The sequence below is a fragment of the Camelina sativa genome, chromosome 14, assembly GCF_030686135.1.
Source record: "Camelina sativa cultivar CO46 ecotype springtype chromosome 14, ASM3068613v1".
NCBI lineage: Eukaryota > Viridiplantae > Streptophyta > Magnoliopsida > Brassicales > Brassicaceae > Camelina > Camelina sativa.
This window is the reverse complement of record NC_141893.1, coordinates 17,102,443-17,224,613: the sequence shown is the minus strand read 5'-3', so window position 1 is coordinate 17,224,613 and position 122,171 is coordinate 17,102,443. Positions and strand designations below refer to the sequence as shown.

General features: G+C 37.4%; 14 protein-coding genes, 1 non-coding gene and 4 pseudogenes across 24 annotated transcripts; 7 read left to right on the top strand and 12 right to left on the bottom strand.

Moving 5' to 3' along the window:
- Window positions 1–2,523: 2,523 nt before the first annotated feature.
- LOC104743755 (polygalacturonase inhibitor-like) lies at window positions 2,524–3,963 on the bottom strand. Its single transcript, XM_087485809.1, has one exon. It carries the CDS (start codon window positions 3,140–3,142, stop codon window positions 2,600–2,602), a length of 543 nt encoding a protein of 180 aa, XP_087341935.1. The 5' UTR covers window positions 3,143–3,963; the 3' UTR covers window positions 2,524–2,599.
- A 1,662-nt stretch (window positions 3,964–5,625) lies between these two features.
- Window positions 5,626–7,650, bottom strand: LOC104741949 (uncharacterized). Its single transcript, XM_010462890.3, has one exon. The coding sequence runs from the start codon at window positions 7,253–7,255 to the stop codon at window positions 5,819–5,821; it is 1,437 nt and encodes a 478-aa protein (XP_010461192.2). The 5' UTR covers window positions 7,256–7,650; the 3' UTR covers window positions 5,626–5,818.
- Window positions 7,651–8,748: 1,098 nt separating this feature from the next.
- Window positions 8,749–10,590, bottom strand: LOC104741948 (uncharacterized). Its single transcript, XM_010462889.3, has one exon. It carries the CDS (start codon window positions 10,318–10,320, stop codon window positions 8,881–8,883), a length of 1,440 nt encoding a protein of 479 aa, XP_010461191.1. The 5' UTR covers window positions 10,321–10,590; the 3' UTR covers window positions 8,749–8,880.
- A 16,423-nt stretch (window positions 10,591–27,013) lies between these two features.
- On the top strand, window positions 27,014–27,122 carry LOC147928336 (small nucleolar RNA R71). The gene has a single exon (XR_015581152.1). It is a non-coding gene; the product is annotated as a small nucleolar RNA R71 (small nucleolar RNA).
- A 4,539-nt stretch (window positions 27,123–31,661) lies between these two features.
- On the bottom strand, window positions 31,662–32,564 carry LOC104743754 (uncharacterized). Its single transcript, XM_010464803.2, has one exon. It carries the CDS (start codon window positions 32,562–32,564, stop codon window positions 31,662–31,664), a length of 903 nt encoding a protein of 300 aa, XP_010463105.2.
- An 11,235-nt stretch (window positions 32,565–43,799) lies between these two features.
- Window positions 43,800–45,570, bottom strand: LOC104741947 (uncharacterized). The gene has a single exon (XM_010462888.3). It carries the CDS (start codon window positions 45,496–45,498, stop codon window positions 44,065–44,067), a length of 1,434 nt encoding a protein of 477 aa, XP_010461190.1. The 5' UTR covers window positions 45,499–45,570; the 3' UTR covers window positions 43,800–44,064.
- Window positions 45,571–48,112: 2,542 nt separating this feature from the next.
- On the bottom strand, window positions 48,113–51,261 carry ADR1 (Disease resistance protein (CC-NBS-LRR class) family). Its single transcript, XM_010462887.2, has 5 exons — window positions 50,349–51,261; window positions 49,948–50,282; window positions 49,430–49,785; window positions 49,138–49,343; window positions 48,113–49,055 (listed from the first exon to the last, which is right to left on the bottom strand). Exons 1-5 carry the CDS (start codon window positions 50,980–50,982, stop codon window positions 48,235–48,237), a joined length of 2,352 nt encoding a protein of 783 aa, XP_010461189.2. The 5' UTR covers window positions 50,983–51,261; the 3' UTR covers window positions 48,113–48,234.
- A 16,764-nt stretch (window positions 51,262–68,025) lies between these two features.
- SCPL18 (serine carboxypeptidase-like 18) lies at window positions 68,026–71,095 on the top strand. 2 transcript variants are annotated; one of them, XM_010462886.3, is made up of 12 exons: window positions 68,026–68,563; window positions 68,682–68,827; window positions 68,929–69,005; window positions 69,098–69,220; window positions 69,326–69,428; window positions 69,540–69,577; window positions 69,675–69,776; window positions 69,876–69,962; window positions 70,069–70,215; window positions 70,310–70,381; window positions 70,471–70,752; window positions 70,846–71,095. In XM_010462886.3, exons 1-12 carry the CDS (start codon window positions 68,427–68,429, stop codon window positions 70,924–70,926), a joined length of 1,395 nt encoding a protein of 464 aa, XP_010461188.2. In that variant the 5' UTR covers window positions 68,026–68,426; the 3' UTR covers window positions 70,927–71,095. The 2 variants fall into 2 exon arrangements, with proteins under 2 accessions (XP_010461188.2, XP_087341215.1); XM_087485089.1 differs by having other exon boundaries at window positions 70,471–70,756; window positions 70,850–71,095.
- An 82-nt stretch (window positions 71,096–71,177) lies between these two features.
- Window positions 71,178–73,328, bottom strand: LOC104743753 (flotillin-like protein 3 pseudogene; annotated as a pseudogene). Its single transcript, XR_015580800.1, has 3 exons — window positions 73,282–73,328; window positions 72,517–72,714; window positions 71,178–72,331 (listed from the first exon to the last, which is right to left on the bottom strand). The product of XR_015580800.1 is annotated as a flotillin-like protein 3 pseudogene (transcript).
- Window positions 73,329–74,612: 1,284 nt separating this feature from the next.
- On the top strand, window positions 74,613–75,726 carry LOC109128856 (F-box protein At3g17710-like; annotated as a pseudogene).
- A 689-nt stretch (window positions 75,727–76,415) lies between these two features.
- On the top strand, window positions 76,416–78,039 carry LOC104741944 (protein MOS2). Its single transcript, XM_010462885.3, is given in 2 exon segments — window positions 76,416–77,545; window positions 77,547–78,039. Coding segments are annotated over 2 exon segments (1,386 nt in total). The 5' UTR covers window positions 76,416–76,505; the 3' UTR covers window positions 77,893–78,039.
- Window positions 78,040–78,236: 197 nt separating this feature from the next.
- On the bottom strand, window positions 78,237–79,710 carry LOC147928335 (F-box family protein). Its single transcript, XM_087486094.1, is given in 3 exon segments — window positions 78,237–78,530; window positions 78,533–78,780; window positions 79,551–79,710. Coding segments are annotated over 3 exon segments (702 nt in total).
- A 1,372-nt stretch (window positions 79,711–81,082) lies between these two features.
- LOC104741942 (uncharacterized) lies at window positions 81,083–83,802 on the bottom strand. Its single transcript, XM_087485568.1, has 11 exons — window positions 83,555–83,802; window positions 83,338–83,449; window positions 83,162–83,248; window positions 82,609–82,742; window positions 82,382–82,440; window positions 82,243–82,297; window positions 82,113–82,160; window positions 81,897–82,001; window positions 81,670–81,717; window positions 81,439–81,558; window positions 81,083–81,359 (listed from the first exon to the last, which is right to left on the bottom strand). Exons 2-11 carry the CDS (start codon window positions 83,384–83,386, stop codon window positions 81,300–81,302), a joined length of 765 nt encoding a protein of 254 aa, XP_087341694.1. The 5' UTR covers window positions 83,387–83,449; window positions 83,555–83,802; the 3' UTR covers window positions 81,083–81,299.
- LOC104741943 (uncharacterized) lies at window positions 83,797–85,456 on the top strand. The gene is made up of 5 exons (XM_010462884.3): window positions 83,797–83,993; window positions 84,333–84,403; window positions 84,512–84,617; window positions 84,769–84,901; window positions 85,030–85,456. The coding sequence occupies exons 1-5, from the start codon at window positions 83,917–83,919 to the stop codon at window positions 85,168–85,170; spliced, it is 528 nt and encodes a 175-aa protein (XP_010461186.2). The 5' UTR covers window positions 83,797–83,916; the 3' UTR covers window positions 85,171–85,456.
- Window positions 85,457–85,872: 416 nt separating this feature from the next.
- LOC104741941 (RING/U-box superfamily protein) lies at window positions 85,873–87,684 on the top strand. 4 transcript variants are annotated; one of them, XM_087484741.1, is made up of 5 exons: window positions 85,878–85,994; window positions 86,090–86,205; window positions 86,318–86,378; window positions 86,506–86,588; window positions 87,115–87,684. In XM_087484741.1, exons 1-5 carry the CDS (start codon window positions 85,902–85,904, stop codon window positions 87,575–87,577), a joined length of 816 nt encoding a protein of 271 aa, XP_087340867.1. In that variant the 5' UTR covers window positions 85,878–85,901; the 3' UTR covers window positions 87,578–87,684. The 4 variants fall into 4 exon arrangements, with proteins under 4 accessions (XP_010461183.2, XP_087340867.1, XP_010461184.2 ...); XM_087484742.1 differs by having other exon boundaries at window positions 85,894–85,994; window positions 86,094–86,205; XM_010462881.3 differs by having other exon boundaries at window positions 85,873–85,994; window positions 86,094–86,378.
- A 63-nt stretch (window positions 87,685–87,747) lies between these two features.
- LOC104777361 (phytolongin Phyl1.2 pseudogene) lies at window positions 87,748–89,177 on the top strand (annotated as a pseudogene). The gene has a single exon (XR_015580163.1). The product of XR_015580163.1 is annotated as a phytolongin Phyl1.2 pseudogene (transcript).
- Window positions 89,178–89,319: 142 nt separating this feature from the next.
- On the bottom strand, window positions 89,320–92,229 carry LOC104741939 (uncharacterized). Of its 4 annotated transcripts, none has more exons than XM_010462876.3 (6): window positions 91,784–92,229; window positions 91,549–91,681; window positions 91,079–91,211; window positions 90,955–90,991; window positions 90,592–90,856; window positions 89,320–90,519 (listed from the first exon to the last, which is right to left on the bottom strand). In XM_010462876.3, exons 1-6 carry the CDS (start codon window positions 91,943–91,945, stop codon window positions 90,494–90,496), a joined length of 756 nt encoding a protein of 251 aa, XP_010461178.2. In that variant the 5' UTR covers window positions 91,946–92,229; the 3' UTR covers window positions 89,320–90,493. The 4 variants fall into 4 exon arrangements, with proteins under 4 accessions (XP_010461178.2, XP_010461180.2, XP_010461179.2 ...); XM_010462878.3 differs by having other exon boundaries at window positions 89,320–90,507; window positions 91,784–92,134; XM_010462877.3 differs by having other exon boundaries at window positions 91,079–91,208; window positions 91,784–92,134.
- A 10,239-nt stretch (window positions 92,230–102,468) lies between these two features.
- Window positions 102,469–105,301, bottom strand: LOC147928334 (uncharacterized). Its single transcript, XM_087486093.1, has 8 exons — window positions 104,762–105,301; window positions 104,467–104,673; window positions 104,302–104,391; window positions 104,114–104,221; window positions 103,935–104,012; window positions 103,360–103,680; window positions 102,843–103,262; window positions 102,469–102,756 (listed from the first exon to the last, which is right to left on the bottom strand). The coding sequence occupies exons 1-8, from the start codon at window positions 105,299–105,301 to the stop codon at window positions 102,469–102,471; spliced, it is 2,052 nt and encodes a 683-aa protein (XP_087342219.1).
- Window positions 105,302–105,430: 129 nt separating this feature from the next.
- Window positions 105,431–106,989, bottom strand: LOC147928333 (uncharacterized; annotated as a pseudogene).
- Window positions 106,990–122,171: the final 15,182 nt, after the last annotated feature.

The following is a 122,171-nucleotide window of genomic DNA, read 5'->3' as shown; positions in this document are numbered from 1 at the left end:
GCAAGCACCTCGGGCATGGTACAGCAGAATCGAAGCTTAATTCAACAAGGAAGGATTTCAGAGATGTGAGTCTGAACATACTTTGTTCATTAAGAAGGAAGGTAACAAAAATCTGCTTGTTAGTCTTTATGTGGATGACTTGATTTTTACTAGGAATGATAATGTTATGCTGGAAAACTTCAAGTCATCTATGAAAGATGAATTCGACATGACGGACTTAGGGCGAATGAAGTATTTTCTTGGAGTTGAGGTTGTACAAGATGAGGAGGGTATATTCATTCATCAAGGAAAATATGCGGGAGAAATATTGGAGAGGTTTAATTTACAGTGTGGAAATGCAGTGCAGAATCCAATTGTCCCTGGTTCAAGATTGTCAAAGGAAGGTGAAGGAGATAAAGTCGATGCAACGCTTTACAAGCAACTAGTTGGAAGCATGTTTGTTGAGCAGATACATGGGTGCTCCCACTGAACAACACTTGCAGGCTGCAAAGCGAGTGCTTCGGTATCTGAAAGGTGCGTAGTATCATGGCTTGTTCTACAAGAGAGGATGTAGTGAAGGTCTAATCGTTTATACAGACAGCGACTATGCTGGAGACACGGACGACAGGAGGAGCACAAGCGGATATGCGTTCATGATGAGTGGAGCTGCTGTGGCTTGGGCATCGAAGAAACAACCAGTGGTAACTTTGTCAACAACTGAAGCAGAGTTTGTGGCTGCAGCTTTTTGTGCATGTCAATGTGTGTGGATGAGAAGAATTCTAGAGGAGTTTGGTGTGAAGCAAGAAATGAGTACTACGATCTTGTGTGACAACAGTTCAACTATTAAGTTATCTAAGAATCCAGTACTTCATGGGCATAGCAAACACATTGATGTCAGATTTCATTTCTTGAGGGATCTCACGAAGGGAGTGTTCAGTTGGAGCATTGTGGGACGAGTGATCAGGTAGCTGACATTTTAACCAAAGCATTGAGACTGGAGGTTTTTGTCAAGCTAAGGGAGAAGCTTGGAGTGTGTGCTCGCATGTTAGTGAAGGAGTAAACTGAACACCTGCAGTTTTCAGTTTAGGGGAGGCATTGTTGGGTTTTGAATAAGTCTTTGCTTACTTGTTTTGAATAAGCTCCTGGTTTGTAGGAGTCAAGTACTGGTAGTCCTAGTCTTTGGTTCAGTTCCTTAAGTTTCGTTTTGTTTCGTTGTAGAAGACTTAGTCTTCATTTCTTTGGCTATTTAAAAGCCTACAGTCATATCAATAAAGTATCGAACTATTCAGCATTTGAGTGTTTAATATCTGAGACCAACAAATCTGCAAATTCATCAACAAAACAAATCTGCGATGAACAACAATAAATCTGCGAAAAACAGTAAATAAATCTGCCATTACACGATAAACAAATCTGCCACAAACAGAGATTAGGGTTTAAAAAGTTTTACATCATTGTCACTGCCGCCACCTTTTTCTCCATCCTCTGAACATCAAAGCCAGAACAACAATGGTTAAATACAATAGCCACTCTCTTTCACAAAAGCAATGATGGTTAAATTGAATGGTAAAGAATGACAAAAGTTGGCCAGAGAAGTTTGTGGTCAGAGGGAGACAAAACAAAACTTTACTTTTAGTATACTCACTGATTCGTTGGAGAAGTAGTGTCGACGGAGAAGAACCATCGGCAGAGAAGTAGCGTTGCCGGAGAAGAATCATCGTCGAAGCCAGGTAACCTTTTGCTGTCGGTTTTTTTTTGGGTCGAAAAGGAGATGAGAGAACAAAGATAATGAGAATTTTTTTAAGATTATGTAATATATTTTTTTTTGTTTATTATTCATAATTAAATTGAAATGGCAATTTTGTTAATATAAAAGAAATTTAGGTTAGAATGTTTTTTCACAAAAAAATATAGGTCATTCTAGTTATAGCTTCCTGAATGAAGTCATTCTAGTTATTTCATACAAGATATAGGTCATTCTAGGTAATTTTCACGTATGAAAAACACAAGCTTTTGCCTCCAAAAATATTTAGATAAATTCAAAGGAACAGATACAAGTACCTTTTATAAAATGATGTATATTGCTTCCTCTTTGGTTTTTTTTTTTTCTTCTTCTTGCTTGTTTGATGGATATTTCCGAACAAATTATTTTTGGGTTTTCTAAAAAAGAATACGAAATCGTGATTTTGAAAAGAAACAATAGTTGTTCACTTGGTTGTTGTTTGATGGTTAGTGTGAGAAGTTAATTAGTGATCATCATATGTAACTCATAGTTTTGCTCGCTACACGAAATTTATGATTCATTTCCAAATAGATTATGTAGACAAACAGGATACTGATCACATATATACCTATCTCACGCCGATGTTATCGTAGTCTGAGAGAAACTTTATCACATGATCCAACGGCTATATCTCAATCCTCCACGGTGCTTTATGAGTAAGAAAATAAAACGAGCGTTTTTTTTTTTGAATATAATGAACAAGGGTTAAAATACTAATTTTACTAACGCATTTTCTTTATTATTGTGATGGACCCTCTTCGTTTCTTAAAGTATAATTTATTTTGCTCAGTACAGATCTTATTTGGGGCTACAAATATGTAGTTTTCATGCTGCTAATTAAGCTTTACATGGAGAAAGTGGTGAACCGCAAAGACAGTCGTTACCTTCAAACGCGCTGGCGGGAAACTTTGTCACTGGAAGATTTCCACAAAGATGATTTTGACTCACGTTCAATGTCTGTAATCCAGCCACGGTCGTTGGCACCTTCCCAAATACCAAATTCCTTGATATATCCAACATTCTCAATGAGTCCCCAAATTTTAGCTTCCCCAGGTCGAATCGGAGTTTGTTGCCTGACGCCTGAAAGTCGGCCAGATCTATTGCTTGGTTTAGGAACCATGTTGGACTCCCAGTGATCTCGTTTTCTGACAGATCGATGTAAAAGTAAAATTGTGGTCTCGATGGCTTCCAGTCGTTCCCGCATTTTACAAGTTTCAACCCGTAGATAGACTGCGATGAGGTCACCCATTCCGGTATTGTTGTTAAGTGGAATTGGTTGTATGACAGATCAAGATAGAAGATACCTTTAACGATCTTCATTGTAGGGAATGGACCGCTTAGAAGATTTAGTGAGAGATCAATATGATTGAGTTTTTTCATATTGGCAAAACTCTTTGGGACAACACCCGAGAACTGATTCTTCGAGAGAACCAATGTGGAAATCACCTTAAGTCGCGATAAAAAAGCTGGGGATCGTCCCCGAGAGAATGTTCTGGCTTACGTCAAGGAGCTCAAGAGTTGATGAAAGCAATGCCAACGAAGGAGGAAGATTTCCTAAGAATCGGTTCCGAGAGAGATCAAGAGATACAAGCTTCGTCATAGATTTGAAAACATCTGGTATGGTGCCGGAGATGCGGTTTCCGCTGAGTCTCAGCAATTTTAACCTAGTCAAGTTAGATATGGAAGTCGGGATCGGACCAGTGAACTGGCTTTTCTCCAGAGTTAACTCTATCAACTGGCTTAGCGCACCGATGTTAGCCGGAAGGGGACCAGAGAGACGAGTATTTGTGAAGTCAACGTACTTTAGATTTGGTAATTTGAAAAGAAATTGAGGAAATGATCCAGTGACATTTAAAAGATAGTTGAAGTAAACTCCCTCGAGGTGTTGAAGTTTGGCCAGGGACGGGGAGATTGTGCCAGAGATGACGCTTTGGCCAAGAATGCCAAATCCATTGATTTCCAGTTTGGTGACGCGGTCACCGGTGTTGCAAATGACACCCATCCAGGAGCAACATTTAGTACCTTTTTTCCACTGTCTTAGAATGCCCAGACGATCTCGAGATATACCCGATTTGAAAGCTAAAAGACCCGCCTCATCATCAGGATGACACGTGGCAGCTCTGGTGGGGCTTAGACACTGAAGAAAGAGAACTGCGGCAAAGATGGAAAGAGTGAAGGATCGAGTGTTCATGGTGGTGTTGTGTGGTGCAATCGAGAGAAGCAATAGGTAGCTATTAATAGTAATAGAGTGTGTTGACTCTCGAGATCTCATTTCATTTTTTTTCTTTACATTTTTTTAGTTCTTGTAACACGTTTCTTTTTGTCAAGTCAAATAATCTTTAACCAAAAAAAGTTGACGATTTTTGACCGATCCATGTGCATGTATCCATAATAAGTGGCGATAAGCATGGTCGAGTTTTCCATTCCCCCGACAGACTTCAAAAACACGGCAGAGCATACTATTTATGTATTATACTGAAATGTCTTGATGACCACATGTTAGTATGTTACAGACTTGGTAAGTAATCCATGAACATGAAGTGACATTGGTAAGCGCTCCTGTATATTTTTTAAGCTATTAACCTGCTATTTTTGTTCACTATGTATTGGTTTAATAATGCAATGGTTGTTGCGTACGTAGAACACAAGTAATTAAAGATTCGAGATGTGGTTGTGACCATAGAGCCGGCGCTTATTTCAAGGAGGCTACAAGCTGCGGAGAAGAGTCAGTCCATAATTCATTTTTAGATTATGATTGTTGTTAAAAATGTTGTGATATATCAGGAAACAATTTTTTAATTTTACATATAATAATATTAAATTTTACAGATTATTAATTATTATTAAAGATATAAATACTATAAATTTAAGTGTTTTATAGAGTTAACCTGTAATGTAATAACTCCATCTTAGGTTTCAAATAACAAAATTGTTGTACAAATTCTAATTTTTGAGGTTTAAATTGGAATTGGTAATCATCTTAAAAGTTTTTTACTGGATTTTCTCTTTTCTTATTTATCATAATACTCATTTTTCAAGTTGAAGTAATATTTTTATTTACCAATGAATAATTAGAAAATATCAAAAATCACAGTTTTCTACTATGTATCATCACGTAATTCTGTTAATTATTACTCTATCTTTTTCATAAAGAATGTTATTCTAGGGTTTTATTTTTGTTACCCAAAGAATGTCATTGTACATTTCTTATGTATCTTTTATTTTAAATTTCCTAATTTTACTTTTAATCTAGAACTAAATATATATATATAAAGTTACCTTTCCTCACTTTTGGTGCTGCCACATCAGCAACTCATTCTTTAATTTTTTGGGCATATTCTAAAACACTTATCCACTAAGCAGTTTCTAATTTATTTGTTCATAACACTTGAAAGACCCATATTAAACCCAAATGTTTTACTTCTTATTTCTAATTTCTAATTTTGACAAAAAAAACCCCAAATAATCCTTTAACTCTCATACCAATATATTAAAAAGGCCCACAATATTAACAAAAAAAATTGTTAACTAAAACATTTAGATTATTGTAATCTGTTATACAAATTAAAGGTGGTTTCATTAGAACACTAAAAAAAAAGTTACCTAAAAAAACATTTTTATCTAAAAACTACTTCAATTTAATATATTATAATCAGTGTTCAAGAAAGTGCTAAGCGGTATATGGGTAGTGACCCAGCGCCTAGAACACCTAGTTAACCTATAAACCATTTTTTAAATAAATAAATACGTATTTTAATATTTTCTAAATTTGTGTGAAATGAATTACATACTTTTTGTAAAACAATGAGAGTATGTGATAACATTAAACTAAGGAATGACGAATCAGTTACTCTACAAACATATTTTTTTTAACAGCCCCAACAATTTTTAATTTGAAATCAAATTATTAATGATGTTTTTACAGCACTCTATATATATTATATGTATCGTTGTAATTACGCTTTATCATATCAAGCAACTTTAGTTATTATCATTACAACTCTTAGTTGGAACTACGTCAAAGTATCCAAATTGAAAATTGTAGTTTTCTTGCAGCTAAACTTTACAAGGAGAAAGTGGAGAGCCACAGAGACAATCGTTACCAGCAAACGCGCTAGCCGGAAACTTTGTCGTGGGAAGTTCTCCGCAAAGATGGTTTTGACTTATGTTTAGTCTTTGCAGACCAGCCACCGTAGCAGGCACCTTCCCATATACCAAGTTCCTTGATAGATCAAGGTTTTTTAGCGTCCTCGGAAACGTCAAATTCCCCATATCGAATCTGAGTTTGTTTCCAGCAACCCGCAACTCCAGGAGATACTCCGTCTGGTTCAAGAACCTTTCTAGACTCCCAGAGATCTCATTTCTCGACAGATCAATGTAATGGAAGTACAAGGGTTCTGCTGGCTTCCAGTCGTCTAAACTCATCTTGATCCCGCATTTTGCTAGCTTCAACAAGAAGATGCTTGGCAACGAAGTCACCCATTTTGGAATCGTTTCTAGTTGAAATTGGTTGTACGAGAGATCAAGATATTCGATGGTATTAATGATCAATTCAGGGAACTGATCAGTTAGAAGATTGTGGGAGAGATCAAGATTGTTAAGATTGGTCAGATTTACAAAACCTTTCGGCACAACCCCTGAGAAACGGTTCTTGGAGAGATTCAATTTTTCGAGCCTGTTGAATCTCGATATATAGCTCGGGATCGTCCCCGAGAGATTGTTCTGGCTCAGTTCGAGGGCGAGGAGTGTTGGTGCGACTGACACAATGGACGGAGGAAGCTCCCCGGAGAATCCGTTTCGGGAAAGATCGAGAAATTTAAGCAATGTCATGGATTCAAAAATATCTGGAATGGTTCCAGAGAGGCGGTTGCCACCAAGATTCAGATTCTGCAAGAACTTGAGTTTAGCAATCTCAAAGGGTATAGTCCCGGTTAGGAGATTACCGCCCAAAAAGAGATAAGATAAACGAGTCAGATTTGATATCGAATTCGGGATCGAACCGGTGAATTTATTTCCACTAAAAAAGATTTCTTCCAACATGCTCAACACGCCGATGTTGGCCGGAAGAGGACCGGAGAGACGGTTGTTTTGGATGTCAACGTACCTTAGCTTTGGTAATTGGAGAAGAAATTTTGGAAAAGATCCAGTTATGTTCCCATGATCTCCTAAGCTAATCACGTTGAGGTGTTTGAGTTTGGCCAACGAGGGAGAGAGAGTGCCAGAGAGGGAACGTTCGGGTTTTTTGAGAAACCCGACTAGTTCAAGTATGGTGACGCGGTCGCTGTTGAGGCAAATGACACCCTTCCATGAGCAGCAAGAAGTACCTTTCTTCCAAGAGCTGAGCATGCCGGAAGGATCTTGAGTTATACCGGATTTGAAAGCTAAAAGACTTGCCTCGTCATCAGGATGACACGTGGCAGCTTTGGTGGAACTTAAACACTGTAGGAAGATAATGATGGAAAAAATAAAGAGAGTGGCTGAGAAAGAGTTCATGGTGATGTTGTGCGGTGGGATTGAGATATGCTAATTGGTTGGTTGGTAGCGATTTATCTATAGAGGGAGAGAGACGACTTGAGAGCTACAAAGTCAAAGTCAATAATTTGGACCAATCCATTTGCATGTGGCAGCAATAAGTGATATACAGATAGATCCTTTATCTAATGCCGCGTTATCTTGCTCTTAGAGACAAGGTTCATTTCGTGATCCTACAGTTACAGCAACTCATTTAAACGAGTGATTTTGTTGCGTAAGATGTAGGTAAGTGAAAGAGAAAATGCAGGTAAAGTCGTGGAAACCATATAATACCGAAAAATTCGCTTACGAAAATAACAATTTATCTTTTTTTTTTAAAATAAAATGTTAAATTATATGCAAAGAAAAATTATTGGTTTGCATCTGCTCTTTTTAAAAATTATTTAGAAAAAGAATTAAAAAATAAAGTTCAGCCAAATCAAACATTTTCTCATTTTTATATCATATTGAAGTAGTATTTATTCAAAACCAAAACTTACTAATAACAGTTTTGCTTTTTGTAACAAAATTACGTATGTTATTTTATGTCTTTGTAACTTTCTGCAGTTCATACGGAACAAAAACATAAGTAAAAAAATTATGTATGTTTAGATTTATAGGTAATGATCCAGACAGTGGACTGAGTACGTGGGCTACAATATAGGCGGTATATTTCTGTACTCAATCCACGTCCAGAGTTAGCATTGAACGCGATCAGGAAATTCGGGTGATTATTAAATTCAATTCTTATATTCTAATTTGGATAATGTTTACTTCGGAACATGTAATGGTCTCTTTAACAAAAAAAAAGCATGCAATGGTCTACATGTATTTCAGAAAATTCGGATATTTATAATAAACAAGATTGGAGTTTATGAAAATTAGTTATGGAAATGACATTTCGAAATTTTTTATTCTAACATCATGTACGTACATTATATTTGTCTATCTTACACCTTACTTTTGTCTAACAATATGTACGTTATTTGACTACAAATTAAAAGTCAATGAAGCCTAAGTACGATGAGATAGACTGGGTGGACTAAGTTGGCATCAATATGGGCTGATAAGATTTATGCCTTTATTCTCTTAGCGTAATCTAACATTAGTAGCTTTATGACTTTTATTTATCGTAAGCAAGTGGAAGTTTAGATTGGTTTTGAAGAATCAGTTGGTCAGTTTTGGTTTTACTAGTGTTGAAGTTTAAGATGCTGCCTCTCTTTGTCGCATAGCTTTGATTAATATTACTAGGTTGGTTTACTAAGTCTTTGACAGAATTTGAAACAAGTTTCTCAAACGTTCTCTCCGATGTGGGTCGGTGGAAACACGATTTTGAAACGCCTAGATAGAAGCCTTTCGAACATCGTATTAGTAGATATCTTTCAAATCTGTTTTATAGAGACAAGGAGCAAAATCTATCCACAAGTTTAGACACAAACCACCAAAACCAAACCCATAAGGCCATAACATACAACTGCTAAAATAAAAATTTTATTCCCATAATAGTTACATGCCCACGCATGTGGCTAACTTTCATTATTACAAATATTATTTTGGAGCTACGTGTCAAAGCAAATCCAAATACAAAAATATGGTTTTCTTGCACCTTAAGCTTTACAAGGAGGAAGTGGAGAGCCGCAAAGACAGTCGTTACTTACGAACGCGCTTGCCGGAAATTTAGTCACTGGAAGCTTTCCACAAAGATGGTTATAACTCAAGTTCAGTTTCTGCAATGTAGCCACTGTCGTTGGTACCTTCCCAAATACCATATTCTTTGACAGATCCAGGAGTTCTAGTCGCTCACTTAAATTCGTCAGCTCCCCCAAGTCGAACCGAAGTTTGTTCCTTGACGCTTGAAACTCATACAGGTTACGTGCTTGGTTCAAGAACCTTGCTGGACTTCCTGAGATCTCGTTTTCTGAGAGATCGACGTAATAGTATATGTTTGGGTTCACAGGGTTCCAATGGTCAAAGCTCATACTGATCCCGCATTTTACCAGCTTCAACGAGTAGATGGACGGAGACGAAGTCACCCATTTCGGTATCGTTCTGAGGTTAAATCGATTGTATGAGAGATCTAAAGTGGCGATGCCGTCAACGTTCTTCAAGGCTGGGACTGGGCCGTTTAAAAAATTATGGGAAAGGTTGAGATGGAAAAGCTTTGGCATATTGGCCAAAGTCGTTGGCACGACTCCTGAGAACCTATTCCTCGAAAGATCCAACGAGTCGAGTACCTTGAAGTTGGATAAAAAGATCGGGATCGTCCCGGAGAGATTATTCTGGCTTAGGTCGAGGAACAAGAGAACCGGTTTGAGTGATGCAATAGACCGAGGAAGGCTCCCAGAGAATCCGTTGCGGGAGAGGGTTAGAGATTGGAGCTTCGTCATGGATTTGAAAATATCGGGTATGGTTCCAGATAGACGGTTGCCGCCTAAGTTGAGTGATAATAGGAGGTTGAGTTTAGCAATCCCTACGGGTATAGTTCCGGTTAACATATTATTTCCGAGGTTGAGCTGAAATAACCGGGTTAAATTGGAAATCGAACTCGGGATTGGACCGGTGAACCGGTTTCCGTCGAGACCTAATTCCACTAACTGGCTTAGCGCACCAATGTTAGCCGGAAGAGGACCGGAGAGACCGTTATTTGTGATGTAGACTTGCTGTAGCTGTGGTAGTTTGAAAAGGAATTGAGGGAAAGGACCAGTGATGTTTCGAAGATCGGTGAAGTAAAACCCTACAAGGTGTTGGAGTTTGGCCAATGACGGCGAGATAGTGCCGGAAAGATAGGTTTCGTTAACATCAGATTGTCCACTGAGAGAGAGTCCCGTGACGCGGTTGGTGACACAACCGACACCGGACCATGAACAGCAAGCAGTACCTTCCTTCCAGGAGCTGAGAATGCCGGAAGGGTCTTGAGTTATACCCAATTTGAAAGCTAAAAGACCCGCCTCATCATCAGGATGACACGTGGCAGCTTCATTGGAACTTAAGCACAGGAGAAAGATAACGGCAGGAAAGATGAAGAGACGGACGGAACAAGAGTTCATCGTGGTCTTTGTTTTGTTTTATGTTGTGTTGTGCTGATTGAGAGAAGCCATTGGTAAGCTATTAATAAAAGGAAAATGACGACTACAGAGCTGACGATTTTGACAAAGTCATATACTCATATATCATATGCATGTGGTCGCAATAAGTTGTGGTATATGTATCCCGTAAGCGTTGTCGAATTTACCATCTATCGATCCCTTGAGAGAGACAGATCTTTGATTGTAACAGATTTTATTTGAAGGTTTTTTATGTAAAAGAAGTAAATTAAATGAGAAGTATATTAAGTTTTATTTACGTAAAAACTTTAAATATCACTTAAAATGAAACAAAAAATTATAATGAGGTTTAACGTATTTTTCTTCCTTTTCTTCTTTTTCTTGAACTTTGTTGTTTATGGTATCGGAAGGGTTTAATTCAAAATTTTCCATCATGTATTTTTGTTTATTTTCTATCATGTTTAAAAAATATTTTAGTTTATTATGAAACTTATTTAGGAAAAATAACAATTTTCATTTTTGTTTCAAAAAATGTACGTTATTTTTGTAAACCTTTTTTCAACACGTTATTTTTGTCCAACTGTATGTGCGTTATTGACCAGAAATTAAAAGTCAAAGATATATAAGTACAATGGTCGAGATTGTGGACTAAGTTGGCCTCAAGTTGGGGTGAAGATCATGCCTTTATTCTCTTAACATTAGAAGCTTTATCTATTCGTTTATCGTAAGAAAGTGGAAGTTTAGGTTGTTTTGGAAGAACCAATTAGTCAGTTTTCGTTTTATGGTGGTGAAGTTTAAGATACTGCCTCTCTTATAAATCCCTTTGTTATGATTTTGAATATTTAGTTTCATATGTTAGTGTTTGATTGAATGTGGATGGATTAGTCTAGTAAAACTTCTGTTCTAGACACACAAAAATACTAAAGAGAAAGCTAGTTCAGAGATGGTTTCAGGCGTCCATGCGTTGTATGTCCTGGGAATGACCTTGTGTGATGTGTATGTAGAGAAAAATTGATGCTGTAAATCGATTACTTGGTTTGTGGTTTGGTAAGATTTATGTGTGCTTATATACGGAAACACGTCCTATTTCCCCTCCCCTATAACTATGGCATTGTACTATCATTCAAGGTCTATATGAGGATGTCCGTACCATACGGATGACCGTACTAGCCATATCACAATAAGGCCGGGTTCACTACGACAATAGGAGAAGAGAAGAGGTTCGGCCCATACATTGATCTAGAAGCTTCTTATCTAGCCGTTGGAGATGTAGAGAAGGAAAGATCACATGTGGAGTTGATTAAGGTGGTGTCGCTATCAGCTTTGGGAAGACATCCTTCTCTCTTTATGTCCCTATCATATATTTCCTTATTTGTAAAAGGAAGGTGCCCTAGTGATCTCTCCTATTTAAGGTTGTAGTCTCATATTGTAAAAGATATTCTATGGAAACCTATTCTATTCGATATTCTTAGTGTTCACACGAAATATCTTCTCTCTAATCTCACCAAACTCTCAATCTCTTTCGCTAATTCTAATATGGTATCAGAGCAAGTTTTTCGATCCTAGTCTCACAATCTTCTACCTCATCTTACTCTAGATCTTATTTTCCAATCTTTTAAAGTAATCTCTTGGTCTATACGATGGATCCGACCATGGAAAACGCTAAGTCGATTGTCACTCCGGTTGTTCTCAAGGAAACGAATTATCTGTTGTGGACGAGAACCACAAGGACTGCCCTTGGAGGTAGAGGACTCTGGAGCCATGTTGAAGTGGACTATGTCCCGAAACAACCCTCTAAAAGAGAAAACAAAGGTGCTTCCAAGGAGGAAGAACAAGAAAAGGAAGCGGAAAAGGAGGTAAAATGGTTCCAAGAAGACCAAGTCGTCCTGTCCGTTCTTCAAAACTCTCTTGATGCTCCAATTCTCGAAGCCTACTCTTACTGCGAGAGGGCTATAAGGAACTGTGGGAGACACTCAAGAACATCTATGGGAATGTTTCGAATCTGACTCGAGTATTTGAAGTCAAACGAGCTATCAATAGCCTCAATCAAGAAGACTTGGAATTTACCAAGCATCTTGGCAAGTTTAGAGTACTATGGTCTGAACTTGAAGCCCTACGACCGAGTACTCAAGATCTGGTGATACTTAATGAGAGGAAAGAGCAAGATAAAGTCTTTGGTATTCTTCTCACTCTGAATCCAGCCTTCAACGATCTCTTGAAGCATATCCTAAGAGCCGACAAACTTCCCAACTTTGACGAAGTATGTTCTCAAATTCAAAAAGAGCAGGGATCTCTAGATCTCTTTACTGGAAAGGGAGAGCTTGCTACGGCGAACAAAGGAGTGTATAGAAAAGAAGACAGAAAGGTGTGGATATGCGATCACTGCAAGAAGAAGGGCCATATGAAGGATAAGTGTTGGATCCTTCATTCCCATCTCAAGCCGGCAAAAGTTCAAAGCCAAACCTCTCCAAGGAGGCGACATGCGAGAAAGGGACGGGCTCATCTAAGCAAGGTGACGAAGCAGCTATGACAGCGTCATATGGCGAGGTGGTGAGGAAATCCGACCTAGAGGCACTCATCCGATCCATTGCTTCACTCAAGGATTCTGGATATTAAGACGGGAAAGGTTCTTGGAGGAGGAAATGCTAGTGGAGACCTCTATGTCCTAGAGAATACCTTATCAAATTTACCTACTTCTTTTAAGTCTTGTTTTGTTGCTAGTTTGGATATTATGTGGCATGCTAGGCTAGGCCATCCTCACTCTCGTGCTCTTGAATTAATGTTGCCTAATGTTTCTTTTGATAACTCAAGTTGTGAGTCTTGTATTCTTGGAAAACATTGCAAGTCTATTTTCCCTAAATCTAATACTATTTATGAGCATTGTTTTGATTTAGTGCATTCAGATGTGTGGACTTCACCATGCCTATCTAGGGATAATAACAAGTATTTTGTGATATTCATTGATGAAAAATCTAAATATACCTGGAATACCTTATTACCATCTAAAGATAGGGTGTTTGATGCCTTTGTTAACTTTCCAAATTATGTTACTAATCACTTCAATGCTAAAATAAAGGTACTTAGATCAGACAATGGGGGCGAGTACACAAGTCACAAGTTTAAAGAGCATCTTACTAAGCATGACATCTTACGACAAACCAGCTGCCCATACACACCCCAACAAAATGGTGTGGTCGAGAGGAAGAATCGACATATTATGGAGGTTGCAAGATCAATGATGTTCCACACAAATGTCACTAAGAGATTTTGGGGTGATGCAGTCATGACGGCATGTTATCTCATCAATAGGACACCGACGAAAGTTCTCAATGATTTGTCTCCATTTGAGGTACTAAACAAACTTAAACCATCTTTGGAACACTTACGCGTGTTTGGCTGTGTTTGCTTTGTTTTAGTGTCGGGGGAACAGCGGAGTAAACTCGATGCTAAGAGCAACAAGTGCATGTTCATCGGGTATTCCACAACACAAAAAGGGTATAAATGCTATGATCCAACCACAAGTCGTCTGTACGTCTCTAGAGATGTGAAATTCATGGAAAATGTGGGCTATTTCGACAAGAAGGATTGGAACAGTCTTAAAGATCTCTCGGATTCGCCCAATGACCAAGCTGCTAGCTTAAGGTTTCTACTTGATCATCTCAGCAACTCTCATTCAAAACCGAGAAGTAATCCAACCGAACCACATCATGCAGAGACAGAACATATTCTTCCCACCACACGCGATGTCGAACCTCATATCGATACAAGCGAATTCATGGAAAATGATATAGGCGAACCTGAACAACATTCTTCACACTCAAATGAAGGGACTGCTACTGGCGATCCTGTCACCACACAAGCAGACCAAGGTCCTACACACCAACCTCTACGCAGGAGTGAACGCATTCGGTCTCACCCCTCCACTTGGAATGACAAACGGGTCTACTACAACAATCAAGAAGTGGCTCATCCTATCCAAGCGGTTTGTTCGCTTGAGCTTCTATCTCCTGACCACCAAGCATTCTTTGGTAAAATTGAAGATCATTGGATTCCCCAAACCTACAAAGAGGCCCAGGCTGACGACGAATGGTTAGGAGCTGTTAAAGATGAAACGGGTGCAATGATCCGTAACCATACTTGGGACGAAGCTGACCTTCCTAAAGGCAAAAAGGCAGTTAGCTCCAAATGGGTCTTCACTATCAAGTACTTAAGTAATGGTGACATTGAACGCTATAAAGCTCGCTTGGTTCCTCGGGGTTTTACTCAAACCAATGGTGCTGACTACACGGAAACTTTCGCTCCAGTGGCTAAGTTACACACGGTTTGAGTCGTACTCTCTTTGGCAGTTAACCTATCATGGAAGCTGTGGCAGATGGATGTCAAAAACGCTTTTCTTCAAAGTGAACTCGATGATGAAGTCTATATGACACCACCACTAGGATTAGAAGTCATCGTTGCTCCGGGAAAGGTTCTCCGACTCCGCAAAGCTATCTACGGTCTCAAACAATCTCCCCGCGCTTGGTACCAAAAACTTAGCTCAACCCTTAAAGACTGTGGCTTCCGGCGATTAGAGGCTGATCATACACTTTTTACTCTTCAGACCGATCTCGACATTATCGTGGTGCTAATCTATGTTGATGATATCATTATCACCGGCGACAAGAAGGACGGTATATCTGACACTAAGTAATTCCTTAAATCTATTTTTGATATCAAGGATCTTGGTGAGCTAAAATACTTCCTAGGAATTGAAATTTGTCGCTCTCTGGAGGGCTTGTTTCTTTCACAAAGGAAGTATACCCTTGATTTGTTGGCTGAAATAGAGAAGCTTGGTATTAAACCCGTCCTCACTCCTCTCGATGAAGACTACCAGCTCAAGCAAAAGGGGGAGAGCATCCGGGCAAAGGAAGGAAAGCCGCGGGAACCGATGGATGAGCCATATGAGGATGTCACCCGATATAGACAACTTGTAGGTAAGTTGATTTATTTAACCATTACACGACCTGATATATACTATGCTGTGAATCAGGTAAGTCAACATATGAAGGCCCCGACCAAGTATCAGTGGAACATGGTGGAAAGAATTCTGAGCTATCTAAAAGGAACTCTGGGTCAAGGCATTTAGATGGGCAAGAACTCCAATACGGAGATAGTGGGTTACTGTGACACAGATATACCGGGGATACTATAGACCGACGATCTACAACTGGGTACTGTACTTTCATTGGAGGTAACTTAGTAACATGGAAGTCAAAGAAGCAGACTTGGTACCGCATTTTCACCAAGGCTGCATGTCCTAAGGTTTGTGAATATATTCATAGCAAACTTGGACTTGTAGACCTCACACATCCTTGATGCACTTCCCTAATTCGTGGACATCACACTCTTTTTCCCTTAACATAGTTTTGTCCCATGAGGTTTTCTATGTTAAGGTTTTTTTTAATGAGGTGATGCTTTATGGGTTCCAAGCTTAGCCAATGCACCCGGCTAAGCTTGAGGGGGTGTATTAATCAAGGTCTATCCGAGGATGTCCGTACCATACGGATGACCGTACTGGCCATATCACAATAAGGTCGGGTTCACTACGACAAGAGGAGAAGAGAAGAGGTTCGGCCCATACATTGATCTAGAAGCTTCTTATCTAGCCGTTGGAGATGTAGAGAAGGAAAGATCACATGTGGAGTTGATTAAGGTGGTGTCGCTATCAGCTTTGGGAAGACATCCTTCTCTCTTTATGTCCCTATCATATATTTCCTTATTTGTAAAAGGAAGGTGCCTTAGTGATCTCTCCTATTTAAGGTTGTAGTCTCATATTGTAAAAGATATTCTATGGAAACCTATTCTATTCGATATTCTTAGTGTTCACACGAAATATCTTCTCTCTAATCTCACCAAACTCTCAATCTCTTATGCTAATTCTAACACGTACCACATATACGCGGAACTTAAATCTCGTCCTGTGGATCCCCCCATAAACTATTGTAAATCTATTTCCCCGCGAGACGATAGTTCTCATGCCATTTCCCCCTAATCTGGATTTCGACGGTTTACGAACTTAACCAGGTAGAAACCCACGTTAACCCGGTTTGAAACAAATTTAAAACCCGAGTAAAAAAAACAATCTGACCCGATTGATGTTCTTCGTCTTAAAACGAAAATCCCCAAATATTGAATGTATAAACCCTAAAAAATCAAATTCTCTTAAATTAAGTTTTGGGAATCATGAGCAATGTCTCTGGAGCTTCGAGTTGTGCATCAAATGTCCGAGAGAGAGGACGAGGTAAAGTTGTTGGCGTGCCTAAGAGATGTTGGTGTGGAGAAGTGATCGTCGCCAAAAACTCGAAATCAGAGACAAATCCTTGTTGACGATACTTCCGCTGTGGGTATGCAGCTACGAAGAAGGTACATATGTGACTATACACCTTTTTGATACGTTGAATTTTTTTCTCATTGTTGTGATTTCTGCTTGATAGCTTATGAATGATGACCACTGCTTCAAGTGGGTCGATGAGGCACTGTTGGATGAGGTAAAGTCTTTGACTCTTCACACTGTAAAACTACAAATGGAAATGGAGATTGAGAAGAAGATGAAAATGGAGCTTGAGAAAGAGCTATTTCAGAGGGTTGAAGATGCAAAATCAGAACTGAGATCAAGGATGAAGATGATTATAGTTGTAATAGTTTTTGGCTGTATGATCATGTTTGGTCTATTTAAGATAGCAGGATGAGCTAGTGTAACATCATTAAGGTTGTAATGATCTTGTTTGGTTGGGTGTATGATCTTATGTTTGGTTGTATGACCAAATTATGTTCTTTTAATGGATGTTGTTCAATGGTTATGGTTACAAAATACTGATATTATGTTCTAAGACACTTACATAGGTTCATCAATAACAAAAGACATCAATAAGGATCCAAAAGACCAAAAGACATCAATAAGGTTCCAAAAAGAAATCATTAAGAGTTAATCACAATAAGGTCATACATACAAAAACAGTCCAGTCCTCCTTGTGATTCTCTTTCATACCATTGCCAATTATCCTTCTATTCCCACTCTTACTTCTCCTTGACGACACCATTAGTTCTCTTGAGTCAAAGTCCTTTGAGAAGGTTCACCTTGAGTAGCCTACATTTAAAACCAACAATCAGACTCATCCGAGCCAACACAAATCAAACCATATGATTATGCATAACCAAAACAGAATACTAACATGTGCTGCATTTTTCTTCTGATGGAACCTATGGGTTGTGGTCAGCTGCACCAAAAATCCCACAGTGCATGATCCTTTTCTTCTCTTTTGGTTTCTTCTTGGTAGGCGACTCATTAACCCCCTTCTTCTTCTTCTTGGCTGCCTTAGTAGAGTCTCCCTCTTTGGGAGGTGGTGCATGCACATCATCACCACCAGTAGAAGGCCAAAAGCGTGGACCGCTTAGTGGAATCAAGCCGTTGTTATAATTCTGCTGCCATTTAAAGGTTCTGAACCATTGGCACACGTAAGTCTGGATTGGCAAAGCGGAGAGGGGAGCAACAACGTCAGAGAGGTACGTAATGCTGTTTCCAATATGCTCTGCAATGCTGTTTCGAATACCCGCCATATATGCATCACCTATAGGTACGTAAATCCTTCTTTGAGTTTCAACATCAACGTCATCAGAATCTAAGAAATCCAATTCTTCATTTTCCATTTGCTCGTACTTTTGAAGATCTTTATCAATTCTTGATGATCTTCGTATGAAGTTATGCAATGTCATAGTCGCTACAACAATCTTACAATGCGTTTGAAGATCATAGCATGCTGGATTCCGGATGATAGAAAACTTTCCTTTCCATACACCGAATGTTCGCTCAACAACAGAACGCAGAGAGGAATGACATTTATTAAACATTTCATTCTCACTTGTAGGTGGTCCTCCTCGCCATTGATGCGGATGATATCGGGTTCGACGATAGGGAGAAAGATATCCTTTTCTATTAGGATATCTTGAATCAACGAGATAATATCTTCCTTCAGGTGGAGTTGGAAAATATTCATCGTTTTGTGCACAATATGTCAATATCTTCGAATCGTGTGCCCTTCCTAGTGTTCCCACATATGTATATATAAACTCCATTTTGAAGTTACAAATCGTAAGCACGTTTATGGTAGGATGTTGCTTCCGTAAGTTCCAATACTTCTCTATCTTATCACCTCCAACTCTTACTGCCACATGTGTACCATCAAGAACTCCTATGCAACCACTAAAAAAAGGATAATACCTTCTATCAGCTGACAGAATGGGATTTACCTATCGGAGTTCGTTTTCTTCAGGCTTTATAATATCTTGAGACATGCGAACCAGTGCTTCCAAAACTTCATGAAACTTTCAATTTACTGTCTTTTGATTGCGTTGATAATGTGTTGCAATTGTTCGTTGGACTTCATCATGTGCAACAGTTTCAAGAAACATCGCAACAGCTTCTTCTAATCCACATTCTCGACATTCTCGTAGTCCATAATCTTTCTTCAATGTACCACATAATAGTTGGAAAGTTTCTTGATGCATTCATAGAGTTTCGAAACATTCTCGATCATGGCCATTTATCATTTGCATCGTATGGCGCCATCCATGATCTCGATCAATTCTCATTAGTTGTCGATCCTTGTTTGGATCCAAGCATTCACTCTCGATCAACAAAGCAATTACTTTGAGCAAATTCTGGTTGTAAGAGATAGTTAGTTCCTGCAAAAAAAAAAAAAAATTGTTAATACGATCCAATGTTATATCATGCATGTTAGCTGATAGAAGTAGTGACACAATTAGGTAATATTTTAAAAACAATCATGCATGTCGATCACGTAACATCAAAGTAAATATAATTTAAAACAATCATGCATGTTGGCCTCGCATGCAACATCAAAGTAGTATGACTAGTAAAGATGGATGTATACAATAATGCACAAGAAGAAATGAGCTTAACTTTATAATACAAATTTAGTAAAACATTCATAATTATTATTAGAAAACAAAGAGAACATGAAAGACATGATTATTATTAGAAAACAAAGAAAACCCAAAGCATTCATGAAAGATATTCACGATTATTAGCAAGAAAACAAAATAAATTTTAAACGCCATAAAATTTTCCTAATTCATGCTGCCCAATCAGATTTTCCAGTCTTTCGCTCCAGAAATTTAATCTTCTCTTCTTCTTTTGGCAACGACATGAAGATTTGGCGACCATTCTCATCTGAAGCAAGATAAACAATTGCAGCCCAGTACAACTCACTTTCATGGTTAAGAAGAGTCATATTTGTGAGCTCTTGCATACACACGGCACAACTAAATGGATTTAGAGATTCAAAGGTCTCACGGCCACCTTTCCAAAATCGTCCTTGGTCTTCGAGAGCGGTTGTGAGACGATCCCACTTATCTGGTTGAGTTCGCGTTACGAGAAGATGAAGCTACATCTTTACCTTTCCCACGTGATCGATCGCGATTTTCCAATCGGTCCTAGTGGTGTCACTTCTTCATCCGAGTCGTTCACTTGTATCAATGGACTCGGTGGATCAGGATGTAGTTGACTTGGTCCGGCACGAGGTTGCCATCCCTCATTTACCGAAACATTGACTCGAGCATACAAACGATCAAGTAGAGGAATGTCTTTCAAAGGATGGGACCTTAGCCTAGATGCTTCTGGACAACTCTGAAAATAAATATAAAGATAGAAAGTATTAATATAGTTAATATCATATTTATGTATGTTGATACTAAGATTTTTGTGTGTCTCCTAGTAGGTTCAATTAACCTTATGCAATTGTAGTACTTAAGGTGTCAATCCAAATGGGATGTTGCTACCACTCAAGATACAATCAAGAAATCACAAGTTAAGCCAATTCAAAAAGAGTGTTTTTATGTCTAACAATCCTAGAGTGATCATAATGCAAAACGGAAATGAGTCACAGAACAAGAAACGAAAATGTATGACAAGAAGCGAACAAGAATAAGTGAAACCGAAAACGATTCTAAGCATGAACAAACGAAACAGTCTCAGGAATGTAATATCAATCAAAAAGATAAAAGTCCTAAGGATGTGAGTAATTGATGTTGGTGGAGTCTCCTAGTCTACAGAGTGTTTAACATACGACAAGCAAACTATCCCTAACAATGAACATCACAACTTAGCTAATCCAATCTCTTGGCAAAAGCTACTCAGACTCAACCACTTCCATGCCTAGCTCTCGCTAGAGAAACATGATCAAGCATGGCATGAAAAACAAGTTCATTCAAGTCAACAAACATCCTAGACAACTAATCTCTTAGGCTAGGAACGTAAGTCTCTGACACTAGTTGGTCAGACATTTCATCAAATACCTTTAGGGTGTGGAAATGTCTCGAACCTAGTTCCAATTAATCAGAGAGAAACTAGTAATTCTAACACTAGTCCAGAAGGGAATCAAACAAATCTAACTTAAACACCCTACATCCTAAGATCCTCCACCTAGTCTATCCCATCCCTAAGAACCTTAACACTACTCAGATCCGGAAATCATCACCAAAGATACAAATCCAGAAAACATTGAACAAAGCATAGTAGGTAGATATAAATGAGAAGAACAACATTTTAGAAGAAATCAAGTGCAAAAACTCAATGAATTAAAAAATATCTGGATCCAAAGTCTGAAAATGTTTTTGGAGGCTATGTAAAACCTTAAGAACAAAATGAGATAAAAGATAGGATGTCTCTGCCAAGACTTAACAAAACGTACTTATAGTAAAAACATGTAAATTCCTAAAACTTAAAACGACAAGATCAAGAGTCGGTTTGGGAATCTCCTGAAGCGTGTAAGACGGAACATTTTCCTGACATGTGCGAACGAGTGATGGCTCGACTGGGTGATGGTGTTGGCTCGAGTGGTGGAGGGTCGAGTCGACAGGCAGCAGCTCGAGCTGGAGGGTCGAGTCGAAGGGCAGCGGCTCGAGCTGGAGGGTCGAGTCGACGGGCAGCGACTCGAGCTGGGTGTATACGCATCCACTAAAACGATGATAACTTTTGAACCATACTTCCGATTGGCTTCACATAAACGGCATATGAAAGATGACTCAATTCCCTACAACTTTGGTGAAGCCGTCGAAAGCTAAATCTCATTCGAATGGAACGGCTCGAACGGAGTGGAGTGGTTGCATGACGAGTGGCTCGAGCTGGGTGTATACGTGTCCACTAAAACGATGATAACTTTTGAAGAATATTTCTGATTGGCTTGAACAAAACAGCATTGGAAAGATGATTCAATTCTCTATAACTTTGGTGAAATCGTCGAAAGCTGAATCCCTCGACCGGTGGCTCGAGTGATGACTCGAGTGGTGACTCGAGAGTGGTGGACTCGAATGGTGTTGGGTCGACTCGAAGGACGTGGACTCGAATGGTGTTGGGTCGACTCGAAGGATGAGGACTCGAATGGTGACTCGAACAGCATCTCGGACAATGTGTTCCTGATGTCTCCTAGATACATGAAATACTCCGGAATGCACAATGTATGCAAGGATGATGTAAGAACTACCTAAATATGCAAATTGTACAAAAGATGCTAGAAATTGATACAAAACGACTAGTTATCCTAGCTAAATGCATGACAAATACATGCTAAGTAGAGACAAAATATATAAATATCAACTCCCCCAAACTTATTCTTTGCTTGCCCTCAAGCAAACGATCAAGAACAACATATGTAAAAGAGGTGTGAAGATGGGGTCTCAGAACCTAAAACATGCTGAATAGAGTAGTTAGAATCAAGGTCCTTCTTTTTAGTTATATGAGCATGGTGAAGGAATTTTATTTATTTAATCTACACATGTAATCCTATCAATCACTCCCTTTAACATTTATTAACAGAGAACCGTGAATCAAGCTATGCAATGTCGTTGAACTCATTTGGCTAGGTTTAAAGGTCAGAAACATAGATGGTCTCCTTCTCAAGTGGTTTTATCAATAGAGAACAAGGTTCTCTCACGAAAAGGAGTTGAGCTTAAGAGAAGGCTAAAGGTTGAAACCAACTGATGCATACAAGAGCAGCGTCCTGTCTACCCAAAGAACATTCCAAATCGAAGTTGGTCCTATCTCTACCCTTCATCAGAAACTTCATCTCAAACCCATTCTTTCATTCTTTAGACTCGGTCTTAGGAGGAGTTCAATTCTTATCATTCCAGCGGATTGGGAAATCTTTATTATCAGTAAGGTTCTTTTTTTTTTTTTTTTTCTAAGGACTCTAGACATCTTAAGCATTTTTACTTTCTTTTCTTTGTCTAATCTTTTATTTCATGCCCAGAACCAATTACACTTTTTACTTTGCTCAACCTATATCATTTACTAGACTTGTAAACTTTGAAAACACATCTCCCTCCTTAAGACTTTCTACCCTTTGCTTTTCTACACAAATCCATACCCAATACCCAAAATCGAGTTCTCACCTAGTCCTACTAGTCCAGATAACGCGAACTAGAACTACACAGGATCCTACTCTTGTTGGTTAGAACCTAACACTTTCTAACAAGCTCAACTCGGAAAAGGCCTGACACTCAAGAATACAATTGGCTTGAAAGAAGGGTTGGTTAAGGGTGCGGGGAACTGTTCCAAGGATGGGAATCAGCTACTTGGATTAACAAGGGTGGTAAAAAGGAGAAAGATAATCCAAGTATGTATGTGATATCTGTGAGTTCAATTTCAATGCATAATAGGATAATTACAAGTTAGGATTAGGTTCAGGTAGATAGGGAATGATATCAATTCAAAACATGCTTCAATCTTACAATTTCATGTTCAATCAACATGCATCAAAGAACTAATAACAAGGGTTTTGATCCTATCATATTGAATCCAGCATGCTACCAAGGTTACAATCATCATCAACCCCTATGCTAAATGCAAAAACCCTATATGAATGACACTAGACTCAATCCTAATGTGCAAGTGCAAACTACATGAACACTCTGTTTTTGTTGAAATTTTTGAAAATTTTCAATTTTTTTTGGTTTTTCTATGCAAATAGATGAATGCAGACTCAATCATGATATGATGCAAAAAAATTGAAATAAAAATCACAAAAAACAACATCAAATACTTCATCTCAAACCCTCCCCCAAACTTAAATTACACAATCTCCTGTGTAAGAAAAATTTGCAGAAGGATTTGAGAATCACAACAAAAACAATGCATGAATGAAATGGTATATACAAATGGCAGGTAGGAGTACCTCAGTAGTAGAAGAAGGAGTCAGAGCTCGCCCAATGAGTTGGTGCATGATATTGACTCTGTCCTTCACCTTGTTCCGGATCCGCTGAAATGACCTCAGCTGGTTGGTCGACATGCTGCTCAACCGCTTGTGTGTTCTGATACATGTTTGGCTGCTCGTCACACTGCATGTCATTGACTATGGACTCACCATGGTCTGATACCAACACAACCACCTCCATAGGCTGATAATCACCTTGTTGTTCGTCCTGCTTCTCAACCCCGCGCATGTCTTGATAATCACCCTGAGCATCATCTTGCTGCTCAACTTCGACCTCAACCTCATGCTCATCTCGAGCTGCAGAATGACGCGCTGACCGACGACTTGAGGAGGCTTTGGAACCACGCGAACTTTGTCTCCTTCTCTCCCTGGACTCATGAGACGAGTGTCACAAAGGAGCTGGTGAAGGATGACGCTCCCGTGACACATATGAAGATTGACGTGCTGGGGAGGAAACCAGAGAGAGTGTTCTTTGACGAGTTGACTCGAGAGTCGCGGAGGCGCATCCCGACATTGGTCTGGTGTTCTTGGGGATAGGCATTGGGACGACGGTAGTGGATATCGAACAGCTGAACTTACGCATGAAGTTCGTGTACGTCTTCGTGAAACTGTTGAACGCCCTGTCTCTTGCCTTCCTTCTTACAGATTTCATGGGTGCTTGTCCTGAACGCAACTCAGGTTCCTCCTGTTCGTAATCACTGTCCTCTCTTGAGTTAGAAGCTGGTACCGGTCTCTTCCCGCGACTCTTGCTCTTGGTGAGCGGTTTGACAGGTCTGCTTGACCCCGCTGCCTGTTCTGAACCTCCAACAACTTTGTCAACTATGTTCTTCATTTTTAGGAAACGCTTTGCCATGGAATCCGGTGATGAGTGTTTTCCACCCACACACCCATACGCCTCTCTCATCCCATGTATGACCTCAGTTCTTTTTCTGTTTCGCTGAGACATGATGAACTCAAAGCTAAACGTTAATATGTTAGTAAACAAGTAACAAGAGCAATTACGAAATTTTAAACTTGAAAGTGCGAAGAGAGGATAAATCAATCGAGTGGAATGGGATGGCGGTGAGTGAACTCTCCAGATCAGGTGTCGGTTTGACGGGAAGAATGGTGGTTCCGGGAGCTGTTTTGGCACGCTGGTACGAGTGGGGGTGTCGGCTCGAACAACGTGTTCCTTGGGCGGACAATGTCAGCTTGAGTATTGAAGCAGCGAGGATCGAGTCGTAGTGTGTTGGCTCGAGGTAGGTAGAGACTCCATTGGTCGTAATGTCGGACTCAAAGACTGAGACAACGCGGCGGATAAAGTGGATGTGATTCACTGCTTGAGTTGCGGTGAGGAGATGGTGACGAGGGAGACCAATGAAGCTTTGGTCGAGGATGTGTAACTCTGCGTTGGTCGAGTCAGAAAGGTTCGGATGGTTTCAGTCGAGTCGCGGAGCGTGATCGGGGCGACGGACATATCAACTTGTGGGGACCCTCACGGTGTAGGTCGAGTGGACGGAGGTTGGTGAGGTGACAATACTGGAGTAGCTTTGACAGTGGCGGTGGACAGTGGAATAGATGCGGCTCGAGCGGTGGCTCGATCGAGTGGGACGTCGGTGTCTCGAGTCGGGTCTTGACGTCGATCGAGTTGGAGATCTCACGTTCTTAAATCTTTGCCTCAACTGCACATATTTCATCTGCGTCAGATAGTTGCTCAAACTCCTCTTGTCCATTCGTTTCTCTATGGGAATCTAGCAGGTTCTTGTAACAAGTGGTCTCCTCATGCAAGAACCCTTCTTCCTCATCCTTGGTTAATGTGGTCTTGAGATGGTCCTCCTCAGCTAATTCCTCCAACAACTCATCAGCCAACTGATCCATCTCTTCAATATAGAAGATTTGTCCTCCTATTGTTGGTTTCATTAAGGTATCCTTGATGTCAAACTTCATAGTGAAGTCGTCCCCCAAATTAAGATCAATCTTGTCATTTCTAACATCAATGATAGCTCCAACAGTCACAAGGAATGGTCTTCCTAATATCATAGGATCTTTTGGCGCTTCATCCATTTCCAGAACCACAAAGTCGGTTGGTACTTCCACGTCTCCAATCCTGACAAGTAAATCTTCTAATATACCATGTGGAAGTCTCATTGTTCTATCTGCAAGGATGAGGGAGATGTCGCAACCTTTAAACCTTGTAAAACCCAACCTCTTAGCCATAGAGAATGGCATAAGATTAACTGAAGCGCCAAGATCACATAGACACCTATCAAAAGACATAGGTCCAAGGGAGCAAGGTAGAGTGAATGATCCAGGATCTTTGAGGTTCTTGGGTACAATCTTCTTCTGAATGATTGCACTACACTCAAGACTTAGTACCGACATTGGAAATGGTAAAGGTGGCTTGTATGGCGGAGGAATGAACCGCACAGGTTTATCCTTGGGAGCAGCGGGTTCTTTAGTAGCTTCAAGATCAGATTGCTTGGCTGACTTAATTGGATCCTTGAGCACCTCGACAAGATCCTTTATCTGAACTTCATCTTGAAGAAAATCCTCCATATCTAAACTCTCAGTGTCCTCAGTGAGCCGTACATCTACAACTTGGGTGGTGATGGCATGGATAGTAGCATAGTCCTTGGGGTTTTGAACTGCTTTTCCGGGTAGTTGTCCAGTTGTTGGGGTAGAAATAAAACAGTCTTGCCTTCCATATATTTCATCTTGGAGTTAAGAGCTTCAAACTTAACATTCAGATCATTGTATAAACATTCCATCCGCTGACTAAGTTCAGCAAACTTCTTAGCAGTATCCAGAGAACCACTAGCTTGACCTTGAAGAAGTTGTTGCAACATGTGCTTCATTTCTTGATCTGGAGCTTGAGTAGGTGGAACTTGTTGAGTTGAAAATCCTGGTGGTGGTCCGGAAGGAGTGTGATAACCTTGATGGAACTGTTGCTTAGGCACGAATCCTTGATTGTAAGGAACAAAAGGTTTTTGTGGACCTTGTTGTTGCTGTTGAGGAGGGTAAACCTGATCTTATGGATTTGCAACATTGGTGCTCCGGTAAGACAAATTGGGGTTTGCCTTGTATTGGTTGTAACCTTTGTTGTATTCACCCTGATTATGGACATAGCTGATCTCCTCAGTCTGCTCACCCTCCCCATCTGAAACTTGGAAAGGATAATCCTCAGATACAAAGTGGATGCTCCTCTGTTGGCTTAGCAAGATACGATCAAGTTTCTCATTGACATTCTTGAGGTCCTTCTTGTACTTCTCCTCAGACCTAGCGTCGCCTCTAACTATGCGGTCATAGTCTTCATTGTAGTTGTCGTCAGACTGGACTAGATTATCAACCAGTTGTCAACCTTCATCTACGTCCTTGTTCAGGAAGTTACCGTTAGAAGCAGTGTCAAGCAGCATGCGTATCTTTGGTAGTACACCACGGTAGAGAGTGCTCAGCAGTGACTCGTTGCTACTGGTTGTGGTAACCCTTGAAACGCTCACAGGCTTCACAGAATGATTCTGAGCTCTTCTGAGTGAAGCTAGATATCCCATTCCTGAGACGTGCTGTTCTGAAATTGGAGAAGAACTTGGCCAAGAATGCTTTCTTGCAACCATCCCAGGTGGTGATTGATCCCTTGGGAAGGTTTTTCTCCCATTGATGAGCTTTGTCTCCCAGGGAGAATGGGAAGAGGTGCAACTTGTAACCATCCTCACTCACGCCGTTGATCTTGGTGAGACTGCATAGACGGTGGAACTCGTCCAAGTGGTCGAGTGGATCCTCCATAGGCAACCCGTGAAACTTGTTTCCTTGGATCATGGAGATCAGACCACTCTTGATTTCGAAGTTGTTGTTCTGCACGGTGGGAGGGACGATTCCAGCATGCTGAGTATGAGTGTTCGGTGCATCCCCAGCACCAATGTTTCGCGGTCCCGGATGTGGTCCATTTGGTTGTTCCATTGTGACGGGTGCGGGATGATCAGTGAGTTGACGAGCTTGTCGTGGTCTTTGTAACCGGTTGATATCGTCGATAGCAGGAAGGAGGTTCTGATGTCCTCTTGATCTGGTGTGCATGCAACGTTGCAATCAACAGGTTCCTGAGATGCAAAACAAACAAGCAGACAACCAAAACAAGTCAGTACTCAGAATGATATGTGTAATAGAACTTAATCTTGCAAAACTTGAAATCTTAAATGTAGCAAAACGAATCCCAAATGGCAACGGCGCCAAATTGATACTAAGATTTTTGTGTGTCTCCTAGTAGGTTCAATTAACCTTATGCAATTGTAGTACTTAAGGTGTCAATCCAAATGGAATGTTGCTACCACTCAAGATGCAATCAAGAAATCACAAGTTAAGCCAATTCAAAAAGAGTGTTTTTATGTCTAACAATCCTAGAGCGATCAGAAAGCAAAACGGAAATGAGTCATAGACCTAGAAACAAAAATGTATGACAAGAAGCGAACAAGAATAATTGAAACCGAAAACGATTCTAAGCATGAACAAACGAAACAGTCTCAGGAATGTAATATCAATCAAAAAGATAAAAGTCCTATGGATGTGAGTAATTGATGTTGGTGGAGTCTCCTAGTCTACAGAGTGTTTAACATACGACAAGCAAACTATCCCTAAACAATGAACATCACAATTTAGCTAATCCGATCTCTTGGCAAAAGCTACTCAGACTCAACCACTTCCATACCTAGCTCTCGCTAGAGAAACATGATCAAGCATGGCATGAAAAACAAGTTCATTCACGTCAACAAACATCCTAGACAACTAATCTCTTAGGCTAGGAACGTAAGTCTCTGGCACTAGTTGGTCAGACATTTCATCAAACTCCTTTTGGGTGTGGAAATGTCTCGAAGCTAGTTCCAATTGATTAGAGAGAAACTAGTAATTCTAACACTAGTCCAGAAGGGAATCATACAAATCAAGCTTAAACACCCTACATCCTAAGATCCTCCACCTAGTCTATCCCATCCCTAAGAACCTTAACACTACTCAGATCCGGAAATCATCAGCAAAGATACAAATCCATAAAAACATTGAACAAAGCATAGTAGATAGATAGAAATGAGAAGAACAACTTTTTAGAAGAAAGCGAGTGCAAAAACTCAATGAATTAGAAGATATTTAGATCCTGAAAATGTTTTTGGAGGCTAAGTAAAACCTTAAGAACAAAATGAGATAAAAGATAGGATGTTTCCGCCAAAACTTAACAAAACGTACTTATAGTAAAAACATGTAAATCCCTAAAACTTAAAACGACAAGATCAAGAGCCGGTTTGGGAATCTCGTGAAGCGTGTAAGACGGAACGTCTTCCTGACATTTGCGAACGAGTGGTGGCTTGAGTGGGTGATGGTGTTGGCTCGAGTGGTGGAGGGTCGAGTCGAAGGGCAGCAGCTCGAGCTGGAGGGTCGAGTCGAAGGACAGCAGCTCCAGCTGGAGGGTCGAGTCGACGGGCAGCGGCTCGAGCTGGGTGTAGACGCATCCACTAAAACGATGATAACTTTTGAACCATACTTCCGATTGGCTTGACATAAACGGCATTAGAAAGATGACTCAATTCTCAACAACGTTGATGAAGACGTTGAAAGCTAAATCTCACTCGAATGGAACGTCTCGAACGGGGTGGAGTGGTTGCATGACGAGTGGCTCGAGCTGGGTGTATACGCGTCCACTAAAATGATGATAACGTTTGAACCATACTTCCGATTGGCTTAAAATAAATAGCATTGGAAAGATGATTCTATTCTCTACAACTTTGGTGAAGACTTCGAAAACTGAATCCCTCGACCGGTGGCTCGAGTGATGACTCGAGTGGTGACTCGAGAGTGGTGGACTCGAATGGTGTTGGGTCGACTCGAAGGACGTGGACTCGAATGGTGTTGGGTCGACTTGAAGGATGAGGACTTGAATGGTGACTCGAACAGAGTCTCGGACAATGTGTTCCTGACGTCTCCTACATACCAGAAATACTCCGAAATGCACAATGTATGGAAGGATGATGCAAGAACTATCTAAATATGCAAAGTGTACAAAAGAGGCTAGAAATTGATGCAAACCGACTAGTTACCTAGCTAAATGCATGACAAATACATACTAAGCAGAGACAAAATATAGACATATCATATGTATATATAATATGAAATAAGTTTAACATTAATTAAAATTACTTACACTTATTAGATCATTCCACCAATCAGCTGACATGTCGAGCTCTCCAAATTCATTGAATCCAAATCCAGTAGTTGTTCGTTTGATCTGCTTGTAAACATCGTACTGCTTTTTTATGTGATCCATCCGGTTTTTGAAAGTTTTCCACGGAAGAGCCAAACCAAAACGTTTGAGAAATTCAGCTCGAACACTTTGTCGACCAATTTCATCAAGACATTTACCCGTCCAGTGACCTTTGTCATTTTGATCATTGCACAATTGCAATAATCCATGACTCAGTTCACGATTCCACATAAATTTAAAATAAATATTTAAATACAATCAATCACATTGATAAACACTTAAAAATATAGGAGACGAAAACTAGAACACTAATTAAAAAAAAAAAGAAGAAGAAGAAATAAGAGAGAGGGTCACCTCGGAAGATGGTGTTGAAGAACCTTCGTTTTGATTTGCTATATTGTCCTACACGGAAAAAAGTTCAATAATGTTTGCATGTTTGGATTTATGTAAGCTTAAAATATATAGATTGAAACCTTACCCAAACTCTCTCTTAACCTTTTGTGAAGTGATAATTGTTGGGTTGAGCTGTTGGTATTTATAGACTTAAATTTTTAAACTATCAAGAATTCTATTACAGATATTGTAAGTAAAATTAGCAATTTTGTAAATAAAATTTAAATATATATTTTTGAAAATGTTAATTTTAAATTTGAATAAAGGAATATTGAAAGCATATTCGAATATATTGTTGATTATTCGGACTCAAGTCAAAGATTTTTTTACCAGAATGTTTTTGTTTCAAAATTAATATATTTTAAGTGATCATTATTTAAAAGTAATAGCCCAAACTCTCCCAAATCCAGTATGATAACGCTTCATAGTTTAGAGCAGTTACCCTTTTTTTCTACACGTGTGAAAGGGATAAAAAAATTCTTGATTGGCGTTGAGCATTGGCGTTTCCCACATAACGCCCCCACAAACGCTTTACCAATCTATACTATAATCTTCAGGTTCCAGTGTCTTCTTAAGTATAACTCCGTATGCATGTTCACATCAGATTCCGTAGATTTGATACTTCATGCAGGTACACTTCATTGTTCTCAACAGACTTTGTGCCTGTCATAACCCAACTAGACTTCATACATCCCATTTGTGGTAGCACTCACAAAGCACTCAAAAGCTTTCTCATGTTCTTTAGCAAAGAACCGTTTGACATAAGGAGTACAAATGCCTAACACACAAATCAAAACGATGTTAACGATAATAACCTTTGTTAACAAATCAAAACAATAACTAACCTTTGTTAACAAATCAAAACAATAACTAACCTTTGTTAACAAATCAAAACAATGTTAACAAGTCAAAACAATAACTAACCTTTGTGATCATGAGAAAGGGCAGATCGTTTAGCAATCTGAACCATGGCAAGCTTTCTAACCATCTCTAACATAGCCACAAATGGCTTTTCTCTTGCCTTGTTGATGGTATTGTTGAAGGACTCTATGGAGTTGTTCTCAACATCTTCACAGTAATTGCCAAGCTTGTGAAAGGCCCTGCACCAAGTCTTTGGTTTTGTCTTCATGACATCTTCATGCACCTTTGAGTCATATGCGTGGATCCTCTCCAAGTTCTGATCATATTCGGTGGTATTGTAGCTCCAAGCCAGATCCCAAAGATGTTTCTTCAGAAGATTTTTGTTAGGATGACTCTTCTTCAGGTTCCCATAAATGTGCCTAACACATTTTCGATGCTCCACCTTTGGTAACTCTAACTCAACAGCTTTTATCAAATCCTGAAACAGAAACCGCATGATTATGCTACAACTTCATAAAACATAATTATGCTAGAGCTTAATAAATACAAAACGAAACACATACCTTTTGCCGATCTGACAGAATAATGTAACCATCTCCATCACCTTAGTCTAGATCAATCTTCAACCTATTCACAAACCATTGCCAATTATCTGTGTTCTCGACTTGAACAACGCTCCATGCTATTGGATAAATAGCATTGTCTGCATCTCTGCCTAATGTCGCTAATAACTGCCCTTTAATCTTTTCTTTTAAGAAATACCCATCAACTCCTATTAGTGGCCTACAACTAGCTTTCCATGTTTTTCTAAGAACATCAAAACAGACATAAAACAGGTTAAAGACATCCTCACCAGCATCATTCTTCATGGTAGCAATATCCACAACAGATCCTGGATTTGATTCCATAATCTCGGCACCATAATCTCGGAGACGTGCAAACTGAGTATCATAGTCCGACGAGATCCATCCCAATGCCTTTCTCCTAGCAGCTTGACATTGAGGCCTTGTAACTGATATCTTCCACTTCTCCATTATAATCTTTTCCATCTTGGCAAGCATGTAATACTCTGGTTCTTCCCTAATCTTATCAAGAAAAATCCTAGCTATCACTGGGACCGAAAACATTGCACACTCTTCATTAGGGATACATATATGTTTATCCTTGTACACCGTAATCCTCCAGAAAGGATCATCACCGAGAGATGCAGCATACACTTGCCACCCACATTTTCCCTTAGCACCAATACATTTAAACTCGATTGCATCTCTATCATACATGTATTGCTTCAGATTGGAACTTGTTAGTAGTGCATAGTCGGTGACACACTCCTTGAACGAGATTCCATTGTGGAATTTTTGGTCTTTATACATTATCCCATCACCATGAAGAATGGGTGTTCGCATTCTCACTTGACCATCTTCACGACCATCAGCCTCGTCGTCGGTTTCTAGGTACACATCGTGATGGATTGATTGTTCATCTTCGGTGAACTCTTTGGCAAGCATGTGGACAAAAGATTCATCTCAATCTTCTGCCCCTGAATCGTGATCTCGATCTCTTCCTACCGGAGGATTATCATCTGCGAGGATTATATCCATTGTCGAGAGAGTGAATAAAAGCAACGAAATGAGAAATCGATTTGGGGGTTTTGATTTTAGGGTTTTTCGAGAGAGAAATCGATTTGGGGGTTTTGAAAGTAGGGTTCGTAAATAAAGAAGATAGATGTGAGAAATCGATTTGAGGGTTCGGGTATTGGTTAATCATGGTTTAATATTCTAATCGGGTTGTAATCGGGTTGAAATTGGGTTTAATTGGTTCAATGGGTTTATTACTTGGTCAAGCAAATAGTAAACCAACAGTAACCCGTATAACCCAGATTCATGGGCGATTAGATGATATATAATACTTCAGGGGAAAATGGCATGAGAACTATCGTCTCGCGGAAAAATAGATTTACAATAGTTTATGGGGGATCCACAGGATGAGATTTAAGTTCCGCGTAGATGTGGTACGATGTCATAGTTATGGGGGGGGGAATAGGACGTGTTTCCGCTTATATACATATGTAGGGGTGTCAAATTGGTTAAACCAACCCAAAACCATTAGGTTTTAGTGTTTAATGGGTGATGATTCAACCCAACTCATTTAGCAAGGTTTGGATCAAACCACAATCCATTTAGCTTAATGGATTAATGAGTTAAATGAATTGACCCACTTTGTATAATCATGAGACTATGTATAATTTTACAAAATTATCAAAGCTTGTGTAATTTTATAGATAAACTGTTTATGATAAACATGATTTATGTCTCTATTTAGATTTTGAAAACAATAAATTTTAAACAATAATAATCCAGAAAATAACATCATTGTTTTAAGTTGTATTCTAAAATCTTCTTCTAAGATGTCTTCTTTAATCTTCTTCTAAGTTCTCGTTGACACCATTGTTTCCCTCACATTCATTAAGCTTCTTCTAACCTGTCTTTGACACCATCTCCATCTGAAATCAAACTCTACACATGAAACAAAACTCAAACATTCTAGACATCAAACACTCAAACACTACGCATCAACACTCAAACTCAAACATTCTAGACATCAAACACTCGAACACTGAAACACTACTCATCAAACAAAACTGAAACAAAAGAAAGACAAGAGAACCTCTAAATGGCGGTGGTTTTAAGTCTCTGGTCTTGTGGGGAAGGAAATATCAACAGAATTGTCTCCCACAGAATTTGGATATGATCGAATACTAATTATATTGCCATTGTCATCTACAAATTGTAAGAGAATAATATAAACTAATTCAAGTAAAGCAAATTGGTAAACTATATAGTATTATTTACCTTCTCAATCCACCTTGTAACCATGTATCCAAGAATGAGTGCATAACAAAGCTTGCACATTACTGGGAAGGAGTCGACTCCTATACTTGTTAATCAAATGAGCTCACCAGATGCCAAGATGGTTTACAGAATATAGTCTGAAATCAAAATGCAAGAACTTTTTACGTAGTTCTGATGGTTCACCAGATTTCATAAGGGATCTACCACAAAGCATAATTGAAAATATTCTGACTCGTCTTTAGATTAGAGATGCGATAAGAATAAGTGTGTTATCTAGCAAATGGAGATATGAGTCAAATGGAGATATACGGTTTAATTTGGTATTTAAAATCAATTTAACTATATTTGGTTTGGTTTTAGTTAACTTATCAACCATTTTATATCAATCCATTAAACTCATAAACCATTATAATCCATTAACCCATTAAAACTCAAACTATTAATCCAATAAATTTTTGGATTGGTTTGGTTTGGATTGATCTATAAATTTGGAACCATTTAGACACCCCTATACATATGTAATCAAATAAATTTTGTAGGGATGAAGTTATATATACATCTATTTACAAAGATGGACCCACGTTCATTAGAGGGGGTGAATTTAGGAAAACTAAAAATAAATTCTCCCTAAATTCAAAAATTAAAAAGTTTTGTCCCATGCTACAGCGAGATAATTCCTAGTAAACATACATTATCTACGCATCATTTGTTATTATTATTCTTATTAGGGAACACATCGGCTAAAAATCTACATATAAGCAAAAGGTACATATATACTACTCTGTTTTTTCCTTTTCATCATTTTTCTAATCATGTTGAAGATGACGAGTAAGAATTTTTGTTGTAAATCGATAAAACAACTTTAGATTCAATCAAGTACTTATTGATGGATCTGACACGAGCTTTAAACACGGAAATAGAGAAAACACATAAACAGAGAACACAGAGATTTGGTGACCCAATTCACTGCATCAGCAGCTACGTCTGGGGAGGAAACAGAGTCCTCAACATCCATTATAGATCAAGAGTTACATATGTGTTACAACATATCTCTCACACTCATCTAACATTCTAGATCGAGTCTCACAAGAACAACATATGAAAGAAGAATAACAAGAGATTGAGCCTAGATACACCGAGAATCTACATCTCTCTCTAGCTCTGTTCACCTCTTCAGAACCGCCTGAACTAGGGTTCGGCGCAACTCTTGTTGCTCTCTCTTCTCTTCATCTGTTTGACCTTATGTATTTATACCTAATACATAGTCAGTTCTTGTATGAGTTTCACACTAATATATGGCCCAGTTTCTGACAGACCAAACAGGCCCATGTTAAACAAACATAGACAAACTTCTGATCCACTACAACTTCCTGTTTCAAGTTGGATCACATCTCAAAAAACTCCACCTTGATTCAAGCTTGAAACTTTGAAGAAACACGCCCCATAGAACCTTTGGAATCCAGCTCTGAACTTGGCTAAAAAATCTTCAATAACTTGCATAAGCTACCCATACGACAAACATATCAGCAAATTCAACTCCTGAAATTTGCATCAACCATCAACACATCCTTCTGTGAATAACCACACAGACCCCTGAACCTTGACAATTCTTATGTCCATTCCTTCAAAGATAAACCAGTACTCAAGACACTCTTGTGTCATCCTTGTCATGCGTTTGACATCTTCATAGCTTTGATCATGAGATTCCCACTCATAAGCTATACAATAATATGTTAACTCAACAAATCACTTCATAAGCTAGACCACTTATGAGTTAAACAATCACACAGTTTTCATTATGGTTTATGTCAAACACCATATACCTGTTTTAGTGATTGAATTTCATCCTGCAAAACCTGATTCTAACTTGCTAGCCCTTGAATTCCAACTCTTGTGCGCACTGAGACAGAAATCAAACCTTTACTTGAATCACCTACATAAACACTGAAAAACCCTTGTTTCAACCTGAACCAATTCTCTGATTTTAACTTATCAAAATAACAAACCCTCTTTATCACTCATATAGATAGAGTGAGCCGGTTACAACTTGAGCCAACCAAATAACCAATGATCTTCAATCGACTCTTTGTACCTGTTTGAGTTACAACCAAACCGGGTTAACTCAAACCACAAGTGTTGTCTCTCACATGTATGATCATACACCTTGACAACAACACCTTCTTGAGTTTGTTAGACATGTAAAGAATCTCAACATCCAGAAACACCACTGTATAACCCGAGATTATCCATTACAACCATATGTCTTAACATATCAACCTGAACCACTTCACAGGTTCAAACATCCTGGTAAAATAGAATTACCACCAACAACTTGTGACACGCTGTCAGTCACTTCAACCATGTATCATATCATCATAACATGTGATATGTCTGAGAAAATACCTTAAAGCTTCTTCACATCAAACCTTAAGCTCATGATGTGTTACTCCAACTCTGCAACACATTCACCAGTACGCAGAATCCACCAAACAACTTGGTACATCATCATAAATCTTCTTAGAACTTTAACAGCCTTTTACCAAGGAGATTATTCAAACTCCACCTTATGATGCAAATATACAACTTAAAACTTCTCAGGTAGTTGTCTTCAACTAATCCACAAATGCAATTTGACTCTCTTGCATAATCAGTTTTTCTATGACTTCATATCAGTTGCAAATACTTCAAGCCTTGAGATAAGACATGTTTCCATGCGAGATGCACAACAGACTTTCCTGATATAAATTATAGAGACCATACTTACAAACACCTGCAATTGTCTCTAAGATTCTCGTTCAGAAGAAAAAACACCTTCGTGTTCATTTTGATGTCACAGAAAAAAACCTTGTAACTTACTTCAATACCGGAGATCACTTCATGACTGAATACCTCAAACACAACACAATCACTTATGTGTCTTCAAAATCAAACAGTCTTTTCCTCTATGGTTTTGACTGACTCCAAAGAGACTGTCCTAGTGACTGAATCAAAAAACCTTTTAATCTCTGCTTACTAACTCAGAAAATCCTTCTGAACCACATAGCAGAACTCTAGAATCAAATATGTTCCAAACACCTGAAACAGTCTTCGATTCAAATTCAATTTGTATGACAACAATAGATTGAATCCCAAAATGCACCGCTGTTGTTTCTAACAGGTCACGCCGCCTGACATCCTAAGGCTATGAAGACTTTCGACACAAAATTTTGTTCAATCTACTACACATAACAAATATTCAGCCAACAGTTTTAACAATCACCATCTTAGCATACCTTTGTTCAATTCACACTGACCTCTGATACACTCCATCATGTAGATAAACACCTCCTGAATACGAATTCCCACACTCTCTTATAGCTTCAGACAATCTTGACTCATTCACATACTCCCTTGACTGCTATTATCAAGACTTTGTATACTTCTGCACTAGTCGCAATATATACCAGAGCGAGATGCCTGATACATTCTAAGAAAAACCACATGATTCTTGATTAAACTAGCTTCTAACTGACATTACCAATCCAATTTAAGCCAAACAATCATATTGATTTCTATCACCAAATGTAAACTCCACCTTGATGACAACCAGTCTGATCAGCTACCAATTATCAATGCAACCTCATGTTTTCTCTTGATCATGATGTCAAACCGACAGTGATGGCCTATTGTGCAAACTTTAAGACCTTGAGTCTCCATGTCTGAATTTCACTATAATCATGTTATCTCATCTCTTTTGAAATTGAAGCCTTTAGTCATCACATCACTGATTTTTCCTTATCATCTTTCACCATGAGTCTGTACTCGTCTTCACAAAACTCATCTGTCACATCAGCTATATCCTGAGCTTGATCAGTCTCTGCAACATCCACAGAAACCTAAACAGTGACTACACACTTACACGTTATTCCAACAAAGCACCCATTTGTTCCTTCTGCTTCAGCACTCATGTGCCACAAAATATCAAACAACAGACCTTGTAGTCTTGAGCCAATTTTCCCAGACTCCTTTCAGCTCCCTGATGATCTCTTTTAACGCTTGATCATCAACACTCTGAACTTTTCCTAGATTCACAAGAATCTAACCATTGACACTGATACTCACATCCTGCAATCAACTACACACTTTCTCAAATCTTAGCCAGACTTAAATTTCCTCAAAGATCCTAACCTGTCTTATTTCCAACAAATTAACCTAAAACTGTTTCATGCTCATCTGCAACTTCTTCTTTTATCTGAACCAGAAACCCTTATTGATACTTAAACAACCATTAACACACATAGGAATTCAAGCTTTTATGGCGTCCCATTGTAGCAGAATCCTATTCATATGGATTGTTCAACTTCTGAAACTCGCACACAAGCTGCATCAGACCTTCAGCAAACTGAATATACCAAAACACAACCTGGAACCCAGCATTGAATCTTGGATAATCCCTTGCAAAATCAACAGCCAACCTTTTGTGCTATACCAATATTCTGATTCTCTTAACTCATGTAGACCATCAACAAATAGAAACAACTCTTTAGAACATCACACTTTGACCTTGTGACTGTAGAGGATACAGACTTGACGTCTTCAATATTTGAACCTAAAGCAAGTAGAGGTTAGCTCCACCTCAAACTAATCTCCTATTGGTTGCGCAACCTTAAATCAAGAACAAACTCTATGGATGAGAGTTCTTGTACCAGCCTCAAGATGTATCATATAACTGATATCAACATCATCACCAGTGAACATCTTGGTCCAGAACTCACATTGATGTTCAACTCTCGAGCCATTGGAGGAGACAAGTTGTAGATCCTTCAGAGTTCATAAACCTGAAAACATCTGATCTTATCGGATCCGTTGTAGTGAATCTTTCATAAACCTGAAACCCAGAACAGCCACCATCTTCTTCTTTCATGTTATTATTAGCACCATCTATCTGCGAACTACAGATCTGATATAAAGCTATCACTTTCCTTCACAGATCTGAAAGCTTTCTCACAAAGCTTGCTCCTCAAGAACCTGAGGCTCTGATACCACTTGTTGTAAATCGATAAAACAACTTTAGATTCAATCAAGTACTTATTGATGGATCTGACACGAGCTTTAAACACGGAAATAGAGAAAACACATAAACAGAGAACACAGAGATTTGGTGACCCAATTCACTGCATCAGCAGCTACGTCTGGGGAGGAAACAAAGTCCTCAACATCCATTATAGATCAAGAGTTACATATGTGTTACAACATATCTCTCACACTCATCTAACATTCTAGATCGAGTCTCACAAGAACAACATATGAAAGAAGAATAACAAGAGATTGAGCCTAGATACACCGAGAATCTACATCTCTCTCTAGCTCTGTTCACCTCTTCAGAACCGCCTGAACTAGGGTTCGGCGCAACTCTTGTTGCTCTCTCTTCTCTTCATCTGTTTGACCTTATGTATTTATACCTAATACATAGTCAGTTCTTGTATGAGTTTCACACTAATATATGGCCCAGTTTCTGACAGACCAAACAGGCCCATGTTAAACAAACATAGACAAACTTCTGATCCACTACAACTTCCTGTTTCAAGTTGGATCACATCTCAAAAAACTCCACCTTGATTCAAGCTTGAAACTTTGAAGAAACACGCCCCATAGAACCTTTGGAATCCAGCTCTGAACTTGGCTAAAAAATCTTCAATAACTTGCATAAGCTACCCATACGACAAACATATCAGCAAATTCAACTCCTGAAATTTGCATCAACCATCAACGCATCCTTCTGTGAATAACCACACAGACCCCTGAACCTTGACAATTCTTATGTCCATTCCTTCAAAGATAAACCAGTACTCAAGACACTCTTGTGTCATCCTTGTCATGCGTTTGACATCTTCATAGCTTTGATCATGAGATTCCCACTCATAAGCTATACAATAATATGTTAACTCAACAAATCACTTCATAAGCTAGACCACTTATGAGTTAAACAATCACACAGTTTTCATTATGGTTTATGTCAAACACCATATACCTGTTTTAGTGATTGAATTTCATCCTGCAAAACCTGATTCTAACTTGCTAGCCCTTGAATTCCAACTCTTGTGCGCACTGAGACAGAAATCAAACCTTTACTTGAATCACCTACATAAACACTGAAAAACCCTTGTTTCAACCTGAACCAATTCTCTGATTTTAACTTATCAAAATAACAAACCCTCTTTATCACTCATATAGATAGAGTGAGCCGGTTACAACTTGATCCAACCAAATAACCAATGATCTTCAATCGACTCTTTGTACCTGTTTGAGTTACAACCAAACCGGGTTAACTCAAACCACAAGTGTTGTCTCTCACATGTATGATCATACACCTTGACAACAACACCTTCTTGAGTTTGTTAGACATGTAAAGAATCTCAACATCCAGAAACACCACTGTATAACCCGAGATTATCCATTACAACCATATGTCTTAACATATCAACCTGAACCACTTCACAGGTTCAAACATCCTGGTAAAATAGAATTACCACCAACAACTTGTGACACGCTGTCAGTCACTTCAACCATGTATCATATCATCATAACATGTGATATGTCTGAGAAAATACCTTAAAGCTTCTTCACATCAAACCTTAAGCTCATGATGTGTTACTCCAACTCTGCAACACATTCACCAGTACGCAGAATCCACCAAACAACTTGGTACATCATCATAAATCTTCTTAGAACTTTAACAGCCTTTTACCAAGGAGATTATTCAAACTCCACCTTATGATGCAAATATACAACTTAAAACTTCTCAGGTAGTTGTCTTCAACTGATCAACAAATGCAATTTGACTCTCTTGCATAATCAGTTTTTCTATGACTTCATATCAGTTGCAAATACTTCAAGCCTTGAGATAAGACATGTTTCCATGCGAGATGCACAACAGACTTTCCTGATATAAATTATAGAGACCATACTTACAAACACCTGCAATTGTCTCTAAGATTCTCGTTCAGAAGAAAAAACACCTTCGTGTTCATTTTGATGTCACAGAAAAAAACCTTGTAACTTACTTCAATACCGGAGATCACTTCATGACTGAATACCTCAAACACAACACAATCACTTATGTGTCTTCAAAATCAAACAGTCTTTTCCTCTATGGTTTTGACTGACTCCAAAGAGACTGTCCTAGTGACTGAATCAAAAAACCTTTTAATCTCTGCTTACTAACTCAGAAAATCCTTCTGAACCACATAGCAGAACTCTAGAATCAAATATGTTCCAAACACCTGAAACAGTCTTCGATTCAAATTCAATTTGTATGACAACAATAGATTGAATCCCAAAATGCACCGCTGTTGTTTCTAACAGGTCACGCCGCCTGACATCCTAAGGCTATGAAGACTTTCGACACAAAATTTTGTTCAATCTACTACACATAACAAATATTCAGCCAACAGTTTTAACAATCACCATCTTAGCATACCTTTGTTCAATTCACACTGACCTCTGATACACTCCATCATGTAGATAAACACCTCCTGAATACGAATTCCCACACTCTCTTATAGCTTCAGACAATCTTGACTCATTCACATACTCCCTTGACTGCTATTATCAAGACTTTGTATACTTCTGCACTAGTCGCAATATATACCAGAGCGAGATGCCTGATACATTCTAAGAAAAACCACATGATTCTTGATTAAACTAGCTTCTAACTGACATTACCAATCCAATTTAAGCCAAACAATCATATTGATTTCTATCACCAAATGTAAACTCCACCTTGATGACAACCAGTCTGATCAGCTACCAATTATCAATGCAACCTCATGTTTTCTCTTGATCATGATGTCAAACCGACAGTGATGGCCTATTGTGCAAACTTTAAGACATTGAGTCTTCCATGTCTGAATTTCACTATAATCATGTTATCTCATCTCTTTTGAAATTGAAGCCTTTAGTCATCACATCACTGATTTTTCCTTATCATCTTTCACCATGAGTCTGTACTCGTCTTCACAAAACTCATCTGTCACATCAACTATATCCTGAGCTTGATCAGTCTCTGCAACATCCACAGAAACCTGAACAGTGACTACACACTTACACGTTATTCCAACAAAGCACCCATTTGTTCCTTCTGCTTCAGCACTCATGTGCCACAAAATATCAAACAACAGACCTTGTAGTCTTGAGCCAATTTTCCCAGACTCCTTTCAGCTCCCTGATGATCTCTTTTAACGCTTGATCATCAACACTCTGAACTTTTCCTAGATTCACAAGAATCTAACCATTGACACTGATACTCACATCCTGCAATCAACTACACACTTTCTCAAATCTTAGCCAGACTTAAATTTCCTCAAAGATCCTAACCTGTCTTATTTCCAACAAATTAACCTAAAACTGTTTCATGCTCATCTGCAACTTCTTCTTTTATCTGAACCAGAAACCCTTATTGATACTTAAACAACCATTAACACACATAGGAATTCAAGCTTTTATGGCGTCCCATTGTAGCAGAATCCTATTCATATGGATTGTTCAACTTCTGAAACTCGCACACAAGCTGCATCAGACCTTCAGCAAACTGAATATACCAAAACACAACCTGGAACCCAGCATTGAATCTTGGATAATCCCTTGCAAAATCAACAGCCAACCTTTTGTGCTATACCAATATTCTGATTCTCTTAACTCATGTAGACCATCAACAAATAGAAACAACTCTTTAGAACATCACACTTTGACCTTGTGACTGTAGAGGATACAGACTTGACGTCTTCAATATTTGAGCCTAAAGCAAGTAGAGGTTAGCTCCACCTCAAACTAATCTCCTATTGGTTGCGCAACCTTAAATCAAGAACAAACTCTATGGATGAGAGTTCTTGTACCAGCCTCAAGATATATCATATAACTGATATCAACATCATCACCAGTGAACATCTTGGTCCAGAACTCACATTGATGTTCAACTCTCGAGCCATTGGAGGAGACAAGTTGTAGATCCTTCAGAGTTCATAAACCTGAAAACATCTGATCTTATCGGATCCGTTGTAGTGAATCTTTCATAAACCTGAAACCCAGAACAGCCACCATCTTCTTCTTTCATGTTATTATTAGCACCATCTATCTGCGAACTACAGATCTGATATAAAGCTATCACTTTCCTTCACAGATCTGAAAGCTTTCTCACAAAGCTTGCTCCTCAAGAACCTGAGGCTCTGATACCACTTGTTGTAAATCGATAAAACAACTTTAGATTCAATCAAGTACTTATTGATGGATCTGACACGAGCTTTAAACACGGAAATAGAGAAAACACATAAACAGAGAACACAGAGATTTGGTGACCCAATTCACTGCATCAGCAGCTACGTCTGGGGAGAAAACAGAGTCCTCAACATCCATTATAGATCAAGAGTTACATATGTGTTACAACATATCTCTCACACTCATCTAACATTCTAGATCGAGTCTCACAAGAACAACATATGAAAGAAGAATAACAAGAGATTGAGCCTAGATACACCGAGAATCTACATCTCTCTCTAGCTCTGTTCACCTCTTCAGAACCGCTTGAACTAGGATTCGGCGCAACTCTTGTTGCTCTCTCTTCTCTTCATCTGTTTGACCTTATGTATTTATACCTAATACATAGTCAGTTCTTATATGGATTTTATACTAATATATGGCCCAGTTTCTGACAGACCAAACATGTCCATGTTAAACAAACATAGACAAACTTCTGATCCACTGCAACTTCCTGTTTCAAGTTGGATCACATCTCAACAATTTTGTTCCTTCCAAAATCAAAGTTAGTGGTTATAATGATTTTATGATCAAATTTATTTAGTAGCAAAATAAATCAGGTATCTCTATTTATTTATTTAGTATCAAATTCTTTCTTAATTTGTTGACAAAGAAAAATCTTGAGTTCATTCATATCTCATTTTTCTACTACTTTTGAGTACGTTCACGAAATAAAATAATACAAAAGTGTTGAAAACTTAAATACTACTTTGAGTACTTTCACTAATACATACATATCGTTGAAATGAAGCTTATTCATATCTTAAAACAACTTTATTTGTTATTTAATTAATACAAAACTTATTTAGAGCTAAACTTTAATTGTCAACGTAAATCCAAATACCGGTTGTAGTTTTCTTGCCGCTTAAGCTTTACAAGGAGATAGTGGAGAGCCGCAAAGACAGTCGTTGCCTGCAAACGCGCTGGCTGGGAACTTTGTCATTGGAAGCTTTCCGCAAAGATGGTTTTGACTCACGTTCAATGTCTTTAATCCAGCCACCGCCGCTGGCACCTTCCCAAATACCAAGTTCCTTGATATATCCAAGGTTTTCAACGTCTTCGCGAATGTCAACTTCCCCATATCGAATCGGAGTTTGTTTCCGGACGCCTTGAACTCCACCAGATACTCTGTTTGGTTCAAAAACCTTGCTGGACTTCCGGAGATTTCGTTTTCCGACAGATCGATGAAATCGTAGTAGTATGTTTGTGCTGGCTTCCAGTCATCTAAGCTCATCTTGATCCCGCATTTTGCTAGCTTCAAAGAGAAAATGATCGGCGACGAAGTCACCCATTTTGGAATGGTGTTGAGATGAAATTGGTTGTAAGAAAGATCCAAAGATTCAATGCCTTTGACGTTCAAAACAGGGAATGGATCGGTTAGAAGATTATGGGAGAGATCAAGATTGAAGATTTTGGTTAGATTGGCGAAACTCTTTGGTAAGACACCCGTAAACCGATTCTTGGAGAGATCCAATGTGTCGAGAGCCTTGAAGTTTGATAAAAAGTTTGGGATCTTCCCGGAGAGTTTGTTATGGCCTAACTCAAGGAACCTAAGAATCGGTGAGAGCGATGCAATCGACGGTGGAAGATTCCCGGTGAATCCGTTGCGGGAGAGAATGAGAGATCGGAGCTCCGGCATTGATTTAAAAATATCCGGGATAGTGCCAGAGAGACGGTTGCCACCGAAGTTGAGAAACGACATGAGCTTGAGGTTAGCAACCCCTAACGGTATAGTTCCTGTTAGGAGATTATTGCCGAGATTGAGCTGAGTTAACCGAGTCAAATTAGATATCGAACTTGGTATCGGACCGGTGAACCGATTTCCCGCGAGACTAAACGCTTCGAACTGGCTTAGCGAACCGATGTTAACCGGGAGAGGACCGGAGACACGGTTATTCTCGATGTAAACGTACTTTAGATTTGGTAATTGGAAAAGGAATTGAGGAAATGAACCAGTGATGTTCTTGAGATTCATGAAGTAAATACCATCGAGGTATTTAAGTTTGGCTAGTGACGGCGAGAGAGTACCGGAAAGAAAGCTCCCGGCAACATCCGCTTGTCCGCTGACAGAGAGTGCGGAGACGCGGTCGGTGGTGAGACAAGTGACACCGTTCCAAGAACAACAAGGAGTACCTTTCTTCCACGTGCTGAGGATACCGGAAGGGTCTCGGGTTATACCGGCTTTGAAAGCGAGTAGACCGGCTTCATCATCAGGATGACATGTGGCAGCTCCGGTGGGATTTAGACATCGGATAAAGATAACGACGGTAAAGATGAAGAGAGGAAAAGAAGAGTTCATGGTGTTCTTGTGTTGCGTTGTTGTTGTGTTGAGAGAAGTAATTGAAAGCTATTAATAGAAAGAGAGTGTCGACTCGTGAGCTGCGGAGTCAAAGTTGACGATTTTGACTAATCCATTTGCATGTGGCAATAATTAGTGGTATCCGTAATCATGGTCGAATTTATCATTTCCCCGACAGACTTGAAAATGACAGATTCATTTGAATTTTTTTTCTTTTCTGTTTTGTCCTGATTATTTATAAGTTTAATCACTTCCTGAATATCAAATATCACTTTTTGATATTATATATATATTTTTCCCCTATTTTTTGTTGCTTCGTCTTTTATTTTCTGAAGTAATATTTTAAATTTGTTTTCATATTTAGTTACGTAACACAACTTTTTGTGTAAAGTACGTTATTTTATTTGTCTTATTTTTTTCCGCAGTTGATATTGACCCAAAAAAAAAAAAATGAAAGTCAAAGATTGACTTTTAGATTTTAGAACGGGCTATCGTACAATGATCTAGACGGTGAACTAAGTGGAGATGGCCCGATAGATTTTATTTGTTCATGAAGCAGTCTCGTAAGCATTCATGGAGAAGTTTTACTCTTTCATGATTGTTGAGTAATCATGGCTATTCAAATTGTAAAAAACCTGACGTCGGTCACTTCCCGACAATTCTAGCTAAATACCTTAACTCCCAGCCTTCTGCGACCAATGCTAAGACATGGATCATATTCTATAAAACAGTTTCAACTCAGGTTACGGATAATCTAGAGATACTAGTTTGGTTTTTGAAATAAGATTTAACCGATTATGCTATTATAATCACCTGTGGTATGGCCTCTTTGCTATTTCAAATATCAGTTCTCGTGCCGGCGAGAGTCACTGCCATACTCCCTATATCAACGTCATCTCGTTTTTATTGAAATATAACTATTGCATTTAACATCGACCTATTCGTGGGAGACTGTTTAGCAACCCTAGACCTCACATGTCTCAAAGTGCTTGCTAGCCTTTGTCTCATAGCTCTATTGGAACCTTTGTCAAACTTTTTCTATTACCTTTGTATGGCATTTGGGAATGTCTCACATTGTTTTGTTGTACTGTTTGGGATTATAAAATCTTTATTTCTGTACTTGGTTTGATGTTTAAATGAAATCAAGTCCTTGTTCAAAAAAAAAAAAAAAGTCTTTCATGATTACATTAACTAATTCAGCATTCTCTCTAACTTTTAGTAAGGAAAATTTTTAGCTTTTCTATTTCATATGATCACACATTAGGTCTAGTAATCTCCTCTACAATTTTAAGTTCATGATTCGGTTGGAACATTTTACTGCATTTAATCCAGTAAAACTTAAAACATGGAGACTCTCTGTTTTATTTCTTGTGTGAGGTTTGATGTATCCTAATAGATAAATTAGGTACTACCACAAGTGGCAGATCTACTAAAGACAAATGGGATCACTTGACCTGAGTAAAATAATTAAATAATTTTTTTGCATGTAATCTTGTAAGAGCATCACCAGCAGGAGAGAACGTATTCGCTGTTGCTAAAAAAATCTATTTTAATATATAACTAATAAAAAGCTGACATATGTAGAAAAAACTGAGAAACGTTTATACAATAAGTACCTTGAGCAACGTTCTCTCTCTTTCTCTCTTTTTTGTATTTTTTATTAGTTTTTAATAAAAGAATTTGGGGAAGCAACGACCAGTAAAGATGGTTTAAAGTATCAACAATACGGTTGGTAATTCTTTAAGTGTTGATGCTCCATATCTGAGTTCAATCCATCAATATAAATCCACCTAACTATCACCACTATTGCTCTGTTTTTCCATGATGTTTCTTGTTATCCGACTCATTTCTCCTAATTGAATCCATCAAATATTGTGTGTGTGACGCATTTTTTGAGCCAGAAAGATCATTTTTGTGATCTGAATATGAAATTGAGTTGGAACAAATGTCTTTGTTAGATTTGTGCATGACAATTGTAATAGAATGATTAAATGAAGGGTTGCATGTTGCAATCCCCATCATGTACTATATGTGTTTAACTAGAATCACCCTGTACTTTTAGTCTATGCCTAATTCACCATATATTATCTATAAACTTTTTAATTCTATCTAAACTTTAATTTTTTTCATAATTAACCAAATTCAATTATTTGTGTGTTTAAAATCATAAAATGGTGTTTACTTTTCACGATTAGAGTATACCCAAGTTTGAAAAATTATCATTAATCCAGTTTTGAACTGGAATTCAAGCCCATCTTTGGCATAGAGGTTTCAAATTCCTCAAAGCCAAAATCAATTTAGAAAAAAAATACTCTATTCGTGAAATAGTAAACGCGATTTTATGATTTTAAAATGCAATTAATTGAATTTGGTTAACTGTGAAGAATTTTATAGTTTAGGTGGAACTAGTTAGTTTATAGATAGTTTATAGATAGTATATGGAGAATTAGGCAGATGCTGAAAGTACAGAGTGATTCTAGTTGAACACATATAGTACATGAGAATTGCTACAACCCTTAAATGAACTGCCATGATTAAATTATCTTGGGATATCACATTTTGTTGTTATTGAATTTAATACACTGATTACTTTGTTATTATAAGAGATTAAGAATTGATAACTAAAGGTGATTTTATATTATATAGATGAAGACGTTTAAAAGTACACTTAATTAGCTCTAATGAGCAATGATTTTAGACAAGAGGTGGTTATCAATAGTTTGATGGATAAGGAGCCTAATCGTCGAGCCAATCCACGGTGAAGCGTTTTTCAGGGATTTCAATACAAAGTTCTGGAAGAAATCTTTTAAACTTTTCCCACATAGATGAAGCCTCCTCATCGCAAATGACATGGCGTAGAGACTCGAGGGAGACTACAGGACTTGGTAGATCCAATAAACTGCATCCTCTCATGTCAATTTTCTCAAGTGTCCTTAGCTTTCCTATATTTTCAGGAAGAGAACTCAAGCTAATACACTGTGAAATGTCAACGTACTTTAGACATGGCAGCTCACAAATTTCGACCGGGAGGAATAACAGCTCCAGGCAAGCATATAACCTTAGACGTTCAAGAGACTGTAGATTACTTAGATTCTTGGGTAATTCAGTAATGCGGGGACAGTTGGTTATGTTTAGAGACTTGAGAGAGGCCATCCCAGAGATGTTGGAGTTTAGTTCCACGAGATCATCACAATGATCGATAGTGAGATCAGACAAGCTTGGGAAGATGTGGGAGATGTCGAATGTTGTCCGATCAAAACTGTTGCTGACCTTACAAAGGATTAAATGCATCTTGCGTAGGTTTTTCAGTGGAATGGTGCTGCTGGAGAGTTCAGGGACGTGAACTCTCTTGAGCCAGAGACTCCTCAGTTTGGTCAAATTGTCAAAGATAGAGAAGCCATGTAGACGTGCAGGAGTCATGCCATTGTTTATAATCACGAGCATCCTGAGTTCAACCATCTTACCAATGAATGGTGGCAAAAAGTAGTTATCCGAAGAGAAGTTTAGTATTAAAACTTCTGCCTTAGGGAGGTCCATGTCGAACCAATCCATTTCCCCTAAAGACACAACAATCCATCAAACCCTTGAAGAATTTAGTTAGTCTCCAACCAAATTTATTAAAAGTTAGACAGTTCTTGCCTGTATGAAGAGAAACTATCTTGGCATCAAATAGCTCATCTTTATTCCTTTCCCATTCTCTTGGAAGCACCGACTCTCTTTTTGGCATTAATAACCGTTCTCTCCTATTTACTTCCGCACGATTAGACATATGAATGGCTAGGTCTCGGAGAACATCATGTTGCGTAACAAATACATCATAGTAGCCAATGTGCACATCTCCAAACCTACAAAATTAAATTATGATATACTAAATCCATTAGAAACGTGGATATTGGCTACAAGAGACAAAATCATAAAAAAGAGTGAGTACCTCGGATTGTTCACTATAGTAAGGAGATTCTTGTCAGCTAAACGAAGAACAAAGGAAAAAGCAGTTTCCTCGTCAATATCATGCCTCTCAACCCACACGTTGGTGAGAAGATCAATAGGGATCTTCGTGTCTTCAGGGAAAACACCCATATCCAAGAAACACTTTCTGATTTTCGGGTCGAGGTTTTCTATACTTTCTTCGATGTGAGAAAACACTCTGCTCTCATGAGTTTCATCAACAGCTTCACCTCTTGATAATCTTTTAACTACGCCTTCCCAATATCTTTCAGGTTTGTTTTTTAACGAAGCACCAAGAACTTTTAAAGATAAAGGTAGACCTTTACACTCATCAACAACCTACCAAACATAGTACTTGTAATGGATTTACTATAACATAATTTAATTTTGTAGGTTTGGAGATGTGCACATTGACTATTATGATATAGTAAATCCATTAGATAACACTACATTAAAAGCCAGCTAAGTAGTGTTATCTAATGTAGATAAAAGAAGCATTACCTGCTTCACCAAAATTTTGCTGAACGGAGAAGGCGGGGAGTTTTGCTCGAAAGCACAAAGACACAAGAGGGACATTGCTTCATCTTCCTTTAATAATTCCACGTTGTAAGTGGTTTTAGGATCCGCAAGCTTGGACTGTGAGACTACTAAAGTTGTGCTTCCACGAATTTTAGAAATCAGCCTATCCAAGGAATCCCTTGTCCAAACATCATCAAGGATCACTAGCTTCCGTTGTCGAACTCCATCATTAAGAAACTCTCGTATACGGGACTCGAGGTTCTCAAAATTCGGAGAGCGTGACACAGTCAGAAACAAAACCTTGTTGTTAAAGAGTCCTGCACCAAAATCTTGATCAAGATTCAAGATCCAGAATAGGAAACTATTAATAAAACGTCACAAACCTCGAACATCATCGTCTCTTGAAAGCTCTATTGCAAGAGTGGTCTTCCCGGAACCGCTCATTCCAGAGATCCCAAAGAGATTGGTGGTATCGGTAAACTTAAACATCATCTCCTTCACCTTTTTCTTCCCCAAATCCAATCCTACCTGTTGAACCGCCGGATCGCTGACCGTCTCAATCTCCATTAAAGTCTCCGGAAACGATAAAGTATCATTCCGCTCACTTAACAGTCTCTCAATCCTGTCACCATTGACCCGTAGATGACATACCTCAGCGAGAACAAAGAGAAGAATCTGGCTGTTGAGAAAACGAGATATTTTTTTCTCGAGATCCTTCATCTTGTTGGCGTGGTATACGTGTTTAGGATTCCATCTACGGCATCTTAAAACCTTTTCGCAAAGCTTTCTTGCTTTCTCCAAGGTCTCAAAGAACACTCCCAGTTGAGTCTGGCGATCGTTACTTAGTTCCACGCCACTGTATTGGATCTCCCTGATCGTTGGTTGAACATCTCTGATCATCGTGACCAGTCGTTCTGCTATTCCTTTGCAACTGTAGATTGTGTTAGCTACCATAACGAGAAGCTTTATTAGGTGCGTCGTGATGTCGCTAGCGAAAAGATCTATGAACGACGCCATGATCGAGACTGATCTGGGAGTGAGAGAGAGAGCAAGAAAGAAAGAGAGATAAGAGTAAGTGGTAATAAGAAGTTGTTACAAGTTTTAAAGTAGAAAAGGAAGACGCCGAAGTTTCGTAGCAACTTCCTCTCTCATTAGTTTTTATCTTTTTCACGCCGCCCGTGCTCGCACGGACGCAGCTTTTTGTTTTTAAGTCAATAATATAGCTTAGCTTCGAAGGTGTTCTTTTTGTGCGTGTTTAAAATTTGTGAAAATATACTAGTTTTCACGGGATTAATTGCTAGATTAACACTCCAACATATCTAATAACTAGAATGACATAATATTTAGATAAAAATATTAAAAACTCAGATTTTTTTTTTTAAAACGAAAATACAACATAGCATTTAATATTGTGATTAAAAATATAATTAATGAAAAAATATAAAATGATTAAAAAATAGACTAAAAACCCAGAAAATTTGTTTATTTATTTATTTTTTTAAAAAAACGAAAATACAATATAGCATTTAATATTTTGATTTAAAAATATTAATGAAAAATATAAAATGATTAAAAAATATGATGTTTATTGTTTTAATATTATTTTTAAAAATAAAGTATGGTTTAAAATATAATGTATAAAAATAATATTCAAAAAATTGTTTATAAAAACATTATGTATAAAGATATGATTTAAAAATATGAAGTTTAAGATATATAGTTTAAATAAGTTTTATTTCAAATATAATGTATGAAATTATAACTAAAAAATAATGTATATAAACAATATTAAAATAAGATTTATGAAAATATAATATAATATATAAAAATAAAAATTTTAAAATATGATGTTAATTTTTTAAATATGATTTCTGAAAATTAAAATGTATAAAATATGCTTTAAATATATGAGTTTAAAAATATGATTCATAATATGATTTATAAAAAATATAATTAATAAAAATATGACTGAAAAAAATGTAACTTAAAACAAATCTATTGTCCCTATGTTTACATTTTACATCTAATAAATCTGTTATCAAACACAAGATTTTTAGAAGCAAATAAAAAACTGTCATAGAGCAAAAAAACCTGCTATAACATTTTTTAAAAAATGTTATAAATCTGTTATCAAACGACGGATTTTTAGTTAAATTAAAAATCTATCGTAACTTAAAACAAATCTGTTATCACCAAAGGTCAACCTAGTAATTATTTTTTTGTAGAAAAATCTGTCATGTTATGACAAACTTTTAATCAACAAAATAAATCTGAAATAACTATAGAAAATAAATCTGCCAGATATTTTACAAATATGTCATATATTGTGACAATCTGTGATGTCTTTAAAAATAAGTCTGTCGTGAAAAATATATATGTCATCAATTATAAATCTGTCATAACTGTAGTTAAAAAATCTGTCGTCCAAAATAAGTCTGTCATAAAAATTTGTCATACAAAAATAAATTGGTTGTGCAAAAACAAATCTGTCATACACAAATAAATCTGTCCCAACTAATTCAGCGGACTTTTGAAAATATTTAGATTTTCTTAAAAAAAATTTTGGGAAGATAAATTTGACTTTATTTTTTTCCTAATAAAGCAAAAAAGGGTATTTTAGGCAAAAAATAACTAATTTAACCCTCACATTTTATGAGTTAGTTTAGTAATTAACCTCTTAATTTGAGTCAATCTAATTTTTCTTCTTTAAAATTTTGGTTCATTTATTATACTGTAGCATATGTACGTAACAGCTTTGTAAATAGATTTCACAGAAATGAGTTAAAGTATTGCTCTTAATTATGGCAACTTTTACGAATCAGTTTTTTATTTCACTGAACGGGAAAAAGAAAACCACTAAATCTTTATTTTCGATTTATGTCTCGGAAAAAAGTTCCAAACTAATATCTCCAAATCCAAAGTTCGAAATCTATATTTTTTTTGGGACATATAAACCGATACCTTTATATTCTTTCTACGCGTGGCAAACCTAGTTGGATTAAATGAGTCATCATACCCCCTAAAGTTCTGAATTTATTTTAAAGCCCTTTAAATTTTACAATATTATTTATAGTTTTTATGTTTTGACCGCTTTAAAATATAAATTTGTTTTATTTCCTTCCATTTTTATCATATTTTCTATAATTTTGTGTTTTGACAATATTTTTCTCATGATTTTTAGCTTTTTTATTTGCTTTGCCTATAAATATTAAACCTAATTTGTAGTTTTTTAATATAAAAAAAGATATTTTTTTTAGGTTTTTAGCTTTTTAAAATTATAACTTTTCAGTTACATTTTGACCTCCCTAAATTATATTTTTGGGTCCACTATTATGCGTTTTAATGATTCTTTTACATTTTTTGTAGGGGTGTCGATCGACACTACTTGTGGTGTCGGTTGACACCATGTGCGGTTGGTCAAACCGGTTCGATTTTAATTCTCCGGTTTGCGTGGTTTGTTTTGGGGAAGCAATAAATTCGACTATAAATGGGAAAGTCGACTTCTTCCTCTTTACTTTAGCAGTTTCTCGTTCCTGAGAGAAAAACCAACGGCTCGAATCGTCGATCATTCAATCACCTGATCCGACTAGCGATTGAATCACAGATCAATGCTCGATCGATCCGTCCATTGGCGCGGATCGTCGATGATCTTTCGATCGGTCCGACGCTATAATCGAACCGTCGATCATCTTTTACTAGTTCAACTCCATGGTCGAACCGTGACTTATCCTTCGATCGGTTCGACCCGATTGTCGAACCGTCGCTCGTCTCATCGTACCTACGATAGAGAGCTAGCATATGCATCAGTTTGGACGAGCATCTATGTACTCGCCGAGCCGCACCCTCTTTTCTTTTTAGGCATAGATGGACAGTGGATAGATGATAGTGTGTTGAATGGGCTGGGCGTCCATCACTATGATAGGACACGCCCATTCCTTGCCCCTTTTGATGGGTTGCGTTTCTTCGAAGAGTTGCACCATTCCGATGGTAACCGCTCGTGCTACCGAGCTACCACACTCCTCCAGCTCGAGTGTTAACTGACCGCTGGATCAGCACCGGATCAGTTCACCGAGCTGAGTTGAGCTGTTGGACAGCTCGTCCAGCTGAGCTAGCTGGCATTCCAGCTTGTTCATCTTGCTTGTTGAGCTCGTTCAGCTCATATTCCAGCTAGTTGAGATAGTAGCTTAGTTGCTTAAGCTCACCTAGCTTTCATTTTCCTTAAAACAAATTATCCCCCTTTAGAATCACGGGACACAGGCGTTACAAGTCCTCCGGTGCAGCCGAAGCGGATTCAGTCACAATCTGTTCCTAGAAAGGGCGGTAAATCTGCGCAAGGGTAGAAGCAAAATTTTGATGCTATACAGAGGTTGGGGTCCAGTGGTGCGGGATGCTTCGCGTGTGGGAGTTTGGAGCACAGGGTGGCGAGTTGTCCACAGAGGGGCAACCAGCCAGCACCGCTGACAACTCGGGTGTGTTACCACTGTAAGGATGCGGGGCATCTCAGATCGTCGTGTCCTAAGCTACATCTGATGGTGATGGCGAAAGTGCAGTCAGGAGTGCAGCAGCTGGGGCAGATGGCTTTGCCTATGCCAATGGCACCGCGTGTGTACACGACAGTGGAGATGGGAGGAACCAGTGCTAACGCGATTACGGGTATGATTTCTTAATTTTACCTTGTGGTTTTCTGTCATTTTTAGATTTTATGTTTGTTTGTGATGAATGTTAGGGTTCTTAGTGCATAAGGTGTTTGTAGGGACCTTATTGGTGGGAGGACTTCTTTCCCACGTGTTGTTTGACTCCGGAGCTACTCATTGCTTCGTTACCCCAGAGTGTGCCGAGAGGGGCAACATTCGTGGAGATTCGGGGTGAGCAGTTCAGGACCGTGAAGGTTGCTAGAGGCGGGATGATACAGGTCTATGGATGGGCGAGAGATGTGGATATACAACTGGCTAGAGAGTCGCTGCCGGCAGATCTGGTTATCAGCCCTGTGGAGCTGTATGATGTGATTTTGGGCATGGATTGGTTGCACCGGTATAAAGTACATTTGGATTGCCATCAGGGTAGAGTTGTGTTTGAGAGGCCAAGGTCGAGGAATTGGTTTTATGAGGTAGTGAGGCCGACTTCAGGGAGTCTGGTTATCTCAGCTGTGCAAGCAGAAAAGATGATCAGGAAGGGGCGTGAGGCGTATTTGGCTACGATTTTGATGTCGGAGTCTATGGGGCAGGCTGGTGTGGATGAGATCCCTGTGTTTTGGGAGTTAGAAGATGTGTTTTAGTCGTTGCAGGGGTTACCACCATCCCGGTCTGATCCCTCACGATTGAGCTGGAACCAGGGACTACGCCATTATATAAGACGGAGTGTCGGTGTTGTTTGTTAAGAAGAAGGACATGAGTTTTTGCATGTGTATAGATTATCGGGGTCTGAACCTGTGAAGAACAAGTTCCCTCTCCCGCGGATTGATGAGTTGTTGGATCAGTTGAGGGGTGCTACTTGGTTCTCCAAGATTGATTTGGCGTCAGGTTACCACCAGATTCCGATAGATAACCTAGATGTCAGAAAGACATTTTTCAGGACGAGGTATGGGCACTATGAGTTTGTGGTGATTCCCTTTGGTTTTATCAATACACCAGCTGCGTTATGAGGTTGATGAACAGCGTATTATAGGAGTTTCTGGATGAGTTTGTCACATCTTCATCGATGACATCCTGGTGTATTCCAAGTGTCCTAAGGCGCACAAGATCCATCTGAGAGCAGTTCTGAAGAAGTTGCAGGAGAAGAAGCTTTTCGCTAAGCTGAGCAAGTGCAATTTCTAGCAGAGGGAGATGGGTTTCTTGGGTCTTGTTGTTTTTGCAATAGGAGTTTCAGTAGAACCAGAGAAGATGCAGGCCATCAGAGATTGGCCTAGACCGCAGAACGCCACAGAGATCAGGAGTTTTCTTGGGTTGGTAGGGTACTAGAGAAATTTTGTGAGAGGTTTTGCGAGTATGGCACAACCGATGACTAAGCTGACCGGGAAGAATGTTTCTTTTGTGTGGTCGTCGGAGTGCGAGATGGCTTTCGAGATCCTGAAGCAAATGTTGACACAGAAAGTTTGTGAGAGGTTTTGCGAGTATGGCACAGCCGATGACTAAGCTGGCAGGGAAGAATGTTTCCTTTGTGTGGTCGTCGGAATGCGAGACGGCTTTCGAGAGCCTGAAGTAGATGTTGATGAGGACATCAGTATTGGCCTTACTAGAGCAGGATAAGCCATATGTGGTGTATACAGATGCTTCCAGAGTTGGTTTGAGGTGTGTGATGATGTAGGAGGTGAAGGTCATTGCCTATGCTTCGCGGCAGTTGCGGAAGCATGAGCGCAACTATCCTACCCATCACTTGGAGAAGGTAGTTTGAGTTTTCGCTTTGAAGATTTGGAGATCTTATCTTTATGGCGGAAAGGTACAAGTGTTCGCAGATCATAAGAGTCTTAAGTATATCTTCTCTCAGCCTGAGTTGAACTTGAGGCAGAGACGGTGGATGGAGTTGGTAGCAGATTATGATCTGGATATAGCTTACCACCCCGGTAAAGCTAACTTGGTAGTAGACGCTCTGAGCAGGAAGCGAGCGGCTTCTGATCTGGAGCAGAATATGGAGTCTATGGCGAGTGAGATCAGTACTTTGACGTTCTGTCCTATTTCACAAGAGCCATTGGGACTGTAATCAGTTGTCAGAGCAGATCTTCTGAGTAGAATGCGGTTAACTCAGGAGAGTGATGTGGGGCTGGTGAACGCCTCTAAGGCAGAGGGTTCAGAGTATCAGGTCTCTGCTAATGCGACTATCCTGGTGCATGGTCGGGTTTGTGTGCTCAATGATTAGGGCCTGAGGCAGGGGATTCTGAGAAAGGCTCATTCGAGCAAGTTCTCTGTTCATCCTGGAGTTACTAAGATGTATTGTGACCTCAAACGGTATTATCACTTGGTCGGGATGAAAAGGGATGTCGCTAGCTGGGTATCGAGGTGTGAGACATGTCAGCTAGTGAAGGCTGAACATCAGGTACCAGGAGGCCTGTTGCAGATTTTACCCATTCCAGAGTGGAAGTGGGATATGATCACGATAGACTTTGTGGTTGGTTTGCCTGTGTCACGGACTATGGATGCTATCTGGGTGATTGTGGATCGTTTGACCAAGTCTACACATTTTCTGGCCATTAAGAAGACTGACGGAGCAGCAGTTTTGGCTAAGAAATATGTGAGAGAGATTGTGAGGTTGCATGTGAGCATAGTATCAGACAGGGATTCCAAGTTCACTTCATCGTTCTGGAAAGCGTTTCAGGCAGATTTGGGCACTAGGGTGCACATGAATACATCATATCATACTCAGACAGATGGACAGTCAGAGAAGACGATTCAGACTCTAGAGGATTTCTTGACAATGTGTGTGCTAGATTGGGGTGGTCACTGGGCCGATCACCTAAACCTGGTAAAGTTTGCTTACAACAACAATTATCAGGCGAGTATTAGTATGAGAGGAGCATATTGGATGCGAGTTTTGTTCAGGAGACCACGGAGAAGATCCGGGTGCTCAAGCTGAACATGAGGGAGGGTCAGGATCGGCATAAGAGTTATGCTGATCAGAGGAGAAAGGTCATTGAGTTTCAGGTTGATAATAGAGTATACCTCAAGATGGCCATATTGCAGGGTCCGACCAGGTCAATCACAAAGACTAAGTTGATTCCGCAGTACATGGGTCCTTTCAAGATCGTGGAGCAGGTGAGACCGATTGCATACAAGTTAGAGTTGTCTGAGGTTATGCATGCGTTTCACAAGGTATTCCATGTGTCGATGCTGAGGAAGTGTCTTCACAAAGATGACGAGGTGCTGACTAAGATTCATGCAGATCTTCAGTCCAACATGACTCTTGAGGCGAGACCGGTGAGGGGACTTGAGAGGCGGATCAAGGAACTTTGGCGGAAGAAGATTCCTTTGATGAGAATCTAGTGGGACTGTGATGGTGTGTTAGATGAGACTTGGGAGCTAGAGGCGAGGATGAAGGCAAGGTTCAAGAAGTGGTTCGAGAAGCAGGCCAAGGCCTGAGCTTGCCTAACCTTCGTCCCAGTGTTGTGATGGTTTGAAGACCATGGATGGAGCGGACGGAGTATTTCAGTCCATCTCTCTTGATACTTGGTCGCTTAGGGGTGGTTGGTTGTGCGACTAAGTACCAAGATGAGGTGGTGCTCGAGATACGGGTCGTTGGCTTGGTGCTGTTGTATCATATTTTTTTTCTTTATGTATTTTCGGTGAGATTGTAACGATTATGACATTTTAAAATTAATAAGATGAGCATTTCTTTATTTGAGCATTTTTAGAAATTCCTAAAAATGGAAAGCTTTGTGGTGATCTTTGTGATAATCATGTGGGATGTGGGCCTGGGTGGAGGTCTTCATGACGTATGTATCATGGTATTGAGTTGTCTTGGTGACGCTTGTGCCTTGATAGTGGTTTTCGTAACATTTGTACCCTGATAGTGGTCTTGGTGACAGAGATCTTGGTGACGCTTGTTAGTGGTAGTGTTTTCTTTGTGATGTTTTGTACCCTAACAGTGGTCTTGGTGACAGAGTTCTTGGTGACGCCGGTCAATGGTAGTGGTCTTGGCGACGCCAAGTACCTTGGTGATGATCTTAGTGACGCCGGATACCATGGAGGCGGACCCGGTGACGTTTTTGGCCTTTGTGGTGGTCCTTTTTGGACATTTTTGTGGCCTTAGTGGTGGTCCTACGAGACGTTTTGTGTGGTATTTGTGACGTGTTTGTAGTTTTTGTGACGTCTTTAGGGTCTTTGTGACGTCTTGGTAGCCTTAGTGGTGAGTGTTCGCCGTAGGACATCGATGTTCCTACAAGAGCCATAGAGGTAGTTCTGGCCAGTGTGGTACTCGGTCGAACTCAGAATTATTGCTCTAAAGATATGAGATCTCGAACAACTCATGAGGAGACGGTTAGGTTCCTGTGTATCTTTAACTCGAACTACTTTGTGGCATGAGGGTATAACTGGTATATTGACTTCGGGTGACGATCCGAATGCGCTCTGAAGGGTGATAGCCCGAGAGCAAGATTTGACTTTCTGATAGTGTAGCTTGAGGGCGGAGGCCCGATAGCGAGCCGATAAGACTCGAAGGCTTAGACCTCATAGCGGGGTAGATGCATGAGTGGAGAGCGAATAATGTCAAAGACGAGGGTTATTGGCCATATTGAGTCCTCATAGCTAGTCGGATAGTGTGCGGGTCATTGTGGTTGCACGAGAGATCATTGGCTGTTGGTGTAGTGCTAGATTCAAGGCCTAAACCCTTAAAGTTTTATTTTAGCAACTTTAACTTTTTGAGAGAGAGACATTGAGAGTTTTTGGGAGAGAGATCTGAACTTCTTTGTAGAGAGAAGAATTCCTAAACTTCTTTCTTACTTTCTAATATCTATTGCTTATTATTCAGAATGATGTTTTGTTTTTCATTGAATATGTCTGAGTAGTTTGCTTGTTAGGTTCAGGGTTTTTCACAGGGTTTTTATAGATTATTAGATCTAATCATTTTTAGGGTTCATTATCCTCTATGATCTTCATCTTTGGTTGTTCTTCAATGAGAATATAATTGATTTTCCTGATAAAATCATTGATGAGCAAAATTACTTCTTGCAATGAGATTTGATTTAGTAATTTTGTGAAAAAAATCTAAACTTATTTTTAAAGCTGATTTTTAACTTAGAATTTTACAAAGAGATTTGAATTTCTGGTTTTAAATTTAAATAATATTTGTATTGAGAACTGATTTATTTTACAAAAGAGTTTAGAGTTCTAGATCTGATTTTTAATTGTTTGAATCCCTATTAATTTATTTGATTTAATATTCTGTAATTTCCTCATAAATTCCCTAAATCTAGCTTTTTAATCCCTTTAATTTTCATAGTTTTTTAATTTAATATTTTGCATTGCTTTTCTTAATTTAAATCAATTTTTTTAGCTTAATAAAAAAAACTCTATCATTTATTTTGTGATCTAGAGTTCTTGTGGAATTCGACCCCTAAGTACTACTGTGATCTCTTAATTTGAGAGGGTAGCTCTAGGGTTTAAATTTGAGCATATCAACTTTGTGTGCCGTTGCCGGAGACTCTTTGATCTACCATTAGATTTGAGTTTTTAATTTCGTCTACATTTTTTCTTTTTCTTTTCTACTGACACACTTTTGTTTTTCTTCTCTTGTGTGTTTCAGGTTTATGCCTTCAAAGCCTAACACTAGGAACAACAAAACTGGTTCAGTTGTGAAGCTTTCAAACCAAGAGTTAGGCAAACTTGAGCGTGAAAACCAAAAGCAGCCAAATCAGCAAAGATGGTCAACCCAATCATTCTGAGATTTGATGAGGCTGGTGTTTTGAGGGATCAAGAGGGCCAATTTCGCAATGAGCAGAGCCAAAAGATTGATGCAAAAGGCAACACCATTGTTGAAATCGTTGTCGTTGAGGAGCAGATCGATGGTGTCGACCGACGCCAACATGGTGTCGATCGACACCCACTTCCAGCAGACGTACGTGGAGCTGCCAACCACGCTAACAACCTGGTTCGAAGACAAGAACAAAACAAGGACTTAATCAGGACCATTGCAGACTTCAATTAAGCTGATTTGATGTATGAAAATCGCTCTGCAATTGTTCCACCTTCATTCCCAAAGAATGATTTTGAGCTGAAGTCTGCTTACTTCCAGCTAGTTGGACAGAGACCTTTCTCTAACCTGCCAAATGAGAAGCCTCTGGATCATATTGAGCATTTTGAAGATCTTGTGACTAGTATCAAGGCTAATGGTGCGACTTAAGACTACATATACTGCAAGCTCTTTCCATACTCACTTGCAGGAAAACCATCTCAATGGTTAAAACAGTTGCCACCTGGATCTTGGACATCTTGGCAACAAATTAAGGTGGCTTTCCTTAATTATTTCTATGATGATGTTATGTCTGATGAGTTGAGAGTCAAGCTATCTTCTTTCAAGCAAAGACTAGATGAAGCTTTTTCAAGGCAGCTTGGGTGAGATTTAAGGCTTATCAGAGGGACTGTCCACACCATGGCTTCTTAAGAGTTCAATTGTTGAGTATTTTCTTCAGAGGGTGTGATTAGGAGTATCCCTTAGCCTTGGATGCTGCTAGCATGGGAACTTTAAGACAAGATTTCCATAAGAAGCTGAGAATTTGATTGAGAATCTGGCTTCCAGCAATAGCACTAAGCAAGCTGATGCTGCGAGGAAGAGGTTACATGGGAGCTATGATGCATATCAGCTAGCTTCAGTCAATGCTAAGCTTGCACTCGACCGAGTGTAGGTCGAGTACGTGGTCGAGCTAGCCTAAACGTGAAAACAGAGCAACACAAGAAAAACAGAGCAATGCAAAAACTAATCAAACAACAAGCAAGCAATGATATTTAGACTAAGATATTAATAAACAAAGAAGGCCTTGAGGAGGGATTCATGGGCTGAGCTAATCATTGTGGTTATCTAACTTGGTCAACAAATCTCAAGCAAACTTTGAGCTGATCTCTAGACATACTATTCTAAGACATGTTTAATCCACTCTCATGGCAAGAAACAATCAAACCTATGCATTTCTAGACTTGTTCTCACAAAGAAAAGAATCTACACAAGCAGGCATTAAGCAATACATCTCAAACCAAACAAGACTTCTAATCTCTTAGCAAGCCTAATGGTAAGCTCTAGATCTAGCCTTATCTATGCTCCTTAGACATTGGTGTGATGCTAAGATGCTTGAAATCAAACCCTACCTTCTCATATATAGGATCAGCATTAAGATCATCTAGCCTAGAAGAGATCTACAACAATCAAGCTTGACCAAATCAAACAAACCACAAGATCAACCCAGCCTAACCCATCCTCAAGGTCCTAAGCAAACTACTCACAAGAACACATGGTGAAATATGTCAAAAACCCAGAAAATATTGAAACTTGCATCATTAGAAAGATGAAACAGAGATTTACAATGTTGATGAAGAAATAAAACTCGAAATCTTAATATTTTGAAAGTTATGAAACAAACAAAATACAAGGATCTAGTCTTTCTTTCTTAAACAAGTACAAAATCTAAAATAAAAGAAAGTGCAAAAGGAATAAAATCTAAAAAAGGTAAAAACTAGGTTTTAGACTCTCTAAAAAGCTGGACTCTTTGGTGGCTGCAGGTACAAGCGCCTTATATAGGAGGTGAGGTGGAAGCCCTAAAAATACAAAAAGTCAAAGCAGTCAACGGCTCGGTCAACTCGACCAGTGCTCGGTCGAGTGGCTGGTCGAGCTGGCTTCTCTCGTGCATTCTCTACTCGGTCGAGTCCTTCTCAGCACACGGTCGAGTGGTGGTCGAGTGTGCGGTCGAGTTGGACTCCGGACCTTGATTCTACAGCCTTAACTTTCTTGTTTTCTCCTCAGGATTGCTTCACTTCTCCTCAGCATTGCTTCCATGCTCCTTAAGCTCTAAAATCACCTGTTTATGCATGAAAAGATGCAAATGCAATGCAACTATACTCTAATGCATGATTAGTCCTAAAGCTACACAATAATGGCCTAAATGGATAGCAAAAGATGCAAAAGTTGTGAATAAACTAAGGGAAAACAAGGTAAAATATATGAACATCATCAACTTTGTATATGGGAATCAAGGTCAAAGATTCAGTAATCAACAAAGCAACATGCCTTACAGTGGGAACTCTTCATGCTACATTCCCAAGCCGGATTATCAGAAGCAGCAACAGAACAATGATTATACTAGACCTATGGCAATTCATCTTATCAGTCTCCGCCTCCACAGACTTCTTCTGAGAGTATATGGAGGCCATGCTTGATCAGATTCTTCCGGGACAGGAGAATATGACGGTGACATCCAATGGAAAAATCGATAATATCTGCACAGAGCTTACTGGAAGGATTGATGCACTGAATGTTCATGTTAAGAAGCTGGAGAGTCAAGTTGCACAAACTGTTGGTCTGTCAAACGACAAGAGGGTTTTCTTCCTGGAATAATTGAGTCAAATCCCAAGCATGCTTGCAATGCCATATCAATGAGAGAAGAAGATGATGGTGAAATTGCTTCTGTAGAACAGGGAGAGAAATCAACCAATCTCTCGACTCCAGATGATGGTGTCGATCGACACCAACTGGGTGTCGGTCGACACTCATCTCAGACAGAACCCGAAGTTGTAAAATCTCAGGTTCCAGCTTCTGAGAGGGTGTACCAACCTAAGATTCCTTTTTCTAAGCCAAGAATGTCCAAGAAGGAGCTTAAGGAAGCTAGATGCAAGGCAATGATGGATAAGGTAATGATTGAGTTACCTTTATTAGATGCAGTAAAGCTTTCACCTCCACTGAAGCGATATGTGAAGATGATGGTCACAAATGGTTTGAGCCCTGAGGAAGGAACACTACTTACCAAAGATGTCAGTGCGATTATGTTGAACCAGCCTGCTCAAAGGAAGAAAGAGAGGAAAGAGAAAGTGGTTGTCTCTGAGAAAGTGAGTGTAGTGATCCAGAGTAGAATTGTAGAGAAGCTACCGGATCCTGGAAATTTTGTTTTAGATTGTTCTATCTCCACAGGAAGGTTTCCTCACTCACTCTGTGATCTTGGCTCTAGTATTAACCTGATGCCACATTCTGTTGCTGTGAAACTTGGGATGACAGAATTCAAGCTAACTCAGATTACTCTTATCTTAGCTGATCGGTCCCGAAGAATCCCTGAAGGTGTTTTAGAGGATATTCCAATTAAGGTTGGAAACTTCATGATTCTCACTGACTTTGTGGTGCTGGAGTATGACAGAGAGCCTAATGATCCTCTCATCTTAGGACGTTCATTCTTGGCTACAGCTGGTGCCATCATAAATGTGAATAAGGGACACATAACACTGAATGTGGAAGGTTTGAGTATGAACTTTGAGATGGATAAACTGAGGAGGGCTTCTACTATTGATGGACAAACTTTTTCTGTTGAGAAAATTTCTGTGACACGAGCATCAGGCTCACTGTCGATCGATACATCCTCTGTGTCGGTAGACATCCCTCCACGACTGAGCCCAGCCTTAACCGGATCTAAGGGCTCGCAGGACATCCTTTATGCTTCAAGCCAGAAAGATGTTTCCAAACATAAACCTTCACATTCTATACTCCAGATTCCTCAAGTAAAGCAAAGGTAAGCATCTTTTCCACCCAAACCTTCTCCATTCACAATAAAAATTTCAAAGGTACAAAAACTGTTATGTAGTTAACCAAGCCACAAGATTATCTTAGAACGCTTGTTTCTTCTGTTGATGATTTTATAGGCTATTATAAAAGAAGACCACCCATACCTAAGTCCCGCCCTGGTCATGTTCCTCACATCCTTGGCATATCTCATGCATCTACAGCTTATACACCACCTTGGATGAAGAGGACATTCTCTCTTAGGCACATTCCGATCCACCGGATGCCTGAGCTTAGGCGCAGTCCAGCTAATGATAGAAAAAAACGCTTAATGGGAGGCAATCCACTCATAGGTTTTTCTTTTTCATTTTGAGTCATTTTTCTTCTTGCATTGAGACAGTTTTTGTTTTAATTTTGTATGAAATTATGAACTATCTATCTATCATGTTGCTTTTAACTTGTGTTTGAGTGCTTCTTAATAGAAATATGATCCAAGGATTGACTTACCAACACAATCTAACAGCAACTGACAAAGAATTTTTCGACCATGTTTCTGTTCGCAGAGGGTGTCGATTGACACCTTTATGGCATCGGTCGACACCAATGGATAACCCGAATATCAGTTCATCTTTTCCTTACAGATTTCAAAACATTTTTGTTTCCTTTTTGCTTTTCCCTTACTTGATAACATTGGGGACAATGTTGTTTAAGTCTGGGGGAGGTTAGTACTAACTACTAACTTAGTTTTTGTTTTTATTGTGTCAAAACTGTATTTTTGATTTTACTGAGTCAAATTTTCTATTGGGAACTATGATTTTTCTTTTTTAGTGTATTGTCTTGGTTGATTAATGCTGCATATTGAGTCCAAAATCTGACTAATGAAAAATCCAAAGGCTGGCCAGTGAACCAGAGACATCCAAATTTCTAATAGAATCCACAAAAGTCTGAGGTAATTTATGCGCTTTTCTTTTTACCTCATCAAGGAGATTGATGTTCATAGAGCTTGACTCCTTTTTCATACCTGACAAGTAAGATTTCATAAAAAAAAAAAAAAAAAATGGTACTCCTCTCCCTTATTTAAGTTTGAAAGATTTTCCATGATAGCTTTGTTTTAAAAAAAAGAATAAAAGATGAGATGATTTTGATCAGTTTAGAGGGATAGGTAAATTATCTGTGACCCCATTATTCTACTGTTGAGTCAAATGATCACACAAAACTTGGAAGCGAGGAGTAGGTAAATTACAGATGACCCCACTATTCGCCTACATCTTTGATTAAAAAAAAATAGAGCAAAGCTCAAAAGAAGATAAAAATAGAATAAGTCTAGGGGAGAGAAAGAGTACCACATGTTGTAAAAAAATATATTGTCTTGTTTATTATGGTATAATACGGGAATGAGTCTAGAAGGTTTTTGACATTGATCAAATTGATGAGTCCCATCGATGAAGGCTTAATGAAGGATGTTGTGAAATTTGGTTTGAATTTGGGATGCTACGAATGTCAACAAATATATATATGGTGGTTCGATTTAGATTTATCTGCTAAGCATATGGATTATGGTTTGGATGATCATGGCATTAGTTTAAAAAGAGAAGGAGTTCCTGCGTTTTCAAACCTTTTCGCATGTCTAAGTTTCTGTTTTGCTTGAGGGCAAGCAAAGGCTAAGTCTAGGAAAGTTGATATATCATGGTTTTTACGGTTTTTAACCATGATATAAGTGTGCTCTTTGAGTCTTTTGATTTTTTTTTCTAGGATGTTTTTGAGTCTTTACAGGTCTTCTAGAATTTTGGCACGGATGAAAAAAAGTGGAGCAATTTGGATCATTTTGGAACATTAATCCGGAGGAAATCAACTTGGAATCGATTCAGAGTGATGGTGTAGATCGACACCGCCTTAGTGTCGGTCGATACCCCGTTTAGCCGACGAGCGAACCAAGTTTTGGAAGTTTTACAAAGTTACCCAAAGTTTTCCATAGGATATATATAGTATTTTTAGGTTTGAAAAACCCTTAAGTTTTATTCTAGCAGCTTTAGCTTTTTGAGAGAGGGATATTGAGATTTTTTGGGAGAGAGATCTAAACTCCTTTGCAAAGAGAAGAATTCCTAAACTTCTTTCTTACTTTCTAATATCTATTGCTTATTATTCAGAATGATGTTTTGTTTTTCATTGAATATGTCTGAGTAGTTGGCTTGTTAGGTTCAAGGTTTTTCACAGAGTTTTTATGGATTATTAGATCTAATTATTTTTAGGGTTCATTATCTTCTATGATCTTCATCTTTGGTTGTTTTTTCATATTAATCCTTGATTGACCATTTAGAATTAAAAACCTAGGAAAATAAATTGATATGAGAATATAATTGATTTTCCTGATAAAACCATTGATGAGCAAAATTACTTCTTGCAAAGAGATTTGATTTAGTAATTTTGTGAACAAATCTAAACTTGTTTTTAAAGCTAATTTCGAACCTAGAATTTTACAAAGAGATTTGGATTTTCTGGTTATAAATTTAGATAATTTTTGCAGTGAGAGCTGATTTATTTTACAAAAGAGTTTAGAGTTCGAGATCTGATTTTTAATTGTTTGAATCCCTATTAATTTATTTGATTTAATATTATGTAATTTCCTCAAAAATTCCCTAACCCTAGTTTAACCCCTTGAATTTTCACAGTTTTTATTTAAGGGGAGGTATTGGTTTAGGATTTAGAAAGAATTTTAATGACTTTATGTTCTTGCTGATTGTTAGAATCATAGAAAATTGAAAGTTAAAAATGAAGGATTCTAAGAGATTGTTTAGGAAGTTTTTTAAAATCTTGATGATTTGTTTTTTCTAATCTTGTAAAATCTTTCTATTTGATGAAAGAGTTTTCATGACTTTTGTTATGAAGGAAATGATATAAAATCCTAAACCAATAACATAAAATTTGAATTTATTAACAATCCAAGATTCTTTTGTTTTACTTGAATAACATAAAACTTTTAATGACTTTATAAAACTCTTAATCCAATAATACTAGATTATCAAGATTTTAGATAACTTTTTACAAATCCACAACCAATAACACCAAATTTTTAAAGAGTTTTTAAAAGTCTTGATTGAATAACAACATATTTTACCTAACTTTTAAAGTCATTAAAATTCTTTCTAAATCCTAAACCAATACTCCCCCCCCCCCCCCTTAATATTTTGGATTGCTTTTCTTAATTTAAATCAATTTGTTTAGTGTAATAACAAAACTCTATAATTTATTGTGTGATCTAAAGTTTTTGTGAAATTTGACCCCTAAGTACTACTATTCTTTTTAAATTTGAAAGAATAACTCTAAAGTTTAAATTTAAGCATATCAGAGGGGATTAGGGGTGAACCTAAGTATTTTTCATAAGAGGGGATTAGGGATGAACCTAAGTATTTTTCGTCAAACATATACTACTCGTTTCCAGTGTGGGGCCCATCCTAAGTCAGCAATAAATGGAAAGAAAGAAGCCACCCTTCATCTCATTAATGGACTGTGGGGGCGAACGCAATGGTCTGTGATCAGGACCAGGAGAGGATTCAATTCGAACTTGGATCTTGACATGTTGGTGAATTTTGAGCCAAAGAATAATAAAGAAATGGTACACTAAGACAGGAAGAGTCATACACCTTCAATTAATTTATTTTACTTAATTAAGTTCACAAGGACAAGGATGGAGAATTGGATTCCAGATGCGAAGAATAGTAAAGAAATAGTATACTGAGACAGGAAGAATCATAAACCTTCAACATGTTATTATTTTACTTAAACTCAATCTGGTCAACTCGAAAACTGATAGCTTTTGTATAGTAAACTATGACTTTTATTGCTTCTCCAATACAAATACCAAATCGACTGATCAAAACTCCCGAAACTCTCAGATTACAGAAATGAGAATGAAGAAACAAATAAAAAGTGAGAACAGAATCCTCAGCACACCTTCGGATTCTTCTCTCCCCACAGTAGTCTCATGTCGACTAACTCTCCACTTGATTCATCATACTTCTCTATTCTTCATAAACTCTTATATATAGCTTAAACAACCTTCTAGGTTCTTCTTACTCTTATATATCAGCCACTTGTCTAATCTCTCACGTGTGTGAAGTTTTGTTGCACATGATCCGGAATAGATTTAGCCCTCCTCACACGTGTGGCTTTCTCTTTTACAATTCAGTCCCTGCATCTTATCAGAAACAATCCCTTTTAAAGTCTGTTTTGTTGCCCGAAAATGAAAAGAAAGAAAAAAAATCCTGTTGTTAATAAGAACGAACATGTCTAAAGCATCGAAACTGAAGTTGCTTCTTCTGCTTCAACTACTCCTCTTGAGTCAACATGAAGTTGACTCAGCCTCTGTTGTTAGCTATCTTCCTGGTTTCGATGGTCTTCTTCCTTTCCACCTTGAAACTGGGTATGTTCTCTTTCCTCTACATTTTTTTTCGATTTTCGTAAACTATTAGTAACGACAACAACAAGACAACAACCCCTGTGAGTTTTAAATCTTTGAAATGTATCTTTATTGTGAAAAGGTACATTGGTGTTGGTGAGGAAGAGAACGTTCAGCTTTACTACTACTTCATCAAATCCGCGAACAATCCTGAAGAAGACCCTGTTATTCTTTGGTTAACTGGTGGACCAGCTTGCTCTGTTCTCTCCGCTCTTGCTTTCGAGATCGGTGATTTTTTTCAAGAAAATAAAAGAACTACAAAGATTTGATGACCTTTTTTTTTTAATTTGATGTCTCTAAATCGATTCTTGTATTTTGTTTTTTTGCAGGGCCGTTGACTTTTAAAACTGAGGGTTACAATGGAGGTTTGCCTTCTCTTGTCTCCACCTCATATTCTTGGACAAAGGTGAATTCCTTACATTGTAACCATCACAAAACAGAGCTAGGCTTGTGTTGTTTGTTTTATCGGTTTTTCAAGAGATTTGATGATTTTTTCAGGTAGCTAGCATAATATTCTTGGATCAGCCTGCTGGGGCTGGCTTCTCCTACTCAACAAATCCACTTGCTCATAAGCCTAGTGACACAGGAGAAGCAAAACATGCCTATGAGTTTCTTCAAAAGGTCCTTGTTACTTTTCTTGAAAGCATTTTTAGAGTGTTTGATTTGTTGAGAATCTAATTACTATATATATATGGCGTTGAAATTACTGGTGTGTTGCTGGTGCAGTGGCTAGTTGAGAATCCAGAGTTTGTCTCAAATCCTCTCTATGTCGGCGGAGATTCTTATGCCGGAATGGTTGTTCCAGCTATTGTTCAGCATATCTCAATAGGTTTGTTATTTGTCTTATCATTAATTCTCCAAAATCATTTTTCTATGGATTTGGTTTTACGTACTTAGCCACTTTGTTACATTCCTACACCCTTTAATTACCTTTATGCAGGAAATGAACATGGCTACAACCCTCGTATAAATCTTAAGGTTCATCAATATGATTTACACTTATAAGTTGTTCATCATCATGACTTAATATATAAGATGGATATATCTTGTTTAAAACCATCATTTCTATCAACAGGGTTATCTCCTTGGGAACCCTGTAACAGATCATGATAGTGATAATAACTCCAGGATTCAATATGCTCATGGAATGGGATTTATCTCTGATGAACTATATGAGGTATATATAGAGGTCTTAATGTCTTATGGGGATCCTTCTCCACGAAAACCATGTATCTTTTGTATTGAAGTGATCAATTTTTTAAACTCTTGTTTTTAGTCGCTTAAGAGAACCTGCCAAAGAAATTATGTGAAAGTGGATCCTACTAATACACAATGCTTCAAGTTGTTGGAGGACTACCAAAAGGTAAACACAAGTTTACTATAACACTGTGAATAGCTAATTAAGTATATCATAAAGGGAATAACAAAAGACTAATTGTGAGACTTTTTGGCTGATATGGTGATGAAAGTGTGTTTCAAGGATAAATGAGGGATTCATTTCCATACCCTTATGTGATTTGGCATCACCAAATCCTTATTCAGGAGAACATAATGGACGAAGCTATCTTAAGACACTTGTTCAATCAGATCTTTCTCTTCCGACTCCAGATTGCTATGTAAGCAAACCAAAAAAACGTCCATTGATCTTGCTTTAATTTAGCCAAAAAAAATGGAAATATCTAGTTATTAAACGATAGAGATGACATGCAGATGTACCGGTATTTGATAGCTGCGTATTGGGCTAATGATGAAGATGTGCGCAGAGCACTTCATGTAGTGAAAGTATGTCATATTATATTACATAACATGTCCATCTGTCTCTTACGTGCTAATAAAGCAACTAAGAGTAAAAGAAAATGAAATCTCTGCAGGGAAGTGTAGGGAAATGGGCGAGATGCGATTGGGATTTACCATATGAGGAAGACATACAGAGCAGTGTACCGTACCATCGAAACAATAGCATCAAAGGGGTTTATAGGTCATTGGTTTATAGCGGTGATCACGACTTGATGGTGCCTTTTCTTGGAACTGAAGCTTGGATTAAATCTCTAAACTACTCTATAACTGACGATTGGAGACCTTGGCTTGTTAACAATCAAGTTATTGGATTTACAAGGACTTACGCCAACAATATGACATTTGCCACTATCAAAGCAAGTCTTTTATTTCTTTTGGAGTTCTCGTCAAAGTTAATTTGTCGTTACATTTTGAAAAAAAAAAAAAAATGTTTCTATTCAATTTTGTAGGGAGGAGGACACACGACAGAGTATAAACCGGAGGAAAGCTTTATGATGTTCCAAAAGTGGATAACTGGCCAACCTCTCTAAATACTTCAGTTGGCTTGGAAAGACCCTACATTCATATTTCCTACGGCGTTTTTGGAAAAGATAAGGTGTATTCAACTAAATTGGTTTGATTTGAATGGAGTTTTATCTGTTTTCAAATGATTTTGGGTAAATAAACATATTAATTTGAATATCTTTTTAGACTATGAAACTTGAATCTTTTTGGTATTTTTGTAAAACTATTTACATACACCTTGAAATCATTAGAGAAATAAATACCTAGACATCACTTTTAAAACACATAAAAAATATTTAAAACCACTTTTGAGATCCAGCAAATGCTAAAAAAAAAATATTAAAAACCACTTTTGAGATCTCAACCCCTGTGTTGTGGAGGAAGTGATTTATTTGGGCTCAGCACCACGTAGCGTACCAATCCAAGCCGGTGGCTGCATCCCGGTTTGCTCATAAACCGTATCAAGATTCGGTGGCAACATCTTGTACAGTCCAGCAATATCATTCATAGCATTACCACCACCACTCATCCCCTGATCAGCACCACCATGGTTCCAGACACTGATTTTAGGCTGCAAGTCTCTGATTGCAACCGCGTTGGTCTTGGCGATATCCTGGTAAACGCCATTTTTGATCATCAAGAAGTCTCTCATGGCTGAGTAATCATTGCCAACTGCGTCTAAGAGGGTCCTTAGATAAGTCCCTTGAGCATTGGCCATGGCGACAAGTCCCTCTGCATCTCTCTGTTTCGAATAGAAGGCTGCATCAGCTGCAGCTTTCGTCGCCTCCGCTTGCTTCTCCTTCTCGTAAAGAACAGTTTCCGCTTGCTTTTGCTTATTGTAAAGCTCCCAGTTTGCTTCTTGTACCTTCGTTTCATACTCGACACTCGCTTTACTGACGAACTCGGCTTTAAGCTTCTCTGTCCGAGTCAATGCATTCATTTTCTCGACTTTAGTCTGAAGCTCAGCTTCCCTTAAAGCAACTGCTTTGGCTGCTTCAACCTCAGCCACACGAGAATTCTTGGACAAAGCAGCTTTCTGAATCGCCAATGCTGCATCAGCCTCAGCCACAAGAGCCTCCTTCTCATTCTCAAACACTTTGACCTCAGTCTTCACCTTAATCTCCTCCTTTGTCCCTTGTCCTAGTCTCTGAGTGGATATGATCTTTGAATCAGCGTCAATCTTTGCTGCATTCTGGATTGTGAGCCCGGTCCTTTCTTTTGCACCTATCTCTCCCTTCATCTGTGCCTCTGCTACGTCGATCTTGGCTTGGTTTGCTGCTTCCATCTGAGTCCTCTGGCCCAAGTAAGAGAAGTACTCATGTCCAGGCACATCAACAAGCTGCTTCACATTCGCGTTGTAGATCACAAGACCAAACTGGTTTAGCTCTAGTTGAACCTTGTCAAACACCTCTTTCTTGAACTCCTTTGTTCCTACAATGCAACAATTAGATTGTGATATAAGCCAAAAGTAACAAAAATAACAATTTCTTTTAAAACAAGGATCAAGAAATCTATACGAATACACAAACAGAAACAAAACTTCTATTTAACAAATAAATCAAGATTATGATAATAACTTAATAAGTAGATAATTAAAACGTCCAATGTTTGTTTACCTTTGAAGACCTCTTCCATGGTCATGGCTGCAGCGAGAACACGAGTCTCTCCTTCGATAACCCTGAACAAGCTCGTTGACGTGATTGGAGTGCTTATCGTGTTGAGACATAAGCATGGCGTAAAGTAAGAGAGCGTGAGGGTCATCAACAGGATATAACTTTGGTTATATTGTAAAAAAAAAAACTTGGGAGTCTTGACTTGAGGCAAACCAATTTTACTTTGTTTGATCGGTGAAAAAACTTTTTGCCGGACAAATATAGTTGATAAATAACATTTGATTTAAAAAAAAAAATTCGGTAATCGAAAATATAAAAAATTAATACACCAAAATATCACATGTTTATAATATTTATCCGATAATTGTGACAAATAAATTACAGTATTATCTAACAATGATTGAAAAGAGAGAGGAGAGAGATAGGCTATGTAATATTTATGGAAGAAAAAAATAATACATATATATAATATTTTAATAATTTGTTTTTTAAATGTGTATAATCCATAGCATAATCTATGGGATGGTGACTGAAGTGAGTTTAAAAAAAAAAGTATAAAATCCGCAAATATAAGTCTCCATTCACTATCTAAGTTGAACATCTAAAATATTAACATCCATTTTGTTACTATTTAATGTTGGTTAAAATATGACTCAATAATTTCTAAAAAGCAGTTTTTGCGGTTGTTTTGGTCCCATCCCATTTAGACGCTAAATTTTCATGTGATGCTTAGTTGCTTACACAACCGTCTTAGCTGCCTAAAATCACATGACATGAGATTTGCTTAGTGTATTTGTTTCAGTTTCCAAGTACATAAATTTACTTATAAGTTTAATTTTCATATATATTGTTATAAACTTATATATGTTGTTTGATATAAATTAATAAATGTTTTTTTATCTAATTCTTGTTTACAATTAAATATTTTTATTATTCTTAGATAATTGTATATATTTTTTTATTTATAATGTATATTTAAAATATTTAAGATTTATAACATCTAAACCACCTAAAATTGTGTAGATCCCGACTAAACGCTCTATATATTAAGTTTGAACTGTGTTTGATGTAAAAAATATTTTTTTTAACTAAACAAAGAAGAACCTAAATATATATATATATTTGACAGAAATAATGCAAATCCTACAATATATCCCTAAAAAGAACCATAAGTAAACCTGAATTACGTTTACACCTTTTTTAGTACATATTCGTTGTTTCTTGTTTGGTATAATTTGTTTTAGATGTACTAATACTAATACAAGTAAGACTAGGGAATCACACGGACATATCTAATAAATAATTTTAAAATAGTCAGCTTTATAAAATATTTTTGTTTTTGTTTTTAATAGTACAGAATTTGAGATAGTGTTCACTTGTATATTGGATTTATTTGGTAAATTTAAATACATATAAATTGCATGTTTCTTAAATAATCGACAAATTGAATGTAACGTGAAATAAACAAATAGATTTGTATGCGGTTGTATTATTTAAAAATTACAGCACAGGATGATATTGTAGCATTAAAAACATAAATTAAAATATTTAGGTAACATAAACTAAATTAAAATTTATAATTGTAGCATTAAAAACAAATTAAAATATGTAATACTTTTATTTTCAAATATGAAATTTGGTCATCTTTGTCCACAATATATATATATATATATATATATATATATATATATAAACTTCTTCTTCTGTTTGGGACAAAATTCTCCAAAACCACTCATAGGTGGGCCAGTGGTAGGATGGATTTCGGGTTGAGGGTGAGATTTCCAATATTCCCGGGTTTGAATCCCCACGGCTGCAAACACCTTAAATGGCCACCGCAGAAAAATTTAATATTGGGCTATGCGACCTCCAGGAACCACTCTTGCCGCCTTTGGGACGCACGCCAAACCTTCGGACTAGTGGGCTAGTCAGGGCCCACTGGGCTTTGAATACCTGGATTATCAAAAAAAAAAAAAAAAAATCTCCAGTATATATATATATATATAAAAATATATTAATCAGATCAATAAGCAGCTAAAATTATATTTAAAAAAAAAAACAGTTTGACCAAGAAAAAAGGGAATTGTAAAACAGAACACCGAATGGCGTCAGTAGTAAAGTTACCTTGGGATATGGAGGAAGAGATAATGTCTCGGCTTCCCGCTCGATCTCTTGTTCGGTTCAGGACAGTATGTAAACACTGGAACGGTCTTTTCAACGACAACAGATTCGCCAGCAAGCACTTGTCTCGTGCCCGTCCCCAAATGATCTTGCTGACCGAATCGAAGAAGATGTACTCAATAGACGTCGATCTTGGCGGCGGAACGATAGAGCTGCGTGAGCTACCTTATGATTTTCCTTGTGAGCCAATGGAGTTGAGATATACCACTATCACGGCTTGCGATGGTTTATTGTTTCGTGAATTTTGGAAGCATGGTGTTGCGGTTTGGAATCCGTGGTTGAGACAGGTTGGATGGATCGATTTCGAGGATAAAAAAGTTTTCAACGTTTGCGGTGTAGGATACGACAGTAGTAGACCCGAAAAGGGTTACTACAAAATCTTGGGGTATTTTCTTTGCTTCCGTAGAGTCAGACCCACTCTCGAGGAAGGTTACGAAAGAGTCGCGATCTACGAGTGTTCTTCCCATACGTTCAAGTATATTGATGCCCCCACTTATAAGCAGTTCCCCACCCCGGATCATTTGTCCGTGAACGGGAATCTCTATTGGGTCTCTCGTAATCGCGAGACTCATGAGTGTTTCATCGAAACCTTTGATTTCTCCATGGAGATGTTCAAACCCTTTTGTCTCCTGCCGTGTCCGGTGGGCTATGATAACAATGTACTTGTCCTCTCTGCTTTCAAGGAAGATCGGCTTTCCTTGTTAATTAAAGCAATGCTACGAAACAAGGAAGATTGAGATTTGGGAAAGGAAGATTGATAGAGAGGAGGATGCGGTGTGGATTAAGTTGATGACTTTGCCAACAACTAACTTGCTTAAGCTACTCAAAATGTTTTGTGGCATTAGTTACTTCATCTTTGACAAGACCCTAATCATCTGTTGTGCCGACGTCGAAACTGGAGCGGCTTGCATCTATATGGTGAGGGGAGAAGATATGTTCAAGAAAATTCAGATAGATTCTAAGATTGTTTGGTTTTCTCACTGTCTCTATCTTCCAAGTTTGATCTCGGTACCTTTTGTATCGCATCAAGTTTAAATTTTTGGCTTTTTCTTGATTAGTTACAAATTTGAATTCGATAAAAAAAACCTAAATAAACTCTATTGAGTTTTATATTTGCTAAATCTGTAGGCCGGGCTTTGGATTAGGATAATATCCGTTTTCTAAATGGGTATCTATAAAATCTAAAAAATATAGAAATATTTACAATATTTATAATATTTAGCATTGATATAATTCAATTATCTAAAATAAATATCAGTTAATTTTATACCTAAAATATCTAAAATAATTAAAATATCCAAAAAATATTTGTTACATATATCAAAATTTAGCTTAAATTAAAGGATTTTTTCGGATACCGATAGTTCGAATAGTAATCAGATTCTAAAATTTATAACCAAAACCGAACTAAGTCTGATAATAACCAAACTGAACCTAAACCAAAAATTTTTTTTGTTTTTTTTTTTTGTAAACCAAAAAACCAAAAGTTTAAAATTACTTAATAAATTTTATTTTCCTAATAAACCTGTTTAACCGAACCCGAATAAGAAGTTACCCATATTCCCAGGGCTACTAGTCTAGATTCGTGATCTTGTTACAAATCTATCCTGAGGCAATGTAGTTTTGTGCACCATCTTGTAGACTAGTTTTGTTCAGCCCATTAGCCCACTAAAGTATTTAATAGGCCCATCTGCTTTATATATAATCTACGGGCACAGCGTCGCCGGCGAGTTTTATTAACCTTGCGTTTCCTCACCGTCTCCGTGACGTTTCGGTTTGTTCATGTGCGAAGAGAAGAGAAGAGAAGGAACGCAATGAAGCTCTCTTTCTCTCTCCCTTCCAAATCCAAGCCCAAAGTCACAGCGACCGCCGACGGGAACAACGCCGCTGATGACGGAGCTAGAAAAGAGTTCGTCACCGAATTCGATCCTTCGAAAACCCTAGCTGATTCCACCCCCAAATTCGTCATCCCTCCGATTGAGAACACATGGAGACCTCACAAGAAGATGAAGAATCTCGATCTACCTCTTCAATCAGGTAACACAGGTTCCGGTCTCGAATTCGAGCCTGAGGTTCCTTTACCCGGTACCGAGAGACCCGATAACATCAGCTATGGTTTGAATCTGCGTGAGAAAGTGAAGGAGGATGACTCTGTTGGTGGTGGTGATGCGAGTGAAGATCGGAAGTTATCTGCAGGCGAGCAGCTTATGCTACAAAAATTGAGGAGAGATCTGAAGTCACTCGCTGATGATCCGACGTTGGAGGATTTTGAGAGCGTTCCTGTGGAGGGTTATGGAGCTGCGTTGATGGCCGGGTATGGGTGGAAGCCAGGTAAGGGGATAGGTAAGAATGCTAAAGAAGATGTTGAGATTAAGGAATATAAAAAATGGACTGCTAAGGAAGGATTAGGTTTTGATCCTGATAGATCTAAGGTTGTTGATGTGAAGGCTAAAGTTAAAGAAAGTGTGAAACTTGTTAATAAGCCTAGAGATGTTAATGGTGGAGATGTGTTTTTTGTTGGGAAGGAAGTGAGAATTGTTGGAGGAAGAGATATAGGATTGAAGGGTAAGATTGTGGAGAAACTAGGTAGTGAGTTTTTTGTTATGAAGATCTCTGGTAGTGAAGAGGAAGTAAAAGTGGGTGTGAATGAGGTTGCAGATTTGGGTTCCAAGGAAGAAGAAAAGTGTTTGAAGAAGTTGAAGGAGTTACAATTAAATGATAAGGAGAAAGATAAGAAAGTTAGTAAACGAGGTAGAGGAACAGAGAGAGGGTGTCGAACTGAAGTTAGCGTTAGTGAGAAGCAGGATAAAAGTCAAACAAGAGAGAAGAAATCGAAGCCCTGGCTCAGGAGTCATAAAAGTGCGGGTAGTAAGCAAGGATTTGAAAGGTGGGAGATTGTATCTTAAGAAGGGAAAAGTTGTTGATGTTGTTGGACCAACGACTTGTGATATCACCATGGATGAGACGCAAGAGTTGGTTCAAGGGGTGGATCAGGAGTTGCTTGAGACGGCATTACCTAGACGAGGAGGGCCGGTTTTGGTTTTATCGGGGAAGCATAAGGGTGTCTATGGAAATCTGGTTGAGAAAGATTTGGATAAAGAAACTGGTGTGGTTCGTGATTTAGACAACCACAAGATGCTTGATGTCAGACTTGACCAAGTTGCTGAGTACATGGGCGATATGGATGATATTGAATACTGAAATCTCTGTTGTACTGAAGCTGCTAACGCGTTCAGGGATTGCAAGTTTGACCAATAGTTTGGTATGTGTAATCTACAAGCCTTTTAAACAGAACAGGCTTTAATTTTTCTTCTCTTCTATGTGCTTCTGTCATAATTGTCTTGCATATTCAAGTTATGGAGAGCTTTGGACAAGTTGGTTATTTCCGCTTTATTTACCTTGTAATTGATAATATACTATGCATGCGTTAAGCGAAGTGGATAACATTCTGAATCGAATGCCAATAATTATATATTTTCTTTTTAGTTTTCTTGCTAGTATGAGTTGTGCTGCTTTTTGATAGACCAATAGCCTAAACGAACTGTCTAATTTGAGTGAAAGGAGGCATTGGACCAGCTGTCTTGTATCTCAACTCTGTCTTCATCACCGAAGCTATACAAAACCACCACTTTGTATGCTCCTGCCACAACGTCTCTCCCGAATCCTGCTGAAAGTTTTGTACCTCCTTGAAGACGAGAAAGTGTCCGGTTCACACCTGTCTCAGGGTTGAATAGATAAACGTCGACCAAATTGTAGACACAGACCAAACCATTACATGATCCAGGAACTCGAGGAGCTTTTGATGATTCTCTGTTGTCTGCTCTCACTTTCTCAGCCTAGCGTATTTTGAGAATAACTTGATGTGGAAGCTACCCGGTTTGGACGACATATCAAAAGTGATTTTAAACTCTTCGGCTCCATACATTTTCTGATGGCGACGGACGTGTTTCTCAGCTAGATGGCCTGATTCGATCAATGATTTCCAACGTTTCGATACAGGTCTCCATCCTACAAGAAGTTTTGCTGGAACGCGGTGAAGAATCTCTTCTACTATATCATCCGGTATCTGAATAGCAGCAGTCGTGTTTCACTACGACTAGGGTTTTTTCTTGCTACTTAATACTTGTTTCTCAAGAAAACTAAAAATTGCTAAGGTTCGGCGTAAAACCTGTCTCTTGATATGTTGGAGCTTCGACTGCCATAATATAGAATCTTATTCAAAATATATATATATATATATATATATTAATTATTAACTAAAGAAAAACAAAACAAAAAAAAAAGAAAAAAAAAGAATTCAAACAAGGCCCCAAAATGTAGTCTGTGTAAGAAAATATAATTTCCATGTAGGAAGTAGCCAAATAGGAACAATAGTATCATAGTACTAAGTAGGTTGACAATATGGTAACCCTATATATAAGCGTATTTCAATATGTATTATCGTGTAAGCATGCATCGTATTCTTACCATATACTAGTAGTATATACGTAAAAGCTAGCATCTCCACGTTTTTAATGATCGATTCACTCCACTTTTTTATTCACACGAGACAAAACATACTCCCTCTCTGTCATAAAGGTTGATTTTCTATGATTTTTTCTTGAATATTGATTTTCTGTACACTTTTATCAGTTAATGTTAAGAAATTGTACATTTCAAAAATTATTAAATGAAATTTTCAAAGTCTGATAAATTACTATCGATTAATAATTATAAAAACATGTTATTATAAATAAATATTGCAATTATAGTTAAACATTAAATGTTTTTCTTAATTCATGTGAAAATCAAATTAATTGTCAAGTGCTTAGCAATATTCTAAGTATGTTGTTACAAGTAAAGTTAAAATTCATTCGTACCCTCCTCACTAAGCTTTGGAGGCACATGAGTCGTCATTGATGTAGACTGAGTCGTGATCATGGTCGGAGACTGGGTGGAAGGAAGAAGCTCAGTTCCATAAAACTCGAGAAAAGAGGATTGTGGCGGTACTGGAAGGCGCTGAGGCGAATCTGTGGACATAGTAGTATGCATTGCCAGCTCAAGGTTTATAGGGGTCCTTCGACAAAAAAAAAAAATTTGAATAAAAGGCCAAATTTTTTTTATAACTATTGTTATATGTTGAAAAATATGGATTTCATTTTGATAATATATAAAGACTTAACAAGATTATTAAAAATTATTTTTGTTCTATTGAAATAGTTGAAATAGTTGTGGAAGATAAAATATCTTTTTAGTTATTGACTCATCAAAATAAATTCTTAAAACATATTTAATATACTATTTTGTTTTACAAATTTTGTTTTTGCCTCTTTTATCTTACATATATTTTTGTTTTTTTATATCTTACATATTTTTTATACCCTTTTATCTTGCATTTTCTTGTTGTGCCCCTTTATCTTACATTATTATTATTTTTTGTGTCCCTTGTATCTTATAAAATTTTTTATATAAAAAAAAATTATTTGCCTCTTAAATTTTTGGACCCGGGGTGGTCGGAAGGCGCCGAGGCGAATTTGTGGACATAGTAGTATGCAGTGCCAGCTCAAGGTTTTTAGGGGAACTCGTCATCACCAAAAAGACCAGCGATGGTCTCTGGTAGTATGGAACTCGTCATCACCAAAAAGACCAGCGATGGAATCTGTATCGAGCTTGGATCTCTCCCCTGTGGACTTAGTATCGAGCTTGGATCTCTGCTTCCTTGGCTGCGCATTTGAATCAAACACACACACACACAAAGTCACATTCAACAAGCTTTAAGAACACCAATCATCAAAACATGTGACTCTGTGTAGTAATTTACCTCATTCTCATCAATCATCATCCTTGATGAAGATGCCAGCTAAGGATTTACCATCAAGCCATCAACCTTTCCTCTATTCTTATCGTCCATTTCGCAAAGTAAATCTAACAAAGACTTTTAAAACAAAATTCCAATAAAATAAAACTTAGTCTCATTCAAACAGAGATTCAATTCAAAGCCGACAGATATGGTAGGGGATTCAAACAAATGAGATATGAAGAAAGGGGGAGGTTTGAAATGAGATATTTCACTCCCAGTCCGCGAGCCATAACTTCTTTTTGTCGATTACTTGTATATTTTTCTTTATTTCGAAAAAACCGGTTTTTAGAATTGATTTTATAAGTTGATCGAATTAGCCGAATCCATTGTTGCTTTTTACACAAATTGCCATTTGAATTTCCTTTGGATTCGGTTTTTACGTGTATTTGTCACACTAATTCTGAGCTTGGTCTGGTTTTGTTTTGGTTTAATCCGATATCTCGATGATTAGATAGACCATGACCACAACTTTACACATCTGGTTTGAATCATAATAACACACGCTAAACATCTCATCTATTATGTCTTAAAAGGCTTAAGAACTCATGCATATGGAGAGCCTGAAACTGAAAGACATTATAATACTGCAACAAGACAGCATGCTAGTTGGATCTCTCTACAAACTAAACAATTAACCCATCTTGTAGAAGCACATATTCGAAAGAACTAGCACATAAAGCTACTTTTGGTTCTTGATTTGTTCACATATTCAGATACTAGTTCGACAGATGCTTGAATGGTGATAGTGCATGTATATAATAACTCTGGCCTAATCTAGACCAACACTGTATTCTTCTCCACAACCACATTTAGCAATGTAAGAAATTCCCTGCACCAAGAGGAGGTGGTCATGATCATATAGTCAGTAATCAAATCAAGCCTATATAAATCAATGTCACCCTAATCACCTTCAGTTTCTCAGCCTGACTTTGCAGCGAACTCAGATAATCTGCCTCTCCAGCCTCATCTGACAAGAGAGCTGTGTATTCCTCTTCTAGAACCTTCATATCCACCGACATTAACTCTGGCTGCATCGTTCACCAATTACAAAAATAGTATAGTACCAGGTGCAGGAAAAAATCCTTACATGACTGAACATATGCAACATCACAATGCTAGCAAAGATTTCGGGAAGTAACCTTAAACTCATTAATCTTGTGCTTCACATGCTCAATTGATAGCTTGATCTGAAATGAAATTATATCATTCAAAAAAGTGCTCAAAGAGACACAGAGTGTACTCAAAATACTGGAAGGGGAAAAGTAACTAAGTTTATAAATAGGAAACAACACATCACAAATAGAAAGCGCCAGAACCAAACCCACCAATAGTAAAACAAAAAAGTCGATCTAAAGTAAATAATAACCTTCGAATTTTCCTTAGTAAGGTTGGATCTCATCTGCTTTGCCTGATCAAGCTTTGCTCTAGCAGATTCTGATAGTTCCATCAGGTTATTCCTTGTTTCGTTTTTCTAAAGTATCAAGGATCGACAAGAAAGTGATAAGAAATCCTAGCATCGGTTACTATGAAAGTACTGAAAGTGTCTTTTACTAAGCATTACAGGATTCATAAAAGAACGAACCTGCCCTTGTAGACCAGTTTTATTACTCATATGGGAGATAAACCATCCCTGGACAAAATGCGAAAACAGAAAGATTACTGTGTTTGTAAACAGTGAATGATATCACATGAAGAAGATGCAAACAGCAAACCTTTTGCTCCTCTAGTTTGGTTCTAGCTTCTTCTGCTGTCTTCACATAGTTAGAACTGCAATTAGAAACAATGAAACTGACAGTCTTCAGGTCATTCCATAACCACAAACCAGTTCTAGCCAGATGTTCTATAAATTACCGTTTCGATACAAGTTTGGAAGATATACTGTCTCGTTCTTGTAGAATAAGAACCAAACTCTACAAAACCGGATAACAGTTCACTCAGTATAAGCAGTACCCAAAATGAACCAAACATTGTAGCAGATAACTGTGTAACAAACTAAAGCATAACTAGACGTATATATATATGATTCCATCTTTCTGCTTCTACAAGGCATATTCATCGCTTCCATAAGAGTTAAATACCTGTGCAAGATTTGTTGAATCAGATTCCATAGACGAAATCTTTCTCTGCTTTTCAAGTATGTGAGAGCATATTTCTCCTTTGGCCCTCGTCTTCTGATCCGTCTCTTCTTTTAGTCTCTTCGTCTCAGACAATGCTTCAAAAGGTGACACAAAAATTAGGAAAAATCACATAACAATTCATCCAAAAAAAGTGCATACAAAACTGTTTACAAAGTGCAGATCAAGAATTGAACCAACATGAACAAAGGATTGCTGCTCTGATACTCAAAAGTTGATCACAAAACAGCCAAATCAACATTCACATAACAAAATCCCAAATCTAAGCAAACACACATCAACAGTGAAGCACACGCTCGCAATCTATGGATTTCAAAACCGAATTAGCACAAATCTAAACGAAGATCATCATGACCTAATATAGCATCTGCCGTACGATAACTATTGTTCGTTCCATATCAACGGAAAAATCTGAAATCCGAAAACGTTGCGAGCGAGCGAGAGAGAGAGAGAGAGAGAGAGAGAGAGAGAGAGAGAGAGAAAGAGAGAAGCTAACCATGAGCGAGATCTTTCTCCAAGGTACTGATTGTGGTAACCTGCGTCTGTTCCTCGACGGAGACCTTCGCCGCATGATCCTCCACATCTAACCTCAATCGAATCCATGGAAACGAATCGTCAGATGAAATTTCAGCTAAAATCGGAAAAATCAGAAGCGGAGATGAAGTTTGTTACCAGTCATTTGAGACCGGAGAGTCTTCATATACTGTAGATACTCCTCCATTTCTTCTTCTTCTTCTTCTTCTTCTTCTTCTTCTTCTTCACTTCTCCGATTTCAAATTCTAACCTAATCAATCAAACACGATTCAAATGAGAGTTTCAGAAAATGTTGAATCAGATCTTCATACGAATCTGACGATCAGAGAAAAAAAACTTTATGCGAGCTCTTCACCTTCAGAGAAAATTCGAAAATGGCGAAAAAAAAAATTGAAACTAGCGGGGGAACGAAAATAGGGAAGCATCTACAAAGAATGATGGAATTAACAATCGGGTCGACCCGGTTTAGTGATTCGGACTTTAAAACACGACGAAAGCCCATTATGGTTGTTTTGACCCGTTTACCCGAACTCGATTCGGGTTCCGTGGAGCGGTAGAGAGATAGATAAGAGAAACCCCCATTTCGAGACTTCTTCTGTTCTTACTTTTTCAGGTTTCAAGTGTTGTTTGTTGATTCAATAACTTAGTAGAAGTGTTCTTCGTTTCTAAATTTGTTAACTTGCTGAGAAAATTTATAGAATTTGTTGAGGATTCGTGATGGCGAATTCGAAATTTAGTTTGAAAGTTTGGTTCGACAAGAAGATCAGTGAACCACTTGTCCAGATCTTGCGAAGGTTCTTTACTACTCTGTGACTCTCTTCATATTTTGTTGTGATGAACCCTTCTCTCTGTGTTATAGAGTTTTTAACGTGCTAGTCGATGTTGTTTAGTTTGATACCATTTCCTATTTCTTGTGGAATCAAGTAGATGACTTGTGCTTACTTCTTGACTGTTTTGTTTTGATTAGAAAAAAATGTGGCCAGTGGTTGGTTTCTTTATTTGCACCACTAGAGACCAAATCGAACAGTTATGTGTAACCATGTGGCTTGTAAAGACTCGAAGTTTTTGCCATATTTATGTATTGTGCAGTATAGCAAGTGAACCAAATTTTTTTAAATTTGTGTACCCTTTAGAGGTGCTGAGCCAAAGCAGCTGGCCTTCTCTGCAGCATTGGGGATTACCATGGGAGTATTTCCAATCTGTGGTGCGTTCTCGTGCCATTTTCGTTTGTCGAATAGTTGTTCATCGAACATTTTGGTGTTTGTGATCTCTAAATGTATTTCACTCAATAGGGATACTTGTGTTTTGATAGGTGTGACGGTGTTGTTATGTGGCCTGGCTATTGCATCGCTTGGATCTCTTTGTCATGCTCCAACTGTGATGTTGGCTAATTTCATTGCTACTCCAATAGAACTAAGGTAGCCTTTTTCTCTATTTAAGCTTCCTTCAAAGTTTCGGCTTTTGAAACAATATAGAGAGACAACACAAAGCAGTGTTTTATTGATTTTCTACTATCAAATTGAGTACTTATGTGTAGTTTTGTTTTACGTTATGTGTGTCACATTGAAGTCTTGTGGTGCCTTTCTTACGGCTTGGTGAAAATATTATCGGTGGACCTCATTTTCCTTTAACATCTGATGCTCTAAAGAAGGTGTTGACAGGCCAAGCTTCTCGAGATGTTTTCTTAAGCATTGGAAATGCGGTAAGGTTCTTCTGTGTTGGCTTAGTGTCGTAGATTTTCTTTAAAGTGGGATTTTCACTCACCATGTTGTCATTTCTACGGCAAGTTGGTTCCGGGTTGTCATATATAACCTGAACTTATTTTTGCAGCTACTAGGGTGGCTCATAGCGGCTCCATTTGTAATCGTTGCACTATACATCGTGTTTCTGCCGTGTTTCAAAGTCCTTGTCCGCAAATTCAGCTCTGATGGTCCAACCACGAAGACACCAACAAAAGAAAGAATCGCTTAAATCAAACAGTTCTTGGTTTCTACAAAGCAGAACGTTGGAGATTCTGTGGCCTTGTGTTCTGCTATGCCGATGTTGAGGTTCGGAGTTTGAGTTATCTGTAACAATAAGCCTCTCTGTATTATTACAATGTTTGAACTATAACTGAAATAGTATAGGCCTTAAGGGGGAGAATGTAAGTGTGGGAAATATAGTAAGATAAGTCATGTTCATGTATGAATATATATTGAGAACTGATAAGGCAGATGAATCTTTTATATATAAGCAAGTACTGTATATTGAGAAGGCAGATGAATCTTTTATAGATAAGCAAATATACATTTGAGAGAGTATACTGTATAGGTAACATGCCATAGTCTTTGTTCTTGTTTATGGATAAGTATTAAGGACTATAATTTTCCAAATAAAATTTATGAATCTAAAGAACGACACCAAGAGAAAGAAAAAACAAAAGCATTCTCGTACGTGTCTCCATATGGTTTACAAAGCAGTACAATCAAAGAACCTGAAGTTGACAACTTAGCGATGGCTTCGGCTAAATCCCAAAATCAAAGGATTTGTCGATTATGATCGGTGTAAAGTGTGTAACGTTTTCCGTCCTCTTGTTTGCTTGTTCGGCCAGAATCTACGGGAAAAGTTATCTAACATCTCATAATCATAAATTTTTCATTATTAATGAACGCCCCAATCTTTTTTTATATATCTAATTTTCCCCATTAGAAAAATAATCATAAATGAAGAAGGAAACAGACAGTTGCCCTATACTGAAAGCTAAAAATGCTTCACCTGAAACCTCTGCCACATCTCTCTTTCTCTCTCACACATACGTATATACACATTATTACCATTTTTGTCTTTTTATTTATTTATTTATATAATATAACTCCCGATCTGACGATTTCTCTCGTTTCTTCATTCAAAGGAAGTGCCTTTTTGGGATTTAAGTCTTTGTTTGTGTATTTTGGTGAACTGGGTCTGTGTGTGTGGTGATGTCTTACAGCAACTCAAACCCGGAAAACTACAGTTCATCATCAGCCGGTACGAACTCGCCGGAGCTTAAACTTTATCAAGCATTCATCTTTTCTGTACCAATCTGCTTCACATTTATTATTCTCTTCTTGTTCTACTTGATCTACCTTCGTCGTGGTAGCTCCGATTTGTCTTCTCTCGGAATGCGAACTACTTTCATCCCTGGTAACTCTCTCTCCACGGTACGTTACTCTTGACTAATCTCTTCTTTTGTTCATCTCTCTTATTGAGTTTCACCTTGTGAAGACGAAGATCTGTTCTTTTATGATTTAGTTTTGTAATGATTGGTGTGTTTTGTAACGTGAGCAGGCTGAATTAGGATTGAGTAAAGAGCTGAGAGAGATGCTTCCCATTGTCGTCTTTAAAGAGAGCTTCACCGTAATGGATTCACAGTGAGTTCTCCAGATTCTATTCCCTTTTGTAATTTTAGTCCTTTTTTCATAAATTCATGAACCATGAGTGAGATTTTCTAAGGCTTTAGGAAAACAAAGAATAAGGCTTAGTTGTAGAAAGTTCAAAAAATGAGTTAAACCTTTGTTGTTCATTGGTGGAAGTGAACAAAGATGAGAGGTTCTAGTTTTTATCTCTGGTGGGATGAAATTTTTGGTCTGCCTTGGTTTTGAAAGGTACTTAGGTCCAATTTGACAGTCACATTGTTACTTGAATGGAGGCTGAAATGTTACAGTAGTTGCTTACATGATCAGGTAATTGTGGTGGGTATAGTTTCTGGACTATGTGTATTATTATGTAATTTGAAAGAGATATCTCAAGATCTAAAGATAGTTTGAAAGATTTAGTTGTCCTGGTAGAGGCAAAACTTGGGAGTTTATATAATTGTGCTTAATATAACCCTGAAACCTGAGAGCCAAATTGTAAACTAGAATTAAGAAAAAGCTGATTAGGCCTTTTGATTTACAGATGTTCTGTTTGCCTTGGGGAGTATCAAGCAGATGACAAGCTTCAACAGATCCCTGTATGTAAACACACTTTTCACATGGATTGCATTGATCTTTGGCTCACATCGCATACCACTTGCCCCCTTTGCCGTCTGGCTCTTCTCCCCAGCCAACCCCGTCAAACTGAAGAAGATTCTGGTCCGAGTCTCGTCAGCCCTGATGAAGAGGTGTTGAGTCAACCAGAATCTCAGCCACTAAACCACAGAGAAGTGTTGAGTCAACCGGAATCTCAGCCAGTAAGGCACAGAGAAGTGTCGAGTCAACCGGAATCCGAGCCAGTAAACCACCTAAACGATGGCCAAGAGCAACAGTCTGATCCGACTCAGTGTGATCGAGATGCGGAGGAGGGCTTGAAGGAAACGCAAGAGGATGAACGGAACAGCATCGGGACATCGAATGCTTGTTGTAGTTGTAGACCTGGTTAAGATTAACCACTTCTGTAAAGTTTGCTGTGTACTTGCATTTGTAACTTGTAACATTAGTACATTTACTAGGAGTGAAAATGAGAGATTGATCTGATCCATAGAAGAAACAAGAAGGCAAAATGTGTAGTAAACGTTTGTGCTCGAACCTGAAATTTTGGAAAATTACCAAAATTACTCAGAGAAACTTGTCCCATTAACCTTTGCGTTTGCTCGCGCGCAAAAACTGAGTTCCAAAAGGGTTTGATGATCTTAACTACCTGTATTAGCGATTTCATAGTCTGTTTCAAAGTCAAGAAAACAGAGGATAAGGTAATACTAGGAAAGAGAAAAGATAAAGCAGAGTCAAAGGGTTGGGTGAGAGCTTGAATTGTTGTCCTCTCTCTCTGCTTTAATGCTTTCTCTTTCCCAAACATTCCATCTTCTCTTTGGTCCTTTTCAAGATTCCTTTCGTTGTTGCTTAGCAAAGATAAGGATCTTAAAGACTTAAACTTGGGGTTTCTTTTCAACAATCCCAGAACCCTAGACTCAAACCAGAGAATTGACTTCATCTCTCTGTTCTCTTTCTCATCGTCTGCCCTAATCGAAAGTCCCGACATGGGTTCAATCAAAAACACAGTTCACTACTGTTGTGTCTCAAAAGACAACCAGATTCTATACGCTTACAACAATGCCGGAGGCCATCGCAGCAACGACAGTCTCGCTGCGTTATGCTTAGAAAAGACTCCGCCTTTTCACAAGTGGTACTTCGAAACGATGAGTAAGAGGACTTTTGGGTTCTTGATGGAAGATGGGTTCGTTTATTTCGCCATTGTTGATGATGTTTTCAGGAGATCTAGCGTTCTTGATTTTCTTGAGAATCTAAAGGGTGAGTTAAAGAAAGCTAATAAGAAGAATTCGAGAGGTAGCTTCTCTGGGAGTATGAGTTTCAGCAATGTTCAAGACCAGCTTGTCCGAAGACTCATAGCTTCGTTGGAGACTGATCTCACTTGTCTTCCGGTATCATCACCTTCCATTGATGGTGCTGAACAAAGCGACGCAGCAGCTAATTCAACGAAAGCTCCGCTTTTGGGAAGATCCAACAAGCAAGAGAAGAAGAAAGGGAGAGATCATGTGAACTCACAGAGAGGCATTGAGATAGAGGAGCACCGAAAATCAAATGATAGAGGAAACGTTACAGAACGTTCTGATTCTTCATCTGCAGCAACTACATATGTTCCAAGAAGGGGACGATCTGAGAGCATTGAGAGGAAGTGGCGGCGTCAAGTGCAAATTGTTCTTGCCATTGATGCAGCTATTTGCTTAACGCTACTTGGTGTTTGGTTGGCTATTTGTCAGGGCATTGAGTGTACACGTTCTTGATCATTAACACGCTTCTTCTCTTCCCCAAAATCGTCGTTAAGATTCAAGCTCTAGTTTCAGTATGTGACTTTATGTTCTATTTATTCTTTCACATGCCTTTTTCTCTTCTATAGTTGCAGTATTGTTAATTGTATATTAGGTATAGGTCTCAAGTTCCTACCTTGGTTTGTGTATGATATGATGCTTATGTTGTTCATATGATAGTACATAAATATTAGTTTGTTACCGAGTGATTGAGCCATCTTCTTGTGTATAAAGTTTGAGTATTGCTTCTGCAATTTGGATGACAACTATACAGTTCTATTTCGGTCAGATCATATGGAACAGTAAGGCCTCTTCAAGCCAAGTTAATGAATGTAGGGATACATATTGTAAAGGAGGCATTGTCACAACTGAGAGAGGGTTTATATCAGATAGAAGTAAAATATTGCAATCACAATTTCATTTTCCAAACCACCGTGGATGGAAAATGAAAGGTTTTGTTTTCTTACATAGAATCAGAAACACAAGCTTACAAGATAACAAACACACATAAAAGAGTCTAGAGAGGGTTTTTTTTCTTTTGTTCTTGAATAAACAGAGGAAAGAGTAAAAGAGAGATAAGGAGGTGATAAATACCTCTCACCTGAAATCCTAACCATGGTTGATCAACTGGTTTGGTTGACGTTAAAGAGAAGAACCTAAAGGGAACCAAAATATCTCCCAAGAGGCAAAACATGTAAATGCAAGGACTCCTCACAATCCATATGTGGGGTTGGTTGAATGATGAGCAAACTATATCTTGAATCTTAAAAATGATCTTAATCTAAGTGTGGCTATAACTCCAGTGCTTAGCCACCGAGAATATACATGGGTTAGCAAACACCACTACTTCCTTTATCCGTAAAGGAAGTTTGTGAGGCTATTTCCTTTAGCCTTTCTTGATGTCAGAGAATTTATGTTCTAGCTATCTACGATAAGACTTTGTAACTACATGGTCCTAGATCTAATAATCCTAAGACTGCACATTAAAATGGATTTAGCGTAAAAGTAGTGGGAACACCTTTGCACACACTACTTCAAACACTTCCAGGTGGTGACATTGTGCCTTTTCCTGGTAAATCCTTATTTCCTTTCATGTTGATCAGCCAATCCTAAGCTTTTTATGTTTTTCTACAAAATTGCTTTGCCTTTCTGAGGCACTGTGCAAGACACGGTAACTCTTTACTTCTAAACCTCGAACAGGCTATCTTAAACGAAACCTTCGTTCAGAAGCACGTAATGCAATGAAGAAAATGAAAAGATGAGTAATGCGTATGACAACGGTCCAAGTTAAAACCCCTATGTGAGACTTAACTAGAACTTGCAAAGTCGCCCAAACTCCAAATTATGGGCTCTTTGTCTAATGGGTTAGAAGCATAAAGGGGAAAAGGGCAACCATGGTTAGGCCACAGGTCTTGTGGGACTTCGAGGCATGTGGATGAAAAGTAGTAAACAAAGCTTGCCTTAAGGATTTAAAATGAACTGGCCTCTACATAGCATCAATGGAATCAGAGTTGAAATCATGAGCCTTCATGGTCAAGCCTGTGGAACTGCAAAGCACACTGCTGAAGAACATCAGTACCTCTGGTTTTTCCAGGTTTCAATGAACAACAAAAACAAATAATTACACAAACCTGATGGTATGACTGGTGAAGGTGCAAGAGACACTGGTGTACCATTTTGGTGTGGATAGTTTCCACCCGTAGAGGAGGCAAGAGCAGAATAGTGAAACATGTGGTTGGGGTAGTGAAGAGGGGCATAACCAGTGACTGGTCCATTTCCTTCAGCAAATTGGAGATATGGGTAAAACCCTGCTGCTGCTGCAGCTACACCAGTCATTGGTCCGCTGCTATACATTGGATGCTGAGCAGTTGCCCCTCCATAGACATTGTAGTAGCTCTGTTACAAAAACAAGTATTCAATAAGCTATAAAAGATAAAAAGTAGAATAGGGAAAGACTAGATAACTAGATTGAGATAAGCACAATATATACATACCGTGGGGTAATTGTAGTCCATTGTGTATGAAGAGAACCTAACAAAGTTTAATGAGACCAAACAGAGGATTTAGCAGTCTATTAAATGAGTTTGGGAAAGAAGTAAGAGATATAACGTGTAGTACCCAAAAGGATTAGTGTAAGGAAGTGTGTAGTGAGAGAATGGAAGTGGCGAAGGCATAGCAGTAGCCGCCGCTCCAAAGTGTGTCTTGAAAGGGCTAGTCACCTTCAGACCGCCTCTTCCTCCTGCATGTCCTACTAAAACACAACACCATGAGAATGTCATCTCAAACATATGCTTTTAGCAAAAACAAAACACAACATATTTTAACCAGATAAGTCTTCAGAGTATAAAACAGACCTATAGGTTTTAACTTATTAGTCTGCAGCACATGATAAAGACTACTAGAGTACTGAGCAAGATGAAACTACCCCTTAAACAATAAAGTAAGACAATTGATAAAGTATCTAACTTGCTACAAATATGTGATACATGTCACGACATTCAATTCCAGCCTTTTCTCTTAGATAATGGTAAGATCCGTGGAATTACATAAAGGGTTATCAAAATTAGGTAAAGAAACCTAAAAAGTACCATGAACAGGAGAAGAAGGTTTGGATCTCTGAACACCAAAAGCAGCAAGATTACAATTAGCTCTTCTCCCATCGATAACAGGAGCTGGATCTACACAAGCTTTCTGAGCTGCTTCCGGATCACAAAAAGTCACCTTTAAAAGTATTAAAAAAAAAAAAAAGAGAACCCGTGAGCTTGATGAAGCTATAACAACAAATCTCAAAGTTCCAAGAAAAAAAAAGGAAGAAACACTTACAAAGCCGTAGCCTTTAGATCTCCCACTAGATTTATCAGTGATAACAACAGCTTCAACAATGTCCCCAAACTGTTCAAAGTAGTTCCTGAGAGAGATTTTGTGTGTTTCCCAAGCTAGTCCTCCAACGAACACCTTGGTAAATGTCGTGTCTTCCATTGTCATGTTGCTACAAACTCAACGAACGAACCCGCGAAATAAAGTTACCGACTTTGGGAACAGAAGAAGAAGCAGAGAACGGTAGTTGAGAGAAGAGAGAAGAGAGAGAGGAGGAGAAGGAGGGAAGAGGATTCAAGGAAAAGTCAGGAAAAAGAGAGAGTTTGGGGGACATACTCAATTCAATTATTTAAGCTTAACTTTTCCCAAATATCAATAACATTGTTTTATTTATTGTACGGTCACTGTGCTTTTACACTTTTTTTTTCTTGTTGGTCGGATCCACTCTGTATGTATTTTACAGTTGGACAAAATATACTTATTTGAGCTGTTATATAATTTTGGTATTTTTTTATAGGTGGAAAACTAAAAGAATTATCAAGTACAGATGTAGTATTCTTTTTTAGTTGCAGTTAAAATAATTGTCAGAGGTAAACAGAAACATAAACATTATTCCTCTAATTTTTTTTGTTTCAATTTTTTTGTTTTAACTTTTTATTAAAAATGATCTTAAATCAATTTTCACAATATCACATATTACAATTGCACACAAGTTGTGTAGTTTTGGTATATAAGAAAGTAAAATCATTTATGCATATATTTCTAAGAGCATGATTTAAGATGTGTTATTTAATCATTTTTAAATATTCATTTGTTTAGATTTTAAAATTTATGCGGTATAACTTGGATGATTTTAATAATTTTACTTGTGAAACTCTGAAAATTTTCAATGACTTCATATACAAAATTTTCAAAACTCTTTTAGTTTGAATAACAACGGACTTTAATGAAGTATTTGAAATCCTAATTTATTAACACCAAATTTTAAATCTATTAAGCATGAATTACAAATATCATATCCGATAATGTCATATTGTAAAGCATGATATAGAATCATTAATTGAATAATGGACTGTAGTTGAATTTTAATTCTATTAAAATCCATGACTAAAGATAATTGGATCATATATTTAAGATTATGAAATATTTCAGAGTTTCATTGATTAATTTTGTGGAGAATTTTAATATATATCTACCCATTCTATATATGAACATAGAAGTTAAATGCATATGATGGATTGAAAAAGATCTATTCATGTTTCATAAATTCCCATATTCTATTTTCAATTGTATACAACTCTTTGCTGTTATTTACATACTTTTCATCCAAACTTGATAAAGAGTTAGAGCACTTTTATTAGATCTTACAACAACAATAACAAAAAGTGTTTAGTAGAACTTTAAATTATCTTCATCCAATACGCTAAAACAGGTTTAAGACTAAATCAATCTTATATAAAGTATGATTTATATTAAAATTGTCAGTAGAACTTTAAATCATTTCCTCCAAATATAGGAAGCAAAGGTGCATAATTGAAATGGAAGGAAGAGAAATAAAGAGAGTAGTAGTAAAGAGAAAAAGGGGAAAGAGACAGAGCTGTCTCCCCACGCCTTTAGACTTCAAAAAAAGCAAAAGCCTAAACAACAAACAACAACATTCCTTCCCCCACCCCGCGTCATCATTCATCCCACAACACAGCCACAGCCACAGCCACAGCCTTGCATATCTATTTACAGCTCATCCATGGGGCTCACTTCCAAGATCTCAATTTATCAATTTGGGCTTATTTCAGTCTCATCTAGGATACTACGGCCCATTAAGGATACTATGGAATCATCCTTAATCAAACTCTGATGTTGTTTCCATCACATGAAGGTTTTCTAGATGATCTCAAAGTCTTTGACTTAAAGTTCACTTCTTGTCTTGACCCTTGTATATCTTGAATTCATTTCTTAAGTTCTTTCTCTCTTAAGCCCTTTAAAGAGTTTGATGAGAAGGTTTCTTAGAAACCTCCACCATCAAGCTTAATTTGGGTTCGTTGTCTTCTTTCATACATGTGAGTATTAATGTGAGATATGCATCATGCTTTGATGATAAAATCGTAAACGAAACCCCCGAAAAAAAAAAAAAACTATGTGAGATCATATGTTTTAATGACCAAAATCTTTGTAGAAGAGAATTAAGTGTGTCCTGAAATCCTCTCGACCCCTAAATCAACTTGCAAAAAAAACTTAACCAAGAGGTAATAAGTTTTGGAGATAACCTTCAAATTTGAGCACGAAATTATGTATGGGACACTGCGTGAGTGAGAATCGTAAATTCAATACTAAAAATCAGTAAGTAGAATACGAAATTATTATTAGAAGATTAATTTGACTTGTCAACAGGTTCAAAGATGAATTTCAAGACAATAAGATTTTTTGGATGGCCACGTAATTTGTTGATGAATGCGTGGATGAACTTGATTCTACATGTACACTAACACATGCATGGCTTAATCCTAAGCCATGCTATTATTTGAGAGTACTGTAGAATCAAGTTTATATATAGATTTATAATCGAACACGTGAATAAAATAAAATAAAACTGAACAAGAATAATGTTATAAGTTCATATATACTACTAATAAAAAATAGGCCAACTAATGCTTAACCCATCTTTTCAAAAACTTTTGGTGTTTTATAAAATTACGTAGATATCATTTTCAAAACATTGATAATTTTTGATAATTGCCGAAACAGACCAAACTTGTTTCAATACTTTAGCACCCACTAACATCCACACTATACTTAATTTAGTACGGGATATTATGACACATATATGTAACTTTTTTACAAAATATAATGTTGTCTTTATACAAATTTTAATAATTGTTGTGGTATTAACACGTAAGAAATAAAAAAAAAATACTGGGTTTGATTGGTGACACAAACAAAGCTACAACTTTTAATTTTTACCAATCATAAAAACTTTACCAAAAACTCTATTAAAAACTTTACTCTCAGTTTTTTTGTACAACTTTCATGTACAACTCTTTCTTACAACTTTGCACTATTCTGTAACAGCTTACATCTTTTCTGTACAGCTTTGACTACGTTACCAATCAGACTCACTATCTTTATATATAGGAGATGTTAAACTAAATAGGGACACATTTCACCAATAATCCCAAATATAGTTTTTCTTTAATTTCACTTCCATCATTTTTTTCTATTTTTGGTTTGTCAACGCCATCCCTTTCTTTATAATTGTTTAATTTCATTGGTGTTTTATAGTATATATTGTATATAAAATATGTCTTCAAAGCAATGAGTGCATCAGACTATGTCAAGAATCAACCATATTTACAAGGGAAGCAATTAACCACTAGTAACTAATTCTCTGCTTTGGCGGAATTTCCTCCTTTATCCTATGCAAAAGCTGTCAACCCCCGGCCATAAAAAATATCCACTCCATCCTCCTCACAAAAAACCACAGACCAAAAATCGTCCTACTTCCTCAAACCACAACGCCAACACCTTATTACAACCTCATTTACCAAACCAATATCCCTTAAAGACCTAACCCAATATACCAACTGCATATTTTATGAAGAAAGCCAATACCTTACCGGTAACCTTACCAAAAACCGCACATTCTACGAATTCATTCTCGTAAACACCAAATCAGTAGAAATAACCCACCATACCGACAAGAATGACCCAAATGTCATTTCTTACTCCACCTGTAAAATTCTCAAAGTATGCAATCCATAAGATCTCAGATTCATAAACCTGCACACCGCAAAAGAATTCTCCATCTCAGGGTTCCATATTCCAAGATTTACCTACACAGATTACCAAAAAGCCTTTCTCCATACCCATTACCTTCGAACCTATGATCACTCCTGGTTCCTCTCCTTCGACTTTCATTGTCCCAAGACAATACCAGGATGGTTCTACGAATGGTGGTATTGGTTCGGCCCAACCGATGACATATATCCTCCCCAAATAACAAAAGTGTCACTACCCTACTATACTAAACAAGAAAAACACCAACCCATTGGCCCCCTGCCTAAGATAGCCTTCCACATAGATATGGGAATACCCTGGATACTATCTTGACACTACAACCTTGTACCCTTCTTACGAGACATGCCATACTCACTAGTCCGCGAGTTCAGAATCAAGTGGTGGGACAAATACAACCTTGACCGCTGCTCCTTATCCAACTTGAAGAAATGGATCCAAACACATCAACAAATCAAGCAGTCCATAGCTACAGTATCCCGAGCATTACCACCTATTCACACAAAAACTTCACCCCGCAAACCACCAAGTCCTACAGAATCAACAACTTCATCCTCCGGATCCAAGAAAAGTAGATGCAAAGAAAAGCTCAAGAAACTCCTCGAAACAATTGCGATGCAAATATCCTCCTCGACGACGAAGATGATATAACAAAAGACAACAATACACAAGACGACGATCCATTCTAAAACGATAATACTTATCCGATAAAAAAAAATGATATGTTTACACTTCTACGTAAAATTAGACTCCTAAGATATATATATATATATATATATATATATATATATAATGATATGTTTACAGCTCTCTACTACTCTTTAATTAATCTTGCTTGTACTATAAATATTTAGTATAACATTTTGTAATAAACAAGGAACCTCTTCCACCGACTCCATCAAGACTCCATTTTTCAAGGCAACAAGAAGACAAAAACTCAATTATGCAACAGTTCAACTTTCAACAAAAGACTTCAAGACCAAGAAATGAAGACTTCAAGACTATACAAGAAGACAAAGACATCAATCAACAAAGGATTACTCATCTCATGCAACCTCAATAATAGGACACGCCTACAACAATTTATTTAACTTCACACAGCCTTGTATAAATAAGAAAGAGAGAAGAGTAGGAGAGGGCATAGTGTTTTTAGCGATCATTCACAAATTCCCTATATATCCTACTCTCTAGGTTTATAAGTTTGTTTTAAAAGTCTGTACCTTTACTCTTGTATTTTAACCAAGTTTAAATAAAGTAAGTTTTAATTATCCCTCTTGTCTATATTTTAAGTTAATCGTTTTATTTATAAACTTGTTTCTACTATACTTATACAACAATCTAAAATATATTCTATGTATATTTTATCCTGGGTTTTGCTTAAGAATGTATGGTATCAGAGCCAAAAAATATTTTTGCCTATAGTATGATATATGTTTTTTTTAAACCATCCAAGCCAAAAGATACTTGTTTAATATATCCTTAAGCCTAGTGTTAAAAACCAACCTACCAGAACCTTGTCAAGAGCGTTGATAGCATAGGTGTTCCAGGTTGTAAGACCAGAAGGCAATGAGTCCATTGGTAAGCCCATGCGTCATTCATCATCGATAAGATCGGTTAGTTTGCATTTTTAGCATCAGATTAAGAATAATTTAAACATGGCATCTAAGGTTAGGAATTTGTTTAAGTCTAAGCATGCATCATGGCATCTAAGGTTAGGAATTTGTTTAAGTCTAAGCATGCATCATCTTCTACATCTCAAAAAACAATTAATTCAAGAGAAATTATGTCAAAAATTACAACCTTTAATCAAGAAATATCAAAAGATCAACTACCGCATGTTAATCCACAAAATATATATCAAATAGGATCTTTTGATTTTAGAACTGCCTATTCAATAAAAGAACATGAACAAACTTTATCATTACAAAATGAATTTGAAGAAATTAAACTACTTTCTTCCATGGCTTTAGAAAACTATAAAAGAAATTTTTTTAATTATATTTATTTTGGTCTAATACAAATAGCAATTAAACCTTTATCTAGAAGAGAGATTGATTCCCCAATACTCATGTTATTAAGAGATAAAACACTTTTAAAATTTGAAGACTCCTTATTAGGAGCAGTACAATCAAACTTATGTAACAGAGCTATATATTTTAATGAGTGAGCTTACATAATCCTACAATATTTAATACTTTAGTTTTAAACGTACACTTGCCTTAAATTAAATTTCAGCAAGAAAGACATGGTTATTGTTGTTGTATCGAATTTACCTTAAGCAATCTACATCTGAGTTTAACCCAAGATGTTTATTGCAAGATGATAAAGGCGAAACAACAATATTGGCTGCACATAGTAAAGACACACCAACCTCTACATACACACCTAAACAATTAAAATGGACAGAAATTACAATTCCTCATCAATGGAAAATTAATATTACTCAACCACCAAGAAAGTTTGAACAAGGAACTATGCGTCCGTTGTAAGACCAGAAGGCAGTGAGTCCGTTGGTAAGCCCATGCGTCATTCGTCATCGATAAGATCGGTTAGTTTGCATTTTTAGCATCAGATTAAGAATAATTTAAACATGGCATCTAAGGTTAGGAAGTTGTTAAGTCTAAGCATGCATCATCTTCTACATCTCAAAAAACAATTAATTCAAGAGAAATTATGTCAAAAATTACAACCTTTAATCAAGAAAAATCAAAAGATCAACTACCGCATGTAATAGTTCTTTGTTCAAAGTTTCTTGGTGGTTGAGTAATATTAATTTTCCATTGATCAGGAATTGTAATTTCTGTCCATTTTAATTGTTTAGGTATGTATGTAGAGGTTGGTGTGTCTTTACTATGTGCAGCCAATATTGTCGTTTCGCCTTTATCATATTGCAATAAACATTGTGGGTTAAACTCAGATGTAGATTGCTTAAAGTAAATTCGATACAACAACAAATAGCCATGTCTTTCTTGCTGAAATTTAATTTCAGGCAAGTGTACGTTTAAAACTAAATTATTAAATATTGTAGGATCATGTAAGCTCACTTGAAAATTTGGTGCACAATTAAAATATATAGCTCCGTTACATAAGTTTGATTGTACTGCTCCTAATAAGGAGTCTTCAAATTTTAAAAGTGTTTTATCTCTTAATAACATGAGTATTGGGGAATCAATCCATGTTCTAGATAAAGGTTTAATTGCTATTTGTATTAGACCAAAATAAATATAATTAAAAAAATTTCTTTTATAGTTTTCTAAAGCCATAGAAGAAAGTAGTTTAATTTGTTCAAATTCATTTTGTAATAATAAAGTTTGTTCATGTTCTTTTATTGAATAGGCAGTTCTAAAATCAAAAGCTCATATTTGATATATATTTTGTGGATTAGCATGCGGTAGTTGATCTTTTGATTTTTCTTGATTAAAGGTTGTAATTTTTGACATAATTTCTCTTGAATTAATTGTTTTTTGAGATGGAGAAGATGATGCATGCTTAGACTTAAACAACTTCCTAACCTTAGATGCCATGTTTAAATTATTCTTAATCTGATGCTAAAAATGCAAACTAACCGATCTTATCGATGACGAATGACGCATGGGCTTACCAACAGACTCACTGCCTTCTGGTCTTACAACCTGGAACACCTATGCTATCAACCCTCTTGACAAGGTTATGGTAGGTTGGTTTTTAACATTAGGCTTACGGATAGATTAAATAAGTATATTTTGGCTTGGATGGTTTAAGAAAAACACATATCATACTATAGGCAAAAATATTTTTTGGCTCTGATACCATACGTTCTTAAACAAAACCCAGGATAAAATATATATAGAATATATTTTAGATTGTTTTATAAGTATAGTAGAAACAATTTTATAAATAAAACGATTAACTTAAAATATAGACAAGAAGGATGATTAAAACTTACTTTATTTAAACTTGGTTAAAATACAAGAGTAAAGGTACAGACTTTGAAAACAAACTTATAAAACTAGAGAGTAGGATATATTGGGAATTTGTGAATGATCGCTAAAAACACTCTGCCCTCTCCTATTCTTCTCTCTTTCTTATTTATACAAGGCTGTGTGAAGTTGAATAAATTGTTGTAGACGTGTCCTATTATTGAGGTTGCATGAGATGAGTAATCCTTTGTTGATTGATGTCTTTGTCTTCTTGTATAGTCTTGAAGTCTTCATTTCTTGGTCTTGAAGTCTTTTGTTGAAAGTTGAACTGTTGTATAATTGAGTTTTTGTCTTCTTGTTGCCTTGAAAAATGGAGTCGGTGGAAGAGGTTCCTTGTTTCTTCTACAAAAAGTTATACTAAATATTTATAGTACAAGCAAGATTAATTAAAGAGTAGTAGAGAGCTGTAAACATATCATTTTATATATATATATATATATAAATATACAGTTTAATATCTTAGTAGTCTAATTTTACGTAGAAGTGTAAACATATCATTTTTTTTATCGGATAAGGATTATCGTTTTAGATTGGATCGTCGTCTTGTGTATTGTTGTCTTGTGTTATATCATCTTCGTCGTCCGAGGAGGATATTTGCATCGCAATTGTTTCGAGGAGTTTCTTGAGCTTTTCTTTGCATCTACTTTTCTTGGATCCGGAGGATGAAGTGGTTGATTCTGTAGGACTTGGAGGTTTGCGGGGCGAAGTTTTTGTGTGAATAGGTGGTAATGCTCGGGATACTGTATCTATGGACTGCTTGATTTGTTGATGTGTTTGGATCCATTTCTCCAAGTTGGATAAGGAGCAGCGGTCAAGGTTGTATTTGTCCCACCACTTGATTCTGAACTCGCGGACTAGTGAGTATGGCATGTCTGGTAAGAAGGGTACAGGGTTGTAGTGCCATGATAGTATACAGGGTATTCCCATATCTATGTGGAAGGCTATCTTAGGCAGGGGGCCAATGGGTTGGTGTTTTTCGTGTTTAGTATAGTAGGGTAGTGAAACTTTCGGTATTTGGGTAGGATATATGTCATCGGTTGGGCCGAACCAATACCACCATTCGTAGAACCATCCTGGTATTGTCTTGGGGCAATGAAAGTCGAAGGAGAGGAACCAGGAGTGATCATAGGTTCGAAGGTAATGGGTATGGAGAAAGGCTTTTTGGTAATCTGAGTAGGTAAATCTTGGAATATGGAACCCCGAGATGGAGAATTCTTTTGCGGTGTGCAGGTTTATGAATATGAGATCTTGAGGATTGCATACTTTGAGAATTTTACAGGTGGAGTAGGAAATGACGTTTGGGTCATTCTTGTCGGTATGGTGGGTTATTTCTACTGATTTGGTGTTTACGAGAATGAATTCGTAGAATGTGCGGTTTTTGGTAAGGTATTGGCTTTCTTCGTAAAATATGCAGTTGGTATATTAGGTTAGGTCTTTAAGGGATATTGGTTTGGTAAATGAGGTTCTAATAAGGTGTTGGCGTTGTGGTTTGAGGAAGTAGGACGATTTTTGGTCTGTGGTTTTTTTGTGAGGAGGATGGAGTGGATATTTTTTGTGGTTGGGGGTTGACGGCTTTTGCATAGCATAAAGGAGAAAATTCTGCCAAAGCAGAGAATTGGTTACTAGTGGTTAATTGCTTCCCTTGTAAATGTGGTTGATTCTTGACGTAGTCTGATGCACTCATTGCTTTGAAGACATATTTTATATACAATATATACTATAAAACACCAATGAAATTAAACAATTATAAAGAAAGGGATGGCGTTGACAAACCAAAAATAGAAAAAAATGATGGAAGTGAAATTAAAGAAAAACTATATTTGGGATTATTGGTGAAATGTGTCCCTATTTAGTTTAACATCTCATTTTGGTGATCCTGAGATTTTTCCTGTGTTTCACTCATTTTGGTGATCCTGAGATTTTCCCTGTAAATACTCCCTTGTTAGAAAATCAGGTAAAGAATTATTTTCCCCTTTTATATATTGTATATCAAAATCAAAAATAGATAAAATAGCTTGTCATCTAGCAAATATTTGTTTAGAAACTAAGTTTTTAACATCCTTTTGTAAAATCTCTTTCGTCGATTTGCAATCGACACGTAGTAAAAACTTTTTGTTTATTAAATCATCTTGAAATTTAGAAATACAGTTTACTATAGATAAAACTTCCTTTTTAACTGTAGAGTAATTCTTTTGTGGTCCAAGCCAAACTCCTGAGTGGAAACGGACTATAGACTCTTGGGTAGACTCTAGCAAATTCTGTTTAAGGATCCCCCGTAACCTATTTCTGATGCATCTGTCTCAACTATCATGAATGCATTGGGGTGTGGCATGACTAGACATGGTAGTGTTATAACCTTTTTCTTGATACCCTGGACTAGACTAGTATGCAGACTCGACCATGGTATGGGGTTTTTTGCAATCTTTGAAACAATGGTTGTATAGTTTTTCGTAGATTATCACTACAAGAAAATGTTACATATACAGCGTCCGGAAAACGCTATAACAGGTTATCATAGCGGTATTGTAAACGCTATATATGCGCCCGTTATAATAGATATGGCACTTTACATAGCGTTTTTTCCTTATGCTATTTTATTTACTTTTTAGATAGCGTTTCTTTTATTGCAGTTGTAAACTTTATAATAGCAGATAGTTTTCATTATTATTTATGGTTTCATATAATTCACAAACGCCACCATTAGTTTTAATATAGCGTTTGTTTTCTATCATTGTTATTGTTCCCCAGATTTTTAAATAATTGGATTTTTGTTTCCCATATTAGCTTATAGTTAAACATCCTGTCATATATCAAACCAAAACATTATCTAATTGAAAAAGTTCATATATATTGCTACATCAAGTACAAATACAACAAGTTCTCCAAGCCAAACAAGTTCTACAACCCAATACAATCCAACACAATCCAACATAAGAGAAAGCTTCACATATAAACAATGTACTTATTAGGCCAAGCAGTAGTAGTACCTAATGCATCAGCAACAATCTCAAATTCTGATGTTCGTCTCCATACTCGTGCGTCGCCAATCAAGCATATGTCAACCCAAACCTTGCTGACATTTGGACCCAATGGATGGCAGTGGACAATGTCGTTTGGATTGGTTGAAATAACTCGACCTTCTGCAACTCTTTCTCCCGATCCAAAGCAATCCATGAGGAAGCATTTCTTCTTAGCTAAGTTGCTATTGTTGTAGCTGTTACTTGCACCACTCTACAAATTAAATTGTAGAAATTAATCACAATCACACAACTATACAACACATCATGTAAAAGACAGATTAATGTAAAGAGTTTTACCTTAGGTGATGATTCTTGAGTTGGTTCTACTTCTTTAGAACCCGATGTTCTTGCTCCCTTAGAACCTGTTGTTCCTCCTCCATCATTGAAAAATGCTCCACCTCTGTTGGATTCTTCTTTACGAAAATCCGATTCACTCTCATATTCTGCATCCTCCATTATCTGTCTGTTACACTTAGACAGCTTAGTAAGTGGCCATGCTATGTTCACGCTCAGTGCATCACCCATCACAGAAATGTCTTCACTTGGTGGTCTCCATAATGAAGCCCCTTTGTTAATGACTTTTACAATATTCACCATTGCAGCATTCGGACCCAAAGGAATTTTATTCACCAACTGTTTAGGGTCTTTTGAAATCATATGTGCCTCAGCAATTATTTTACCACCCAAAATCCAATCAACAAGCTGGACTCTATCTTCCTAAAAAATTCATGCAAAAACATAATTCATGTGTCACCTAACCAATAAGCATTTATATATTACCATAACAATGTAAACTATATCATAAGAACTTTACCGAGGCATCAGCTCCCTTGTTTCCAGTTGAGGAGTCCATACTGTCCACAATTAGCTTATCAAATGGCCATGCTATCTTGGTTCCCACAATCTGGCCAAGCTTGTCGACAGTTGCTGTAGGCCTCCATAGAGATGCATTTTTATCTGATACAAAGGTCACAAGTACAGCTGGCCCATTAGGACCAATTGGCATACCGCCAATCTTGTAACTTGGTTCAACGGAGCATAGTTTTCCCTCAGCAACAACAACATCTTCATCTACAGACCAATCAAGTAACTGACACCTTGGTTCGTCAGTGGTGTCTGAATTTGCACCATCATCCTAGACACACAATTTTCAGTTTCAATAATACATCTTACCAGGAATTGAAAACCACATTTGAATATTAACCTTACCTTTTTCCCTTTAGTTAAGTCACGAACCATGTGTCTCAAATCAGCAACCTCGCTCACCAATTCTGCATGTTGAGCTTCAATCTTCTGCACATGTACATCTATGGCTTGTAAGAATGCTAGCTTGGTAGCAATAACCCATCAGCCCATTCCTCTGATTCTTCCACTCCTATCTTTCCCTAAAATTTGACTAACTACATCTTCCTTAAGACTAACATTGGAGTTCGAGCCTATCTCACTATCAAGCGATTTAATTTGTTCCTGGTTTAAAATTTTGTTAATGCATCAATATACATTACCAAGTAAAACCAACTTTATACATCACCAAGTAAAAATAACAGATGAGTTTGATAACTTCTTACAATTGTTTGTTGAAACTCCGGTTTAACAGGTCTTCCATCTGCATGGGTATGTCCAGCTATCCAGACCTTGCTTCTAGTAATCTTACTCGGGTCAGGTGCATTTTTCTTCTACAAGTACCAAGAAGTAGTCACAATCACTATTTATAGTATATAACTAATGAATACAATTTATCACTACATAGACATACCATTTCATCAGCAAGGCGATTCATTCCTTTGCGACTGGTTGTGTGTGGAATCTGTGCTTTCCTCATAGCCATGTATTTCTCACTTCGTTCCTATAAAAGTCATTCCAATTAATATATTAAATATAAGTAAAATTACATAAATCAATTTTGTATTTGAATGCAAACCTTGAAAGCTTTGCCAGTCCTAATCTTCACCCACTTGAACCATGATGATTCACTGTGAATGTTGCTTGGTTTCAGATCTCGTATTTCACCCTTGGTCTTAGCAAGACGAATTTTTTGAAGTAGCCTAGGCTTATGAGCCCTCCATGCGCACCCCATTTGCATTAACAGTGAATGTTTTTGCCAATCTTCTGTCAAATTGAACGTCCCCTACAACAAATTTATACAATGTTATTATAAAAACATGTTAAAAGCATCAAGTAAAATACAAAGTAAAAAAAGAAAATAACACTTGTACCTGAAGCTGTTCCCACATTGTATCCTTTATCTTTGAATCCAAGTACCTCCAATCATCTAAAAGTACTGACACATGCTCCCTTACAAGAACTCCCATAAAAGATGATTGTGTAACTGATCCCTTCCCAACATGGTCACCGATGATGTTAAATTCCACATCTACTTTGTCCTCATTGCTTTTAGCCAATTTACTCATCCTGGTGGGTTCTCTAGTTCTCCTCTTCTTCGTCTTTGACTGGTCAGTTAAACATTCTTCAGGTGAATTACCAACAGTTTCATGTTGTTCAGCTTCTTGGTCCTCTCCATTTAGTTCAGGCTCTTTCTCAGTCTCTTTCTCTTCTCCTTCTACTTCATGTTCTTTAGATGATGGTACAGCTTTTTGTTGTACTGCTGGTTCAGGGTTTAGTTCTACTGCTGGTTCAGCTTCTTCTTCTACTGCTGGTTCAGCTTCTTCTTCTACTGCTGGTTCATCTTCGATTGATTTAGCAAGTCTTTTCATCATCTTCACACAAATCATATTCTTCTTCTGAAATTTCATCATCTTCACACAAGTCAGACCTCTTTCTTTTACTTTTTTTTTTATCTAAAGCTCGACCAAAATCATTCTTAAAGTCTTTCAAATACTCAAATATTTCAGCCCCTGTTTGAATTCTACATGCAGTCCTTTGTTCTACTGTGTTGTCAAACCAACTGCGTCTGCGTCTGTAAGGATGCCCAATTCTGAGTCTTATCCTATTGCCCAAGTAGACATGTTTTCTACTAAACTTAAGCCACCTAAAATGAGTATCCTTACCACAAACATTACACGCTTGTTTACCTCTAACTTTACATCCTGCCAAAGTCCCCAAAGCAGGATAGTCACTGATTGTCCACAGTAAAATAGCTCTCAGATTAAAAGTTTCCTTTGAGAAGGCATCATAAACATCCACACCTTCATTCCACAAATCCTGTAAATCTTCTATCAACGGTTGAAGATACACGTCGATGTTGTTGCTCAGTGCAGTTGGTCCAGGTATCAACAGAGTCAACATTATATTGTCAGCCTTCATACACAATGTAGGTGCCATGTTATAGTTCACAAGAAACACTGGCCATGTACTATACTTGGTGTTTTGAATCGAAAAAGGATTCATGCCATCATTACACAAACCAAGTCAAAGATTTCTCGGGTCAGACGCAAACTGTGGCCATTTAGCATTAACCTGAGCCCAAGTTATCGAATCCACCGGGTGCCGCATCATTCCATCTTCGGAAGCATTACTGAAATGCCAACGTAGATCCTCTACCATCCTTTTCGATCTATACATCCTTCTGAATCTGTCCTTTATTGAGAAATATTTAAGAACTTTGGCTGGAATCCCTTTCTTTTCCTCTTTTGTATGCTTATCCATCTCCCATCTTGAAGAACTACATCAAAGGCAGCTTGTCATATCCTTGTACTGCTTCCGGTAAAGAATGCAATCGTTCTTGCATGCGTGAATGTTCTCATATCCAAAACCAAATACCTTCAAGAACTTCTTCATCGCATCTGTTGATGTTGGAAGGACATTATCTCCAGGTAGCATGTCGTGAACTATCTTTAGAAGCTGATCGAAGTAGTTTTCTGACATCCCACTCTTAACTTTAATCTGGTACAACCCCATGATAGCAGACACTTTAGTGTACTTAGAACAGCTGGAGTAGAGTGGAGTCTCAGCATCTTTCAACTTTTTCATAAATTCTGAATCTTCTTCATGATGATCTGCATTGTCACTCTGATCTGCATTTTCATTCTGGGCCTGTGTATTGTCATCACCATCAAAGAAAGCAGCTCTAAACAACTCATAAGCTTCAAATTCTGAAATTGGATCATCACCTCTTGTTAAATCCCTTATCTCCCCGTGATTACTCCAACATCTACTCTTCTTGTATATCAAGTCCATACCCCTAATAATCAGATCATCTACTATCGTGGCTAATGGTTGATGGCACAGATTCCGGCAGTCAATACATGGACAAAACATATTTGGAGGATCTCCCATTCTCCTTGCTGACCCATAAACAAAATCAGTTGCTCCTTTCTCATACTCGAGACTATTCCTATAAGGTAAAAAATACTTTCAAGTTCAATAAACAATCATAAAAAACTCAGTTGTAACTTAAGAAATTATTAGTAATAACAATATAAAACCATACCTTGGAAGCCAAACCCAAGACTTGTCCATGTTACACAGCTCCATGGTCAAACGATTACATACATTCGTGACAAGCGATTCTTATATCAGACAGATTCAAACTCAATTAAACCAACAGAGATACATACTATAGAATATGACAAACTCAGTGAAACAAAAGAGATACATATAAAACTGCAATTACCTATAGATAACTAGGATTTTGTAAAGAAGAAGCTGCGAAATGAGAACCTGCAAAAGGAGAATCGATTATAGTCAGAATCTTGTAACCTTAAGAACTGAAACCTTAAAAACTTAAACCAATTGAAACCATAAAATTCTTGTAAAGAATAGTCGATTATAGTCACAATCGATTATAGGCAGACAAAACAAATTGAAACCTTAAGAAATCGAAATAGACACATCTTGAAACCCAAAACCGAAACAGAAACCCTAAATAATTGACAAATTTGTCGAAAACAAAACCGAATTAGAACATCTCGAAACCCAAAATCGAAACAGAAACCCTAAATAATTGACAAATTTGTCAAAAAGAAAACCGAATTAGAACATCTCGAAACCCAAAATCGAAACAGAAACCCTAAATATATAATTGACAAATTTGTCGAAAAGATATTCGATTTAGAACATCTCTAAACCCAAAATCGATTACCTAGCATTCAATCAAAATCTGTACCTTCGATTTTCTGAGAGAGATAAGAGATTTCAGAGAGAGATAATCAACGGAATGTGTCTGAGAGATTTTGACAAGAATCTAAGAATTTGAGAGATAATCAACGGAAAAAATTGAAGAACCCTAGTTCGTGAACTTGTGAGAGAGAAACAAAGGAAAGAAACTGATATGTCGACTAAGGTAAAACGACAAAGCATAAGAGGGAAAATGAAAATATTGGGCGAAATTTTTTTACTTAGCCAGGAAACGAAATTTTTTTGGTCCGCCTAAACTAATATACAGCGTTTTAAACCTCGTACTGCTATCTAAACATACGCTTCTAAAAACTGTAACTTCTAAAAACATAATATAGCGTTTAAAAATTAACCAAACGCTATCGAATATATGCCGTTATGTTAACTATAGCAGAAATGAAATAAACGCTATCTTCATATGCTATCTTTACTACATTTTCTTGTAGTGTATGTAGAAAATCAGATATGTAGTTTAAGCAACCTAAAAATCTTTGTAATTGTGATTTCTCTTTTATTTCATATGGAAATTTATTTGCAAATTCTATAGATCTAGATATAGGTATTATAGTACCTTGATATATGTTGTGGCCAAAAAATCGTATTTTTGTTTGAAATATTTGCATCTTTTTTGCGGATACTACTAGTCCATGTTTTTTAACAATGTTCAAAAAGGTGTATAGATGTTTAAAGTGCTGGTCGATAGATTTTGAAAATATTAGAACATCATCTATGTCTACAATAGAGAAGGTGGAGTAAGGGTTAAATATTTCGTTCATTATATTTTGAAATTTGGATGGTGAGTTTTTTAAACCGAAAGGCATAACATTCCATTCGTAATGCCCAAAAGGCACTGTGAATGCTGTTTTATATTTATCCTTCTCGGCAATTTGTATTTGCCAAAATCCACTTTTCATATCAAATTTAGAGAATATATAGGCGTCATATAATCGTTTTAATAGATCTCGTTTGTTTGGTATTGGGTATCTTATCCATTGTATTACGTTGTTTAAGGGTTTATAGTTGATTACTAAGCGTGGTACTCCTCTTTCTTTTTCAGCTTGGTTGTTTACATAAAATGCTGAACAACTCCACGGAGATTTAGATGTTCTTATTAATTTTTTATCTAGTAATTCTTGTATTTCTTTTTTGCAATGTTCTAAAAGTTCTTGATTCATTTGAATAGGTCTAGCTTTAGTTGGAATATTTTTTTTGTTAAAATATTTTTCGTATGGTATTTCAACAATATGTTTTTTTCTTTCCCAAAAGGCATTTGGGAGTTCAGAACATACCTGGCATTTGGGAGTTCAGAAGATCTCTTATCCTTTCTAACCCTTTGGAGAAGAATTCTGAACCCTTTTATTTTCTCTTTGCAATACAAACATGTTTTCTTCATCTTTGATTTGCTGTTCTTTTACTTCCATGTTTGAGTAGTTTTACTATTGGGTTTCGGGTTTCAAAAAGGGGTTTATGATTCTCTAAACTTAGGTTGTTAGATTTGGGATTGATCTTATTGTTCTTCATCTATTGTTGTTCTTAATGCTTAAACTAGATTGATCACCTAGGTTAAGATCTTAGGTTCAATTCATCGTGGCACCAAAAGTGTTGTTGAGTTACTTGAAACAAACATAGGTGAGCAAGGTGGACCTCAGCCAACGGAAGTTGAAGTTGAGGCATCTTGTGAACAAATCAAACTTGGACTTTAATGCTTGCTTGTTTACCTAGATTCAAACGGAAGTTTAGGGTCTAGTTATTTCTTGCATAGTTAGCTAATGCTGCGGAAGTAGGTTAGCTTTATTATTGTGATTTGAGTTCAAGAACGGTTTCTAATGCTTTCGCAATCTATCATCTAAATTTGTGATTGTATCCCCTAACTGATTCCCTACGCCCAATATCCTTCTTTGATTGCAAAACTCTTATTTATTTTCTGTTTTTAATCGGTTACTTAAAACACAATCTTTCTTTTTTCTTAGCTATATTCGGTCTAAATAATTTCATAGTGCATTGTTTGGTCTCTGTGGATCTGATCCTAAAGTGTTACAACGATACCATTGGATCGTGATTGAGTGCACAATAGGTTTAATTGACTTTTGATCAGTTTTTAACACTAGGCTTAAGGATAGATTAAACAAGTATCTTTTGGCTTGGATGGTTTAAGAAAAATATATATCATACTATAGGCAAAAATATTTTTTGGCTCTGATACCATATGTTCTTAAAACATATATTTTATCCTGTTGTATAAGTATAGTAGAAACAAGTTTATAAATAAAACGATTAACTTAAAATATAGATAAGAGGGATGATTAAAACTTACTTTATTGAAACTTGGTTAAAATACAAAAGTGAAGGTACAGACTTTGAAAACAAACTTATAAAACTAGAGAGTAGGATGTATAGGGAATTTGTGAATGATCGCTAAAAACATTCTGCCCTCTCCTATTCTGCTCTCTTTTTTATTTATACAAGGCTGTGTGAAGTTGAATAAATTGTTGTAGACGTGGCCTATTATTGAGGTTGCATGAGATGAGTAATCCTTTGTTGATTGATGTCTTTGTCTACTTGTATAGTCTTGAAGTCTTCATTTCTTAGTCTTGAAGTCTTTTGTTGAAAGTTGAACTGTTGCATAATTGAGTTTTTATCTTCTTGTTGCCCCATAGAAGAGAATTAAGTGTGTCCTGAAGTCCTCTCGACCCCTAAATCAACTTGCAAAAAAAACTTAACCAAGAGGTAATAAGTCTTGGAGAAAAACTTCAAATTTGAACACGAAATTATGTCTGGGACACTGCGTGAGTGAGAATCGTAAATTCAATACTATAGATCTGTAAGTAGAATACGAAATTATTATTAGAAGATTAATTTGACTTGTCAACAGGTTCAAAGATGAATTGCAAGACAATAAGATTTTTTGGATGGCCACGTAATATTGTTGATGAATGCGTGGATGAACTTGATTCTACATGTACACTAACACATGCATGGCTTAATCCTACTATTTGAGAGTACTGTAGAAGCAAAATCTCATCCACAAATAATCATATAGATTTATAATCGAACACGTGAATAAAATAAAATAAAACTGAACAAGAATAATGTTATAAGTTCATATATACTACTAATAAAAAATAGGCCAACTAATGCTTAACCCATCTTTTCAAAAACTTTTGGTGTTTTATAAAATTACGTAGATATCATTTTCAAGACGTTGATAATTTTTGATAATTGCCGAAACAGATCAAACTTGTTTCAATACTTTAGCAGTACAAGAAAACACTCGATTTGCAATGGAAATCTGCGACGGCGTAACGCTTTCGCAAATTTGCGACGGACTTGCGAGTAGTTTGCTATGAAAGCGAGGGTACTTGCGATTCCCTCGCAAATTTTGCGACGGCGATGTCCCTCGCAAATTTGCGAGGGATTTACGACAGATTTGCGAATCGGCGAAAATTCCTCGCAATATTGCGACGGATTAGCGATGACGTACTCCGTAGAAAATTTGTGAGGGAGTTGCAAGGGACGATGATGTCGGCAGCCACGTTTTCCCCGAGTGTAATTGTTTTGTCGGCAAAACAGTAAAAGCCTCGCAAATCCCTTGCAAGAAAATAAAATTTTTAAACATCCCTCACAAATCCCTTGTAAATTTCCCTAGCAAATCCATAGCAACTATTTTTAGTAAGCCTATAAATAGCATATTCATGATCCATGGAAACCACAACACAAAATACTTCCAACAAAAATACTTTTACTACCAAAAAAAGTATTGTGAAAGAAAAAAAGGCTACAAAAAGGCCTAAACACTTTTAAATTCTATAATAATGTTTGGAGGTTGACAGCATGCGATATACACAATGCGACGGTGGATGTACAATCACAGAGATCCGGAGACCGGTGATGTGACGAGAGAGTTTTGTGATGGGTTGCGCGCTTTCATGTACTAGGCGACAAACCAAGACTTTGTTCGTCAAAACGGTATAATATTTTGTCCATGTCCTAAGTACTTCAACAATAATTATTTGGAATTTAATCTAGTGAAGAAGCATCTTTATAATAGAGGATTTGTGCCAACTTACTATGTATGGTTTCATCATGGAGAGGGTTGTAGCAGTAACGTTGGAAGTAGTAGTATGAATTATGTTGTTGATCAACCTAGTAATTATGGGCATCAAGAATCTGATCAATTTGGTTTTTATGGGTATAATGAGGAAAATAGATTTCATAATATGGTTAATGATGCATTTCATGAAACTACTGCTGCATTTCCTGAGAATTATACGGAAGAACCCAACGTAGATGCACAACATTTTTATAATATGTTAGATGCTGCAAATCAACCTATCTATGTTGGATGTAGAGAAGGGCATTCTAAGTTATCATTTGCATCTAGGATGATGACAATTAAAGCTGATAATAACTTAAGTGAGAATTGCATGGATTCTTGGGCTGAACTCATTAAAGAGTATTTGCCAGCTGATAATGTATCGGCTGAGAACTACTATGAAATACAGAAGTTGGTTGCGAGTCTTGGATTACCATCTGAAATGATTGATGTGTGTGTTGACTATTGCATGATTTTCTGGAAAGATGATGATAAGTTGCAGGAATGTCGGTTTTGCGGGAAGCCGAGATATCAGCCTACTGAAGGAAGGACGCGAGTGCCATATAAACGTATGTGGTACTTGCCTATTGTTGATAGATTGAAACGCCTATACCAATCAAAACGGACTGCAGCGGCAATAAGATGGCATGCAGAACATTCTACTGAAGAAGGAGAAATTACACACCCATCTGATGCAAAGGCGTGGAAACATTTTCAATCGGTATATCCTGACTTTGCTCAAGAGTGTAGGAATGTTTATCTTGGGTTGTGTACAGATGGTTTTAGTCCATTTGGTATGTCAGGGAGGCAGTATTCTTTATGGCATGTTATATTGACTCCATACAATCTTCCTCCAGATATGTATATGCAAAGCGAATTTCCGTTCTTGAGTATTTTGGTACCAGGTCCAAAGCATCCGAAGCGAGCTCTAGATATCTTCTTGCAACCTCTGATTCATGAGCTGAAGCAGTTGTGGTATGAAGGTGTTCAGACATTCGATTCGTCGCGAAAACAGAATTTCAATATGCGGGCAGTGCTAATGTTGACGATTAGTGACTTCCCTGCATACGGAATGTTATCTGGGTGGACAACACACGGAAGATTATCATTTCCTTATTATATGGATCGTACCGAGGCGTTTCAGTTAAAGTATGGGCGAAAACCTTGTTGGTTTAATTGTCATCGTTGGTTTCTTCCCTTGCATCATCCGTAGCGGAAGAACAAGAAGTTTTTTAGAAAGAATAAAATTGAGCGTGTTCCTCCACCAACTTATGTCTCTGGAAATGAATTGTTTGAGCAGATTGATTACTATGGCGCTCAAGAAACATGTAAACGTAGGGGTAACTATCACACACCAGCAAACATGTCGGATGGATATCGAAGCGCTCACAATTGGTACAAGCAGAGTATTTTTTGGGAGCTTCCATATTGGAAAGATCTTCTATTGCGGCACAACCTTGACGTGATGCACATCGAAAAAAACTTTTTCGATAATTTCATCGTTACGCTTATGAATGTGCAGGGTAAAACAAAAGATAGCAGGAGATCTAGGTTGGATTTGGCGGAAATATGTACAAGGATCGATTTACATATTACAAGAGATGGGAAATTACCATTACCCGAATTTCGATTGTCAGCAGAGGCTAAGAAGGTGTTGTTCGAGTGGGTCAGCAGAGCCACGATTGTCATGTCTTCATACAACGGCTACTACCATTTGTATTTCTTGAACTCTTGCCAACACACGTTCATGAAGCTATTGTAGGTATCTAAGTATAAAAAGATATATATATATATATATATATATATATATATATATATTTATGTATTGATATATATACTTATTTAATTAATTCACCCACGAATTTATTATACATTGGTTCGTTGGTATCAGAGTTTTTTTCTGGGACTTATGCACTAGAACATTGACCAGTGATGGCATAGAGCAGTTACGAGAAAATATTCCAGTGCTAATTTGTAACTTGGAGAATATCTTTTCCCCTGCCTTTTTTGACGTGATGGAACATCTTCCAATCCATCTACCACATGAAGCTGATCTTGGTGGGCCAGTGCAATTTCGCTGGATGTATCCTTTTGAGCGGTTTATAAAAGCTCTTAAAGGAAAGGCCAAAAATCTTGCCAGAGTTGAGGGGTCGATAGTCGCCGGAACGTTAACAGAGAAAATGTCTCACTTCACATCATACTACTTTAGCCCCACCGTGAGAAGCAAAAAAACATGTACTCGACGATATGATGACGGAGGCGTTGCACCTACATATAACGTTCCTGATGTTCCAGATATCTTTGCTCAGATAGGAAGACTTGCTGGAAAGTTAAAGGAAGTTTGGTGGGAAGATCATAGCTATTGTCGAGCAGCTCACAATTATATCTTGAGAAATCTAGATTATGTTCAACCTTTTGAGTGGTATTCTTTTTTAAAAACTAAAATTAATTTGATTTTATAAGATAACGAACTAACAAATCTCTATTTTTTTAGATTTTTTGAAATGCAGATTCGTGAAGCATATCCTAATTTAGAAGAATCTGACTATGAGGCTTACAAAGAGCGGGATTTCGCTAATTGGTTAAAATACTATGTAAGTATATATATGAAATAAATTTAAATTATATGTATTATAATTTTAAATTTAAATAAACTTATGGTCAAAAAATCTTATTCGTTTATATAGGTTCAGAATGGATGTGGAAATGAACCCTTGCCTCTTTGGTTGCATGAGCTTGTTCAAGAACCAAGAGCGAAGATCACTACTGCTCCGATGTACTTTACTCGCGGTTATACTTTTCATACGTACACACACGGAAGTCGCAAAGCTACAGCAAATTATGGAATCTATGTACAAGCTGATGATACCGATTTCTATGGCGTTTTGGAACAAATATTAGAAGTTGATTATCCAGGCCTTCTGTATCTGAGATGCGTACTTTTCAAGTGTAAATGGTACGATCCATCGGCCTGAGGCGTGCGAGTAAATAATTGGGGAGTTGCCGATGTGAATGCGAACAGATCGTACGCCAAATTTGATCCTTTCATCCTAGCATCACAAGCACAACAAGTGAGCTTTCTGTCCTATCCTCGTTTAAGGCAAAGACGTGAAATGTGGTTATCAGTCATCAAAGTTAATCCTCGAGGCCGTATAATCGGGTTAGTTGATGATCAAGTCGTGTTGCAACAAGATAGAGTCGGTGAAATTTCCATTCCAAACATGTCAACAGAAGATGTTATCCACACTGATCCACAAAACAGGCAATTTGAAGATGTTGATGATGTTTCTTAAGAAGAGGGTGAATTAGACGAATTCGAAGAGTCCGATGATGGAGAAGATTCTAATGATGACAATGTAATTTCTAGTAGTTCAGAAAACGAATCTGATTGAACAATTGTACTTTTTTGTTTTGTTTTTAAAAAAGAATTTTCAAATTGCGAGGGATTTGTGTTGGAATTGCGAGGGTATTACTGCCTTCTCTCGCAAAATGGTTGTTAATCACTTGCAAAACTTATACCCTAAAGGTCATTTGCGAGAGACTTGCGAGGGGCTCCTTGCAGATTCCTCGCAAATTGCGATGGATGTGCGATGTTTACTCGCTAATCCCTCGCTACTGCCTAACGGTTCCCTCGCAAATGTATATATTTATTGTAATAAACATGTTAATATGGTTAGTGAACATCATTAACATTTTCAAATTAAAGGAGAGCATCACTAACCAACATCAAGAGACAAGAAACTTTTGATTGGTTATTGATAAATGTTGTTTAGGGTATAGGGTTGATAAATGTTGTTTAGGGTATACGGTTGATAAATGTTGTTTAGGGTATAGCTAGGGTTTATAAGATATATATGTTTAGGGATTTCTTTTGAGCTTTTGATTGACTAATTTGAATGAGGAGATGTGATGACTATTACTTCCCTTTCTCTTTGCATGTTCTTGAGTTTATGAAAATTTTCATCCATGATTTATGAATTTGGTTAAAATAGTATATAGATTTGCGAGGGACTTTGTAGCAAATTATTTAGGGGTTTTCTCCTTAATCGAATTTTAAAGCTGGTCAATTGAATATATACATATGATTGTTGTTTAAAGCCTTAATTTCGAGTGCTTGATTTCTGATTATTATTATTCTGATTAATTATTATTCTGATTTTTATTGTAGATGTTTCATGGTAATGATTACACAAGGTTTCTCACTAATCAACATGTACCCTAACCCACCAGTTCAAACCGTAGTCGGGATTCCGCCGGTTCTCAGAACACAGCGGCGGTCCAAAATAACCGCCGTTCATCGTCGCAACCACTGCCCTCTCATCAACCATCTCCCTCTCGTCAACCACTGCCCTCTCATCAACCGCCCCCTACTAATGGGTATCTAGATATTGGTACGTCTACACCTGCTCGCTCGACTTCTACTGGAGCTTCTGCCCGACTAAACAATCTAACTCTGGAAGAGTTGCTCGAAAGTCCTGGGCGTGCAGGTTTAACGAGGCTAGATCCGCGTCGACCTCAAAGAACTCTCTGTTAATGTTTTTAATTTCATATTAGAATTCTAATGTTTTTAATTTCATTTTCGAATTCTAAGGTTGATTCATATTTTTATTTCTCCGTATGTTTGAAGGTTTGATCAAGATCCTGCTGTTGCGGCTACTGTACAAAGCATCTTTGAAAGAGATTTCAAAGAGTCTCATGCCAATTGGACACAAACGCTGAGTGCAGTGGTTGACCGTTGGTATGAAACTTTTGCAGTAAGTCATTTTTTTGTTTTCAATTTTTATGTATACTTATTTTTTGTGGTTGACTCAGACTAATTTACTTTTTTTTCTTGGAAGCAAACATATGATTGGGACCGAGCCATTAACGAGAGAGTAAGGCAGGAGTTTGAAGACAAGTTGAAGGAAAGGATGTGTGATCAAGTGTCGAGGTGGAAGTTAAAGTGGAAGAAAAAAGGTGATGAGGCAAAGCCACGGTGGATTGATCCAAAAGTATAGGATGGTCTGGTACAGTATTGGCTTGATCCCAAATCAGAAACAAAGAGCATCAACAGCCGTAATGCTCGATACCATGACCCAGATGGCACAGGAATATATAAGCACCGCTCAGGCCAAACTTCTTTTAAAGCTCGTGCTCGGAAACATGTAAGTATAGTTATTTAAATTTAGGCCTTCTTTTACCTTATGCACAGTTATTATTTGACTAATCTATTCTCTTTTTCTCTTTTTCAGTTTGAGCTAACCGGTGAGTTAACTCCTGACTTTCTATGCATCTTAGAAGACACTCATCGAAAGCCTGATGGCTCATTTATGGATGGAAAGTCCGAGTCTCTGTTCAATGAGGTGTCTTCCAAGATTCAAGAGTTGGAATCTGAACTTTGTACAGGGGATAATGGAGAGAGTGCTTCTCCTGGGGTGCCCATTCATATCAAAAACAAAATTTAAACATCGGTAAGTTTTATACACTCTATATACTATATGGATGCAATCGTATAGTAATGTTGAGTACTGTGTAGAGTACTGTTGGGGTTGCCAATCGTATGATAGTAATGTGTCTCTCTTTCTTTGATTTTCTTATGTTTAACTTACAAGTTCTTTTTTTGTTTTGTTCTTAGGTTGCTCCTAAGAAAAAAAAAACAGGATTTTTGTGGTTGGTTCTATGCAATTTGAAGCGTCATCTTCCTGTGACTATCCACCGCCTTCGTCTCCGTCTAATGATCCGGTCATCTTCCTGTGGCTGTCCACCGCCTTCTTCCTGTGACACAAGCGACTCAAATCCAGACACAAGCGAGTCAAATCCAAGAGAGAACACAAAGGATGCATTGCTATGATGCTTACTTCGACTATCTCGCTGCAAAAGATCCTGAGTTTGCTGCACAGTTTCGAAACCCAACAATGAACAACCCACCATAAAATTCTCCAAACCCAACAATGAACAACCCACCACCAGAAGCTAACCCAATAGCCGGAGAAGAGGGCAACACCGATGAAACCAACACCGGTAGCGGAATTGGAACCAGAAACATCACCTCTCTCTCGCTATCTTTTTAAGACAATTTGAATCTTCTCTCTCTCTGAATCTTTGACATTATGTTTGCAAATTTTTTTTTAAGACAATTTGAATTTTCAGTTTAAATTTTAATTCTATTCCTAATTTTATTTAAAGTGCACCTCAATTTTAATTGTATTTGTAACACTGGATTAATATTAATTTAATCCGAATTTAATCTAGAATAAGCAAAACAAAATTTCGTTTTAAAATTTGAGTTGTTGCATGTTGCAACGTATTTGCGATGGATTTAGTTCGTCGCAAATTGCTTCAGACTTGCGATGGAACTGGTTTCTCGCAAAATGCTACGGACTTGCGAGAGAAAATGTCCTCGCAAATTGCTTCGGAATTGCGACAGAAATTGTTTCTCGCTAATTGCTAGGTATTTGCGAGGAAACATGTCCTCGCAATTTGCGAGGTAATTGCAAGGACATACTTTCCTCGCAAAATTTACGAGGAATTTGCGATATTTGAAATTTGCGAGACGCGATTTGCGAGAAACTTTTGTGTCTCGCAAATCCCTTGCGAATGTCGTTTTGCGAGGGACTTGCGATGTATTCTTCCATCGCAAATCGGTTGTTTTCTTGTAGTGTAGCACCCACTAACATCCACACTATACTTAATTTAGTACGGGATATTATAACACATATATGTAACTTTTATACAAAATATAATGTTTTCTTTATACAAATTTTAATAATTGTTGTGATATTAACACGTAAGAAATAAAAAAAAAAATACTATCTTTATATATAGGAGATGTTAAACCAAATAGGGACACATTTCACCAATAATCCCAAATATAATTTTTCTTTAATTTCACTTCCATCATTTTTTTCTATTTTTGGTTTGTCAACGCCATCCCTTTCTTTATAATTGTTTAATTTCATTGGTGTTTTATAGTATATATTGTATATAAAATATGTCTTCTCTTTCTTTGTGTTGGAAACTTGGAACTAAACCACCGACTTATCCAAGAATATTTGACCAACGCGACATTGTAGATTTCCTTTTTAGGTTAATCGTCAAGGATAACTAGTTGTTTATATAAAAAGTGAAATATGTGAGTTGAAGACCGAAGAGTATTGCCTCCGTTAATTAGGGCTAGCTAACTTAATCTAACCGACGCAAAAAAAAAAAAAAAAAAGTTGAAAAGATTTTGTAAAAAAGGGACTCTTGCATCGAAGCTACCTTTCACCTAAACGTTTATACATAAATATATAAAAGTGAATATCAATCAGTTCGTGACTATCCTAGTTTGTCGTAAGACGCGTAACTATTACTAAACCGCAACAATTAGTGAAAAGTTTCCAGTTTGGGGTACATAGGAAGGATTAAGGATATACAGTTTTTTTTAGGTCACATTTATAAGAAATTGAATTTTTAAATCCGTTGAAGATAACTCAAATTATGTCTGGTCCAATATTTTAATAGGAGCCATAATAGGGTTTTCACAAACAAAATTAGTAATTTAGCTGTAACCATGGTTGATCACATTATACCACTACAAAACGAAAGAGCTTTATATATGAGAGGAGCCAAAAGAAATCAAAAGGGTCAATGCTGGCCATTACCATTACAACCTCACACCGACCACATTCTTCCCCTTCATTACGCTGTATCTCTAAAGGCTAAAGCTAGAGATATGGGTAAAAGTCATGTACCGTCCCTTTTTGTGTTATTCCTATTACAAAATCCTCGTTATAATGCATTGTGCTTCCGGTATGACATGAAATTTTATATTCTGAGACGTGTTTCTCAAATAAAATAGAATATATATATAAAGTAAGACAAAGCGATATGAAAACCAAGAGTGTGTATAGATCTCAGGCAAGATTCACTCTCATTACCAAAAATAATGAAATGGTAATGGAACAAATTCTTTTTGAAATTTTATAAAATGTTTTAGAAGTTCTCTTTCAAAATAATTTTATTATTATTGAGTTTCCTATAGATTTTCTTTTTTGCTTTTCCTATATATATTTTTGCTTCTATATGAGTTTGAAAACACTCGAAATATGGATTTTGATTGGCATTAATTCTTGTTCATAGCTAGTTTATTCTCATCTTAATAAAAATTGTATAAAATAAACTTTTTCAAATGGCATGAATCTCGTTTCCGTTTCTTGCATTATCCATCTCATATAGTATAAAGTTTTTCAAACTTTTAACATTATAATAAATAAAACTAGCTAGTCCACCAATTTTTTTAAAAGGTTTCTTATTATATAAAGTTTCTTCCTTCCCCCGTTGATCGAGTTGTTGGGACTGTGCACGATACAAGGCTTTTATTCACTCAAGTGGGAGAAAAAAAATGAATGTTTTAGTGCAGAGTTGTTTCTAGAAAATCCAAATGTTAAGAATCAATATTCAATCAATCGTTCAAAAAAACAATTAGAAGTAAATTAAGTTCATATTGAATTCGACCCCGCAAATTAATGATTCATTTATGTTTTTAAGAAATTTGTGTAGAGTATATTTAGACTTTGTTTTTTTTTTATATATATTCTTAAAAAAGATTTCTGTATTTATATTATTTACTTTAAGAGTTTTAAAAATGAAACTGATTTTTTTTTCAAAATTATTGATTTTTTTTTTTGTTATTTTTCTTCAATAATGTTTTTACTGTTGAACCAGTTGGTACTATTGAGATTAGGAACCGGTTTACTTCTGGTTCAATGTAATTAATTGGTTTGGTAGTTTGGTTATCTTACTTGTATACTTGTATATAAGAGAACATTGTATATTTGTGGATAATTAATCAGAGTAATAAAGTTTTCAGATAATCTTTAACAAACTTTGGATTCTTTATCTGTGACGATCGCCAATATGGTATCAGAGCCATCGAGCTCCGATCAACTCTGATTACGATCCTGTTTCCTCTCTTCTTTTCCGATCACGAAGCTTCATCTTACTCGTTCGTTACAAGCATTGATGGTGACAACTAAGGTAACTCGGAAAACAGCTCGCTCGAAGACTTCGACGAGCTCAAACACACGGAAGATGGTACGATCTACTGGTGCTGATGTTTCTCCTCTGGATTCGCCTATCGCAGCTGGTCTTCAGCCGATCGTAGCTCCGCGAGATGAACCTCCATCAGATCTGCTAGATCCAAGCCATTCTCCGCTTTTTATGCACAGCGCTGATCATCCAGGTTTGAATCTCGTCCCTAATCACTTAGATGAGACCAAATATGATGATTGGAGTGAAGCTATGTTGGTAGCTTTAGATGCGAAGAACAAAATCGGTTTCATCGATGGAACTCTACTTAGGCCTCTAGCTACGGATAAACTTTTTAGTTTGTGGTCTAGATGCAATAGCATGGTCAAGTCTTGGTTGTTGAACTCTGTGTCTCCTCAGATCTATCGTAGCGTCCTTCGTATTCGTGATGCTAGTGCTATATGGCGTGATTTGTATGGTCGATACCACATAACCAATTTACCACGCACATACAATTTGACACAAGAGATTCAAGACCTCCGCCAAGGAACCAGATCTCTTTCTGAGTATTTTAAGCAACTGAAGATTCTTTGGGATCAGCTTGAAAGTACAGAAGAGTTAGATGAGCCGTGTGTTTGTGGTAAAGCGGCAAGACTGCAACAGAAGGCAGAGAGAGCAAAGACTGTGAAATTTTTGCCAGGATTAAATGATTCTTATGCAATTGTTCGGAGACAGATCATTGCTGAGAAGGCTCTTCCTTCTTTGGTAGAAGTCTACAACATCCTGGACCAAGATGACAGCCAGAAGAACTTCTCTACACATGTTGCTCAGCCGACTGCATTTCAAGTTTCTGAAATGAGTAACACCATGCGTGATGTTTCTGTGGATCCAACCACGATTTGTTATGTTCAGAATGGACCAAACAAAGGTCGTCCCATCTGTTCATTCTGTAACAAGGTTGGCTACATTGCAGAATGATGTTACAAGAAACATGGTTTTCCCTCATGATACAAAGGGAAGATTTCTGAGAAACCACAGAAGCCTCCAGCAGTGATAGCTCAAGTTGCACTTTCTGCACCTCCTGCTACTTCAAATGTTAACCTGGAGAGTCTGATTGGTAATCTTTCTAAATATCAGCTTCAACACTTTGTTGCTTTGTTCAGCTCAAAGTTACATACGCCTTCTGCTGGAATTGATACTGATGCTGGTCCTTCTCATACTTCGATTGACTACACTGGTATCTCTTTTTCCCCTACTACCTATAGTTTTGTTGGCATCTTGGCAGTTTCAAAACACACTTTGTCCAATGGAACATGGGTGATTGACTCTGATGCAACTCACCATGTCTCCTATGACAGAAACATGTTTGTATTGTTAGATACAACTGTGGAGAGCTGTGTGAACTTACCAACAGGCCATACTGTTAAAATCAGTGGTGTGGGGACAGTTCAGATTACTAAAGAGATCCT

What these genes read in the sequence shown, in the direction of transcription:
- LOC104741949 (XM_010462890.3), bottom strand. Translation starts at nt 7,255, where the DNA reads ATGAACTCTTTCTCAGCCACTCTCTTTATTTTTTCCATCATTATCTTC.
- ADR1 (XM_010462887.2), bottom strand. Translation starts at nt 50,982, where the DNA reads ATGGCGTCGTTCATAGATCTTTTCGCTAGCGACATCACGACGCACCTA. An exon ending in AAGAGACGATGATGTTCGAG is followed by an intron (nt 50,283 to 50,348) that starts GTTTGTGACGTT and finishes ATTTTGGTGCAG; the next exon opens with GACTCTTTAACAACAAGGTT. An exon ending in GCAAAATTTTGGTGAAGCAG is followed by an intron (nt 49,786 to 49,947) that starts GTAATGCTTCTT and finishes TATGTTTGGTAG; the next exon opens with GTTGTTGATGAGTGTAAAGG.
- LOC104741942 (XM_087485568.1), bottom strand. Translation starts at nt 83,386, where the DNA reads ATGGAGGAGTATCTACAGTATATGAAGACTCTCCGGTCTCAAATGACT. An exon ending in TCCAAACTTGTATCGAAACG is followed by an intron (nt 82,298 to 82,381) that starts GTAATTTATAGA and finishes TTCTAATTGCAG; the next exon opens with TTCTAACTATGTGAAGACAG. An exon ending in CCAAACTAGAGGAGCAAAAG is followed by an intron (nt 82,161 to 82,242) that starts GTTTGCTGTTTG and finishes CATTTTGTCCAG; the next exon opens with GGATGGTTTATCTCCCATAT.
- LOC104741947 (XM_010462888.3), bottom strand. Translation starts at nt 45,498, where the DNA reads ATGAACTCTTCTTTTCCTCTCTTCATCTTTACCGTCGTTATCTTTATC.
- LOC104741941 (XM_087484741.1), top strand. Translation starts at nt 85,902, where the DNA reads ATGAAGAAGGAAACAGACAGTTGCCCTATACTGAAAGCTAAAAATGCT. An exon ending in CTACAGTTCATCATCAGCCG is followed by an intron (nt 86,206 to 86,317) that starts GTACGAACTCGC and finishes TCGTCGTGGTAG; the next exon opens with CTCCGATTTGTCTTCTCTCG. An exon ending in TTCACCGTAATGGATTCACA is followed by an intron (nt 86,589 to 87,114) that starts GTGAGTTCTCCA and finishes TTTGATTTACAG; the next exon opens with ATGTTCTGTTTGCCTTGGGG.
- LOC104741948 (XM_010462889.3), bottom strand. Translation starts at nt 10,320, where the DNA reads ATGAACTCTTGTTCCGTCCGTCTCTTCATCTTTCCTGCCGTTATCTTT.
- LOC104741939 (XM_010462876.3), bottom strand. Translation starts at nt 91,945, where the DNA reads ATGACAATGGAAGACACGACATTTACCAAGGTGTTCGTTGGAGGACTA. An exon ending in CCTTACACTAATCCTTTTGG is followed by an intron (nt 90,992 to 91,078) that starts GTACTACACGTT and finishes AAACTTTGTTAG; the next exon opens with GTTCTCTTCATACACAATGG. An exon ending in TGGACTACAATTACCCCACG is followed by an intron (nt 90,857 to 90,954) that starts GTATGTATATAT and finishes TTTTTGTAACAG; the next exon opens with AGCTACTACAATGTCTATGG.
- LOC104741943 (XM_010462884.3), top strand. Translation starts at nt 83,917, where the DNA reads ATGGCGAATTCGAAATTTAGTTTGAAAGTTTGGTTCGACAAGAAGATC. An exon ending in CTTGTCCAGATCTTGCGAAG is followed by an intron (nt 83,994 to 84,332) that starts GTTCTTTACTAC and finishes TGTACCCTTTAG; the next exon opens with AGGTGCTGAGCCAAAGCAGC. An exon ending in TCTTAAGCATTGGAAATGCG is followed by an intron (nt 84,902 to 85,029) that starts GTAAGGTTCTTC and finishes TTATTTTTGCAG; the next exon opens with CTACTAGGGTGGCTCATAGC.
- LOC104743754 (XM_010464803.2), bottom strand. Translation starts at nt 32,564, where the DNA reads ATGCTTGCCAAAGAGTTCACCGAAGATGAACAATCAATCCATCACGAT.
- LOC147928334 (XM_087486093.1), bottom strand. Translation starts at nt 105,301, where the DNA reads ATGATGAAATTTCAGAAGAAGAATATGATTTGTGTGAAGATGATGAAA. An exon ending in GGACTGGCAAAGCTTTCAAG is followed by an intron (nt 104,392 to 104,466) that starts GTTTGCATTCAA and finishes TGACTTTTATAG; the next exon opens with GAACGAAGTGAGAAATACAT. An exon ending in CTCAAGAATCATCACCTAAG is followed by an intron (nt 102,757 to 102,842) that starts GTAAAACTCTTT and finishes TTTAATTTGTAG; the next exon opens with AGTGGTGCAAGTAACAGCTA.
- SCPL18 (XM_010462886.3), top strand. Translation starts at nt 68,427, where the DNA reads ATGTCTAAAGCATCGAAACTGAAGTTGCTTCTTCTGCTTCAACTACTC. An exon ending in CCTCATATTCTTGGACAAAG is followed by an intron (nt 69,006 to 69,097) that starts GTGAATTCCTTA and finishes TGATTTTTTCAG; the next exon opens with GTAGCTAGCATAATATTCTT. An exon ending in GAGCACTTCATGTAGTGAAA is followed by an intron (nt 70,382 to 70,470) that starts GTATGTCATATT and finishes AAATCTCTGCAG; the next exon opens with GGAAGTGTAGGGAAATGGGC.
- LOC104743755 (XM_087485809.1), bottom strand. Translation starts at nt 3,142, where the DNA reads ATGAAAAAACTCAATCATATTGATCTCTCACTAAATCTTCTAAGCGGT.